The 128,777-nt window shown below is 35.3% G+C and overlaps 4 protein-coding genes across 9 annotated transcripts; 1 reads left to right on the top strand and 3 right to left on the bottom strand.

The window, feature by feature from the left end:
* Nucleotides 1-15,875: 15,875 nt before the first annotated feature.
* On the bottom strand, nucleotides 15,876-20,189 carry LOC105057218 (uncharacterized). The gene is made up of 8 exons (XM_010939734.3): nucleotides 20,057-20,189; nucleotides 18,064-18,211; nucleotides 17,824-17,946; nucleotides 17,693-17,736; nucleotides 17,480-17,605; nucleotides 16,475-16,559; nucleotides 16,300-16,356; nucleotides 15,876-16,215 (listed from the first exon to the last, which is right to left on the bottom strand). The coding sequence occupies exons 2-8, from the start codon at nucleotides 18,196-18,198 to the stop codon at nucleotides 16,132-16,134; spliced, it is 654 nt and encodes a 217-aa protein (XP_010938036.1). The 5' UTR covers nucleotides 18,199-18,211; nucleotides 20,057-20,189; the 3' UTR covers nucleotides 15,876-16,131.
* Nucleotides 20,190-20,762: 573 nt separating this feature from the next.
* Nucleotides 20,763-29,315, top strand: LOC105057208 (ultraviolet-B receptor UVR8). 2 transcript variants are annotated; one of them, XM_010939723.4, is made up of 9 exons: nucleotides 20,763-20,897; nucleotides 21,623-21,902; nucleotides 22,462-22,655; nucleotides 22,774-22,821; nucleotides 23,513-23,585; nucleotides 23,929-24,100; nucleotides 27,937-28,368; nucleotides 28,456-28,647; nucleotides 29,031-29,315. In XM_010939723.4, the coding sequence occupies exons 2-9, from the start codon at nucleotides 21,650-21,652 to the stop codon at nucleotides 29,086-29,088; spliced, it is 1,422 nt and encodes a 473-aa protein (XP_010938025.1). In that variant the 5' UTR covers nucleotides 20,763-20,897; nucleotides 21,623-21,649; the 3' UTR covers nucleotides 29,089-29,315. The 2 variants fall into 2 exon arrangements, with proteins under 2 accessions (XP_010938025.1, XP_073108054.1); XM_073251953.1 differs by lacking the exon at nucleotides 20,763-20,897 and adding an exon at nucleotides 20,941-20,957.
* Nucleotides 29,316-29,729: 414 nt separating this feature from the next.
* On the bottom strand, nucleotides 29,730-63,260 carry SQUA1 (MADS-box transcription factor 14). The gene is given in 8 exon segments (NM_001303592.1): nucleotides 29,730-30,205; nucleotides 31,122-31,252; nucleotides 31,352-31,393; nucleotides 32,181-32,222; nucleotides 32,634-32,733; nucleotides 32,812-32,876; nucleotides 43,621-43,699; nucleotides 62,937-63,260. Coding segments are annotated over 8 exon segments (753 nt in total). The 5' UTR covers nucleotides 63,122-63,260; the 3' UTR covers nucleotides 29,730-30,096.
* Nucleotides 63,261-87,431: 24,171 nt separating this feature from the next.
* LOC105057174 (truncated transcription factor CAULIFLOWER A-like) lies at nucleotides 87,432-100,511 on the bottom strand. Of its 5 annotated transcripts, none has more exons than XM_019848293.3 (8): nucleotides 99,932-100,511; nucleotides 97,405-97,483; nucleotides 95,862-95,926; nucleotides 95,630-95,729; nucleotides 88,764-88,805; nucleotides 88,620-88,661; nucleotides 87,993-88,142; nucleotides 87,432-87,891 (listed from the first exon to the last, which is right to left on the bottom strand). In XM_019848293.3, exons 1-8 carry the CDS (start codon nucleotides 100,114-100,116, stop codon nucleotides 87,835-87,837), a joined length of 720 nt encoding a protein of 239 aa, XP_019703852.1. In that variant the 5' UTR covers nucleotides 100,117-100,511; the 3' UTR covers nucleotides 87,432-87,834.
* Nucleotides 100,512-128,777: the final 28,266 nt, after the last annotated feature.

Below are 128,777 nucleotides of genomic sequence, written 5' to 3'. Positions count from 1 at the left end.
TAATCTTACGTATTAGAAATGGAGCAAAAGTTGCTGCTGTAGCCATAGGAACCTACCCTTTGCAATTACCATCAGAGAATATTTTGATTTTGAAAAACTGTTACTTTGTACCTGCCGCGAGCAGAAATCTGATTTCTGTATCTTGTTTAATACAAAAAAACTATGTAATTAGTTTCTTTAAAGATCATTGTACTATTTATTTAAAAAATAATAAACTTAAAAATAATTATCTTATTAATGATCTTTTTCAGTTACATGTTGATGTTTCTGTTCATTATGTCGAGCAAAATGTGAATGCTATAGGTTCCAAACATCCTAGAGATAATATAAATGAAAAGTACTTGTGGCACCTAAGGCTATATCACATTGCAGAAGACAGAATTAATAGATTAGAGAAAATCAGACTATTGAGTCCGTTGATTTTCGAGTCATATCCGATTTGTGAATTATGCCTTCAAGACAAAATGACCAAACTATTTTTTGTGGGACATAGGGAAAGGACCACAGACTTACTTGCTTTGATGCATTCTGATGTTTACGGCCCATTCGATGTGCTGGTCAGAGAAGATTGTGTCTACTTCATTATCTTTACCTATAAATTTTTATAATATAGGTATGTGTACCTTATGCATCACAAGTCTGAGGTTTTTGAAAAGTTCAAAGAATTCAGACATGAAGTGAAAAAACAAACTAGAAAGTCTTTTAAGATTCTTCGATCAGATCGAAGAGATGAGTATCTTAGTGAAAAATTTTTGGATTATCTCAAGGAACATAGAATTTTCTCATAGTGAACTCCGTCTAGAATGTCTCAACTCAACAAAATTTCAGAATGAAGAAATTAGACCTTATTAGATATGGTCCATTCCATGATGAGTTTCATAGACCTTTCTGATTTTCTTTAGGGACATTGTATTTTAACTGTCATATATGTACTAAATATGGTTTCATCTAAAATTATTCCTAGCACACCATATGAGATATAGCATGATAAGAAATTGAGTCCGAGTTATCTCAAGATTTGAGATTGTCCGGCTCATGTCAAATGACAACAGACGGACAAGTTAGAATCTAGATCCTTTAGGGCTCATTTTATCAGATATCCTAAAGAGTCGTTAGGATATTATTTCTATCTTTCGGAAGATCACAATGTGATTGTGAGTCGACATACAAATTTTTTTAAAAAATAATTTATTCAAGATAGAGGCATGGGAAGACATATTAGACTCGAGGAGAAAGTCTACAAAGAGCAACGAGCCTTAGAACGTGAAGAACTAATTCAAATCTGAGCCGATCCACACACTTCCTCCACCTCATAAATCTAGTAGGATTTTTCATCTTTCTGAGAGCTACTTAAGTATTATCTCACAGGATATAGAAAAAATATTTCTCACAGAAAATGGGATACATGAAGATGATCTCAAGATCTATAACGAGATGATATCAGATATCGACTCTAAGAAATGATTAGAGATAATGAAATCAGAAATTGACTCAACACACTCAAACTAAGTCTGGATCTTAGTAGATCCACCTAAAAGTATGATCCTATTAGATGTAAATGGATCTTCAAGAGAAAGATAGGTGCAAATGGAAAGGTAGAGACTTTTAAGGCTAAGCTCGAAGCGAAAGGGTATAATTAGCGCAAAAGCCTTGACTATCAGAAAATCTTCTTGTCTGTAGCCATGCTTAATGTAATATCCTAGCCCAATTGGGCCCAGAATCAAACCCAAAGCCCATACAAAAAAAAAAGAAACAGAATGGGAAGAAGACTCCCGATGGGAGTCTTCTTCTCCGATGAATCCCGGATGGAAAGGGAGTCCTAGGACCACCGGAGCCCTAGGGACCTCTATAAATAAGCCTCTCCCTCTCTCAAGACCCTCCACCGGTGATTTTCGAGTCTGATTCCTCTTCTTTTCTCCATAGAAGCTGCGGCAATCTCTTCCCATGCTCGTCGAAAAATGAAGCCGACGACGCTGCTGAAGCTTGAGGTAAATCTTTCTTCTCCTTCCTTTCTTCCTTCCTCCCTTTTTCATGGTTTCGTGCACCCTCTCTGGCCTTTGGGATCATCAAAAAATCCATGAACAAGATGACCCCTATTTTGCTCTGTTCAGTGGGGCCATCTTCCTCTCTTTTTCGACCACCGGCACCGTCGGTTGCGGCGTCCCATCCCCGAGACCGGACCCTCATCTCTCTATCCCTCTTCCCTGAAGGTCTTGGCCGTCGGTGACTGGTCAATGACCAGAAAATAAAAAGAAAGGGACGGATTCCCTGTTTTTCAAAAAAAAAAGGAAAGCTTGCCGACCGAACTCCGTCGCCGGCCGGCTTCGCATGGTCGGCCATCGTTGCCTGACCTCCAACGAAGCCACCCACCTCGTCAGAGCCCGGATCACTGGAGGGGGGGACCTCACGGTCTTCCCCTGTTTCGGCCCAAGGGAGGCTGCGGGAAGAAAAGGAAAAAAAAAAAAAGAAAGAAGAAGAAAGAAAAAGAAAGAAAAGAAAAGAAAAAGAAAGAAGAAAAGAAAAAGAAAAAGAAAAGAAAAGAAAAAGAGAAAAAGAAAAAAAAAAAGAAAGAGAAAATCTCCTCTCTCTCCTTTTTTTTCTCTCTCCTCTCTCTACCTTCTCTCTCCAGTTTCTCTATCTAAATTCTTTCTCTATTTTCTCTTTGGATCTTTCTCTCTTTTTATGAATTTTATCTCTCTAGAATCTTTCTACTCTCTCTCTAACTGCATCACAGACTCTAGGATAAACTTAAAATGAAAATAAGATGATCTGAGATTGCTTCGAAATTCGTGCAGTAGATCTGATCCCAGTCCGATCCTATTCGAAAATTGTAACACTTGATTCATATTGAGTCATCCTAATAGGACCTCTGATGATCTCGATCATGATTGCCTCATCTGAAGGATACGAAAATTTTTCTCTCCACTTTCTCTCTCTAAAATTTTCTCTCTCTTCATGAATTTTCTCTCTCTAGAAGTCTTATGGATCAGTGGAGGATCCAGATACTTAGACAAATCCTAATTTTGGTTAATCCTGAGAGAGATCCTAGATTTGTGTTATTAGGATTGATTATCGGATAATTTTCTCCATATATGATTTTTATATTTGATTAGGGTTATGAAGAGATGATTGTCTGCATATGATATCAAGTGAAATATTTTGTTAAAGACATTCATAAATCAAAGAAGAACATTAATTTTTGGTGCTTGGATCAGTCACCGGTAAAGGTAAGATCCCTGTACATGATCATCATTATATATGTTATTTTACCGTTGGTTTTATCTCATTGATTTTGCATCGTTGGATTTGAGATCGATGAATTTGTTATATCTGAGATACTGTTATTTATTTATGTAATTTTGAGCATGAGTATGTTATATCAATACATATGTATCAGCGATTGATGGCATGATTATATGGGTATGACATATTTATTATACTACAAAATTTGAATTGATTAATGAAGTCAAATATTATAGTTTCATGAAATAAAAAGAAAGAGAAATATGATTTGGACTGACCTTGTCATGTGGAATAGCCTGCCAGGAGCTTATGCCTGGGACAGCCCCCACAGGCTTATGTGTGGAAGAATATGATCCGAGAAAGATCATGAAAAATCTGATCCGAGAAAGATCATGAATAATTTGATCCGAGAAAGATCATGGCCACTTTGATCTGAGAGAGATCATGAATATTTCGATCTGAGGAAGATCACAGAAATCGATCCGAATAAAAGATCGTCGCATGATCCTGGTAGTCCAAAGCCAAAGTCAAAAAAAAAGGATTAAAGACAATGTAATAGAAAGATAAGACACGAAACAATCGATAAATAAAATTATTTCACTTATTAATATATGATAATGCATCTCTTTTGATAAAACAGATAATCTATAAATGTTTGCAGTATTCTGGACAGTGAACATCGACTTTTATGTGTTATTGCTTATTTTTATTTTCAGATTATATTAATATATTGGTGTGATATGAAAATTCTTACTGGGCTGTAAAGCTTACACTCCTTTATCTTTCTTTTCTTCTCAGAGTTACAGGATGCTTATGATTGGCTATGGCTTGGATTTACGGGTGAGCAGAAGGATAAATAAGAGTGTCATAGTATCTGATCAGAGAATTGAAAAAATTTAAATTATAATTATGCAAGATTTTATGAATTATTGTTGAAATAAATTATTATGGTTGATAAGATTGTAATGATTTAATTTGACCTTGCATATTCTTTAGGGCTTGCTCTAAGGAGTGTGCGGCCATCACGTATCCGACCCGAGTGTTGGGTTCGGGGCGTGACACTTAAGTCCATCCGCACATTGCTTGCTGTTGCAGCATATTTCGATTATGAAATATGGCAAATGGATGTGAAAACAGCTTTTCTGAATCGGTATCTTGAGAAAGATATCTATATGAAACAGCCGCTTGATTTCACTTTCAGTGATGGTGATCATAAGATTTGCAAACTGCAAAGATCTATTTATGGACTAAAGCAAGCATCTCGAAGCTAGAATGCTCGGTTCAGTGATGTAATCAAATCGTTTGATTTCATCAAAAACGAGAAAGAGTCGAGTGTATTCAAGAAGATCAGTGGGAGCGCTATCATTTTTCTCATATTGTACATAGATGATATTCTCCTAATTGAGAATGATATTCCCATGTTAACCTCGATCAAAGTGTGGTTATCTAAAAAATTTTCTATGAAAGACTTAGGAGAGGCATCTTTTATTTTGGAGATAAAAGTGTATAGAAATAGATCTAGGAGGATGCTAGCACTATCACAGAAGATGTATATTGAGGAGGTGCTGAAATGGTTCAGCATGGAGAACTCCAAGAGAGGTCTTATACTCTTAAGATATGACATTTATCTCTCCAAAAAGATGTGCCTCAACACATCGAAGGAGATTGAATATATGAGCATGATCCCTTATGCTTCGACTATAGGGGGCCTCATGTATGTCATATTTTGTACATGACCTAATATCGCTCATGCTGTGAGTATCACAAGCAGGTATCAATCAAATTCAGGAGAAGAACACTGGACTTCTGTGAAGTGTATCTTTAAATACTTGAGAAGGACTAAGGATATGTTCCTGATCTTTAGGAATGGAGAACTAAAGGTACAAGGGTATACTGATCTTTTGGAGTCTGATATCGATGATCGAAAATCGACATCGAAAAATATTTTCTTATGCAATAATGGCGCCGTCAGCTGGAAGAGTTTCAAGCAAACTGTAATAGCAGACTCCACCATGGAAGTAGAATATATCACCACGTTGGAGGCTGCGAAGGATGCATTTTGATTCAAGAAATTTGTTACAGAACTTGAAGTGATGCCATCAGATGCCGTCTCTCTCTACTGCAACAACAACGGCACCATAGTCATAGTTAAGTAGCCGAGATCTCATCAGAAATCCAAGCACATCGAATGATGGTTCCACCTCATCCGTGATTACCTCGAAAAAAGATACGTCGAGGTGAAGAGAGTCAACACCGCAGACAACATGGCTGATCCACTGACGAAGCTATTGAGCCAGCAAAAGATTGAAACCTATCTTGAAAAGATGAAACTTAGATTTGTAGCCAATTAGCTTTAGGTCAAGTGAAAGTTTGTTAGATATATGCCCTAAAAGCCAGATTAGCTGACACTTATAAAAACTTTTAGGATATAATTTGTAATTTGACTTTGATACTAATAAAATTAGATTATTTTCATTCATATTGTATTTCTGTGAATCATCTATTAGGTTAATGGGTAAAATAACATATATTCTCAAGAGTTGAGAATTTGAGACGTGCTAATTTTGGTTAACTCATAAATTGCTTTCAATTGTAGGATCATCATAGGGACGGTGATCGATCCAGAAGATTCGTATACGATTACTTCTTTCAGATAGATGAATCTTGAATCTACGATGTGAAGATACTAAAGCGAAGGTACAGATACTTGTTAAGAATAAGGATACTGAGCATGATCATTTATGAATAGTTACAAGGATATTTATCTTCTTATCAGTGACATGTTCATAGCTGCAGTTGTATGTTTAGCTTTCTGATCTGAGGTGCACAGTAGCTCATCTTGAGGGTGCTGTAGTTTGACTACACCAAAACTTGATCTCCTAGCTATATGGAGCCTTGAGATGTATGTTGACTGCAGTATGTTCATTGTAGGAATTGGATTATATCAAGATAGAATCTATCGATCTCGGTATTAGAGGAGCAGTCCTATGTAGATAATAAGATTTAGTCCAAAAGTCCATGACCATGACGGTATGAAAGATAGAAAAGAGTTTCTATTGAATTTCACATCAGACTCGAATCGATTGATTCTATCATATAACAGATATAAGGTTTGACAAGTCTACCTTGACCTCGATTCTTTTAGAACTCATGATAGAAGAACCGAATCCCATGATAACTGACCTAGAGGTTCATCCTTCAGTTCTACTGGGTTACCACTACTACTGCTAGGTGTCACTAGTGGATTGTAGGACTAATTAGAATTATTTCGATAATCAATAATTCTAATTGGCTGAATCGAAAAGAGTTCCGATCCATCGAAAAGAGTTTCGATCCATCGAAAAGGATTTCGATGATGTTGATGATAGAGATCACAACATATCTCGCTACCAGACAGAATTAGACTTATGGGGTCACACAAATAAAGATTTTGGTCTTAGATTACACAATTAGACTAAGTGTAGTCTAATTGGATTAGAAGTTATTGAGTCCTAGCTATAGGTTTAAGAAAACCATATTAGCACCTGGTTAAATCCAGTTTTTCCTCCTTAATTTTGGATCCTATTAGACAGGATTTAATCAATTTGGTGTAAGCTCCAATTGGGTTCCAAATGTTGGTTCACCCAAGTTTGAATTTGACCTAAATAGGTTAGGTTTGTGGGGCGCCAAATGTTGGCGCCACCCAATGCTGTTCGGCCAAGTGATGGGGCGCACCCACATGGATTGGATCCATATATTTGTCGCCCAAATTAGATAAGAGAGCATGAGAGGGATAAGCCTCATCCACTAGTGGATGAAGATAAGAGATTTGATCTCTTCTGAATTCAAATTCAGATTTGAATTCAACTTCGAATTTAAACCGCTTGAATTCGAATCGAAAGTGGATTGGAATGAGGCGACAACAACTTTATCCTATCTCCACGTCAATCTGAATTTTTCGTTGGATTTGTGCGACAAAACTAGGAGGGTCCTTCTGTTTTAAGATGTCTGATCTGATCAGATTCCTATAAAAAAAGTGTTCTTTTTGATCGATCAAAGAGGATTACAGTACATAGATCATTTTCCACGCCTCCCTTCCTCCTTTCCAAGCCTCCTCCCTCTTCTATCTCTGATATCTATCCCTCTTCTATGTCCAAGGGTGTTAGACGGGCAATCTGATGAGTTCAAAATGTTGAACACCGTCAGTTCTATGTGAAGTATCGAAAAAGCTACGATCAAAGATTGATCGGAGTCCTGTCGGAGATCAGATTTGAATCTGATCAAGGAGCTTGCAATTCTATCTAGGAGTAGGCGGATTGGTCCAGGAGAAGCCATCCTAAATCAAGTCCGAGTGGATACCTATAGAGACCGGACACATGCGTAACTCTACAGCGAATCTCGAAAATCATCGGATCATCAATCGCGGAGACCGTCTACCCACGCACGATGATGAGATCACCTCTTATCTCTTATGCATACTGATTTTTATTATTTAATATACTGTTTATTATGATTTGATCTGATTTGGATCTAAGTCTCGTACGTCGGATCGGATAAAAATTTTTGAATTTTGCTGCGTCCGATCAGAACCGTGGCGGTGCGCTATCCGATCTTTCACTGATCTTTCTTAAATCCCACAATAGTGGCAGCATTGTGCACTAAGGCACCTTTTCTAGCTTCTTAATTGATGGTTCATAAAATTGAAGGGTTCAAGAGTTAGCTGGATCAGCAGAAAAGCATTGATTATTTGATAACTTGCAAGATCCCCTGCCCTAGTCTTCCTTCAAGCCATTCATGTGCCTTGGCTGCATACACATTCGTTTCATGTGACAATTTGGTCGTTAAAAGGAAAAGATAAATATATAAAGAAATTGAATTGGGGCTTTGTGATTCTTGAAGTTGGTTGAAGTCTCGGGAGTGCACCTCGCTTGTTTGATTCTTGAAGTACGCTAAAGCAAAGCAATTATAAAAGCAAAATGACTTCAAAGTAATACCAATGGGCTTCCCGCTGTCCACTGCTGTCCTTTTGGACGTCTGCAGCGTCGCCAAGGTCCCAGGAGTTACGGCCCGTTATTTACAGTTTCGAATGGGTAAAACTTGAACTCGCAGACAACATGAGCGAAATATACTTTAGATTTAAAAAAATATTAGAGCTTACAGAAGAATAAATTAAATCAGCACTGGGTGATGCAGCAACCGGTGGTGGCGAGGGAATGGAGAAGGCGCCGGTGGCGACGGTACATGGTTTAGTTGAAAAGGATCAGATGGGATTGTCCAGTGTTCTTGCATGGTTGACATTCTTGGCCAGGCTGGTCAGATTGTTGAAGCTGGAGGGTTGATTCGGAGAATGCCATTTTAAGGCTGTATCTTTCATGTGAAAGAACGGTTGATTTTCATTCATGGGGTGAATTATGGGATCCCGTTTTGCACATCTCTTAGAGCATGCCAACTTTTTCTTCCATCCAACAGCATATCTCAAATAGTAAATGTCTCTCTTTGAAAGATGTGCAAAGCACGATCCAACAGCTCACACTGCAAAGGAAGAACAATCATTCTTTTGTGCGAAAGATTTAACCCGCACTTCTGCCTCTACGTAGGGATCCATGCTCAATTCATGCAAGACCGGCGGCAACCTCAAATAGGCTCAAACCGCAGTAAGCATCTTTTCGAGCTTGAACCAATAACACAAGGAATCTTATTTTGCTTTCAAATATGTATGTTGCGGATATAAAATGGGGAGACGTTGCTGGCAAGGAAGCTTATGAAGGATGGTAGCACAAAAAAAAAAAAAAAAAGGAGATGGGGAAGAGTGGGATGGAAGTGAAGGGCATAATTGAAATTTTGATTGTTAACTAAAGAGCCCAGAATCTATATATATATATATATATATATATATATATATATATATATATATATATATATATATATATATAAAGTAAGATAGTTTGGCCTAAATGACTGTCATTTGTCACTCTTTGATAAAATTTTTCCCCTCCAAAAGTTGTACCTCTGTAAACTTTTTGCATAATAAGCTATAGTCTTGGTTAAGTCTACTAATTATTGACACTTGGCAATATTGATAACCGCATTTATTATCCAATCAAGTTAATAGCTGTAGACCACGTATAATACTATTCTCAAAATAAACTTTTAATGTACGCTAGCCTAATCAAAATTGATTGTTACTACTATTCACAAAAACATATTAAATGCACTAACCCTTATTTATATGCATTAAACTTTTAATATACTTTTAATATACAATATAAAAAAAAAAAAAAAACTGAACCATTATGACACATGCTTGATGAACTATAACTCTTCATCCTATCCTTTTATCTCCTTATGCTGCTCATGAATGTACATAAAATCCAGAGCAAACTCTTCATCTCCTTCACATCAACTCAAAATTTTTTGATTGATATGTTACCGCACCCTTAATTTCCATAATATCTGCTTATCTATATACTTAATGAAATTAATGGTACAATATAATCCCAACGCCATAAAAGTTTTAAAATTTCAATGGGATGGTTGCAAGGTCACCTGTTAACCTATATCTACTTTTATTGTTTTTATTTTAGCAGCCTAAAAACTATTTGTGGTGAATTTCAAGTAACATCGTGACGCTATTATTTGTGGTAAATTTTAGGATGTATTTGGTTACACTTTTTAATTTTTGATTTTTAAAAAATAATTTTTATTTTTTTTGATTTTTGCTATTAAGTAAAAGCAAAAAATAAAAAGTATGTTTGGTAACTACGTTGCTATAAAGCAAAAAATAATATTTGAAGATAGTAGGTGAAGAGCTCGATGAGGAAGAAAGGTTCGAAAAGAGAGAGAGAATGGGGTGGAGAGGTAAAGAGCTTGACGAAGGAGAAGGGTTCGGCCTCTTTATTTTTTGGTTTGGCGTTTTAGATTTGGAAAAGCAAAAAAAAAAAAACAAAAAAAAGTAAGTTTTGAAAAGTAAAAAAAATTTATTTTATATATAAAGTAATTATTTTAATTATTTTAATTATTTTAATTTTTACTTTTTACTTTTTGCTTTTTATGGTGTTACCAAATATTATTTTTTAATTTTTATTTTTTAAAAATTAAAAAATTAAAAAATATTTTTTTAATGGCTAACCAAATGTACCTTTAGTTTCCAATAGATTCAATTAAGTGGTTATAATCCTCATGACACAACTAGCTTTGCAATATGAATTTGATAAAGTGTTTAAAATCCAAATAGTTACTGTAAAGATTTTTAATTTTTCTCTAGCAAAAGTAGAAATTGATAATAATACCTTTTAGACACCATGATTTACTAAATTAAAAATTTCTTTCAGCAATACCAAACAGCACCCCAAAACTAGATGGAATAAGGTAAGGAATAGCTAAAACATACACCGGAGTAATCTCTAATTTTCAATCAAAATTTCTATAAGGGAACAATATAAAACAACTACATTTCATTGAACCAACAATTAGCTGACCCAAGTATGTAGTATCCTCCCTTTTTTAAGAATATGCTTTCCGGAATTCATTAGAGGACCACTTCGTTTGAATGAATTGTCTTTTGAGGAAAGCTAAGTCCCAAAATATTGCTAACTATTCATTTGATTTGAATTTTGAGCATTGGCATCCATCAATGATTGAGAAGACAATGTTGAAGTAGTCATCCTGTTCAAAACTGCACTCGATGCACCTGTTGTAGATGGCAGATGGTGATTATGTATTTTCATGATTGTATTCTCAACAGACTTCTAATATATTTTTAATATACGTTATATAAAAAAAAATCTGAACCATTATGACACATACTTGATGAACCATAACTCTTCATCCTATTCTTTTATCTCCTTATGCTGCTCATGAATGTACATAATATCCAAAACAAACTCTTCATCTCCTTCACATCAACTCAGACTCCTTGATTGATATGTAACCATACTCTTAATTACCATAATATCTGCTCATCTATATACTTAATTGAATTAATGGTACAATATAATCCCAACACCATAAAAGTTTTAAGATTTCAATGAGATGGTTGTAAGGTCACACGTTAACCTATATCTGCTTCTATTATTTCTATTTTAGCATCCTAAAGACTATCATATCTTTTATATATATATATATATATATATATATATATATATATATATATATATATATATATATATATATATATATATATATATATATATATATATATATATATATAAGCAGAAAGTGAGAGAAAATGAGTGATCAAGTAAGTTGTCCATGTCAGTAGCAAATTTTCATTCATGAATGTCATGTGGATCATAATCAATTTTTCATATACTACGTATGGAGACTCTCCTATCTAACCATTCTTCCAGCATTAAATACAAGCATTATATTATTAATGGATGGTATTAAAATCCACTTATGTCTATTTAATTAGATGATTAAAGTCTGCTGTTATTAATCTTTGAAATATGAATGGACATGCTTTTACTATTCATCCAAAATATTTTTTAATAAGTTATTTTTTATCACATAATCAATAATGTGATTTTATAACCCGTGCGCAATGCGCGGGATAAAAAACTAGTTTGTCTTGTAAAGCTGAGAATACGATCTTTATGATGTACGGGACAGATGGAGTTGTTGAAGCACTACATTTAGAAGTTGGTGCTTGCTTGCGATCTCATTAGTTAGCTTGCCTTCTTAGATACCAATCAGAGTAAACAAAAATCCTAAAGCATATTTGATTGTAGAGAGTTGAACTCTAAAATATAAATTGAAGTAAATAACTTTTATTTTATCCGTTTAATTTGAAGGAATCTCATTTCTATTCCAATTATAAAGAAAATAGGAATTCTCTGATCCTCCAAAATCAGAGCATATTTGATAGTAGATAGTTGGACTCTGAAATACAAATTGAAGTAAGTGACTTCCATTCTAGCCATTTAATTTGGAGGAGTCTCATTTCTATTCCAATTCTAAGAAAAATAAGAATTCTCTGATCCTCCAAAATCAAATCGCTATTTTGCCCTAGATTCAAATTCCATTTCGATTCTAACTTTCAATCACAAACCAAATACATTGAGAGATATAGCTATTCCACTTTTTATTTTAATCCATTCCAATTTTGTTTCTGATCACGAATCAAATGCACCCCTAGAGTCTCCAGGGACTGTTGTTCTTTTATAAAATTTGCCTCCTCAAGCATCAATCAATTATTTAAGAAACTACTAGCTAGATTTTGATATAATTTTTTTTTTACCTTTTTGTCATTTGATTCATATCTTTGTCCAGATACATGATAATATCCCATCTTGTTCTCCCAATACATGGATCAACACATCCATCAATGGTTTTATCTTATGCATCGGTGAGAGCTTGGCCAAATTTTTTATTTTATTGATACTTTTTTATAATATTTTATTATAAAATATATTTAAGATATTTCAACACCATCATTTTAAATATATTTTATTTTTTAAAAAAATATTTTATTATTTTTAATCCTTGTTCTTCCTCACCTCCACCTCCCCGTCGTTACGTGCCTTCTCGCTACCAGCCTCCCACTGCTCGCCTCCCCACCGCTCATCTCTCCGCTGCCCCTTTTCTCCTCCACCACCCACCTCTTCGTTGCTTGGGCTTGTCGCTGCAACCATCCCCTTCCTCCTCCTCCTCCACCCATCCCTCTGCTGATTAGACCCGTCGCTCGCCTCTCCACTGCCGCACGCCGTCCCCCTTCTTCCTCTTCTGCCACCTCTATCACTTGCTTTCTCATCGCCACACGGCGCCTCCATTCCTCCTCCTTCGTCCATCTCTCCACTGCTCACCTTCTCACTGCCCCCTTCCTCCTTCTCCATCCATCTCTCTATCGTTCGAACCTACCGCCCCTTCCTCTTCTGTCTAAGCCTGTCGCTCACCTCTCTATCGCCACATGTCGACCTCTGGTGGAAAAGGATGGTGCTTTATTAGGAAAGAGGAAAGGGGAAGGAGGAAGGAGGGAGGGACGCAACTTCCAAAATGCTTCACCAATTTTTTGGTTTTCAAATTACATCCGAAATTTAAGTTATTTACCGTATTAGGCATATTTATAGTTACTGGTTGTTGATAAACAAATTAGTGCTGTCCATCTTAAAAAAGATTGTTAGAAAAAAATCAATAGTAAAATGACTAAAAGAGATTTGGAGCATTACAGTAAAATCTAGAAAAAAATGATCATTAATTTGCTCCATCATTCTGTTGCTGCCTTTATTCACAATAACAGCTGCATCACCACCATCCTCCACCCTAAGAGCACCATTCCCACCTCCCTCAAAGTTGCAAGCTACCTCCTATATCTCTATCTAGTTCCTCAAAGCCTATCTCCACCACCACTCAATCATCTTTTTTTGCCTTGCCCATGGCAACTCATGAAGCCCAGCCACTCAGTTCTTGATAAAGAAAGAAATGAAAATGGAAGATAAGGGATTTGTGATTTTAAAGTTTTGCTATCTATCGTGTGGATCATTTTGAGAGAAATTTTTTGTGCATTATGAATGGTGAAGAACTATACGCATCATTTATGACGATCGATTTATGTACGTGATTAAAATATGATGTTAGAAAAAAAAAAATTTTCATCAATTTTGTGTGAAAACCAATCAACGTGGATGATATGCATGATTTTGTATCGGCTGCAGTGCACATAGAAATTTGCTTTGATTAGATGGCAGCCTGTTTACTTGATTTCTTATTGTGTTTTCCTTCTCCGTATGAATAAAGGTTCTACTTTACTACCAAAAAATATATCTATATAATATACCCTTTTTTATTATGCCAGTGCTGCCTCACCGTCCAAGGCTCAACCAATGTCAAACCATGGTATTGTCAGCTTTGACAGTTGGGAACGGAAAGCTAGCTGATGTTTTGGCGCCAGTTTGGGAGCTTGTCAAAATGCTTCTGTAGGGCAATGCGTGTTCATCAGTATAAAGAGGCCATGCTCCAAATCCCATTCTATATTTTTTGTTGGCGTAGGAAAGGTCTGGAATAATTTAAAATGTAATTGTACTTATAGATTTTGTGCAGAAATTTTACACCCGAAATTATAACGAATGGCAAGTGAAGAAAGTTGCCGGACTTTTCAGATAGTAACTAGAAGTTTATAGAAAATATTATATTTCAGACCATATAAAATTTGAGATACTAAACCATTATTATGCTATAGAAAGATTAAAAATTGACGGAAGCATGCTACCAACTTCATATCTAGCGAGACAAAAGAGAGAATCAAAGGGACGTTTGGTTTGCAATCAGAATCAGAATTAGAATAAATTGGAATGAAAATCAGAATAACCACATCCTCTAAAGTATTTAATTCATGATTGAAATCGGAATTAAAAATGAAATGAAGATTTAAATCCCTAGGAGAGAGTGGAGAGTGAAGTTTAGAAGAATTGGATCATTACCATTTTCGTTAGAAATCAGAATTAGAATGAAACTCCTCAAAATCAAATGATTAAAATACAAGTCATCCGTTTCCATTTTCATTCTAGATTCCAACTCTATCCAACCAAATACCCCCTAAGATATCTGTCAGCTCCTCTTCAACCCCCTTAATCTTTAAACTGGCATCGGACAATAATCAATAAAATATTCTTATGGGAACATTTGTTCTATCCTATCATTTCATTTCAAGCCCTATGGCCACTCTTGCATGGAGTGCATGATACCATCCAAGCTCAAAGTTTTGATAACTAAGATTCAAATTAAATCCTGAGTGATTTCTTTAAACATTGTTTCACAATTTGTGTGCTCCATTTAACTTGCTTCTGCATTAACATAATTCATAAACATAAAATAAAAATTGCCTATACATGGAGATGCACTACCACTCTGTTCATATTGAACGTTTATGTTGAAAATAAGATATTTTCAATCCTAGATGAACTTTATCATCCAAAATCATTTGAAATTTTGATTAGCTGCAAGGAAATCCATGAAAAAAAGGAAAAAAATGAAACAGGGAAAAAAAAACTAAAGACCTTTCCATCAAAATTAAAAATGTTTCAAAATAACTGGTTATTAAGGTTTTCAAATTTGTTAGCATTCTAATGAAACAGACAAACGAAAAAAGTAGACCTTTCAAGAAAAATAAGTTTCTAAGCAGTTTTCTTTTAATACAACCATATCCTTACAACATATCCACATCTAATCCCTCAATTAGATGCTGCCTTTATGAGTAATTTGATGATACATCTAAATTCAGCACAAGCCTTTATAGTCACGATTCTGACGGCAACAATCTACTTCCTTCAGAGGAAGTAGTGTACTCACAAGCAAGACCTTTCATCTTATGGCTCTAAACAAATTTAACAACCAAGGCAATTTAAAGGTTAAGCTAGCAATTTCCTCATTTTTACCTTTCTTTTCCTTCTTTAAAATAAACAATCGTAAATAGTTTCTTGGAAACATCAAGGTCACAACTTAACATAATCAAACACAAAATGATTGTGAAGGACAAGAAAAGCTCTCAAGTGAACATGACATTAGCACAAAGATGGAAGTGCATTTCCAAGATAGGATTAAAAAGGCAAAAAAATAGAAAAAGAAAAAAAAAAATCAAAGATTACCATCCAAGCAAGACATGGGCACAAATAAAAAAAAAAAGAAAAAGAAAAATGAAGAGAGATTACCATCCAAGATGAAAGATAGGCACAAAATTTTTTTCTCAGTAAAACATATACATGATTTAACTTATATTACTCCATGTCTTCATGCATTATAAATCTTGGAATAAACCTAGGTTGCATGTATATTATTCTTGGAAGTAACCTAAGGGGTACAGAGTTTATTAAATAAATATTGCAGCATGTACAAATTATAGAGCAGACATTGAGGGGTCCTCAAAATTATTCCCATGGCAACCATGTCCCGTACAATTAACAGCAGTTTATGATCTCACATTTCATTTGCAACTGCTTGGAACATTCTCAGGAATACTTCAGGAGGTTGGCCTCCACTAAGCTTGTATTTTCCATTAATCTGATGGAAGAAACAAATCAGGAAATATTGAACAGATAAAATGACACTGTATAGGCACAAAATAATGTAAAGATTAGTGCATACCACAAAATGTGGGACTCCTCTAATGCATGAAGAGTATTTCTCTAGTTCTTCATAAACCTTTGTAAAGTTAACCAAATAAGGATAATTAGGACAATTATACAGGATAAAGAAGACAAAACAAAGTGAAAAATTATAGATGCTGTGATAAACTGGTCATTAGAAAATTGAAAAAAACCTCCTCAAGCCCCTTCCTAGGGTCTTCAAGCAATTCTGCTGCCCCCTCTATGCCAACCTTTCTAGCAGCATCCAAAAGAACTTCCCTGCATATCATCATTTTAGATGCTAAACCTTAGTAAGTATGGTAACTTATTTTAAAACATCAGTTTCATATATTACACTCTTTTATAATAAATGATGTCGCAATCAATTTGTCCACACATATATGAATCTTTAAATGAGGAAATCATATTAGTGTTGTTTAATAAGAAGCTCTTTGGTAGAGAGAGGGAGAGATGCCTCAATAATCAAGTATAGTTATTCAGGATGACACCCTATTCTCTAGTCGTTTTTTGAGAACGTTAAAGCTCTTTCAAAAAGCAAACAGCTTCCACTATATGACACCTCAACTAGGAGGTCATTCCCCACTGCTATGAATATAATCATAACCATCATTGCATAAAACCATCATTTTATACATGATACATATACGTGCTTCTTCTGGTGCACATGTAATGGGTTACAGAGTGATCGGTGGTTACTTGCATCACGGAGAAATCTCATGCTTAACAAGTTGCTGAAGAAAAAGGAAAAGCAATTTGGCACAATTGTAAGAGTAAAGTCAACTTCAAGTGAAAATTATCAATGAGAAGAGAGGAAGAGAGACACAAAGATGCAATATTAACTCTTGTAACAGCATTCAAGAGACATGCTCAGTATAACTGTGAATAATAGCTCATAAATGTCCAACTGAATCTGAGTAGTTTCTTCTATAAGCATGCGTATGTTTGACACTGTTATATACTCTTAAGTAGCTACACAATAATGCAGTAATATCTGTCATAAGTCTGAATAGCATCGAGCTTACTCATGGCTCATCACAGCATTTTATTTTCATTGTCTTGCAATGATATATTTATAATAGCCCAAATATGTTATAAACACAAAAAGTTTGCAACCACACAACAGGTTCCCCTGTATGGCATACTGCATAAATATCTACATTAATCATGTATACAATTACCGGTCTCCAATATACTTTCCCCGACAAAAATAATTGTTGAATAATTCTCCAACTAGAGCATTTTGCTTATCATAGCCCTGATGTGCAGCAAATGTTATGAGCCTGTGACTATCCAGTGTATTTCCCCTGCAGCAAATATAAGCATAGCAAAATGGACAGATCAATCTGTAGTCAATACTTGTGAAACACTGAACCAATATGCAGTAGACTTACATTAGCCCGGAAGTGTCATATTCAAGGCCAAGTCCCCGAAATACCTGAAAAATTCAATCAACAAAATACATGTAATGGCCTGCTTTTTAAGTATTTCTGATGAATATCAATCCAAGGCATGTGAAAAGGACCTCTGTAATCCTTGATACAATATGTTCATATTGGTCAACTCCAAACTTCTGCTTTAGATGATCAGACTTTTTTATACCTTCTTTAGGTGCAGAAGGGTCAAGGAAAAATGGATGCCATCGTACCTGCCAATTGGAACAAAAGGAAAAAAATTGTGAATAGCCAAGCGTTGGAAGATTGCAAGAAGTATCTATGTTAATATGAGAGTTCAACTATGCATATTTGAAAGGATAAAAGACAACCTCAAAATCAAATTGGTCCTTTGCTAGATCCATAGCTTTTTCAAGGTTGCTCTTACCGACAAAACACCATGGGCACACGGTGTCTGAGCTAACATCAATTTGCATGAGCTTCTTTGCAGCCGATGTGTTTGCCATTGCTGTTAGGCACCTGAAAGTACCTCAAGATTCATAAAATTATATCTCAGTTGTTATCTTTTGCTTTCTTACTTAAAAAAGTTATCAATGTCAGTTGACAGTCAATGAAATTAGCATCACCAAAAAACAAAATCTCTAGAGCACTAGGGTGCCTGTCTGTTCTTCCAATTGAAGCACACACCACATTTCAACCGCACAAAGAAGGTCCGCTAGTAAACTAGTTAATAAGATATATTTCCAAAACCAGTGCTGACATAACTCAAACAATACAATTTGAATAATTTTCCTATATCGTCATAGTAATTGCAGCCATTGAATTGCCAACTACAGCTATTATATCTCGCAAGAACAAAATTGCATGTTACAGGAATTTTTTATATAAAGTAATCGATAACTATAGCATCACATAATTTTAAGCTAAGACAGGAAAAGAGTTGTAGAGTCTGTGAGATCAGCCCTTTGCCCTCCTTAGACAGTGTACCTACAAAATGTATAGAACTATTGACATGTGCAAAATGAAAGATACCCTCTCCTAGTTACGCAAATTCCTGATTAAGAATGTTGAGCTTGAATTTTCACGATGGGTTTCAAGCCCTGGCACATTCAATGATTTTAACGGAGTCATTGTTCACCAATACTCTCCTTATGGAGGAATGGCTGCCTTAAACAAAAGAACTGCTCAGTATTCCATTTTGATGGCTCTTCAACTTTTAGGATCCGGAGAAATAATCTAGAGTAGCAACCAATCCCACAATTTTACCCACACGAACCCATTTTTGATGAAAGAGTCCCAATTTGGATAGAACAACCCACATATGCTAATCATTAGATATATTCAAATGCTTGTAGTTTTACTTCAGAAATAAGTGATCCTATTAGAAGGTGCCATCTTTGTCAACTGATCCCATGGCAATTGCAAATCTCCCTAGAAAAATTCAAAAAGGCAACCAGGTTCTGCAGATATCAGGAAGGAAAAATTAAAAGAAATAATAAAGGCAAGTTTTTGCTTAAAGAGTTTGGCTATATATCCTCTAGGATCAACACAATTGTTTGTTTATTTAATATGAAACCTGAATGATAATCACTGTGATTCCTGGCTTGACAAAGGAAAAAGACAATCGATACGATTCCCTGGAAATGACATAATGCAACAAAGTTCTATCCATGGAAAAGTCTGTCATAATAGCAGCAGTAGCTAATCAAACCCCGGGTTTTCTACACAACAAGTTCCTCTCTCTCGCTTATTTTTTAAGAGAAGAAAGAACAAACAAAGGACATTGTGATTAAACAATCAAAAATACAACATACTTGTCTCTCCAAAATCCACCAAACATTTTCCCAGGGAAAAAAGAGAGAGAAACACAGCAAGTAGAGGTAGACGATAATCCTGTCAACCAGATTAACGAATTTGCTATCCTAATTTTCAGTGTTCCGTATGCAAGAAAAGTAAGTTCCACGGTTCCCCGGGTGTGCCCGCCACTCATACCACAAACGCACGCACGCACGCACGCACACGCGCAAAAAGGAATTCATGATCTTTCTTCTCCTTCAGATCATCGAATTTCATCAAAAATGCCTCCTTTGCATCAAAAAAACCAAGATTTGCTCTCTTCACGGTTGCTAATTAATCAGATTGATCCATTTCTCTTATAAATTCGAATTAAAATATTCCAAAACTAACCAAAAAATCTCAAAAAATATCTGTAAAAACCTCTCAAATTCATAAAGAGCATAACCGTACGGATACAAAGGTTTCTCGCATTAGAATCATCAAAAAAAAAAAAAAACCATCATGGATAGGAGGATAGAAACGGTCAGAATTAGAGATTAGAGAATAACAAGAAGACAAAAATCATACCTTTTTGTGGTAAAATCCGCAACCCAGAGAAAAGCTCTTCGCAGGATCCTTGCTCGAACGAAGGTCAGGATTGGATTTATAAAAAAAATGGCGTCGGTAGCTGAGGAGTCATTGACGCCACCCACCCCAACGTGCCTGAGGAGCACGGAATCCGCCGATCTCAACCGTCGACTGGATGGTTCCTCTTAGCTCCAATCGTCTTCACAGAATTTTTATGCGGGTCAGATCACGGTTCCTTTGAGCCAACGCAACGGCAGATCGTCCGGTCCGCATATATGCTTTCAACGCACGCAACTTTAACCATGCGTCGTCTCAAGAGCAATCCCCGGGCTCCCCGTTACAAATGACGAATTATTTAACGAGAAGGGTCACAAATGCCAGGTGGCAGCCTGATATTTATGCTCCGATTTCATGACGGAGAACTAGGAGAAATTATCGTCTGGACGACGCTAGGTAGACCAGCACAAATGTCGGAGCATGTGGACGATAGATAACGTGCAATCAAAAATTCGTGACATAAAAAGATTATTGTGGCGTGTTATCCACCGTGGGATTTTAGTGGTCCACCTGGGCGTGCTCCAGGCAATTATTTCTCGAGAACGAGCGTGTAATATCTGACGAGTTGTTGTCACGTGAGTTCTGTGTAATTTTATTAAACGCGCGTGCTGGGATTCTAGAATCTTCGTGGGCCTAGGGGAGGGAAAAGAGTAAAGACCCTGCGGGTTCGGAGCTTATAATCTATATCTTCAGACAATTACGTTGCGTGCGTGTTATTTTTCGACTTGGCTCCAAGGACTCGGAGATTTGTGGGCTTCGGAGGGAGAGCTCTCCATCTCTCCAAGTACGTTCGTATCCCTCTTTTGGTCTTTCCCTTATTCGTTCGTCGCTCGCCTAATTCTCGGCAAGAATTCAATGCATCTACTCGTTTTTCTCTCTCGATTTCCTCTTGCTCGGACGTATGTTTTAATTGGAGCCCTAATCTTGGGACTTTTTCTGTCTCGATTTCCTCGTGCTTCGAATCGTTTGCTTGTGGTGGAATTTGTTCGTTTTCTGATGGGGCTGTTAGTTTTCCGATGATTCCTTGAAAAAGAAACCCTAATTAGTACGCTTCCTACAAAAGATTTTGTTTTTTGATTTTGGCGATTTTAATTGACCTTCGTTGTCCTCTCAGTATAAATTCTATGACTTGTTTCTTCTTTTCATGAATTCTTAGCTAAATTGATAAATGTTCATCAATTAGCTTGTTGCATGTTAATCAGCGATTTTGTTCGGTTCTTGTTTTTCATTTATTGGTGTTTTTGGGTCGTAAGTTAATTTAAAAGAACGATGAATGTTGGTATTTTGGGGGTTTGGGTAAATGGTTTGTGGATAATTTCTTGGTTTTGAGATCTCTGATTTCTTATCGATGTACTGATATTTGATGATAACTATTTGAAGGTGATTTGGCATGTTAATCTTCTCTTATTCTTTGTTCATATTGTTAATAATTTCTAATTTTGATGATATTGTTTTCATCCAAGCTAGGTGCTTTCATTGGTGGAAATTTGATTGCATTTCTGTCTTCAGGAATTTAGGTGATTGTTATTTAAGAAAATGGATATTGATGAAGTCTTGTGTGATGTCCGAGTCATAAACCTCCCTTCAAGGAGTGCAATATATATGTGGGGCTATAACCAGAGTGGGCAGACAGCAAGGAAGGGTAAGGAGTGTCATTTGAGGATTCCTAAGAGTCTTCCATCGAAGCTATTCAGGGGTACGGGAGGAGAGAACCTGCGATGGTTGGATGTTGCATGTGGCCGGGAACATTCTGCAGCAGTAGCCTCTGATGGGTCGCTATTTACATGGGGTGAGTCTAGTCTCTTTTGCAAACTTATATTTGAAGTTTGACTCTAGCGCTACTTTTATGATTCATAATAGCATTCCATATGTAGGCTTATCCACGATTAAAATTTATGAAGTTTTATACGCTGCAAGAGTCATTGAGAACTCAAGGGAATTTGTTGTTGTGACCCACTTTTTGGAGATGTAAATGAATTTAAACATGGGAAGCATTTTCTATCTTTAAAATGTACATGGTAGCGTTTAAGCTTTTAAATGAGAGGTCTAAGACAAATACTGTGAAGAGATAAATGATGTGAGAATCAGAAAAAAATATCACTGGTGTATGTAAAAGAAATATGGGAATCTGAGCTATAGCCGAAAATATTCAAAACCTTGGCTTCAATAGTTACGTTTCACACCATACATATCTGTCTCCAGAGAGGAGCTCTGGTAATTAAGATGAAGTTGGTATATTTGGTGCCCCTCTCTCTCTCTGAGTTTGCAGGATTACATTATAAATGTATAACTGGAAGTTGTTTGGTGAAGATGACTGGCTAATTTTGTTAACTATTTCGAAAAAGTAGGCTCAAATGAATTTGGTCAGTTAGGGGATGGAACTGAGGAGAGTAGAAAGCATCCCAAAAAGGTTAAGTTATTGCAGACAGAGTTTGTGAAATCTGTATCCTGTGGAGCACATTGTACAGCTGCTATTGCAGAACCGCGGGAGAATGATGGTACAAGTTCTTCTCGTAGGCTTTGGGTTTGGGGACAAAATCAGGTGCTTGACTTTTTACCTTTCTTTTGAAGGATTTTGTATTTTTTTTTTTTAATTTAGATTTATGTAACCTTGCCAAAAGCTTTGTGGATCATTAACAAGTTTATTCCTTTCCTATCAGGGATCAAACCATCCACGTATTTTTTGGGGGGCCTTTACTCCAAACACTGTAAGCGATTTCTTTATGTACACCTCTTGGATTCAATGTAATAGACATTTAATATCTATTGACATATCAGACTGAATAAAATGCAATGTGTTCCACATACACATGGAGGAGTATTCAAATGTAATTTATGCTTGTTTTATGGCAATTTTGTTTCCGTCACTTTATACAGAAAGGTGGCTACTAAGTTCACATTTTTTTTTATTTTCCATATTTTTCTCTGTGTTTCTTTGTACATCCTCTAAGAAATTGTCACAATGTTGTTATTTTGAACTTCACATCTTTCCTCTATCATTCCATATTCCTTTCTCTTCTTTATTGATCTTTTGATCTACAAAGTTGTCGCAGAGTATAACCAGGAATGACTAGCACTTTCTGTGAAAATATGTCCCCTATTTCCGACTTGCTTTTTTATTTTTTTTGCCCCCCGAATACTTGCTTTTTGGAATGCCATGTGGCCAGTTTAAATTTGTAGGCTGGTCAATTGTGATTGCTAGATCTATAAGGAGAGATGCATGGATTGCTTAGTTATTACCATCCGTATTTTGGATCCTTTGCGGACAGCCCACAAAAGTAAGAGGTTCCTGGTTACCATGCATGAAATCTTGTGTCTTCTGAATAATAATTCATCATTCACTGCATGTAGCGAGACCTTGTCCTGTATGATTACTTATTATCTTGCTTTTTCATGCAGATCATACGCCAAGTTTCTTGTGGGTCAGTTCACGTAGTGGCTTTATCTGAGGATGGTCTGCTGCAAGCATGGGGTAATTGATGAAAATATTCATATGATTTTATGTTTAACTTATCATGGCATTTGGAGTTTAACAGCTGCTTTTATCACTTCAAGATGAATAATAGCTCTTCATTGATTAATATTCTATTTATGCTAGAGCATAATGCTGAAATGACTGCTTTGTAGCCAGAGACTTTTGAAACACCTCCTTAGATGCCTGGATTCCTAGGCTGTAATGTTGCAGAAAGATGCATGTGTATTTGCTTTTCTTTTTTCTATTTTTAAAGCCAATTTAGGGAAAAACACTGTGTATCCTTACCATTGATTTCGTTTGAGTTATTAACTAGATCTGTGTTCCTGTTCTGACAAACCAGGCTACAATGAGTATGGTCAGCTTGGCAGAGGTTTTACTTGTGAAGGACTACAAGGAGCTCGTGTATTGAATGCATATGCGAGATTCCTAGATGAAGCCCCTGAGCTTTTGAAGATCACACAAGTGTCATGCGGGGAGTACCATACAGCAGCAATATCAGAAAATGGCGAGGTGTAAGTTATCTGAAAGGATGTTGGTTTTTGGAGTTATCCCAGCTATCAGAGATGAGATCATGTGGTTTTCTCGCATGACACAAGTAGCATTATTGGACTCTTGAAAGCTCCCTAAGTGGAAACCCAATCCAGTTAGTGGATGCAACACTGCATAGGAAAGGAGTTCAGTTGATTAACTAGTCCCAAGTTAACTTAGTTGTGTACTCACTCACCAATGGTAGTATTTTTTTTTTGTTGTCAAGCCTAGAAAGGTTTTAAAAAGTGACTACATAATGCAGGTGGTAGAGGTGCTGCTTGGTGCAGATGCAGCATGTGGATGCATATGCAGGCATCTGTGAAAATATTTAAAAATAAAGAGAATTCATGATGTTAGATGAAAATTAGTTAGAAGTCATAAATATATAAGTAAAATTTCTGTGGACGGAAGGAGATGCATGCATACATTTCCCCACTTATTTAAGAGCCTTATTTAGCATAATATGACATGGTAATGTAAAATGATAATAGTATTCTCTATGAGCTATCTCAAATTTGAGGTACATTAATGCTATGATTGGATTTGCAAATTAACAATATGATGAACCAAAAAACAAGCAATGAGGATGCTGGAGTTATAGCTCAGCCTAGAGTACATGTCTAATAAACAAGAGGTATAGTATTTAAGCTACTAATTTTCTAAAGGACTTAAAAGTCCATCTTCTTTTCTTGAGGAAGTGACTTATCATTCATCGGTATTACAATCCATGTGTCTAGGCTGCATATGAGAGCTACTTGGGCCTATGTAGAAGGGATGGCTTACTATTTAGCCAAGCCCTAATGCAATACAGTCACCAGGCTTCATACACAAATGCAGCTGTACATACGGCCATGTGAACCACATTTCAAAACACTGAAGCCTAGGTCAAGAAAAACTTACATCCAATAGTGCATTAGCAGGCTTTGTGGGGTTATAAACATACTCAAACCTCTATTTAAAGATTGTACACAAATAAATGAATATATGTCTGCTTACTTGTTTATGCAAATTATCTATACCTATATGTGTATATGCATATCCAGATGAATTGTAACCAAGGATTAGAACATCCTTATGCAGTGATGTGCCAACTTGGCATTGGCATGGTACATGCCATGCCATACCAGTTCTTGGTATTCAGCTGGCATTGTGACAGCCATGTGCATTAGGAAGACATGTAGCATGCTGTGCCAACTGGCACTTTAATCTGTGGTTATAATCCTTCAGAACCATTCTTTGCCAATATTGGTTTGTGTTCCATGAAACTGGTTGCCAAATGGTTCAGGTTTGATGGTTACAGATCAGGATTGCTTTAATAGGTATAGGGCTTGACTTGAACTTGGCCTGCTAATATCTAATATAATCCCAAACCTGATTAAAATATTCAAATAGATTGACCTGTGCGCTTTCTGATTTAGACTTGATGCAAACTGACATGAACCCAACTGGACAATCTAGTGATAGCTCTGTTAAGTTTCATTCATTGTTGTGGTAGCTCAAGTTAGAATATAGGTTGGACAGGGAAACTAAGCACATAGGTATAGAAATACAAGCAAATAAGTCTTGTAATGCATGCTTTTCTAGAGCACGAGCAAATACAATGGGCCAGCATTGAAGGCCCTATCTGCAAATCTTGTTTTCCTTTTCTCAAACAAATTAGACCCACACTTTGGTATGCTAGCACATGCCATGTCTATTTTGGATGTAAACCATGCTTTTTCATCGGGAGTGGATAGGACATGCTGAAATGACATTAGCTAGCTTCACATATTGCTTACATTTCAGTGATAAGAAAAATAAAATATTTAGGATGAATTTTTAATTCATGATCCTGATTGCTTGGTGATTATCTAGCATCTGGTCTAGGCATTCTATGCAAATGGTGTTATTGTCCTTGAAAACAGTCTTTTCAACTGAAGTGCCAAGAGATAGCATCATATGCTAAAATTTGAAAATCTGACCAGTAGTTCTTGGAATTGCTAATAAATTGTTATAGGATATTAAATTTCCAGACCTTCTAGAATAGACCTTGTCGGTTCATATACAATTCCAGAACACAAGTTAATCAAGCTTTTGGGACTTTAACCCCATTAGAGCTTGCTTTGTACCAAGGTGATGGTTATCTTATAAAGTTTCTCTAGTAAGTTGATTTTTCAACTGGGCACATTTATTTCTAGAATGTCGCATCCAGAAAAAAGTTTTGATATCCAATTTTATGAAGTTGGTCTGAAAGTATGAAACAATTTGAGCTGTTGATTCTGGATGTTGATCTAGATGGATTCATTGCTACCTGTTATAGATGAGTATACATTAGAAATTGCTTGATTATTATTTGTCTTTTGATTACTATTTCCCCAAGTGATGGTCAAATAGCTATATTTCAAGTCTGTTCCTTTATCCTACACAGCATTTCCTGTTTCTTAATTAAAGATGTTAATCTGAGAACAACACAAGAAGTCACAGTTTTTTCCTTTTTTGTGCACATGTTAGTTACAGATCTCGTCGAAATAGAACTGCAGGTTAGAGCTTTTCTTTACTTGATCCAATAATATACTTTTTGGTGTTTCTTTGATTTTATATGCACAATACATGATAGGTAGCAATGCTTGTCTTGTTTCATTAATCACTATTTGATGAATTAGTGTTCCATTTTGATATGCCAACTCAGTATATTTCATGCCAAGGTTCCCGATATCATTAAGATTGCACATGTCAAGGTATTTTAATAACTCATGTAGTGCTTAGATGACTGGTTTCAAATGTTTTGATGTTGAGTTTTGATTTGTTGCTGAGACTTAGGCTACTTCATGATATTTTGAAAATCTTCATTTAAGGCTAGGAGCATCATCAAATTCCATTGTCTCGCCTTTCAAATTGTGGGTCAAAAACAGCTCAGATGGGAAGTATATTTTCTGTAAATCCAGATCTGGCTATTAAGCCTCAACTATATAGAAAATTTTCCTCTCCATATCCTTTTTGCCTAACATACGGAAACATAAATTTCTACAATTTCTCTCATATAAATATATGTTTTTCCTTTATCAATGATTTACCAAACACTTCATAGCAGTATAACAACAGTTGTTTCTAATATTTATTCATTTATCTCCTGTCCAATTCTACATATCCATGTCCATTCTGACCTAACTTTCATTTGTCAAGCTTAGTCATGAACATAGGATTCAAGTGTAATTGAGCAAGTGCATATGGAAAGAATAAAAAACTGTCAGACAATTTATTGAATAGTAAACAGATTTCAAATCAATTAAGTTTCTAAGGGTCTGCTTGGTTGCAAGTAAATCCATGGTAAAGGAAAAGAAAATCCATTCAGTGGAAAAGGAAATTTTAATTTTTCCTCATTCTTTGGTTTTGATGGGCTAAGTAAAAAGTTGCTGCTGCTGCACTCTTGGAAAGTTAAAGCTTTTGCTTTTAGGTGCCTTATTTGGTAAAGCAATGAAGTTAAATGTCCAACAAATACGGAGCATAAAATTTTCCTGCAAAACAAAAAAACCAGAAATCCCTTTGCAAGCAATATTATCCAAACAGACCTGAAAGATTTTGAAAGCAATATTATCAAGTCAGATTTGTTGTTTACACTATAACGGTGGATTCTCTGCATCAGTCCAAAATTGCTTTGGCTAAAATCTTCTGGATTTTGCAGTAGTTAGTACGGGAGTGCTCCAGAGTTTCGATTACATTTGTCTACATCTGCATATTTCCTATTTTATTGAAGTCCAAGCGGTCTAATGTGATTAGAATTTTTTGGTCAATTATTGAAGTTGACTGTTGAGCTCTGATGGGGTTCTTTTGCTGTTTTAAGGTATACTTGGGGGCTAGGAAGTATGGGGCAACTTGGGCATTGCTCTCTTCAGTCCGGGGATAAAGAGTTGCTTCCAAGGCGAGTGGTCGCCCTAGATGGAATATTTGCTAAAGACGTTGCCTGCGGTGGTGTACATACATGTGCTGTAACCGCAAAAGGTGCCCTTTATGCTTGGGGTGGTGGTCAAGCAGGGCAGTTAGGCCTCGGCCCCCATCATGGTTTCTTTTCCTGCGATGCTAATGCATCTGATACGTTACTAAGAAATATTCCAGTGTTGGTCATTCCTAATGGAGTGCAACTCGTTACTTGTGGCCATTCTCACACGCTTATTTCTATGAGAGATGGAAGGATATATGGATTTGGTTACAACAGTTATGGTCAGGCAGCTAACGACAAATCTACATATGCATGGTTCCCTTCACCTGTTGATTGGTAGGCTATCGTCCAATTATTACATTTAGTCTCATTCTCATTTTGTAGACCATCTAAAGCCTAAACTCATGAAATATTTTATTTTAGGTGCGTTGGACAGGTTAGCAGACTGGCAGCTGGTGGTGGCCATTCGGCTGTTCTAACTGATGCCTGCTCTTTGAAAGAATTATGCGAGTTCAGGCTTGCAGAGTGTGTGAATTTATCAAATTCTTATATAATTGAGGATGTTGCATCTCGAACTGGTGCAGATGCCTTGGCACGCCTGTGCGACAGATTGAGGTACGGTGTAACCTGAGAACTTGAAATGGCACTGAATTACTCATGTAGTTGTACAGCAAGGCACTTTGCTAAATTAGAAAACAAACTGAAAAGACCTACCGGTTAGGTGATCTGTAAGCAATGGCGGTTGCCAAACTCAAACCTAGTATCTTGAACAATTTGCACGACATGCATTATGGAACAATGGTACGGTCGGTTACAGCATTGGTAAACCAACCTAGGCCTCTTCTTTTACTGTACTTTCCACACTCAAGCCTTTTCCAAATTCTTAGTGAAATTGGTGCATCCAAAGTAAAATACTACTTTCAGAGTTGGCTCATTGACTCTTTTTACCCATTTGTTTCTGGAATAAAAGATGCTGATCGGTAGTTTGGTTTTTGTAGGGAACATTTGTTTGCACAGGGCAATTGTGATTACGAAGAAAAAGAGGGCAAGCAATGAAGGCTAAGATGAAGGCCAGTGAAGTCAACTCTCCTTTGTATGTTGTAATCTGTCTTATTCAAAGAGAGCAGTGTCTTGGGTAATTTTTTTTTTTTTTTTTTAAAAAGAAGGGCACGGCATAAGCCGAAAGAAAATGGATGGATAGTCTTAATTCATCAACTTGTCATGTAAAATTTATTTGAGAAACAACATTCATAGATTATGAGGGCACCAGCCTGGTTTATGAAGCAGCTATTATCACCCGTAGAAACTTGTTGCACTCATGAACTACAAATTCGAAGTTCCACAGTATGTCAAGTCGAGCAGCGCGAGCATGGCTGTGGCCTCGAGGGTGAAACTACTCTTTGCATTGCTTATTTTTTTGTGTTAAATGAGTTGCTTCGGATACTTGATAGTGATAGAAAGAAGGATGTGCAAGCTAACATTACCTCCGTTTCAGTTATTACCACGTAGAATCATAGCCAAGTGCCTATTATCAAGTATTTGCATTGCTGATGTCCTATCTCTGTCCAGCGTGTGCCTCAGATGGCGGTATCATAAATGACAGGATTAAGGCTGCTTGCTCAGGCCCGCAAAATCTTGTGCACAGTATCTTTCTTTATAATAAGAGAGGCTGATGGATGTTGCCGAGGCGGTAAAAATTATATAAAGAAAATAGGATCTGGATTTTTACTAGCAGGATTTTTGCTCAGTGCAACCATTATCTCCTGTACATAAAATTTCGCACAGCATTTTACAAGCTAGTTGTATCCACTCTAGCACCTGAGTCCAAATAAACAAGAGCAAATTATAGTAGACTAGTACATTATACACACTTAAGGTTCCCACAGCCCCATCTACTTCCAGATAGGAACGTACGAGAAACCCCTAATCTCAATACTCCCCTGAGATATCTGGGCATGTATTTTAAATTGTAGCTGGAGAGTGTTCCAAACATCCAAATACAGTATAATCTAAAGAGTTCGTGAAATGTTTAAACCATTCAAGTTGACTGCGGAACGGTAGCTTCTACCCGTTCAAGTGGCTAAGCATCCAAGGTGGTAACAGGCTGTTTCCTATACGAACCTGGGGTTGTGCTGCTTCCTCCCCATGTTCATTTCCGCTACATTGGTATGTCCTGCATCAAAGTGAAAAACTTGCTTAGAGTTGCACCTAGTTTCTTCTTTATGCACGTATGCTGCAGCCCTAGCAGATGCTTCAGGCACCTGATCAATGTGCAAAATTGAGCACAAACCTAGAGAACTGAAAATCAGTCATGAACACAACTTGCAGAATTTGCAGAAAATTTAATGGACAAGCTTAAATGCTAGAAGATTTGCTGAAAACTTTCACAGAGCTAGATGGTGTAAATGTTGATTACATGAGATCTAATTGAAACCAGATCTAGATTTGAAAATAGTGTGAATTATTGCTGGTGCACTGATGCTAGATAGTGGATGCTATTCATTATTCGCATTAAGATTTTACAACTTAGCAGGATGGGTGGTGTCCCGGCCTTCCTATTCTGTCCCGTTTACATGAGAAAAGCAGGGCTGGAGTGAGGTCAGGAGTATAGAGAGAAGAAAGTTTAGAAAGAAAAGAAAGATGAACAAAAAAAAGTAACGTGGAAAGAGAGACAAAAAATGAAAGGGAAAAAAAAAAAAAAAAGAAGGGAGAAGAAAAAAAAGAAGAAGAAGGAATGGAGTAAGAAAAAAGAAAAAAAAAAGAAAGAAAAGAAAAAAAAAGAAAGAAAAGAGAGGAAGGAAAGGAGAGTGAGACGGAGGATGTCTATCGGAATGCATGATCAAAACTACTGTTGAGATAGGATGGAACAGTGGGATATCTCGTTTAATACAGAAATCGAGACATCTCTATCCTATGAGCTTTAAAATCTTAGTTTGTATTAATAAAAATCTTAGTGGTTGTACATAATAGCACTCTGTGCATTCATGACTGATTACTTATTCACTGGTGTGCCTAGGTTGACATATGGAGCCTATATTATCAGGATAAAATACAAGGTTAAAAATAAGAGTTGTGGCATGAGAACGTACCCAATATTCAGGGTGGGGAGAGAGTCTCCGATCAGGAAGGAGGTTGGGGATGATGAGCTTGTCTGCGGCGGGCCTTGCTGCTCCCAAGGTGCCTGCTGGTTTAGTGCCTTCACCTTCTGCTTCTCCATGAGCTATTTCAAAAACAACAAATGGCGCTAACCAATCAGGCATGCATGAGAAGGATATATCACAAAGAACTGCATTAATCATTGCGGCAAATGGCAGCTCACCTCCTTCTCCAGCATCTTGTTCTGCTCCTGCAGTGACTTTTCCTGTACAAAAAATACCAAGGTCAGAGTAGCTAATGTGTGACCATGGAGTATTAGAATTCGAACTGTTAAAATGTGATATACATTATTGTGAAGATCATCTAATAAGACATAATTGTGAAGGGTATTAGATTTTGAACTGTTAAAATGTGATATATGTTTTTCACCACTTCTCTAGCAGCTAAGTTTTCAATTTCTAGTGGTTAAACATGAACTTCCGACCTCTCACTTGGGCAAGCAGTTAAAGAGAGGGCGCCAACCACTACACCCAAGTCCAATTGGTGCTTCACCTGCATTCCTGAATCTAATGCAATAACTTTGGAGCATAATGTAAACAGAATTGACATCAGCAAAAGGATATTTAATTTTCAGTATCCTTGTCGAGGGCACTCTGTACCAAATATGATCATCTGTAGCCATTTAACTGACCACTTCAACATCCATGGGCATTTTGTACCAGATATAGACCATCTGTAGCCATTTAACTGACCTCAACAACCACTGAATACTGATCAAAATGACATCTAGAACTACCATAGCAAACCAGGTGCTCTGAAGAGTGGTTAGCTGAACCCTTGAGCACGAGCATGAACATGACAAAATGTTATCGAATTAAATAGCTTATTTATACGAGTAGGGGATCGTCTCATGATTTATTAAAAACATTAAAAAAAAAAGAAAAGAAAAAAAATATATCTTTGGTAAACTCGTCATGTTGCTTAACCAAGCTTCATATTCTCCTCCTTTATCTAGTTTCATGATTATTACTAATAAAGATTGTGGGGATTACCTTTTTCTGAAGCTCAGAGATGGATTCAAACATGAGTTGGCACTGCACAGCAAAGAAACTCTTTAAGAAGTTATACAATTATACAAATACTCACGTTCAAATTATGAACAGACTTGTTTACCTCCCATTTTAGGAATAGATTTTCAAAAGTTTATAAGAGGTAGATCATACCATGAAAATTACAAACTTAAGCATCACAAAAACAATTTGGATGGGATGCCGCATTCTCGGTACAGCTTTAGTCAAGGAGGAGATCACAGCTTTCATTTAGCTTAACAACTTAAATTAGAGGATCTCTAGTCCTATTGTGAAACCCTTAAAAATGGGAGAGCAGGATTTCATAGGATTGTATTTTATGTTAAAAATTGAAAACATAGAATATGGTATTGGACAGTTGCTTGTAAATATTACTGGTTCAGCATCAATGCTTGGGAAACATAGGATAGATTTTACCTTTCTGGTTCTTATATGCTTTAAAGAACTTTCAAGCTGTTGCTCTAGTTGCTGGAGTTCTTTGAGATTCAAGGGCTCAAGTTGCTCACCCATGAGATGCCTGAGATCATTGCAATAAACTACTAATAGTATGCCTTCACATTATTGCAGCTTATAATTTTGAGCTAATGTACATTACCTTTGGCTTTTTTGTAAAGCCTCAACCTTAGCTTTGAGTTTGCCAAATTCATGGCACCAGTTACCCTACAAATTATGGAACAACATGTTAATGAATATTTGCAATTACATGGTTCTTCCGCCATTATGTTAATAGATGATGGAAATCAATTATATTGCATATTTTTAGGCTATTTTGTGCAATTTATCAAATATAAAAGGATTTGCATGAATGTGCTCGTAGAAAGAAAAATGGTAAGAAAATGGGTAGTGTAGTGGTTGACAATAATTAAAAAAAATAGGGGTTAACCGGAAGTGGTAACATGAAGTAAAACAAAAACGTTCATTTTGACACATAACCACTATCACAAATGCAGATTATGCATGTCAAATACTTACAGATCAAGTAATAAGACATGCAAAAGCATGCTAAAATGCTAGTAACCAAATACAGGTGGAACATATCCAACAAAGGCATGTAGAAAACTGTGGCTGCAACAAGTAATCTCATTGCTGGTTCTACAGAATGGATGCTCAAGTGCGACACAAGCATTTGGGTCCTCCAGACCATAAATTTTTTCAAATTATTTTAAATCATAATGATTTATCTACTAGACATCATAGAAATAGTTTGATTTGACCAAATAGAATGGCTGGTAAGAGTGATGGACACCCATTTAATCTTTCTTTTGATTTGACCAAATAGAAAGGCTGGTAAGAGTGATGGACACCCACTTAATCTTTCTGAGTCACGAGCTTCACTTCTTCAAGAATCGGTGATGTTGATTATGGGACCCTCACCTGTTTCCTTCAATGATGGTTCAACCATTATCTTCCATTTGTTTTCTCAATATTGACGAATTTATGCTCTTCATAGAAAATTACTCTTTCAAATTTTCAGATATTTGAAGCATCGGTGGGCCAGGTAAGCCATATTGCACCAAACTTGATGGTACGAAGTATACCATACCGTATTGGTTTTATTCTAATATGCGGTATAGCAGACGTACTAACGTATGAAACTGACTCTCATGCCAGATGTATTAATACAGTAACATGATGGCACTGATATTAGGGGTGAGCAAAAATCGAATCTGAAGCAATAAATTCGGTGAAATCGAACCAAATCATAAGTATAGTTTGGTTTAAAATTTTATTCGATTTGGTTTGATTAGTTTTTGACATAAAAAATAGGTTTGGATTGATTCAGATTTGCCAGTAAATAAAATCATTCTCAAATCGAATCAGACCAACTTTAATAAAATGACGTCATTTTGATTAGGATGTTGTTTGCATTAGAGTATTAATGTATTAGAAAATAATTCTGTATTTATGGCATTGTTTATCAAATTGGTTTTGTGTTGATTAGCCTTAAATCCTAAATAACTTACTGAATTTTTTTTTTTTTTTTGTAATGTTTTAGAGATCTTTATCTTAATCCTTAATGATAGTGTTTATTTAAGAATTTTATTTTATTGAGTGATAATATCTTATATCAATTTAAATTATTTTACTTGATAAATCTTCCCAGTGGTACTCTTATGTAAAAAGGAAACAAATCTTCATGAATCACAAATAATAATAATAATAATAATAATAATAATAATAATAATAATAATAATAATATAAACCAGTAAACCAAACCAAACCAGACTATTTAAATTATGTTGGTTTGGTTTGGTTTCAATTTTCTATTGGTCCAGTTTGATTTTCAGAAATACCAAATTATTTAAGACTGTTTTGACTTAGGTTTGATCCAAATCGAATCATGCTCACCCCTAATTGGCATGGAGCTTGATACTAAGTATATCTTGGTTGATGAAAACTTTGACAGAATATAAACTAAATTATGTTCAAGCTAATGGTGGGGGCAATTTTTCTAGACCCTTCAAGCATATCTTAGAAAACTGGCATGACTCGGTGAGCCACCATAAACATCTCAAAAGAATGTATTGTTAGACGGTGCAAGCACTCCACATTACGGAGACAGGGTTATCTTTTCTTGACTAGACCTTCCTACCTAAAGGTTATCAGGTTGTGCTACCAAAAAAAACAAAGAAGTTATTAGGTTGAAGCTCAAGGTCTCCATCACCATAGTAGCACAGGTTGCCTATGTTTTTCAGTGGAACAAGGTGAGCCGCATACAGACAATCAAAAAGATGACCGTCCCATCTCACTCTGGTCCCGTATTCAACTTGTCCCATGCCGATACTCAAGTCGGAACACTTAATAGATGTAGATGAAATGGCCTAGCCCTTGGGCTCTTCAGCCGGCCTGAACTGAATTGGGCCTACTCCAATCAGACCACAAGCTTGGCAGATGAGGGGAGAGGTGGGAAGACGACTCTGATCGAAAGTCTACTTCTCTCTTGATTTCCATCAAAGTCTTAGATTTGGCCTACCAAATTTGAATAAAAACAACCGAATTCTTATCTATAAATATTGATCTCTTAAATTTCCACTACCAAATCTCTCGGGAAATTGCCATAGATTTTGAGTTGTTTTCGAGTCCTTTTCTTAGAATTTCATCGGAGGGATCGCCAGTCTTCCTCATGTGACCCCATTTTTTTCAGACTTAGATATGGAACATAAGGCTTGATCTTCCTTCTTTTCCAAGTTATCGTCAATTAGAGCTGGCGAATTGTTAGTTTTAAAAAAGAATAGAATTTTTCTTGTTCTGAGCTATCTTCGTCTATTTACCTAACTACTGGCAGCTGTGGCTGTTACCGGGGTCATGTCTTAGACGACATGGGGTGTGGTTGTAGGCCGCCAACCCGAGTTCCACGACCATGGCCGAATGAAGAGGGGAGGAGAAAAAAGGTTTGGTTGTTTAAATAAGAAAAAGAAAAAGGAGAGAAAGAGGGCTGCCTCTCTTCTCTCTTTCCTCTTTTATTTTAATTTCTCTCTCATCTCTCTCATTAACTAGGTTGAGAAAAATTTATGAAAAATAAATAAATTTCAAGGGGCCTTGGTGTGGGGCCCTAGCGAATGGATAAAGGGTCTAAATCAAATAATTTACACCATAATTTTTTTTATTAACATCTAAATTGATTCTGTAGGAGAACAATTTTCTACATAGGAGATCATTGAGCAGATCCCTTAGCATCCGATTTGTAAATCAGGGTGCAAATTGATATTTAGAGAGTTAATTCATCATTAGTAGATGTAAGGATCCTTAAACATGATCACAAGTATATTATGTTTATTTATATATCACATATTTTTGGTCCTTGTGACTGGTATATATTTTGTGATCATCGACATGATTGACTGAATTTTTTATATTATATGTTATATCGAATATTGATAGTTTTTTAGATGATTTGGATTATAACGGAAACTATCAAAAATCTTTAAAAAAAAATAATATGATACAATATTTTTATCGAATTATTGAGATTTAATTAATTGATGATCAAGAAAGGCATGTTTGGACTAGCCATGTTAAACTGAGAATAGTCTGCCATAGATAGAAATATGGCACTAAGAATAGTCTAGTATGAGTAGGAACATGGCACTGAGAATAGTCCTATTATGGACAGAAATATGGCATTGAAAATAGCCACACCACAAGTAATAATATAGTACTGAGAGTAGCTCCACCACAGGCAGAAATATGGTACTTGAGTTTGCCAGTCACGGGCTAAAACTTGACCGTGATTAATCCAAAATCTTAAAGCTAATTGTTGATTGATTCAGATCATATTTATAAGATATGATTTTATGAATATGCATGATGTATATCATATACTTATATAACTTTTGAGTTGCAAATGATGCATCACATAAGATTTTATAGTTTACAATTTTCTTTGTTACCATTTAATTATTATTTTTGAATCATATTATTATATGATGTAAGTGTATGAAATTTTTTACTGGACTATAAAACTCACCTTCTCGATTATCTTTCTTTTCAAAGTCACTGGATGCATAGCATTGGTTGGATTGGACGTGAAGTTCAAGTACTAGATTTATTAATATTATTAGTTTAGTTTCTGATACCATAGAATACTTGAATCATTGTAATTGAATAAGTTGACTATTTGTATTGATAAATCTATTTAGTTGATAAGTTTGATTTTTATTTATTAATTTTAGAAATATTTGAATTTTTGTTCATCTTAAAGCCTTGCATGATCTCTAGGACGATGCTTTAGGGTTATGTGGCTATGTTACATGATTGAATTAGGTTTTGGGTTCGCGGCAAGACAATAGGATGCCCTGGCATCCCAATAATGTCGAAGACTTTGTTAAAGCATTATCCTTAGTATCTTTGATATTAATTATTTTCACACTAAAATCTTAGACAATATTTCTCTTTATAAGATGTCCCACAACAAACCTGATTATATAGCGTTGAGGGCCTCTACATGTCAATGCTACTTTTTCTTCAACCCTGCAACCATAATAAACTAGAACTTTGATCTTGACATTGCATTTTTTTTCTTGGTTTTACCAACTAAAATGAGGGTAACAACTTACAAGATTCTTGATCCCTCCAAATGAATTTTTTCAAGTCATCATGTGGTTTTTCATGAAATTTCTTTTTTTTTTTGCCTCAAATAGAGTCAAATTACCAACCATCACCAGCACTAAACAAGAATGGGCATATCATGTTTAAGATATTGTCCCAAATTTGCCGCCAACCCTATTGTTTTCCTAGAGACAACACCGCTGCCTCCACCTCCACTGTCATTAATACTTGTCTGCATTTGGGAAACTCAAAACTTGCCTCCATCCTTCCCCAACTCTACCATTACCACAAACCCTTTCTAAAAGCTGCAAACTCAATCACCAACTATTTCTCTACCATCCAATAATATTATAGACAAAGTTTTAAATCCCATTAGATAAAGATGTCTCGATTTCTCTATAGAACGGGATGCCCTACTATATCGTTTCATTTCGACATTAGTTTCAATCATATATCCTGATAAATATCCTCTATTTTTCTTCTCTTCTTTCCTTTCTTTCTTGCATTTTTTATTTTTTCCTACTTTTCTTTATTTTCCTCTATCCTCTCTTTCCTTTCTTTTTTCTTTAATTTTCTTCTCTCTTCCTTTATTTTTTTTATTTTTCTTCTTTTTTTTTTCTTCATCTTTCCTTCTTTCATCCTCTCCCCACATGGATGAGTTCCAAACCAGGATGGCTGGGACATCCTTTCTCCCACCAGGATGTAAAGTCTTGATTATAGATCAAATTTTTGTTCTATCATACAATTATTCAAGTCAAGATTTGCCATCTCAGTACTAGATCTTGCACCAACACCATCTTATTACAGTAGTGGTACCCATTGTAAGAGAGTTGGTTAAGCATACCAACACTCATTACACCACATGTATCACATACCAGCATGGTACATTATGCTTGATATGGATCGACGCTGGCAGGTATGATGTACCATGCTTTAAGCCATACATATGGTCCCCCACACCCATACTAGTGTATAGATTTGATTTGCCTCTAATTTTCCCTTGCCCACTTGCCTTCTTTCCTTGATTGATAACATACAAATATCCTTGACACACGCCAACAATCATGCCCATTGGTGAGCTCCAATAACAGAAGAGATGGCAGCTTAACAAAAAAATTAGACATGGACCTAATTTAGAAATAGCAACAAGATATTTAGACACAAGAGCATGCATGAAATGGCAAGCTTGATTAATGGAATGGGACATGTTTAGCTTGAGCAAAGTAAAATATTATAGATTGCTAACTAGAAGATAATAATAGGGTGGTGAGTCAAAATAAAAAAGGGTAAATTAGAAAAAACAAAAAGATGCATCATCCATAAACAAAAAGTTACTAAGCCCAAATCAAGAAAGAGCCATTTAAGAACATATGCAACTTCTATAGCAGAAAATTATAACAAAGAAAATAAGATGGAAATGAATCATTAGATAAAGTAATTAGAGGATCTATAGATGTTATAACTCTTAAACTTTCTCATTTCTCCATATTCAATGAAATAATATGGGACTAGGATTTGACCACCAAAAATGGGGAGTTCATCTGAAAATATTTTAACTTGTTCAAAGATAACTAATCAATGAAATATGGAATGACAAGTGAGAAGGCATAAGGATATTGAAGGCTCAATAAGAATGTGAATTTGAAAATTAAAAAATATAAAGGCAAAATTATATAAACTAGGACTGCTACCACCAAGAGCATTATTAGATTTTAACAAAGACAACTTCAAGTTTTTGCATGTAAAGTTGACCTATTTAGACCCATAAAGAGCATGTAAAGATCCATGCAAGCATTTGTTTAGCTCCATATCATCTATACATTGAATAGACCTTGAATACATATGGCAATATAACCAAATAATATATTCTGGCTAGTCTTTTTGTATGAGGCCATGAGTTATTATAGATGGTATTAAAGTGGATCCGATCCATGACTCATATAGATAGGGATACAAACATGAGCCTATTAGGGTTAACTATGAATTGATCGTGATACCTGTGACTAACCTTGAGGTATTTGTGAACGGATTTGGAGCTCTAATCTAGCAGGGATGCTAGGGTCTAAATAAGAGAAGAATATCACAATCCATGCAGGCATTTGTTTACTCCTACATCGGCTATACAATAGATAAATTTTATATGTATATACATGAGAACGAACTCAAATAACACTTTCTAGCTAGCTATGCTAAGTGAGGCCCTAAGATATTAATTATATGCTGAAAATCATCCGCTTTAGAAGTAGTGGTGAAGTACATTTTTTTAGTAAGAGAAATAATTAGTGCTCCCATGTAATTTTATGATGAAGTTACCAAATAATGAATCCATCATGATAGATTTTTTTGGAAGAAACAACCATGAAGGCAAAATTAGAATGAGAAAAAGAAATGAATGATAACAGACAATAAGGGTCCATTTAGTTGGGGTATGTCAAATTATGGGATAATTTCATGATTTCTAAAAATCATTTATCTAGATAAATCATTGAGAAGAAAAATAATTTTTACAATATTTGGTTGGTAGAAAAATTACTCCAAAAATTAGCACTAAAAAAAGATTGCTATATTTGATTAGAGGCAATCCTATAAAGAATTTGGCCAAATATATAAATATGCCCATCAATATAAAATATTTTTTTAATATCAAGATAATATTATCATCTTCAATCAATTTCTATATAATAATGATAATCACATAACCCTTTGCATAATGCCATCTATACCATAATTTTTTTGCAAATACTCTTTATTGAATGATTTGGAAAAGACATCAAAATAAATTCAATAACTACATATGTACTCTATTTTTTGAGATTTATTCATCTCGATATTTTCATTGTCATCAATATCTCATCTTGCACTTTTCTTTATTAAATATATTAGTGGTATCTTAGTCAAGTATGGATTATCACCATCTAAGAATTTATCAGATACCAATCTTTTCATGGTATTTGTTTTACCTTCTCTCTTCCAAAGATAAACATGAGACCCCCTAATGTTTTTACTATCTCTCTTCTATTTTTCATACTAAACATGATAATCTAATGTGGAATTTTTTTTTTCATATATGATTAACGCCAATCAAATGGACACTAAGGTAAAAATAAAATGGGTAGCTAAGATGATAATTGATCATCTCAATGAGATGCCTTACAAGGTCAACTTGAAGTAAATTAAGAATTTAACGAAGAAAATAGATTTGAAGCAACCTAAAATGAGATATGTCCCTTCACACAGGGAATAATGAATGCATTAACTAAGCATTTAGGGCTCCTGCAAAGAGTTAAACACTAGGGTGTAAATCAACAACTCTTAACAATATTTGCAATCATAGTAGAGTTGCCTCAAATGAAACCTAATTCACTACAAGCATGTTAAACGATAAGATCATATGTCAAGGATGGTATGACAATTTATATATAATAATGTAGTGGAGATTTAACTGGTTCATAAAAAGAGACCTTGGACAATCAGTCAAACAACTTATACAGAAAGTGGCGCAAAATGACATTCTTAGATAGTTTCAAATCTAAACAACAAAAAGGCCTTGAATATGATGTCCCCAATATACATGATGATACACAACATAATAAAATATCTTACATCATTATGACGAATGTATATAGTATAAATTTAATATGAGAAAAAATGAGGCCCTCTCACAGTCAATTAACCAAGTCCAAATACTTCAAATCAAAACTCGAACCCAAAATATCTAGGTACGAGGAGGAGAGGTATGACACCTTTAACAAGCCCTAGTTCACCCAATTGTCAAGAATAGGAAACAATTAATAGTGAGACACTAGAAAGCAACGTGAAGGCAACAAAAATAGAATTTGACTTGCTAGATTGTTTCACAATAATGAAAAAAGATGCAACATTATTCAAAAAAAGGGGCAAGAAATCCCAAAAGGTGCAGATTTGATGAAATACATCAGCATGAGGATAATCCCTTAAAAATAAAAAATAAAAAATTAGAAACTGACAATATTAAGGTAGAATCTATAAATTAAAATAAAATAAGACAATAATGACTAGAGACAACTAAAACAAGATATTGGGTATCGCTCCCTTGTTTGATTCAATAGTATTTTGCACACAACACATAAGTATTAGTAAATAGTTTTTCAATATTTTTTATTTTTATATTTTTTTACTTTTATTTATTTATATTAATAATATTTCTATTGATAATATTCAAAACTATTATTAAAATTTTAACAATCTAACAATAAGTTTTATTATCATTTCTTGAATGTCTCGCAAAAATTAAAGTGATAGCTAAGGCCATTAATTATCATTGCCTTTAGCAGATCAGCAACTAAATATTTTTTCATGCTAGAAAAATACTTCTTCAAATAGTTGTTGGGAAAACGAGAGAACAATTCCAGGTTCTTTTCCAAAATAATTTATTTATGGTAAGCTTTGTCCCTTTATGACTGGAGCATGATGTCTTTTTTCAGCAATAGAACGATTAAAATCTTAATTCTACAATTTCATGTCTAGAGCTTACTCTTCCACTATATTGATAAATTTGATGAGTTAGTTTGAGAAAGGAACATGGTTGAATTAGTCAATCATGACTTCTCCCTAGTCACAAGAATTGGCAACGATGGATGGTAAAAAATAATTATATATATTATATAAACTCTTGAAACTATCAATTAATATGGTACCCATTCCATTAGTTTGCACCGTCATAAAACATCTGTTACCATTATTTTTAACCTCAAATTTGTGAGGCTAGAAATATTAATAGCTTAGACCATGTAAAATTGTGGCAAGGTCCATTTCTCTTCTCCCGGAAGAGATAGAGATTCCTATTTTACTCCAATGTTTGATTTCTTTGCTAATATACCTACTTACTTGCCACAATAATTAGGTTTATATCTTATTTCTGGCTATAATCGTTACAGTCTGAACTAAGTATATAATAGATGCCACGTGCTTGTGAGATAAACCCCACAGTTATGCAAGACTACCTTACATAAATCTAATCATTTCATAATAATTTCATATCAACCACTAGACAACCTTAAGTACTCTCTCCAAAATTTAGAATCTAAAAAATAGATAGAAAAAAAAATAATAAGCTACACCAGCACACTAGCCAACATAACACTTCAAAGTGAATCAGAGCATATTAACTAGTAATAAATCAAACATAATAATATAACATTCATAGGGTAGAAATTTATTCTTATAAAATATCAAAAGATAACACTCATTTTACATTGCAAAAGCATACTTTTCATAAAGTAACACTAAACTTGCATTTGGCTATGACTATATAATCTAGTGGCATAGGTTATAATAACTAATAGTGTTCAAATACTACTACTCTTATCATTGGTGGTATGTCATTGAAACTAGTTTCTCAGATTACAAGTCTATAAGACCAATGTATAATTTCTATTAACAGACTAATTAAATCATAGCTATGCTGAATATATATAAATATAAAAATATTATCACAAGTTATCCCATCATTTTTCAAAATCATTATTCAAAACAAATCATATATCCAATTAACTTATTTATGAAAATATTAAAATAGATAATTTATTTTCACAAAATTTCAATGATTATCTAAAATTTATGTATTAAGAAGAGAAGGGCATATCCTCTTCATAATCAAAATCCATGACATAAGGCAATCTAATGTAAAGGAGCAACAAAAATATCCTTTAAGAGTATTGTGTGATACTATTCAATAAGCCAAATTACTTTCCAGTGATCTAAATAGCTTCTTGCCATAATGCAAGACCAACGAAGTCATGAAACTGTATGCCACATAGCACCTCTATACATAGAGTACCATTTTTACTTACGTCAAGTGACACATGCCCCTCAAGCACCTTCAAAGCTGAGAAGCTCATTCTCATATGCCAAGTCCAAAAACATAGTTCAAAGGTATGTCCTCAAAAGTATGTATTTTTACTCAATGTGAAATAAATATTATTGATATTTCAATATAAAAATTACATAAAAGATCATTTCTAACAAATTTTATTTTCAATAGAATACAAATTGTGAAAAGCAACACTAATAACATTAATCCAGTAAAAAATAATAATATGACAAAGTAAAATTATTTTAAAAAGATTGCATGTAATGATGGCTAATAAAAAAAGAAGATGCATATGAACTACAGTATACCTCATATGATATTATCTGTGATATAGATAAATGAGTAATTGTGTACACCGCAAGCATATGCTCATGCATATATATATATTCCATATTTTGAGAATATTTTGTGTTAAGACTTGATCAACAAAAAATTTATTCAATAATGCACCAAGTGATGTAGAAGCATGAATGTATGAATATGAATAAATAATTTAGTCTATACCTGCAATTCGGGTCCAGATGAAATTAGTGCTTTTTCTGCATAGGTGTAACGTTCATAGCGTTCAAGAATCCTTTCCATGCTGTGAAGGAAATAAAATATTGTCAAGATATTTTTGTTTTCTAATATAAAATAAACATTTTATTCTTGATGTCTTAGGTATACCTTCCAAAAGCATATTCAAGGGCACATCCTTTTTGTCTACATTTAATTGGAGTAATTTAATGTTGACAACACAAATAAGGAATTGGAAGAGGATGCACATTGTATAATGGTTTGGAAAATATTACTCCTTTTCAATTTTTTATTTTCATGTATTCGTAAATAATACTGCATGATGATTTAATCTTGAATTAGGAACAATTTGGCAATGTTGGTAGCTTGGCCTGTTAGCAATAGAAAAGTAGCTTGATTTTCTTAAAGATTGGATATATGGCTATGATTTCTTCATGGCAGATGAAAGAGAAAATATTGCATGGTTGCAAGTTGAATGTGCAGCTAGTTTCATCAAGGCTAAAAGATCATAAGATCATAATCATCAGATGCACTATTAACAGATCAATTAGGTTTCTTATATTAAAATAGAAGAGAATTATCTCAAGGTAAAAGAACCAACCAAGCTTGTACCGGAAGTCTGGAACAGCTTATTCCTTGAAATCAAAAAGTCTTCCAAAACTAATGGTTCTTGTAAAACAATTCACAATAAACAATATTTCTCATGAATGATTGTCTTTATCACTTTGCACCATCACTACAATGGCATCATTTCACTTACATTGAATATACACATTTTGCTTCTCTCGACTACTCCAACATACAAGGAATGCATTCTAATACAAGAACATAGAAGTGTTTTACACAGTGAGATGACAACAATCACATGGAGACAATCAAACTCACAGCTAAACTCTAAACACAAGGATTAGATGTTAAGCTGCTGCTTATATTTTATTTTCAGATGTGCATAAAACTTTGAGAGAAAAAATAAGATATGAATGGACAACATGTCACACATGCAAGTATCAGCGATTGCAATCACATAGCTCTAGTTTACATATCCAAAATGGAGGAAAAATCTTTAGAAAAATAATCAGTTGAACCCTATTTTTCTCTATAAAATGGAAAAAAATATATCTTTTGGATAAAGTTAATCATCCTGTATGTTATAATTGTATTAGTATAATGTATCAATCATATCAATGTGATTATCTTCAAATCTTATTTTTAATTATTTTTTATGAAGATTAGTACTGCATGAACCACAACTGTCAGTGCAAAGATGAGTTTTGAAATTACATGGAAAAAATTAGATAATATTGTGCAATTATATGAGATTTTATACTCGAACAACACATTAATTATTTCAGTAGTTTTTGTATTTGGATAGAAATTATTTAAGTTCTTGAAATGGCTTTCTTTCTTACGACACTAGAAGTTCCTAAATGACCTTTCTTAAAAGAGTACTAGGGTAATTTTTGCAATAACTTGTTTATTGAAAATGCTTGTCATGAGTAAATTCCTCACATGCCCTCATGTTAATACAAGTTATAGGCCTAGAACATAATATAGGAATCAAAAGTCACCACCTCTGGAAATAGAAATAAGACAAATGGCATATTTTGAAGATTTTAAGACTAGTATGCTTCATATATATGCTGTCGATATCTTCCTCCAAAGTACCTTGTATGTAAGGTTGAAAATAGATTGGATACTAATACATCCATACTTGTATCCTTAATTTTAATGAATGTACGTATGAAGATCAATATTAAACAGATACTAAAATTAATATCCATATTTATTTCAAATGGATGCAAAAGTAAATTGGATATTAAGCATACCCATAATAGTTGGATATAAGTTATATCCACATTTTCACTATCTAACTAGGGATATAACATATAAGTCAAATGTTATTTGAATGCAAACTGAATGTTTAGCAAAACTCAATGACAAAAATTAATATTACTTATACAATCATAAAGGATATTAATGTAATTCACTACATAGAATGCATGTGGCACTAGATAATTAAAAATTAAAGACATAGTTATTAACCTCACATAGAGATCGACCAAGCCAAGAGTCCAAGTTACCATTTTGACAAGATTTATATTAAAATATTAAAAATTAAAATTATTTAAAGTACAAATAGAGTACCAAATATTATCATTACTGTTTAATTATAGCATAATTAAAAACTAATCAAGAATTATCTAGCTTTTTAGAAAGCGTGTAAGAAAAATTCTATATAAATATATAAGTATATTTAAGTTACAAAAATTTTTATATATTTTTACTCAATAAAATTTTAAAAATTAAAAAATAATGATAAACATATGAAATATAGCAATATACATCAAGTAGTTACATAATGATTTGAATGATTTTCAATAAGTAAAAAGAACGACCCAAAAAGTTAGACAAGTAGTGGTTTGGTGGTTGCATGCTTGTGTTATAATTGAAAATTTTCAGTCTTGAATCTTAGGTTTATAATTTAAAAAATCATTTATTTTAAAAGAGGCACCTTATAATAGAGATATCTAGATCCAAATTCAAAAAAATTAAATATATCCAAATTTGGATCCATATCCCAACTATCATAGGCTAGCATTACACCAATTTATCCATCTTCAATAGTAATAAAATAGTGGTATAATTTTTTGAAGGTTAAGGCACCTGGGCCCATGCTACTCTTTATACTCGTAAAAAATTATCATCATCTTTTCAATAAATTAAATGTCCCCGGCACATCCGCACATACCAACTCATTATTGTTAAAGACTTGACATCTTTTTCCACTAATCAATCGATTTTTCTTGGATCCGAAGTCTCCTAACACTCATCCGTATAGGATAAAACAAACACCAATGGATTTTGTTTAGTACTTATCAACCTACTTACACATGTAAATTTTAAAAAAATTATAAATAGTTGAAAGACTCTAAGATAGCTATGACAACCCTTAATTGACATCCTAGAGATAGTTCAAAAGGAAACAACCCTCTGCTAACAAGTTAATGTTGGTAATGATTACAAGATAAAGTGATGGTAGTATTAAATAATCGTGAGCACTATTTTGTACCATGGCATAATTAAATAGCAAAAATATTTTATAACTTCAGTTATTTATTACATTTGGAACTATGTTTAAGAAATTTGTGGGATCATGTGTATTTGAAAGCATGATTTATTTTACAACTTGTCTTATTATACTACTATTATGAAATATTCTATTTTTCAATAAACTGGTTGTCTCTAAATAATTTATTAGGTAATGTAAAACTTACACTTGATCCAATAAGATAGATCAGGGTTTACTTAATGAGTTGTGTAGCTCACTCTTCTTTTATCTTTTCAAATGAGTAGGGTTACTAGAAGCTAAAATTAATCCAAAAATGTGAGTTCATGCTAGCAAGCTTAAAAGCTTTTACAGCAAATTTTATGTTTATTTGTAAATTATAATTTATTTATCTAATAGAAGACTTCAGATCCTTTTTGCCATTATGGGCTGGTCGAGTGAGCCCATTTTTTATGACCCTATTCCTTGGCCTAGTCGGTCTCTTTTTCTATGCACCATATTCATGCCTAAGGCCCCTGTTCAACAACCATGGATTCATTATTTTTTCTCCGAGATCTACGATGTACATGATGCAGTCTCTACCTCTTTTTCTCACTGTTGCTTGATTGTCGGTCTATTTGTCGGACCTTGTTGTAGATTAGTGATTGATTGAGCTCTTCACCATCAGTCCCTCTAGATACCCTCTTCCATCTTTCTTGATTCATGAAAATCTAGACCCCTTTCCTGGGGCCCCTGGGTTCTATTGGCTGCCACCATTGCCCATATCATAGCTCCCTATGTTCCCTTTTCACTCACTGCATTTAGATCCTTCACCACTTCACTATCTAAGTCATTTTTTTTTGTTTCAATCTCCCTCATCCAAGTGCTCATCGCATCTTGCTACTAGTTGATCTTCACCAAATCTCAAAGATTCCAACATTTGAAACTCTTGTCATGTTATCCTCTTGCATTTTTTTTTTGTTAGCTAAAATTATAAATATGTTTTATAGATTATTTTTAGGCCAATTTTGAGTTGCATATCCTTATATTTTAATGGCATTATTTGATTAATGGATTAATCAGGTTAATTGAAAAGGGATACTGGACTAGCCATGATGGCTATGGACAACCAGCCATGGCTAAGAATAAGGTACGTTGGGCCAGCCATGATAGAAACATCGCATGAGAATAGCTAGCAATGCATAAGAACATGATATGTAGATAACCAATCATGAGCGAGAATATTGTATGTGTAGCCAGTCACATGCAGGAACATGACACGATTCACAGCTTATGAGCAAGAGTATGGGATGACCAGTCCAATTCAAAAATGATGATCGAATATCTTGCGATTGCCATTAAGTCTCACTTGAAATAATTATTCAAAAGACAATTTAAAATGCAACTAAGATAATAACTGTTGTTGGTATATTTTGATGCATATTTCGTTTATCAAATGGCACCCATGTTTTGATTATTGCTCACATGATGATATGCACATATCTTGACATCATGCACTATATTTTCAAGAGCTTTGTTAATTATTGCATGCCTATCATTGCATTTTATATATTGGTGTGCTTACATTGGGGATTTCCTACTGAGCTATTGATATCACATGAATCTGTTGATCCGTTCTCTTTTCAAAACCGCAAGACTCTTAGCTCATGGCTAAAGTTAGTTCTTAGCTCAAGGCTCTTGCTTTATACAAAAATAGATAGATAATTTGCAAATAGACAACATATTGTATAATAGAGCTTGAAATTTTATTTGATTAGAGATATCCTTTACAAGGGTAGATACCCCTATTTGTACTTATAGGATTTCAAAACCTACTCAGAAATGTGTCTACACTTATTACTTGCTGAAAAAAATCAGACGTATACACATAAGGAGGAAAAGTGTAGTAACCATAATAAGGTAAGATTTTATATGGTATGAATATGAGTAGTTATAGGAACAAAGAAATGTGACTTTTGATTGGGTAGAATCTTTCAAAGATGTAGATATCATATTCTTCTTCCAAATCTATAAAGATTTGACTCTTTGAGGCACATGAGTTCAAGCCTATGACAATGGCATCAATATGGTTCTCCATGATAACCTCATTTTATCAAAGAAATGGAGATGGTTTCACTATTTAAGGAAATCCATAAACTTAGTACTTCATGCTGATTCCTAAACCTTGGAGATTGGCACGCATCTAAACAATGTGCACCTTGTGTATTCTTGTAGTCCGAATATCCACTTTACTCTATAATTGAATTCTGCTAAGAAGCATCAATATGAATAGAGAATATCGATACATATACTAATATAACAAACCTCCAATACGTTAGATTCAATATGGCTAGAAAAAAATAAATAAATTTATTTATTTTGTACATACAAAATTGCATAACAATGTACATACACATATAAACATATATCTGCACGTAAATAAGCATCTATAAAGGAAAGTAGACAAACATTATAATCTAGACCAAGCTTTATCCAAATAACATCAACTTTTACAATCTTATTATTCAATCACCTTTCAAATGCATAAAACATCTTAATATTAATATTTATAACATAAATTCAAAAATTGGTCTTCATATTTAAAGGGTCAATATTAAAACAGAAAACAACCCTCTTGCTAGGGGAGGCACACAAACATTTTTGGAAGCATTAGGGTAAATATCTCATCTATAACTATCAGCACTTCATGACTAGCATTTGTATTTATATCGCTTGCATTACATGTGATGTTGGAGACCAAATGAAGTTAGCATGAATGAATCCTTCACTACCAGAAAAATAGCTTTAAGCAACAATTGATAAGCAACAGCTAGAAGTTCAAATAAGAATTTTAGACAATAATTTTTTTAATCATGAGCTTAAATCTAATTTTAAACAGTGATTTTAAAGTAGCAGTTTTAAACCATTATCATAGGATACATTATGTGAAGACTATACAATAATTTTCAATAGTTCTTACATAAAATTTTAGAAAATATTTTTTGCCACTGTTATCTGTACGATTGTCTATATGCAACAGTTATAGTTGTTATCTAAAATTATCATTTTTTCTAGCAGCTAGATAATCATTTTCTAAATGCATAATATTATATAGCAGATTTTATAATTATAGCTTAAAATTATACTTTTGAATAATAATATATACAATCATTGTTTTTAGTAATGATCTATACTAGCAGCTATCAGAGCGGTTATTTAAGTGATTCTTTATAGCAGCAAGTAATATAACCATTACAGAAAACAAGGTTCTTTCAAAAAGAAAATTTGGAATCATTGTATAAAATCGATTCTTTTGGCCAATCACGTGTTGAATTAAGGATTGTCGACTCTGAACTAGACCTCATGCTGACCGACTGGCGGTACAATCAATACGTCCCTATACCGGATCATATTAGGTCCAAACTGATATGAAAATGAAGGACAAATTAGGATAAAAAGAGAAAAAAAGAGAGATAGGGAGGGAGAGAGATGAAAGAAATGGATGACCAGCGGAGATGCCTGTAATGGCCACCAAAGAGCCATGGAGGTCGGGTCTCCCAAGCTCAATAGTCCTTGATGATAGAAGCTGAGAAGAGAAAAAGATAGAGAGAGATGAGAGGAGAGAAGAGAGGAGAAGACAGTGGAGAGGCCGTCAAAGGGCCACTAGGTGGTTGCCATGGCCATCAGGCGGTCGCATAGGGGTTTCGGACCACTGGATGGCCTCCATGGAGGACTATTGAGCTCGGAAGGCCATGGAGGCCATCCAATGGCCCTCTGTCAGCCTCCCTACCGTCTTTTCTTTCCAATTATCCTCTTCCATCCACTCTCTCTTCTTAGTCTCTCGTAGAGGATCACAGAGACATGGAGTCTCGATGGCCCTCCAGCAGCCTCGATAGGCCACCATCGACTTTCCCCTCTCCTTCCTCCCTTCTCTCTCTTCTTCTTTTTTCTTCTTCCTCGCTTTATTTTTGACAGTGTTTCGAATTCAATAACTGAACCACGCCGACTAACCACCCATACGGTTCAACATGCCCCAAACCACTCGATTCGAACCCGTTCGATGAACCATGTGTGGAACTATTGGCTAAAATGACAGTTTTTAGCAATGATCTCTTTAATGGTTGTCTAAATTGAAGGTGTTTAGCAATGGTTTCTTTTAGTAATGATCCCATATCAAGAAGTTGAACCACAGACCAAACTTTCTTTGACCATAGATTGGTTATCCAATATCCGATTGATGACTTATCTTTTAGGTGGTGGCAACCCTAGCGACAAGACAAAATTTCATCATTTGGAGTTTAAAATGAGATAACAAAGCAAAAGTTTCCTTTTCAAGTAAGATTATAATCAGGCATAGCTTCCAATCCATGATGTAGAAGACAAGATCTACCTCTTAAGAAATTTTAACTTTTTTGAATCTATTTCTATTAGTCATATCAATTTTAGGAAAAGAATCTAATTAGAACTAGAAAGAGGAATCTACTCTGAGTTGTGCAAGGGCATGGAACTCACCATTATAAATAAAGGCTATGTCGACCTTCATTTTAGTATGGCCAATGAATGAAAAAGGAATGTAAAGCCTACCTTTATATTTTTCTCCATCTTGTTTTAATCTCTTTTATAGAGATTTGAGTTAAGCGGAATGAAAAAATTCTCCCTTCAACCTAGTTATATCAATTAGAGACTGTAATAGATGATACTATTTAGTTACTTAATATTCTTTTCATTGTGTAATCAATACACTTCCAATTGAGCAATCACTAATTTTAACCAATACATTTCGACTAACATAAGTTATTCATCAAACAATAGATGTTAGTAGTAGAAATTTAAGTAAAATAAGGAAACAAAAATTTTTAAATTGACAACTAGAATCGTGTCATAACTTCAAGATCACTTTAGCATCTTCTTCATACTTGCCAAGCCTCCTCTTTTTATTCTTTATCATTAAAAATTTAATAAGTGTAATGGTACATAAATGTTCCATACCCAACTCGATTAAGCACTCAACCCATTTCACACTACAAGAAATTCCCCATCTTTATGTTTGGGAACTAAATTTTTATCCACATTTATGATAAGATACTGGACTGTTCACAAATATTGTTGCTTGATGGTTAATAAATGAAAAATACCATATTTAGCTAATATAAAATCAAAATGCTCACCAATCTCAAAAATAAGTGCCCTAAAGTAAAAGCGTACTCAATCAGCCATGCTCCCACACGCCCTCAAGTTCCCCCCAATGTTTGGACTTTTGATGCCCCCAACTCAAGAAAAGGGTGTCATGCACAAGTTCCCTCCACATTGAAAAAATAGAGGTGGATTGTCAGAAAAAAATCCCCATCATGTACAAATTCACTCCAACACCTACCCCTCCAACACATTAGTCCTATTTCACAAGTTCCCTCCAACATTGGGACTCTAATTAATAAAACAAAAATAAATAGTGTCTCACGTCCTCACATACTAGTTAAAAAAAGTGCCACACTCCCTAGTTCCCTCACATAGAGTTCCTCCACATCATGATTTCTATTACAAGAATAGAAAGAAAGCTGGTAAATGGGTGTCTCTTATTTCCATCAGAAATATTTATGAGTTTGAATCCCAATAGGACTCCTCCATGGATATATGAACTATCCATCCTTTGCCAAAAAATTGCATGCCATCATACTTCTATCAAACACAAAAAAAATTGGATACGATTGCCAATCCAAAACTTTTTTTAAAAAAAAAGCATCATAAAAAAGACTCGTAATTGGACAAACTCCCATCGGATTTCTTTTGCCAAACACCAAGGAACGAAGGAACAAAGGTGGACACCTAAAAAATTGCAAGCAAACTTCTCTCTGCTCCTCCACTCTTTCTAGGGCAAGGGGATGAAGCCATTCATTCTAGAGAAAAAAAGAGTCTCTCCTCATGTTCTTTCTAGCAAGAGAGATGTGCATAGTCCATGAAGGAACAAGGAATGCTTTCAAGCCATTCATTGTTCCATCTTTCCTTCATCTTCTTCCATTATTTTCTACGTTGTCACCATCTACACAAAAGAGCCACACACTAGGCAAAATAAAAGTACTAATCGTTGCTTTGATTGTTCAATGGGATAGTGCAAATGGGCTAAATAGAAATTTTTTTCATGACCTGTCACTCTATCCTTCGCTCTCGTGCTATCTTCTTTTTCATTGGGGTGAAATATCTTTTACCCTAGATAGGTTTTTGGGTTTTTACCTTGAATATGAATGGTAATTGGTGTTGATCTCATAGGGTTTTGGGGGTTTTGCTTATTAGCCAGATTGGTTTTAATCTATCAAGTCATTCAACTTAACATCATCATTTTGTTGAACCACCTTATTCAGAACAACCATAATGACCACTTTTTACATATATGAAGATAATAGGATAAGATAGTGTTGTTTGATTAAATTTTAAAATTAAAATAATTTTATTTACTTTCTTATGTTGACATCAACTAGAGATAACTCAATTGAGTTGTATGATTTCCTCCATGTTAACAATGAATCTAACACAATGCTAAAGATACCTGACAAGAAAGGAAGAACAAGAGGAAGGCATAAAGTAGGAGAGTGAGGCCAATGTTAAGTTTATCAATCTTTTTTGTTGTTGAACATTTGTAACAATAGGTAATATGAAAAAGAAGTTGCAACTTTGGTACCAATAGATGACCCAAATACATACTATCACAAAGTCTAGCATATTACAGATTAATGTAAATGGCATAAAAAAGGTCAGAACATATTTTATAAACTATTTTATGCTATACACACATACTCTCTCTCTAGATATTTAACAAGTCGCTAACTGGTATGTGATCTTGTTGTTGCACCACTCCTATAAACACGAAAAGATTGGGTTAGAAACTTTTTTCTTTTTACGCAATTGCAAGTTAACTAGCATGTTTTTTGAAGAAATCCTTATTGGACTTTGTTCTTAATATTCTAGTTATATGATTATTCATCAATTTTTATTGATTCTTTTATTTCAATTTTGTATTCTCTTTGTGATAACCCGACCCAATTGGGCCCAAAACCAGCCCACAAAGCCCACCCAAAAAAAAAAAGGAAAACAGGGAAGAAGACTCCTGAAGGGAGTCTTCTTCCTCCTCTCACCGGCTCCCAATCGGAGTCGGAAAGAGCCCCCCTCCGGCTCTATTTAAGGAGAATCCTCCTCTCTCCCTCTCACCGAAGATTCGAGACTCAGTCGGCGGCAATCGTTGGAAAACCACCGCGGAGACCGTCCCTGTGCCATCTTTTTTTTGCTCGCCGGAAAAGCCTCGCCGACGTCGAAGGTGAGCCTCCTCCCCTTCCTCTCTTCTCCTCCTTTCTCCCCGTGCCCGTGTGCACGATCGCCGGCGACCGGAGTCGTCGGATTTCTTTGAGAAAGGGATTCGGGCCTTTTTGAATGTGTGGGCGTCGGTGGCCGCCACCGGCCACCGGCTTGGCCTTCCTCTTGCCGCTGGGTCACCCCTCCTCCTGCCGACAGTCGCCTCATGCCAGTTGCACTGTCGGTCGGCCAGCCAACAGGAGATTGTGAGATCCCCTGTTTCGGCCCAAAGGAAGCCCGGGAAGAAGAAAAGAAAGAGAAGAAGAAGGAAAAGAAAAGCAAAAGAAAAAAAAAGAAAAAGAAAAGAAAAAGAAAAAAGAAAAAGAAAAGGAAAAAAATACATATATATAATAATGATGATAATAATAATAATAATAATAATAATAAGGAGAGAAAAAGAAAAAGAAAAAGAAAAAAGAAAAAAAATATAATAATAATAATAATAAAATATATGTGAGAGAAAGTTTCTCTCATCTTTCTCTTTTAAGTCTTTCTCTCTCTAGAATTAGACTTTCTCTCTCTACCTTCTCTCTACATTTTCTCTCTCTAGATTTTCTTTCTATTTTCTCTCTTTAGACCTTTTATCTTTTTTTATAAATTGTCTCTCTAGGGTCATTTTCTCTCTCTGATTGTATCACAGACCCTAGGAGAAATTTGAGATGAAAATATGATAATCTGAGACTGCTCCGAAATTCATGCAGTAGATCGGATCCCGATCCGATCCTTCTTCGAAATTGATAACATCGATCATGGTTAATCTATATTAAGTCACCCTGATATAACCTCTGATGATCTCAATCATGATTGTCACTTTTGAAGGATACGAAGATTCTCTCTCCACTTTCTCTCTCTACTTTCTCTCTCATGACCGACTTTCTCTCTCTAAGAAAGTTTATGAATCCTATATCGAGTCATGCCTTCATCTTTTAAGGGTTCATATTGACTCTAACAAGATGATTCGAAGTTGCTTTGATATCCGTGCTGTATGTCAACCTCATTTGATAATATCAAGGATTTTTTAAATTCATTATTAAAAAATCTTATTGATTGATCTTAACCTTAATTTGATCTTAACCTTAATTTGATCTGTGCTTCACGATTTCTTGATCAAGTCACTTAAATCTGACCCTCAGATCAGACTCTGAATTGCTCTGGTATCTGGATGGTCCAACACATCCGGACAATAGTCCTCTTTCTTTATGATTTAATTTTATTATATTTATGAAATAAAAATTGATGATGATTTGATATTTTAAATAAGATTAACTGATTCTTTTAACGAAGTCAGAAGATCTAAGATGAACGAGGTAAGTGGATCTTATGCTCCTTATTTATTTTTAAATGATCATATTTTTATGTAAAGAATTACTATTGATGAAATCATAATTTTTCATAAAATAATGATCGACATATGTGATATGAAAAAGCATGTTTTATTATGAGCATTGATTTCATGAATATGTCTTATGAAAATAGCATAATTATGAAGCATGAATTTTATTGTTTTTTCATTTATGTATATGTATGTTTTAAGAAAAAGATAAAATGATTTCAAAGGCTCTCAGATGGCTATGAATGAATCTTTTCAGAAAGGTCGACATCCGGAGCTAGCATCCACACGAAACATGGCCCTGGCAGTGGGTATAAAGTTGGCACATGAATTAAGAACTCTGTCGATTAAGAAACATGACCCTGTCACGGGTATAATAGTGACCTTAGCATGAATATCTGTGAGCAATATTTTGAAACATGACATGAATACATGATGAAAATGATTTACGATTCATGATTGTGAAATATACATGATTTATGCATGCATGATGAGTTTATAACTTATTTTGTTATATGCTCTATGAAATGCTTTATTTTGTATTACCTGTTATTTTCTAAATATTGCATTATCATGAAAAACTTATGTTTGATCCGATAAGGAAGTACAAGTTCTACTTACTGGGCTAGTATAGCTCATATTCTTTTTGTTTTCTTTTTGTTTGAACAGAAAAATAAGATTAAGATTGGCAAAAGAAATCCAAGCTCGAAGATCGGCATAGCAAGCTGAAAAATTTAACAACAGAAGTTTAATTTATTTTATAATCATGGATTTATAGTTATTTATAAATGTTGAGATTTGGATTAGTACTTGCTTTTGGATTTAGATGCTTTGAACCAATATTGGTTCGATTATTTGATGAATAATAAAATTGAATCTTTTTATTTGACGGATTTTAGATGATTATGATGGATTGGCTTCGTGTTATCGTGGGTTCCATCCATCGGTAGCATGACCGTGTTATGTCTCGGATTTGGAGCGTGACACTCTTTGCTTGTTTGGGCAAAAGATAATAAAATATATTGGCTTTACCATGATTTTGGGTTATTGAAATTTATAATATTTTGTATAACATCATCTACTATTTTGTTTACCTAGGGTAAACAAGTCCATATATTATCAATGTTAATATGGAAAAAAGTAATTGAACAAGACCTATATGATTGTTGAATAGAGTTTATAAACATTGCAATATTGGCATGATAGCTGATTGTGGCAAAAAAGACAACCACCAAACTATAATTTATTTTTAAACAACATGCAGCTTACACTCATTCTTGTCACATCATTGCATATTTGTGCTTTTCGATGCTTTTTTGATATTCCTTATCATTTACTTTTTAAGAGCTATTCTGATCGAAATTTTGAAGCTTTAGATATGGAAAAGAGTTGGATGTCCAAACCAAGAACAAGTGATGGGGAGAGAGATATGGATGATAATAGCGAGGATGTTGAAAAAGAATAGAAATAAAATGACGACATCAATGCTTTGCACCATGATACTTTTATAGGTGTGGAAGGAAAAGAGATTAGTGAAAGTCCTATTGCAAATGCTATGAAGTTCTATAATTTGCTTAAAGAAGTCAATCAATAGCTATATTCAAGTAATAAAAGTTTTTCAAAACATTTTTTACATTCCGGTTGTTCCTTATCAATTGTGAGAATGCTTTGAGTAATGCTACATTCAACAATAATGCATTCAACTCGATTCCATAGTTATTAATAGAAGTATTTCTCGATGCAAAGTTTTCTGAGCATTTCAAATCAAGAATATGGTGAAAGATTTATGTCTTTCTTATAAGAAGATAGATGCATGCCTTGATGACTATATACTTTATTGAAAGGAGTATGAGAAAGTAAAATTTTGTCAAAAATGCAAGGTTTCGACATGGAAATTGAATAGCTAATGCTAAGGGCAGTGGGGATTACGAAGAACTACCATCAAAGGCTCTTAAAATCCCTATACAGATTTTGAGGCTTTTTCCTTTGATAATTTGGATACAGAGATTGTTCATATCTTCAAAAATTGCTGGATACATGAGATGGCATGTGATAGAAAGCCTTATAGATCGGAACATCCGACTAATGGTCAAGTATGGAAAGTATTTGATTCCTTGCATATAGATTTTGTCTTGAACCATCATAAAAGTAAGGCTTAGTTTAGCTAGTGATAGTTTAGGATAATGAACACTAGTTATACCACACGGCTAGTTGTACAAACCACATATAATTTACCACCATGGATGTACATGAAGCTTGAGCGTCTTATGTTATGTTTAATTATTTCTGGCCCTCAATCGCCTTCAAATAATATTGACATATACTCACAACCCTTAATTGAGGAGTTGGAAGAATTTGAGTTCTGTGGTGGCCACTTATGATGCATCCAGTAATGAGATATTTTAAATGCATGCTCCCTTACTTTGAACTATCAGTGACTTTCTAGGATATGCTATGTTGTCTAAGTGGAGCACAAAAGAGAGCTTTGCAAATATGATACATGCTCTCAATACTTCTGACATAGAAAGAAGATATGTTACATGAGCCATCATAGTTTTTTTGACCCACACCATAGTGACATCATGATAAAGAGTCTTTCAATGGTAATATGAAGTTTAGGCCTCCACCAATGCCATTACCTGGGATGGTTGCACTAGAGCATTTATATGAATTCAATAATGAGCTTAGAAAGGTTCAATGCAGTAGCAGACAGTCCCTAATAGATGAAACAGATGCCATCAAGCAACAACCAGACTTATGTATGCTCTATAGAGGTGCCATTAAGAGTTAGTAGAAGAGCTATGAATTAGCAGTAGCCAATCATTAGAACACGGTAATAAGATTTCATCTGGCATAAGAGCAAGTCCAAAAATATCAAGGAAGGAACAATCATTGGAGCAAGAAAAACAAAGTGTCAAGGATAACAAAGACGAAGAAGCCAAGAATGAAAGTGAGGATAAAGAAGTGCATAAAAAAATGAGAATGAAGAATCTGAGAAGTTGAAAATGAACAAAATTTAAAAAATTGATAAGTATTTGTTACTAATTCTCTTTGTTTATTTATTCAACATTTTTATAAGTACTTGTGATTCTATTGATAAATTTTATTCACCAATCCATGAACCAAAGAATCAGAGGACCTATCTTACACAAAGTAATGCATGCACGAGAATCTAAAGAGCACGAGACTGTCACACTCAATGAAAAGGACTAACCTATCGATGATGACAAAATTTATAATGGTTTCAGTAGATTCTTGGAAACTATGGCTCAAAATTTAACAATTTGTTCCTTTGATTTATTGTACATGTGCAGTTCCAAAAAGGAACAAATATAATATGTAGAAATATGTAAATGTACTTACATATTTGGATATCAATTATAAATTTATAAATTTACTAAGGTAGATAGCCAATAAGATTGTAAATTGTTATAGAAAAAATATATTGCTCCTAATGAAAGCTAACAATGGGTTTTCCAAGCAGTTGTAGCTGCTTGGAGCCTTGAAGGGATTAAAAGTGCATATTGAAGTTCTTGTCAGAGTTTAATACAAGAGAGAAGAAATTGACTAATAAGCCAGAATAAACACCGAACTCATATTTTGAAGCACTTCTTAACTATTGGGAACTAGAAGTGAAGGAAAAACAAATTCTTCCAATACTGGAGAATTATTATGATATTAAAAGTAGTGACTATTAAAATAACTTATTTATGATTGATATGGCTGATTGTTAGATATTGTAGTCTCGGCTGAAGGATATACAACCTCAAACTTAAGGAGAAAGTCGGATAGATGTAAAAAAATTTACAAAAATTTTAAGAAAGGAAAAACCTCGATGTTTGCATCCCAAAGGATTTGCAGAAAGCATCTAATGATGACGATTGTTCTAAGAGGGCTCAACAACAAGAGATTGATATCATCAAAAAAAAAATTGCTGGAAGATATACAAGAAGTTTGATTTGAAGAGAAAGCAAGCATGACTCAGAAGTTTGATCAAAAGACATCACACATGGCATACAAATTCCAAATGACGCTAACACAATTGCTATAGAGCAATCCTGGATTGATCATTCTAAGAGGATTAACAGACTTCTTATTAGTAAATTAATAATCGATCTATTCATGATGCTACTAGTAAAAACTAGGATATCACACATGCATAGAATCAACCGATCTTAACCATTGATTAGATGGCTCCTTTTAGTTCCTAATGTCTTCACAGAATTTTTATTCAGGGTCAAATCTATCGCTATCGTTAAGCCAACGCAATGGCAAACCTTCCAGTTCACATTGCTTTCCATGCATGCAACTTAAATCATGCATCATCTCAAAGGCAATCCCCCGGCTCACCTCAACAAATCCACCTAAATGTTGAGATCAATAGTTTCAAAAGAGAAACACCAAAAAGCAGGACTGGATAGCCAAAAAAAAAAAAAATGACCAACTAAAAATGCATCGAGTTCATAGTGTAGAGGAGGAAAAAGTCAAGAGCCCAATGCATGTACCAGAATAAGTGTCCGTTTATAACCTCATTTTCCATAAAGCAAGCAAGTTCTAGAAGTAACTTTGATCTACTCAACTATCACTTCCCTTTCTAACCCTAGATAAGTATGACTAGAATTGATAATAAACAACAATCCAGAATTGGAAAATAAGAAAGGTAAAGGCTCCAAGATAAACAAAAATTGAGCTATGGAAGTACTCAGCTGAGTTTGTTTACTTAAACTTGGACCTCCTACGTGAAATAAGATCTTAGCTAATGTTAAATTTTATACCAATAAGAAACCCATGAAATCCCTTATCTTCACTTTCTGAAACAAATATAAGAAACCCATGAAATCCCTTATCTTCACTTTCTGAAACAAAAATTTAATGACTAAAATCACATAGGTCCTTTTCGGTTCTTACCATCGGCATCAAAAGCTTATCAGAGTTTGTCATACTCCAATAATCCTATCAGGTACTTTACACATTCTGCAGACACCTTAATAAATAATAGCAAGATTACAATGAAAGCTTTTAAAGCTTTTCCTAAGGCCCATGAAGGTTAACCTGAAATATAGGTTACACCAACATAAAGCCAAATAAAGATAATCGGCGAGGTTCCATACCTAATGAATATTAGTCCATACATAGACCCACAAATTAAAAAAATGGAAAACATATTGGTATAGCTTTATATGAAATTATGACATGAAGTATTGTACAATACAGTAAGCTAGAGTAGTGTTCTCTTCATTCTCTTCCTCCATATAAAAACATGAAGAAAATATCAGAATAATGTAAAAAATGAACAAATGTCATTATATATTATTGCTCATTATTTTCTAATGGAAGGAGGAGGAAGCGAATAGTTCCCCCACTTTATGAAGGAGAAATGTCCATGAATATATACTATTGCTTAATAAAATGTCATTCTATGTAGTTTAGATCACATCCAAGTTGCGGCAAGATATTTCTTCTATTATAACACATATATGATCGACAGATACTGTTCGGTCATAAAAAACATTAGAGAAAAAAGATAGGTAAAAGGATGCAATAGCCTGACTTCCTACCAAATAGGATATTATAATGCTCATATGATATTATCCAAGGGCGGAACTTACAAGATAGTCTTGCTTCTTGCAAATTATGATGAAAATTACATAAATCCAAAACTCGACCATTATAATATCAACATCAAAAGATCATGAATACCAACCACATATGAGTTACAGTGCTTCGTAAAAAAATTTAAATGAAAAGGGACTACAAGACAACTAATAAATTGTAAGACAAGGCAGTTAGACAGACTATGATGAGATTGTGGGAATTCTACAACTCCACTCCACATAAAGGTTGCAATAATCATGCTCTGAGAGTTATATACACATATCAGGAAAAAGGAACAAAAGGAAAGTGCCGTACAAAGTTAATTCTAACCAAGCAACTATAAGCAATCAAGATGCTGCTGAAACTGTTTGACCTCCTTTCCCAAAAAAAAAAAAAAAATTCAGTGTCTAGCTCAAACTTTCTGCAAATATGTCCAATGGAAATAATTTTCCGGTTGTCAGATCCCAACTAAATTAATTTCGCATTTCTAAACTAAGGCTAAAAGCCAAGTTCAGCACTGTCATCCCACAGGTCCAAATGTGCACATACGGAAAGATTAACAATCTACACCAACGTAACAGGTCCAAATGTGCACAATGTATCAGTCATCCTGGGGCACTGTACTGTCGGCACGTGTGTGCGCGCGTGCGTGCTAATTAACGCAAATCTAGTGCGAACCAAACTATCCACCTAATCTGCTACCAAAACAAAACCATCCACCTAGTCGTTAATGGACGTAACAGCTATTAAAAGATCATAATGATGACGCTCGTGGATAACTTTTAGCGCCTCAATGGACATCATTTCATAGTTTTTTTCTTTTATGATTTCTTTGAACGTATGATCCGAAGGGCAGTAGAGGGCACAAACTTTATGTTTTCCTCCATTTCTCCAAGTTTCTGGCTTGAAAATATTGCAACCCGCGAAAGAAACAACAACATACGGGGAGAAACAAGAAATAATGAGCTGAAAAACAGAAAGGAGATTCCTATTTGTAACGGAGTTCGGGAAATTGGCTGGTGAAAACGTGAAAAGCTTTTTGCTTCCCCACTAGCACATGCTGAACTATGGAGTTCTAAAGTTGCTGTGATCCTTGCTGTTCTTGTGATTCTACGAAAATGTAGAAATTATGACTTGGTTATTCAGACCAATTCAAGCATCTGGGTTCGTTGTTCAGGTTTCCACGAAGATAAAGAACAGATAAGTGATGGCTTGTGAAAAGGTAAGACAAGCATGACGGATCACAAACCAAAGGGAAGAACATTAATCACCACATTTTTTGGGAACTTGCTGATCCTGGCTTCTTTTATCAATCAATGGAGTGCAAAACACTACCAGTGAAAAAAAAGAAAATAAAAAGAAAAAGGAGGAGAAGAAGGAGAGAAGTAGATCAATTTCCGACGTCACCGACCGACTCGGTGGAAGTTGTTCGATACTTCTAATAATAGAAATAATAAGCTCACAGACCTGCACAAGAGTGGTAACGTGATCCTCATGTGATAGCTTGGGATTCATCTCGTACACACCGAAAGGAGCGTCTGCTTTCAGAAAACTCTCGACGGCCGAGTGCAGTCCAACCCAGATCAGAATAAATACGAACAGACGCCATCCTAGATTTCTGATTTTTTTTTTTTTGTGGAATTTCTTCAACTCTACTTAGAAACAAGAAAATTATACAAATTAATATACTAAATAAGTATGTCGGTTACTCCCAGTTTGTTACCTGGAAACCAAAAAAACAAGCAAAAATCAGCATTCAGTTAAAGAAATCTGAGGAGATGATTGCCAAATTCGTAGATCTGATGGGATAATGTACCGAGATTAACTTATATCGTCTTGCAGCGCAACAAAAAATAAAAATCAAAAGAAAGATAGCGTAAATCCTATAGAACTAAGTCTGTTGGTACTCTCGCAGCTTCCATCCCTAAAATGGAATCGAAATTCAAGTTTCACCCAAGCAACAAAAGAGAGATAAAAAGGAGAGATCGTTACCAGGAGTCGGTGGCGTACTCGTAGAGCTTGCCCTTGGTCGAGAAGATGATGAGGGCGACCTCGGCGTCGCAGAGGACGGAGATCTCGTGGGCTTTCTTCAGGAGCCCCGACCGGCGCTTCGAGAACGTCACCTGCCGGTTTATCTTGTTCTCGATCCGCCTCAGCTGCACCCTCCCTCTCCCCATCCTTCCCTTCTCTTCTTCTCTCCTCAAACACCGCCGACGCGAGCGCGGGAAAGGAGAAGAATTATCAGAGTATGGAATATGGAGGAAGAAGAGAGAGAGAGAGAGAGAGAGAGAGGAGAACAAAAAAATGGGTTTTCCGATTAGGGTTTGTGTTAGGGAGGGAGGGGGCAGGAGCCCACTAAGAAGGGAAGGGGAGAGAGAGGAGAGAGAGTGTGTGTGGGGAAGCGATAGGCGGTATTGGAAAACCGGGCGGTTTCGGGAATAAGTTGTCGATCTGTGATTGGTGGAAGGAGGACTGACGTCGTTAAAAGGTTTGGTGTCGTGGCAAGGAGAGGAGAGACAGGGAAGACAGGCCCCCAGCGCCCGAGTTAGGTTGCGGTCTCATCGTACGAATCGACCTCTTTCCCATTTTTAATTTGTTATTATATTCGATTTCTTTTTATCCTCTTAGTATTAATTTTGATGACGGCGCGGTGGTAATACAGGCTGTAGCCAGGGCCTGCGGTTGATAGCTGCGGAAAGAGTCGCCCCTTTGTTTCAACAATATTACGAAATATGACATTTACCAGAATTGCGCAGCTCCGTTTAAGAGATTTCTTATAAAACGTCTGCATGGTGGGGTCTCATGTTCAGCTTTAACTGGACTATCCAATCCGGGTGGGATTCCTATCTATCAATCACAGCCACTCGCGTGTTACGCAATGGTCATGATTCACAAGGGACGTACACGATATCACGTGGTTGGAAAGTTTCACGTGATAACATTGAAACCCGTCTATTTTAGCACGGACATCGTACAACACTTGTGATTAATTAATACACCGGACCTCGCCAAGGCAAGCCTAAATTTGAGAAGAAGTGAACAAGTGTTCTGGTTTGGAATAAAAAAAAAAAAAAAAAATCCAATCTTTCAAAGTGAACCTTGGATATAAAGTATGTATTCTTCATGGTGCCTCTGAAAAATTAAATCTTCTTTGAAATGAGCCTGGTATCAGGTTTCGTTGAACGAAATTTTCACCTTCTCGATCTTTCACAAGACTTCTAGCTGAGGAATCTTTGTGATGGCAAAGCAAAAAAGAGTGCATAAGGGCTCTTTCTTCCTTGTACTCTCATGCATCTCGATTCTTCGTGTTTGATATTTTACTCTGGTACGGGTTTTATATCTTACAGAATAAAGTTGAGGAGAAGTAGTTAGCTTCCTCTCTTTTTCCATCAGAAAAAAAAATAATAATAAAGAAAGAATAGGAATCTGCAGAGCATTTATTTATCAACTGCAACGCGATCTCAAGGATTTAGATCTTCTGGTTTCTACTTAAGATAAGACACAGAACCAGGGCCATTCGCAAAGTCTATGGAAGCTAGAGAAGCAGATGGATCAGAGAGAGTCGATGGAAAGGGTGGGATATGCTTACTGTATCTTTGTGTTGGGAACTATATTTGGATGGAAACAAACAGTAGTCTTCAGCAACTATAAATTAACAGGCTCTTTTCGATGGATCCATTAGGAAATATTAAGACATTAATTGTTAAGGATGTCGCTGGTGCTTCAGGCCCAAGCAACGTTTCCACAAGATGACATGAGTAGCGACGTCCGGGATTTGATGTTGAAGGATGGTTTCTGCGGAGAGTGCAGCAAAATTAGAATTGAGTTCTCTAGTTTATGTTTTTATCTTCTACTTCTCTTGTTTTCTTCGTTCTTTGTAATCCCCTTACCTTCTTCTAAGCTTGATAAAATCCGTAACTCCGTAAGGCAGAAAAAGGGGGAGAAAAAGGAGAAACAATCACCCTGTGTTGCGAAAAGACTGGTGATTTAATGGAGCCTGCAAGGTATTTCTACCCGGCCCGGTCAATCACCCAACATCTCGTAGTCTCCTCCAGGTAAAGCGGGAAATGTGTACGAGGCGTTGCTGGAAAGTAAAGAGACGCAATGGTTTGAGTAACCAGTTGATGCAGAAAAAAAAAATAATAAAAGTAAAAAATTTTATAAGTTGTTGTACTATTAATTAGATTGGCAGCTCCATATTTAACCTTTTTTTTCTTTTTCTTTTTTAGGAATCTCAATATTTAACCATCTCGTATTGCACCAATTTTCGCAAGTTACGATAGTCCTTGAAGTAGTCAGAAGAAAATTTTTCATGCGCACAAAACATGCACTACTTGTAATTAATCAAAAGAAAACTATTTCCGGGCACCATTTTTCCACACACCAAATGTTCGTCAATTCTACAATTATTAACTTTTACCAAAAAAAAAAAAATAAATCTACAATTATTAACCTGGCAGATTCATAATGAATCAACGGGCAATTAACCTTCAACTTACATCAATCCCTTGCTATGTGGCAGGAGAATAGTTTACGTGGGCACAAAGAATGCCACATATCGCATCACAGCAACTCAAAAAATATTGCTTCCAACAAATATTAAACTAACCTAGTTGACGTGGGTAAAAAGAAAGCCGCACGGCACTGCACTCACTCAAAAATATTTTTTTCAACAAACAGTACTAAACGGGCCGACCTCAGGGAAGAATAACAAACTGACAATATGACCAAACGCTGTGTGGTGGGGACCCTTCGCTACGTACCCATTTGATATGTCAAGACATAAACTTGTCATTTGTTTTTATCAGACAAACGTTCCCTCTATTACACAACAGTTCCGATTGGTACCCAAGAATCCAATGGTTACTGGGTGCTACGTACGAGTGGGGGTAGACCCGTATGAATTCATTTCCCGAAATAGACCTCACGCGCAGGATTCCACGGACCTACGTGCCCTACTCACCTAGAAAGATGGGAAGGACGTGTAGGGAGTACGAGGGCAATAGTGCCATTTTAGTGAGCATTCCAGGAAAGAAGGAAAAGAATATGGTACGTACGAGGACATCGTTGTAATTTTGGCATCCGCAGTGGATAATACTAGATATCGCTGTCATACGAACAAAGATTGGCTAGAATTATAACCTACTTCCTTTCTTAGATCATTTCTTTCAAACCAAGTCGTTTTCGTTATGTTTGTTTTAGGATTCTCTAAGAGGGAAAGTTTAAAAAGATTAAAAAAATAATGCTGAAACGTCTGAAGCTTGATGTGGATTGTTGTTACACAAATAGAAGGTTGTATCCGATACTCGCGCAGCCCCGGACGTGATATCCTGCAGTCATTTAGATTCCTAATCATGGTTTCACTCCTTTTAGCTATTTTCCCAGCATCATGTTCTCTTTCACTCAGAGATCGAGAATCTATAGGAGGGAAGAAAACGAAACACAAGGAGTCGTCCTAGTCTCCTAGAGAATTATGAAGCTTGGAATAATACAAACTCTTATCTAACACTAATGGATCATGTGGCCATTTAGATGTGGAATAATGTTGCCGTTCCATCCTTTCAATTAAACTACCCCTCCTTATTTGAAGTAGACTCAAAAGTTGAGTGGGTCCAAGCATATATATGTTCAATCACCCACTAACACGATGTGATTGGATGGCATGCATTTGATTTCTTAATCATGAGTTGACATGAATTACAAATATACTAGCATTCAGCATGTGCGCTGTGCATGCGTGATTAAAAGGGAGCGCATTAGATGGATAGTTGTTATATCATCCCGGTTTGTTCCGGATGGCATAGTCTGATCCATTTTAAAGGGAACAAATGCTTTAGAGGAGCCCATGCTGCCATTGCTTGTCTCTAAAGAAATAAATAAAGCATGGCTCTACTTTTTCGCAGCTGGTACAAATTAATCCTGCCTCGAGACTTTCACATTATCTTTTAGTAGACATTGAACTGTTCTGCATTTTCACAAGCAAAAGTTGTACTTTTTGGGATAGAATAGAAAATTACTGTTCCCCATAAATAATAGTCATTGACCATTACTTAAAACAAGGGAACCAGCATAACGCCCTTACAATTTGTAGAACACAGACATAGCAAATTTGTATTATGTCCTGATGTAGATACTATATACATGCAAACTATCTAGGCAACAATTTAAGATATGACTTGCCAATCCTAACTAGATAGTATTAATAAACAAACAAGAGAGGCAGCAAAATTATTTGTATATAGCATGCTGTTCCCCCCTTGGAGATGTCGTGAAAAGCATGACAAAAGCATTAAATATTTGTCTTTCTTTTTTTCTCTATTTTAAAAGGCTAAGCAAGCTCTATCTAATGATCTGCGGCCTCACTCAAAAAGGTGTGCAGAATATATTACTTAGGTTCTTTGAACTTGAATAGGTTTTCAGATTTATCGGATACATAGTCGGTATGAGATGAAACACATATTTGTATGGATCCTTGCATGCTCACTCCATTTTGATCATGGCATTTTTGTCAGGTTAAAGATCCAAATTCATTCAACCAATTATAAAATTGATAATCAATTCATGATTAGCCCAAATGAGCCCGTACTACAATATTCTTAGTTCACATAGACCATAGGACGGAGCTGCTCTCATATCATTTATAGCAACCCATGATCTTACCCAAAAAGGCTAGCTGGAAGTTATTATTTAAATTCTTTAATCCTATATAGACACCCAAAATCTACCTAGTGCATAATTAATGTGAGACTAGTTAAACACATGCTCACACAGGTCTCCACATAGCAGCCTAGTTGATGGCTCTAAGGCATAGCACTATGTCTCCCTAAAGTTTGGGTCTTGACACAACTTAGAAGCAATGTAAAAAATAAAAATAAAAATTACCATCCCACAACTTAGAAGAGAAACGATAGATGCTCTCGTATTACAAATGTTCATGTGAGGTTTGGGAGAATTGACCTAGACATTCAGAATTACATCAAAAGGAAAGTTAGTAGCCCATTCACCACGGCTCTGGTAGAAGACATACTGCCAATAGGAAAGTCAAACAGCAACATAATTCACCTCCCAACATGCAAACAAAGCCTTAACACTTTTGGACCTTTCCTTTCTCATGCAAAGATGTCCTTCTTAGGAATGATCGAAGGCTTAATTAAGATAGCTTCCAACGAAATGACTTGAGGTTATAAAGTGAGCACATGACTACATTATCATACCACACTAATCAAATAGTTAATCTCTTTATGTTTATAGAAAAATTTTGACATGTATATTAGATCGAATAATACAGAGAAAAGGTCAACAACATATGACAAGCTCACCAAGAAAAATCTGCATAAATTTATCCTTATTCTGCTTGAATCCCATAACCAGATCACAACTATTACTGTCACGCCCCCGACCCGAGATTTTGAATCGAGGGTCATGGCAACCGCCGCATACTCATAGAAAACTCTTTCCATAAGCATGCAAGGCATCTTATCATACTATCCTAAAACAACAGCGAAATAATTAGTCAACAATTAAAATCTAAAATATAATGACCTAAATTTTTTTTTTCTTTAATATCTCAATAAATTCAACAACAATTCAAAGGCTTTGCATCAAATTCAATAAGTATTTCAACCTAAAATAAAAGTACGAAGATTCTGCTTTTGATCACTCTTCTATTCATATCTTGTATCATCTTAATTCCTCAACATCTGTAAAAACAGTAAAATAAGAGGTAATGAGCTAGACAGCCCAGTAAGCAATGATCACTTTTCAACAGATTTCATCAGGCATATAAGTAAATAATCATTTATAGAAAATAAGCATATAGAGTTCATCAATTCGAAATCAATTTCAATTATGCAATATAATTCATGCCAAATTCATTTCTTTTTCGAAATTTCAAGTTTCTTTCAAGATTTCAATTTCTTTTGTTCTTCAATTTTTTTCGTCAACCATGAGCTATGACCATATTTTTTCTGTGGCAGGGTCATAATACCGCGTATCTGCTTGCGGTAGGCTGCGAATCATCTGGCAGCCATGTCCTTTGGAACCGCTGGTCTCGCTGGTGGTTTGTCGCTGGTCTCTCTGACGACATGTCGCTGGTCTCGCTGGCGACATAAACCCTCAGGACAATCAATTGCCAACGTATATGCCCCCATTGGCGGGGTCCTTTACATAGTCAGGTTGTCAATTCATAATGTTTCTTATATCATAATTCTTCATAAATCATATTTCATATTCTAATTTCGATAATAAAATATATAATCATGTAATATCGAAATCAATCAATATAATGCATCATGAAATCAATATGTTCAATCATGCTTCATCATAACATTTCAAATAAGATATTTTCATAGCAAAATACTATTCATCCAATTCATGCATCGTTTCACAAATCATGTCAGAAAAATACATTATAATTTGTCGATAAATCTAAAAAAAGTGAAACATTACTTACCTCGAACGCACTCCAATAAATCCACATAATTCTATAAATTTTCTTCCAAAAAATTCTGTTCGTAGATCATATCGCAATATTTCATGATCAAACATCCACAATCCTATACAGAATCAATTTCAATAATTAGAAAGAATACGAATACCATATTTCAACGGTTTAGATTGGGTCCGATCATCTAATTTTATCTAATCAAAATCTAATTATGACCTAAATGATCCAAAGTTTGACTATCAGATCAAATCGGATTTGAAGTGATAGGACCGAGGTTTCTTCATCGATTTCATAAAATCAAGTAGAGAGAGACAATCAGAGGAGAGAGAATTCATGAGGTATAATTCGAATTGATCAGGTGACACAATCCAACATTACGATTGATTCAATATCTTGATTGGTGAAATCAACATGATCAAATCAAGTCATGACTAGATCGGGATCATGGATGATCAAATCTAAAGATTCATGGTCTGATCAAGGTGGATGCCAGTACGCTGTCTGACAATCATGGATCAGGATTCTTCATTAGAATCAGATCAGACTTATTAAAAGAAATTTCTTCATTCACTAATCTTTTTTTAGAGAGAGAATATTTTAGAGAGAAAATTCTAGAGAGAGAAAATTTTAGAGAGAGAAAACTCATCTTGAATTCTTCAGACAATATGATTCAACAAATTCTGATCGATCAGATCAAATCATGCTAAAATTATCATGTGGATAATTCAATAAGATCATGAGAAATAAAATCTAAAAATACCTGATCTGATCAAAGTGGATGTCGGTGTATCGTCCGACGATCACAGATCAAAAATCCATTACGAGAATCATTTAAATTCATCATCATTCTTCTCAAAATTAAAAATCTTAGGAGAGAAAAATAATCTAGAGAGAGGATTCTAGAGAGAGAAAATACTAGTTCAGGCTGAAGAGAGAGAGGAAAGAGAGAGAAACTCTTTTTCTCATATTTTATTATTTATATCATTATTTATTAATTAATTTAATGATTTTTCTTTTCTTTTCTTTTCTCTCTCTCTTTTTTTCTTTTTTTTCCTTCACGGAAGAGAGAGGAGAAAATCTTATTTATTATTATTATATTATTATCATTTTATTTTTCATCTTTCTTCTTTTTTTTTCCTTTTCCTTTTTCTTTTCTTTTTCTTTTTCTTTTCTTTTCCTTCTTTTTCTTTTCTTTTTCTTTTCTTTTCCTTCTTCTTTCTTCTTCTTCTTTTCTTCTTTCCCGTGGGCTTCTTTTGGGCTGAAACAGGGGACCTTGAGGTCCCCTCGTTGGGTGGCCGGCCGGCGGCGCAACCGGCGTGGGGCGGCCGTCGGCAGGAGGGGGTGACTCGCCGATAAGAAGAGGGCCAAACCGGTGGTCGGCGGTGACCACCGGCGACGGCAAAACAGCAAAAAAAGAAAATTCTTTCGCAATAAAATCCGACGACTCCTGTCGCCGGCGAGCGTGCACATCGGCACGGGAAGGAAGGGGGAGAAGAGAGGAAGAGGAGGAGGCTTACCTCCGTCGCCGGCGAAGCTTTTCCGGCGAGAAATTGGACGGCACAGCGATGGATCTCCGTGAGGCATTTTCGGCGATTGCCGCCGTTTTGCCCCAGGATTTCTCGATGAGAGGAGAAAGGAGGGTTCTCCTCCTTAAATAGAGCCGAAGGGAACCCGTCTCCGACTCCGATTGAGAGCCGACGAGAGGAGGAAGAAGCCCTGTTTTTCTTTTTTTTTTTTTTTTTGTTCGTTTGGATTCTTACATGGGTTGGGCCGTCACAATTACAGTACCCGTAAATGTGCGAGCAAAGAAAAGTCTAACGAGAACACTTAAAGATCATTGGATTTTCCATATTATTCCCAAAAAAAAGAAAGAAAGCAGGGGAAAAAAATGAAAATTTTATGGTTCAAAATATCATAGTTTTTTTTTTTTGTTTTCATTTTCTGGGTGGTGTATCAAAAGCATGTAGAAAACTTATCTTTCTTGGATATCCTGAAACGATACCATACGCATGATGCAGTGCGCATGGTTTGGTTTACGAGGAATGAGCTTTTAACGTGGAGATCGTCGGCAAGGGTAAATAAATGTACCCTTTTAATCATTGATTGTGACCAAAGAACGCCTGCGCCATGCGGTGGCGAAACGTGGCGTTTCTGGCCCCACCCTTTTGCAAAGCAAGGTTTTGTCCACTGACATGTAGGCCAGCTCTGATGTGGCCGTCTTTTCCTTCCTTTTTACCCCCAGCCCCCCCACCCCTTCCGTCCCCCGTGCTCAGATAAGGTCAATCACAAAAAATCTATCATCTCAGAAGTGAGTAATTTTTTCAGATAATTTGTGCGGTAAAAATTGGTCAATGCGGCACAAAGTGAAGTACAAGGGCAGTTCTTTACAAGTTATTGCCTTCATCTATTCCTTCATAACCAGACAGCAATGATGGACCACAACTCCTAGCCCTATTAGTGCCTATGCTCTCTTCTACTAAAGAGGCAAGAATGTAATAATATAATGGCTTGAATCTAATATGAAGAACATAAATTTGCAGAATCATTTCTTGTTATTCATAGTTTAACATTTTTATCTTTTCAATGGAGAATTTGTCTCATTATTAAAGGGATAGGTTTTGACTTTCGAAGCTCCTTGTCCAAACTTTAAGACAAGCCTTTGATTGGGAAGTCTACAATGACATCAACCTTTGTTCGGATGTAGATGTAGTAAACCAAACGCTTGTTCTTCACTGCTAGAAACTTTGACATTTGAAAATAAAAAGAAAATAAGACCACGTAGGCTCTATTAATCGAAATGCATTCGCTCGAGATGCTAGAGCTTGTGTTCTAATATTAAATCTAGGAGCGCTCCGGCCTATTATTCTCACCCAAAGAACAAACATAGATGATAATAATAATATGTGACAAGAATATCTTGTACTACATAAAATGCAAAACGGTCTAGAAGCCCATAAATTGCATTACTTCAAAGTATCTAGAAAAAAATATGTTTCATATTTATGTGCGGTAGCTTTTCTTGATTATTTTTGCTTTCATCTTCATGGTCCAAGTCACTCTCCTAGCAAGTACGTGTGCAGCCGCATAAGTTAAGCAACAGTAGTCTATAAATCCAGCCAGTGGTGTAGGGTTGTCGGCTTTGAGATGACTTATAATTGTTTTATTCTAGCCTTGCACAGTAACGTTCGGATTTTTTGATTGGTAAACGGAGTCCTTTGGATAACTAGAGTTCTTTAATTTTTTTTTACATTGGCAATAGCAATGTTGCTAGCTACGTAAGAAAACATGTTTTTTGTGGCAGTCGCGATCAGTTGGCTCTTTGCACAACTTGCGGAAAAGGAGGGAGGGATTCATATTGCTGGAACCTAATTGGCTGACCATCAAAACAAAGCATGATTGTGCGAAGGACATCCAAGATAAGATACTTATTTCCCCATCTCCATAGTTTTGTTATCACATTCTGTGGTTGTAGGTTGTTGTTGTACTATTTCTCCCTATCTTTCTCCCTCCCTCCTTGAAAGTAAAAAGAATCAGAAGATATACAAACTCTTCGAATTCCATGCCTTTGTAAAATGTTAAAGAAAAAGACATTCGATTGCTTAAAAAAACATCTTAGCGAGCCTGTGTTTTGGATGCTAAATGGTTAATTAATCGCCTCTAGATAACTTCAGTCATTGACGTTCGCACCTTGACCAGCAAACCAGAGAGAGATAAAATTATTCGCTCTTTGGTTGGTACTAATTGCCTGCCATTAATGTCATCTTGCTAAAGTGAAGAAATGAATAACGTCATCTTGCAAAAAGAAAAGGAATGATAATAACCCCACCCCCCCCCAAAAAAAAATAAAAGAAACAGTAAAAGACACCAACCAGGTGTAAAAGTGGCTGAGAAAATAGTGGTTGGAGAGGTGGTTAAAGTTATTTTCACCCTCTCTCTCAACCATCTTTAACCTTATTCTTTACCCTTTCGGCCCGTTGAGCGGATATGACTACTCACATCTTTTTATTTTTGTGGTCTTTCGCTGGCCAGGTAGCTGGACGGTCCTATGTTCCACTCCCAAACCGGCATCCAAAAATGGGTTTACGTTCGGGTCTCTGATAGCTGACCACTCTTTGAATAACTTTGACCATATATATTCATCTTCTAACCAGCTAAGCAGTGAATATATAACTTTATTTATTGTTTGGTAGGATAAAGTTGTGAAAAAGTGAAATAACTTTGGATACGTTCCTCTTGGAATGACCTGGTTAGATACCTTTTTCACCTGTTGACCGAATAAATCTTAGGTTGATGTTTGGCTGGTGACCTTTTCATGTTATCCACTCTTTAACCAGCATCCAAATTAATTCAGAGACTTCAGGTGGAACCAAGGCCGCACAAGTTGGTAGAACTTGATGCTCCCATGCTCCAAATGTAGATAGATTTCTTGCTAAAACAAGCAAATACCTCCCCCAAAACCATACTCCCAAGAGAATCAAATCTTATCTTATCCTTCACTTTTAATCTCTTGATCTATGAGCACTTTCTTCTTCCTCTTTTTTCCCTTTTTCCTTTCTTCTATTGGAGGGAAAGAAGAAGAAAGATTCTTTACCGGGTTCATATATATAGAGGTTAAATGGCCCTTACACGAGGACTGAAGCGGCGATAACAGTGATGCGGTGAAGTATTTTTCTATCTCGAAGAACTGCAAGTATGGATCGGAAGTAACGTAAGCATTCCTTTTGTTTCCTCCGTAGCGAACATCTGTCAATCAAATCAAAAGTAGGCTATATATATATATATATATATATATACTGGCCTAAAATAAATCAATAGGTTTAGACCAGAACGCATGCCAGTTCGAAGCCATGTGAGCTGGGAAAAGCCTTGCGTTTGCGTTCCCTTACCATTTAATACTAGTCTCGATCCAAACCTACAGAAGTTGGAGTTGACCATATCAGTTGTGCAGATAATATCAGATCGTAATCTTCCTCTACGGTTTACAGCAGGAGGATAGATTTTGGCTCACTCTGATTGCGTGCAGAAAAAGATGAGGGCAGACAAAGTAGCGGTCCAACGAGTGATCCCCAGAAGGTCAACACCTATATATATATATATATATATATATATATATATATATATATATATATATAGCTAAATTAGGATCAGAAAATAAACATGAGTCATGTGATGCAACTTAACTCCTTGGTTGGTGGGTCTTCCATAGAAAATTTATATATATATAGCCAAGTTAGGATCAGATCGATAGTATTTAGACTCAGATATGATCATATCAAAATTTTGTAATAGAAGTTGTGAATCAATGAATCTAATATCTCAAAGCTGCTTGCACATAAAAAATCACATGATTTCTAATCCTTAACTTATGTATCTATGAGTCAAAAATTGAATAGTCCAAATAAAATTAAATTAGATATATTTTTTTGATCATTTGATGCATAGGTTGGGGATCTTCAAATCATATAATATTTTTGTATACAAGCAGTTTTGAAATAAAAGATTACATCCAATGATTTGGATTATTGATATAGGATTTTCGTTGTCCAATTTTGATTTAATCGGATCTAAACATATATATATTACTTTGAAAGGATAAATACGTTGTAATCTTTACTGGCCTCTAAAGATTTCACGATAGGTACTTTAAGTATTCATGAGTGGTCCTTGCCTCTAAAGATCCCACCATAGGTACCTCAACGATTCATACGTCATTTTATTATATCAGAATCCACTAATATTTTAGACCATGATTGTGAAGTTATAATATAAGATGGGCAATCAACATAAACATAAAAAAAAAGTTTAGAGATATAAGTTTGATTTTATTTAGAATTGAATGAACAGTACTGTTTAATATTTATATGAGAATAAGTTTGGAATTGAGATCCAAGTCTTCCAATGAAAAATTATTTAAACTGGATCGCATTGTCTAGGATGCATATCAGGTGACTTTGTTTCAATTAGCTTATCTAATCTGTTATTTTTATCGTAAATACATATTATTTATGACATAATATTTTCGTCGTAACTAATCTGTTATTTTTAAATTTTTAAATTTTTTTTAATATTAGTGATGAAATATTTTTATCATAAAAAAGATATTAGCGATGAAAATATATTTTTTCATCGCTAATAGTCAAGTTTTTAAAATTTTAAAATTTTTTATTTTTCACATATTAGCGATAAAAAATATTCATCGTAAATCATCAAAGATTTTATAATAAATAATTAAAATTCTATCATAAATATGAGATTATTTACGATGTAACCTTTTCATCATAACTAATCTTTTATTTTTAAATTTTTAAAATTTTTTAAATATTAGCGAAGCAAAAGTTTCATCGTAAAAATAAGTTTATTCGCGATGGAAAACGTGTGTTCCATCACAAATAAGCTACTTATTTGCGATAAAAATATTTTCATTGTTAATAGTCTAGTTTTTAAAAATTAAAATTTTTTTATTTTTTTACATATTAGTGATGAAAAATATTCATCGTAAATAATCAAAAATTTTATGATAAAAAATAAAAATTCTATCTTAAATATGGAATTATTAACGATGTAATAATTTTATTACAAATAATCTATATTTTTTAAATTTTTAATTTTTTTAATTTTTTTTAAATTATTAATGATGAAATATTTTCATCGTAAAAATTTTGGTATTAGCGACGTGATAACTTTATTCATCTTAAATATGTTAATTATTTATGATGAAAATTATTTCATCCCTAATAGTGGAGTTTTTGAATTTTTAAATTTTTTTTTATTTTTGCACATATTAGTGATGAAAAATATTCATCGTAATGATGAGTATTTTATGACAAAAAATATATTTTCTATCATAAATATTTTATTATTTATGATGTAATTTTTACATCATAAATAATCTTTAATTTTTAAATTTTTAATTTTTTTAATTTTTTTAAATATTATTGATAAAATTTTATCGTTAATAATTTTTATTTGCGACATAAATATCATTTTCATCGTAAATAAGATAATTATTTATGATAAAAAAATTATGTCATAAATAATCTTTAATATTTAAAATTTTAAAATTTTTTATTTTTCTTCAAATATTAGTTATAAAATTTTTTAGTCATAAATAACAAATATTTACAATGAAAAATCACTTTTTATCGCAAACACTTGTATTATTTACGATGAAATATTTTTCATCGGTAATATTTAAAAATTTAAAATTAAAATAATATTTTATTATTTACGATAAAAATAATCGTCGCAAATAAATTGTATTTACGATGAAATTTTTTTTCATCGCTAATATTATTTATTTACGATGAAAATATAATATCATTGTAAATATTTTTTTTATTAGTGATGAAAATTTTGAAACATCGTAAATAATGTTATTTGCGACAGAAATTTTTTTCGTCGCAAAAAAATTTGTCACAAAAACTCTCTTTTCTTGTAGTGAATGTTAGAAGTAGACATGGCGAGACTAGTTTTATATTCTGTGGGCCTGACTTCAGACCTGTGGCAGCTAAAGAGAGCCACTTATTGCATCCTACGATTCTTGGGGTGGAGCTTCACATGCCCTGGGTGGGGATTGTATTTGCGAGGCAGACCTTGGGGGCAGGTCTACTTGTTGTGAAGGGTGACTCAACCACGGTGGAGCCATTCACCCCTTCTCATGATGCCTCGATTTTACTGGAGAGATTTACTGCATTGGTTATCAGGTATATCTTTTGTGAGGCGAATACTACAGCTGACTAAGTGACAGCATTTGTAGCTAAGCATACTAGAGAAGCTCTTTAGATTGGGACAAGGCTCTTTGGATTGGGACAAGGGTCATTCTGGATAACTTCGAGATATTTTATTTTCTAATTCCCTTGATTGTATTCGTACAAGTTTTGTTTGAATAAATTGTCTCACAAAAAAAAAGTAACACAATTCCAAAATGCCCCTGACTATCGGCTTATGTCCTGCCAAATTGGAGAGAGAATTATAAGGTTCTTCTTAGCTCTCATCCCAAATTTCTTTCTTGAATAGTACACACATCTGATTTTCCACCCCCATAATTGGTTTGAGTTTTTCATGAATTTCCAAGCCCATTTGCAAAGCAAATCCCGATTCATCTTGTTGATATTTTTTTATACCCAAACCGTCCTAATTCTTGGTCTGGCATGCTGAGATAAGTGAAGGTAGTGAGTCTTTCCTACAATTCATCAATGATGCAAATATGCTCACTTTACTATCGTGTATATTTACGTAGTAAATATTACTCTTATGAAAGTTGATTCTTAGATCTAAGGCCCCTTCAAAAGAAAAAAAGATAGCTTTTACTGCCAACATACTTTCTTCCTGCCAACATACTTTCGTCCTCTCTAGCTTAGAATAACATAGTGTCATCACCAAATTGAAGGCTCCTAATACCTTGAAATTCAGCTAGGTGGCCAATACCCTCAATCAATCCCAAGTCTCCAACCTATTGAAGAAGTCGGAATAATATATCCACTACAAGGATAAATAAAGCCAGGGAAAGTGGGCCACTTTGCCTCAAATGTTGCTTGCACGCGATCCACTTTTCAAGGCACCTATGTACCAGAAGGGTCACTGATGCTAATGATGGGAGACTATGGATGCACCCAATTCACTTACTCAGAAAGTCTGTAGCCTTCCATAAAACAAAATGAACTCCCAATTTAATTTATCAAAAAAAAAAATTCAAAATCATGTTTACGCAATACTCCTTTGTATCCTGTCCTCCTACAATAAACAAGCATCTCACAAGCGCAAATTGATGAAAAAGAGAAGGAGATATTTATTTTTATTTTTCTTCACTCTGAATCTAAAGTGTGTACAAAGACTTATAAATACAAATATGTAGACCCAAATATAGATAGGGAATAACAAGAATATGCCAAAGAATAATCAAGAATATGCTACGGAATAAATCCCTGGACCTTTGATTAGATTTTTTCCAATTAAGCTCAATCCTTCCAATACTCCCCCTCAAGATGAGGCGAAGATATCTCGAAGCCCCATCTTGTCAGTCAATCCAGAAAAAGACAATGAGCTAAGCCCTTTGGTTAGAATGTCTGCCACCTGATCAGAAGATCGAATATAGGTAATGCAGATCTGACCCTGATTAATCTTTTCTTTGATAAAATGACGGTCAATCTCGATATGTTTGGTACGATCATGCTGTATCGGATTGCTTACAATCTCAATCGCTGCTTTGTTGTCACAATATAATCGAAGAGGAAATTTGTTTAGAAGTTGTAATTCCTGAAGCAGCTTCTGAAGCCAAAGAAGTTCACATATGCCTAGAGCCATTGCTCTATATTCAGCTTCTGCTGATGATCTAGCCACCACTGACTGTTTCTTGCTTCTCCAGGTAACTAAATTACCCCCTACATATGTACAATATCCAGAAGTAGATCGCCTATCATCCAATGATCCAGCCCAATCTGCATCAGTAAATCCCTCAACCTGGAATGTGTTGTGTTGGGAGAACAACAAACCACGACCAGGACATCCTTTCAGATAGCGTAATACTCTGAAAGCTCTCTCCATGTGTGATTCTCGTGGATCATGCATGTATTGACTGATGACACTGACAGTATAGGCTATGTCGGGTCTTGTATGTGAAAGATATATCAACCTTCCAACTAACCATTGGTACCTTTCTCGATCAACAGGAGTTCCACCATCTGTTCATGATTCTGATTTATTGGAGTAGTAGCAGGTTTACACCCCAACATCCCAGTCTCAGAAAGCAAATCTAGTACATACTTTCGTTGTGACAGAAAAATACCTTTGGATGATCGTCCAACTTCTATGCCCAAAAAATATCTTAGTGGACCCAGATCTTTTACCTCAAATGCTTGCTTTAGTTTTCCTTTGAGTTGTTTAATCTCATGATGATCATCTCCTGTTATTACAATATCATCAACATAAACCAAGAGTATAGTTTTCTTTTCCTTGAGATGTCTATAGAATAGAGTATCATCTGCATTACTCTGTTTATATCCCATTCTTTTTACAGTCCGACTGAATTGATCAAATCAGGTTCGAAGAGACTGTTTAAGACCATAAAGTGAACGCTTTAGCTTACAGACTTTTTCAATTGTTGCTCTAGTCTCAAATCCTGGTGGTATCTGCATGTATACTTCCTCCTGAAGATCTCCATGAAGAAATGCATTCTTCACATCTAACTGATGTAATTCCCAGCCAAAATTAGCAGCACATGATATAAGTATTCGAACAGAGTTCATCTTGGCCACTGGAGCAAAGGTTTCATCATAGTCTACTCCATATATTTGAGTGTATCTCTTTGCTACTAACCGAGCTTTGTATCTTTCCACCTTACCTTCTGGAGTCTGCTTTATAGTGTACACCCATTTACACCCTACAGGATGCTTTCCAGCTGGCAGAGTGACCAGATCTCACGTCTGATTTTTGGATAAAGCAGTCATCTCTTCTAGCATTGCTTCCTTCCACTTAGGTTCTGCCATAGCCTTTTGCCAGGTACTAGGAATACAGACAGAGTCTAATGCAGCTATAAAGCTTTGATAAGATGGAGACACATTCTTATATGAAACATAATTAGTAATATCATAACGGTAACGAGCAGGAGGAACAATTGAGCGAGTACCCTTCCATTTTGCAATAGGAATATTAAGATTAGAAATAGAAGAAGTCGTAGAAATATTGTTACCATTAGGAGACTCTGGAGAAGAAGCTTCAAGCGGTGGAGATACATGGGCAATTGGTGGTGAATGCACACTGGACTCTTCTTCTTTCTCAACACTAGGCTCCCTCTGAACATCATTCTCAATACTAGGCTCCCTCTGAACATCATTACTATGATACTCCCCCTGGGCACCAGAATTTGGTGTGTATAGAAAGTCACCCGAAAGAAGTAATTCTGGTGTCTTATTATCAGATAGACGACTTCCATAATAAGCTTCAGTTTCTCGAAAAGTAACATCCATAGTAATAAGCATTCGTCGCTCAGGGGGATAATAGCACTTGTATCCCTTTTGAGTAGCAGGGTAACCAACAAAGACACACTTTAATGCTCGTGGATCTAGTTTTCCTACTGAAGGTCTATGATCACGAGCAAAACAAACACATCCAAAGACCCTAGGAGTGACTACATAATCAGTAGACCCTTTCAAACATTGTATGGGGGACTTAAACCTGAGTGTTCTTAGAGGCATACGATTGATCAAGTAAGCCGCGGTCAAGACAGCCTCACCCCACAAAAATTTAAGAACTTGCATGGTAAAAAGTAAGGATCGGGCTACTTCCAATAAGTGCCGATTTTTTCTTTCGACAACTCCATTTTGAGCAGGAGTATCAACACAAGTGGTTTGATGAAGAATTCCGTGAGTTTGAAGATACGCATGGAACTCCTGATTAATGTATTCTGTGCCATTATCAGAACGTAGAATTTTAATTTCAACACCAAACTGAGTACCTACAAGTTTATGAAACTCTTTAAAACAGTTTAAAACTTCCATTTTTTCCTTCAATAAATAGATCCAAGTTACTCGACTAAAATAATCAATGAAGGTAACAAACCACCTATAGCCCTTGAGAGTATTGGTACTACATGGTCTCCATTCATCAGAGTGAATTAAAGCAAAAGATTGAGAACTTCTAATTCCAGATATAGGAAATACTACTCTGGTGTGTTTAGCCAATTCACAATGATCACAAACTAACAAATTTTTATTGCATTTAGTTGATAAAGATGGAAATAAGTGACTAAGAATAAAAAAAAGAATGTGACCCAGCCTACGATGATGTAACATAAGTTCTGAAGTGGCACCTTCAGCAGACAATGCATACCCCATCAAAGAAGAGCTCATACTTTTCTCATCAGTTGATAGATAATAGAGTCCATTGTGCATTCTACCACCCTCAAGTATCTTCTCCATTCTCTGCTCCTGAAATAGACAATGTGAAGGCCAAAAAATGACAGAGCAGTTCAAATCTCTAGTAACAGAGCTGATAGAGAGTAAATTTGTAGGAAAGGATGGAACATGCAATACTGATGATAATCTTAAGTTAGGAGTACAGTCAATAGATCCTTTTCCTGAAACAGGGGTAAAAGATCCATCAGCTATTCTGACCTTGTCATGTCCTGAACATGGTGAATATGAAATAAAACTATTAGGTGCCCCTGTCATGTGACTGGATGCTCCTGAGTCTATTACCCAGGAGTTAGATGTCCCGCAAGTAAATGCATGTGATAACTTATATGAAGTACCTGAGTGTGCAAAAAGAGAGGAATCAAGATATTCGTCCTGGTGGCTAGACTGCTCCAGAGTAGAAGGTGTGGTGTTAGAAGATGATTCATACTTTTCCATCATTCGTCGGAAGGTCTAATACTCCTCTGTAGATAAGCTGTGTATAGCACCCTCGGTCTCTTCAGAGAGATTGGCTTGGGCAGGTCCACGAACATGATTCTGTCCTCCAGTTCTTCCACCACTACGACGACCACCACGGCCCTGACTACCACGCCCAGGCTGATTTGGGCGGCCATGGAGATCCCAGCAAAATGCCTTAGTGTGCCCAGGCTTTTTACAATGAAAACATACCTTCTCACCTACTTGCTGTGGCTGTACGGTAAGGGCTGATCTTATAGAACTATTGGAGTCAGAAGTCACTCGTCGTCATGTCTCCTCACTTAAAACAGTAGAGAAAACTTGACCTAAACTAGGTAAAATATCTCTGGCAAGGAGCTGAACTCTGACAGATTCATATTCCGGATTCAGACCATATAGAAAGTTCTGGACCCGTTCTTCTTCTAAATATTTCTGAAATCCATCAACATCGATGGAACATTGTGGAGCAAAATTTCTATAATGATCAGCTTCGGACCAAAGACGTTTCAACTCGGTGGCATATTCAGTGATAGATAAATCTCCCTGACGAAGCTGACGTAATTGAGAACGGATCTCAAATGCTTGAGCAGAATTCTGCTTCTGTGAGAACATTTGGGCCACCGTCTCCCAGACTTCCTGTGCAGTCTCCAGCAGTTGCACACTTCTTGCCACATTTGGTGTCATGGTATTTAGAAGAAATGCTAGAACAACAGAGTTCTCCATTCTCCATTGAGCCATACCCTGCTCATTATTAGCAGGTTTCTTCTTTGTGCCGGTGAGATATCCCTCCAAGCCTCGCCCTTGTACAAGTAGACGAGTGCTCCTCTCCCATTGTAAATATGTCGTTGGGCCATCAAGTTTTACAGCCACTTGAAGAGCATTCAGCGATCCACTATCTCTTGACGAACCTCCTGATCGAGTGGCAACTGTAATAAGCCGATCCAGCAGACCTTCAAGATCTTGCATAGTAATTGGATTGACCATACAAACAAAATGATAATCTCACTGACACACTATCAATGAATCACCAGACACACGAATTATCGGACACACCGTAAATACAGGCTTCTTAAGTATCTAGGCATAAAAGTTCTCCATTTTTTTTTCTTTCTCTTCTTCTTCTTCTTCTTCTTCTTCTTCTTCTTCTTTTTTTGGTAAATGAAATAAAAGAAAGTGTTAAAAAAGGAAGCTGTGGCTTTTATCGATTATGTATCCCGTGAAGCACGGGATTGCTGCAGCCACCTCGCCGGCGACGCCGTCGGGGGTTGGAGGAGGAGGAAGAGGAGATATTGCAGTGGCCGCCACGATGCCGGCCGGGAGGTGGAGAAAGGGGTTTTGGCCGGGAAGGAAGAGGTTTCGGCCGGGAAGAAAGATGGGGCTCGGATGGACTCGACAGATGCCGGCGAAGGGGTTTCGGCCGGGAAGAAAAAGGGGGTTACGGTGGCGATGGCTGCGGATGGACTTGGCGGATGCGGAGGCTTTGGAGGGGCTTCTGCCGGGGCTGCGGATGGACTCGACGGATGCGGAAGCTTTGAAAGAGCTTCGGTCGGGAAGAAGGTGCTCGGATGGACTCGGCGGATGCCGGCGAAGGGGTTTCGGCCGGGAAGAAAGGGTGCGGTGGCGATGGCTACGGATGGATTTGGTGGATGCGGAGGCTTTGGAGGGGCTTCGACCGGGAAGAAGGGGCTCGACGGAGGCGGCCGGTGAGAAAGAGCGCTGCGATGGCTGTGGTGGCGACCGGGAAGAACGTTGACGCCGGGGTTTCGAAGGGATTTCGCAGGCGCCCGAGAAGAAAGATGGTAGCAGTTTGCTGTGAAGAGAGAAAAAATAATAATAATAATGAAAAATGAGGGCAGAGGTGGGCGGAGGAAAAGAGGTTTTTTTTTTTTTCTTTAAGAAGGGGAAGGAAGAAAGAATGGATCAGAACCCGGAAGCTCTGATACCATGATGAAAAAGAGAAGAAGATATTTATTTTTATTTTTCTTCACTCTGAATCAAAAGTGTGTACAAAGACCTATAAATACAAATATGTAGACCCAAATATAGATAGGGAATAACAAGAATATGCCAAAGAATAATCAAGAATATGCTACGGAATAAATCCCTGGACCTTTAATTAGATTTTTTCCAATTAAGCTCAATCCTTCCAATACAAATAAAGTTTTCAATGATGTGTTGAAGGTAGTTTGATAAAGACTGATTAAGACTCATGAATTAGCAATAGAAGGTAGTTTGAGAGTCTTCGTGCTAGCACCTTTGCAATAAATTTGTAGAGACTGCTCAAGAGGCTAATTAGCTGAAGATCTCTTGGCTTAAGGATGCCATCCTTTTTGGACATGAGGGAGATGAAGGTGAAGTTTGGTCTGCTCAAGTCAAGGCTCTCATCATGAAAATCATTCAACAAAACCAGATGTTCATCACAAATTAGGTTCTAGAACCTTTGAAAGGAAGAAAAGGAGAATCCATGCAACCCCGACCATTTGATTCCATTAAAGAAGAATATTGTAGCTTTGATCTCCTCCATGGTAAGGGCCTTTCAAGATCACTAAGGTTCACCCTCTGGCTTCCAAACAGCAGGTCCCAATTGAAAGAGAATTTGAATGAAGTACCAAACAAATGCTTTAAAAATTCTTGAAGTTTGCAAGCAATATTCCATTGATTGGTGATTTTCATTCTATCATGCATAAGAGTGGTAATAAGATTTCTTCTTTGATACCCTAAAGCCAATTTATGAAATTAGACAGTATCCTTATCGCCCTCCTTGATCCAGATCGCTTTTTCTCCCTTCCTTCAATAGATTTCTTCCTTATTACAAATCTTCTTTAAAGACCATTGAAGATCCTTCTAGTCTCAAACACAGAAGCTAAGAGATCCATTTTTTTTTTCCTTCTTATCAAGGGTATCAATTTCATGCAACAATTTCTTTTCATCTCTCAATTAGCATTTCTCTTAAGTATGGACCATTTTTTCAAAGAGAAATGGAGTCTCCTTAAGGTATCCACCCAAACCATTGCTGGGTTAAAGGCCCCATTGACACTTTTCCAACAATTTCTCACGATATTTTCAAGATCGACCTCTTTAATCTACCAAGATTTAAATCTAAAAATATTTAGTATCGCAAACTTAACTTTGCAATCCAATACAATCAGCACATGATTGGAGGCAGCACTAATAAGGGTAGAATGTACCGAAGTAGGGATTATGCTTTTCCATTTTAAGGAGAAGAGGAATCTGTCCAATCTAGCAAGTGAAGGATGTTCTTTTTTTTTTTTTGCTCCAAGTGAAGCTTCTTCCCTTGAGATCAAGGTTCACTAGGTCAAGATCAAAAATGAAGTCCAAGAATTGGATATTATCTCTCAAGCATTATGGACTGCCTTCATGATCTTCTCCTGATTTAGTGATGTTAAAATCGATGCCCAATAACCAAGGACCTCTAGCCACTAATCTAACAAGTAAAAACTCTTCGAAGATGTTCTCCCTAAATTCATGTTCATTTGGCCCGTAAACCACGATGATGAAGCGAGTAGACTAGAGTTCATAACAAAATTGCCCCACCATGAGTGAGAAAATCTTCTTACAAGAGAATTTCAATGAGAAGAGATAAGAGTTCCATTCCATAAGTATACCATGAACACTTCTACGAACATTCAAATGGGCCCATCCAAGTGACACCCACCCAAAGATTAGAGAAGTATAGGATTTGGATCGACCGACTTGGACTCTTGGATTAGAATGATATCACAAATTGACGAGATGATGAGGTCTCTAATCACTTGCCGCTTATCTATTTCACCAAACTGTATGATGTTCCAAGATACCACAATCATGGATCTAATTCAATTCCCTATATTAGCCAAATAATCAAACTAGGGTCAAACAAAACACCAATAGCAGCAAACCACGGACAAAGGCAAGAGCAAACCATGCAAACTACACCATCGAAACTATTCAATGAACCAAAGGAAGATCCATGATGGAAACATCACCAAGGAGATGTTGAATCTAAGGTCAAAGGGATCCCACTCAAACTTAGGATGGATGAATTTAAGAGCTTGAGCTACTTAGGAGGATCTCGGAAGTGGGACAGCCCCCAATAGATGAAATATAGATAATATCGTTATTGGATAAAATAGATTACTTCTCTATGGATATCCTCCATGGGCAAGAAAACCTTCAATTTCTCCGGCAACTCTTGAATAAGCATCTCTCCTCCATCCTCCTCTGACCAACTCTGCAATCCTTAGCCGAATGCCCCACATATCGATAGAGGAAGCACCAAAGGCCATTCTTGCACTTCTTCCTATGGCCTTTGTCACCTACTAGAAGCAAGCCAAAAGGTTAAAGGCAGGAAAGTGGAAAAGTTTGGTACTTGCTAGATGCTGGTTGAAAAGGAGAGCGGCTATTGCTCGGTATAACTCCATCATTAACATCCTAGGGCTGGTTGTTAGGGCAATATTGAATGAAAGAGTAATCATTATGCGTTCAGTAGTTGGGAGCAGTGGATACCAAATGAGGCTTAGCTCCAATGGTTTTAGGTTGGCCCTCGAGAGAAGGGGATGATCTCTAAGAGTCTAGCATCTTCGCCTATGTCTGTACACCATCTACCATTGCTCTCCATCCTCTCTTGTCCATGCATAATCCACCGTCACTTCCAAATAATCCCAATACTAAATAGATATTGTCAATATGTGCATCAAAGCCTACATACCACACATACACACAAAGCAATTTGATCACCAACCATCAAGAAAACAAATATGAGATGCATATGTCTAGCAGTGTTCGACATATACTATGGCCCTTGAGCTTAGGCCTCCGGTTTATTTAACTTCTTAGAGACTTACTGGTGTATCTATTCGAGTACTGAATCCAAATACTGAGTGTCAAATCCTTCCATGAGGATTGCAATAACTAATCACATAAATAATTAAATCCCACTTGGTTCATGCCCTATAGGAATGGTGAATTTATTCAAATAAATAATGAAAATATCAAAAGAATCTATAATCAGAATGACATTATAACTGTCAACAGATTTCCATGCTATCATGCACCAAACATGCTATATTCTAGCACACAATTCAGAGGCCAATTATTATAATTACATTTTCAATATTAGAAAATTATAATGGCACTTATTTACCATCAACTATCATGAATTTAGTATGATATATATACAATATTGGTAGTGGTGTCGGTGGCCATGACACCAAAACGACACCAAATCCTCTATTCTTTTGCCAATGAAATTGCATTCGTCCTTTTCTAGATGGTATTCGGAGAAAAGGATGGGGTTAAAAAATATTTATCCATCATATATAATATTCCAAGTACTTCAATCAACATAAAAACAAACATCAAGTTAGCTATCGAGCCAACCATATCTTAGAAGTGTAAGGCAAAGGTGTACATAAGATCATGGTGCTGAGACCTTTGTCCAATGATAGTTATCAAATGCACCAACTGTGAAAAGAGATTTAGTAATAAGAATAGCCTCCGCACTATTTATTAGTTTATAATTATAGATTGTTAGTTGAGAAATATAGGTCTTGTGAGGTGATAGCACAGCAGATGCTCTCAATAATTTCTTTTAGTGGGTCAGCTCGACATGGCAAAGTTCAGAGCAGGGATTGGACCCATTCTTCGACCATTTTAGGCCAAACAAGCCAATCAACATATGCATCACAAGCAAAAACATTTATCAGCATCTCAAAATATTATTTTTATGTACAACCTGGTATCATGTTGTAATGAAGGTATGAATCATGTTGGCTTCATAAATTCTAATCATCGCCTTCTCATGACAAGACTTTGCATGACATATAACAGACAAACATGACGCTATACATTCAGCTCATTATATTTTGATGATGTCACCATAAGTTGCAAGGACTAATAAATAAGCATAAGCATTCTCTTTGTTGCATCCTTATTTACTTATGGATAAAGTAGGATCAACTTACAATAGACAACGTTGTAAGTGGGGAAAAAGAATCCCACACCAGATTGGGTTCTTATAGTTGCAGATATATACCTAATGAAGCTTGGAACTTATCACATCCATTCAGGAAAGTAGCTATTATAATTGTGTGTCATATCTCCTTTGTTTGACTGGTCTATGTGCATGGCATGGTACCTGCAACAAAAATAGAGTTCATGCAGTAAAACTATAAAATTTTGTTAATATATTTTCATGTTGATCTGAATGCCTTTCATGAGAGTAAAGTATTACCCAACTTGTAGAGGGTGGCATGCCAATGGCTGGAAGAATTCCTCTGATAGAGCAGACTCGTGATTACAAGGGCCATCGGATGCACCACCAGCACCATTGCCACCACCATTTATCCATGACCACTGGAGGGGATTATATGGAATGGCTTCTTGTAACTACCAAAATAAGAGTGGCAAAGCAACTACTAAATTAAAAAAATATATATCTCAATGAGCATGATGATAAAATGTTGCTAAGGCACACTTGATAGGGTATTATGGAAGATTAAAAGGCAGACAATATCACAAACACATACAAGGAGCAAACAGAAATGTCATAAAATTTAATGGGGATGAAGACCTAGAAGACAACATCTAATACGAGCATAGCATTCTTAAGTTAAAAAATGTCTGCCAATTAGTAAACTGCAGTTCTTAAATCATAATCCTACTAAATTACATACACGATTATCAGGTAGTTTGGTCTATATTCAATAATTAGAAATTTCAGCTTTTTTTCAAATCTGAAAGGAGAAAATAAATCATTATCTAATTGCAAAGATTGCATGGGCAATCCAAGTTATGACCTCATGATAAGAATGTAATGATTATGTAAAAAACAAACAGCAAAAAATGAAATAATTATCAGAATACCTTTCTTTTTAGTTCTCTATTTACTTCTTGCAACACTTGTTCCTGCATTAAGATAAAACCTGTTTACTAAATGGAGCATGTATCAAACCTAACACATTAGTACATTCATGATGAACATAAAATACTTAGAGCACAAATTCATACCTTTCTCTTAAGATCATAAAGTTGATCAAGCATTAAATGCGTCTGTAAATATATAAACAGAAATGAATGGATCATTGTAAATCTTCCATCATTTAATGCGTAAAATGATGTCGCTCTTTAAGTGGTATCTTGGCTTGAATTATCAATGCCGTATAAATAGAAAATCCACAAAAATTGACACTTCACTACAGGTAAATTTATGTCTAGCAGGCACTTTATATAAGGATTCCAAAAATAAGTTTGCCACAGTTGAAGCCAGCTACACCAATTCAGTACATCATAAAGAAAGATATAGCTCACAGAGTAAAACAATTAGGATACAGCCTAAAATGTTGTCTCTGAATTTAAATTATAAGAGTAACTTTTGCAGTTGTATTATAGAGAAAAGTGTGATATAATTAATTTTTGGCCTACTACTCACTGTTTAAGGAAGCAAGAAAGAATTATTCTTGACTAATAGAGGTAGACTTGAAGATATCAGCATTAAATCATTGGGATTAAGTGAAATATAGTTGGCTAGTCAAATAGCTAGAGACATGCATCAAAGAATGAATATATAAGGATCAGTCCATACTGGATAGGTCCAGGTTAATCATCTGGAGAAGTTTGAAAAGATGTATAGAGATTACTAACATGATGCACTCCATTAAGTAGTATCGTGTGATATTGATACACAAGGATCATCAAACTTCATATAGATCACTTTGATCATTATGGATAGAGCTAGATTTGATCTCAAAGTAAGATCCATCGTACCAAAAAGGCAAATCATCCACTAAATCTCTAGAGAAATAACTTGTTATACGATGTTCAGTTGAGGTGATCTTCAAAAAATAAATAAATAACTTTTCGAGATCTATGATATGACACAACTCCTAAGAAAGATCGCTTCTCTAGTGATCAGATCCAAACTCTATCATTCAAGCCCTCGAATAGACCAGTCAAAATAATTTTTTTTTTTTTTGAAAAAAATTTGGTCGAAACATATCTCTCAAGACAGGAAGAATTTGATAGAGTTATAGAAGATAAAATTGATGTAAGAGTCAAAATTTATCTAATATAAAATATTCTTTTTATGTTTGTTTATATTAGTAATATTTATTTTTGAAAAATGAGTCCTATTCAAACTAGGAGAGGAATTCATTCCAAATTATACAAAGACATGCCTCACTATCATAAATGGAGGATATGTATCTCAATTTTGTAATCATTAAGAAAAAAAGGGACCTAATTTAAGGCTCAGCTCTTTACTTAGTCCAATACGTGAACTAGGCCTAGTCTATTAACCGGCCTAGCATTTAAGATAGCCTAAATTTTAAAAAAAAAGCTAGAAAAAAGCAAGATTTTTCTAGTTGGAGGAGACTGATGCTAACTCCTCCTCAACTCCATCGGAGGATAGAAAATTCTAGCCTTTACCTCTACATAAACCTCCATTGCCCTAGTAAGTCTATGGCTGCTGATCCCCACTATTGGAAAGATAGAAGGGGAAAAGAGAATCCTCGCCCATATCCTAGCCATGCCAAAGCTGAGGCTCCCCCCTAATCGACACTCTCTCTATCATCATCTCTACTTTGTGCAATCACTTTTAGCCAGATAGGTATTCATTGAAAGAGTCTGGATTTACCATGATCAATACTTTTTCTATTTCGGTCCCTCAATCATTATTTTATGAACAAAGGTTCTTCTTCCTTTTAATCGAACTTCCAATGATCCACTAATACCTCAATTGTTCTTCAAGATCAATGTCGAAGCCATCGGCCACTGTTGAATGGGTTGAAACTCAATAGATTCATCCCTTATTCTTTTTTAGAATATACGCTATTTTTTCCTTCTATTTCATTGACCATTGTCGATGCCTACCATTATGTCATTGACCCTCCGGCCATTGCTTGCAACCACCACCACCTAGCCATCGTTGTTTCCCTCCTGTTCTTTTCTTTGAGAGAAACAGGAAGACCTTTCTCCATTCTCATCTCTCTTCTCCCTTTATCTCTCTTCTTTGTCTTTCTCTCCCTTTATGATTTAGTGAAGGGTTCCATCCTCCTATTCTTTAGAGTTTAGGTTGACCTAGTAGAGGGTCCTACATTAGCATCTACGATCCCCCATCATATTAGCCTTCAACCTGATCTTTATTGGTCATCCTTAGATGCATCATCGATAACCCCTAACATGTTACCTTTGCTTTGATTGGACACTCTTTTTTCGATCTTGCAAATTCGATTACATCATTTTGATCGATTAAAGCCACCAAGCACTACTACCCAATAAGTCTTATCCTTCTTCTTATTCAAATCTCCTTTCATGGACGACTTGATTTTGTTTGGAGGTGCAGTCATATGAACAAAAAGAAGCACAATAAGGATTTTATGTTTCAGTCTCTAAACCGAGGTAAAACCCTATCTCTTTACATATTTTAATTTTGGATTAGGATAGAGAAGTTATGGATAATTCAACTATTAGAACCTTGAATTAAGGAATTAATGAGCAATTGATTTATTAATATTGCTGGTGGTTGATTAAGGATAAATTGATATTATATTATTATTAAATTGATTAAATATATTAGGTATGCATTTGGATTGATAAACATTGTGTCTAAATTGGCTATGATAGAGGTAAGAATCTCTACATATAATTACCTATATATATATATATATATATATATATATATATATATTTTAATTTGTTGGTTTCTTTGATTTTGCTTGGGATGATGTTGTTCGTTGCACAATTATAGGTATGCACATAAGTATATGTTTGTTTATTGTGTATATATGTATCAAATATTGATACTTTTGGTTATATAGAATATGATATTAGTTGCATGATTGTCTGTATGAATATATATATTTTGATCACTTGTATATCATATTTCTTTTATCATATATATGTATTGGATATTGATTATTTTGGTTACATGAAATATGATATTGATTAATTTGAAATTTGGCCAAAAATATAATCTTGCTAGAATCTGAAGTTGATTGAGATTGGTAGATGTACAAGATGACAGCATGATTGGTCACCCTCTAAGGTGAAGTTGGGAAGAATGGTGATCTGAGACACCTTGAGATATGGCCATTTGGAATCCTTCAAAGTATGACTAATCTAAAAATCAAGTCTTCTTGTCAGAGTCCAGCAGGAGATTCTTAGACGCTTAAGTCAATCAAATTCTAGAAAATAGTAGAAGAAACAGAGGAAAAAGAGTAGAGAATGCTATGAAAAAAGACTTACTAGAGAATCTCCTTGTTCTCACTATTTATAAGGAAAGGTCGGTGATCATTGCTAAGATAGACAAGACATGAGATAACCATATAGCAGCAGTTTCTATCATGTGATAACTACACAATAATAGATATCTATATTCCTCAATATTTATAACTGCTTTAATCATGCAATCATGTCTAAATAGTTAAAACTACCTTTGAGATTGTGGCTTTGATATAATCATGGCTTTCAGTTCATCATGATCCAAGGTGAAGAACCTCGGGCACTTTCGAGGTTACATCATTTCAGCTTACTCCAAGGTTAATTCACCACATCAAAATATATTATTGAATTATATTTTATTAGATAAAAAAAAAATGATCAATTAGATGGATGAGTAAGAGATATTTATACTAGCCTTATCACGTGAATAGCCTCCACAGGCTTATATATAGGATAACCTCCATGAATTTATACATAGAATAGTCTTCATGGATATACACGGAAGATAGCCTGTACAAGTTTATACATAGGATAGTCTCCATAGTCTCATGGATGAAAATTATGTTTTGTCATTCATGGACTGGAGTATGATTTTGGATAGTCCAAAAATAGAAAATTAATTGTTGCTGGATTCGGAATGGTGATAATGAGAAACAGAAGATAAGACATATGAAACCACTGTCTGAATGAAAAAATTTTATCTCATGATATTTGTGATATTTCCCCCTTGAATGACATGTAAGGGTGTGGAAGAAAATTGACCAAACCAAAAAATCTATCCAAATTGGTTATTTCAATTTACTTTTGATTGAGTTTTTCCGCATTAGATTTGATTTCAACTTGGAATGTTTTGAAATGAAAAAATTAATTCAATTTCAATTTAAGTTTAAAAAAATTATTTTAAAAAAAAACTACTTAAGCCAAACTAACCCACAGATATGTCATGCAACTTAGGATAGATAACCAGTACAATGTACCTATCAGACCCAATCCAAATTCACAATTTCTAGCTTGGAAAAAGAGCCTGTGATGGTATTTTATTTTAAAGCAAGAATGCATCTTGCAAATAGTCAATGTAAGACTAAAAGAAACCAGCACCATTCAACCCTTTTAATCCCTATCAAGCCAAGTCATTTGATCAAATATCAACGGCTAGCCCAATATATTATATCTTAAGGTTTTAATTATAGCGACCCTTGTACTCAAAAAAACCTAGCTGCCCCTTTCTCTCGTCTCTCTTCCACTCCACAATGCTTGGCCCCTTTCCCTCCAAACTCTTCTCTTATCACACCCTTGCCTCCCTCCTCCAATGCTCACTCAACCTTCACTCTCTATTCTTCTTGTTTGGAGCCCTTCCCCCTAGCCTTCTGCTCCATCGTGACTGCACTTTCTTCTCAAATTGAGGCCATCAAATGCTAAGAAAGATAAGTCAAGTAAGAACCGATGACCTTCTCACAATTACTTGGTGGGTCATAAAACATAGATAAATCCATCCTATTGCTTCCATCTCGCCCTTGCCCTCTATCATCTTCTAAACTTTGAAGGTATCCTTCCTCTCCCCTGTGACTCTCCTAACTTTCTCTTTTGGCATTGCGAATCCATTAGGGATTCTATGGATTGACTGATCATTGTGGATCTTCTCTTAGCATGATTAGATCCTTAGGGTTTTGGATCTCCAAGCGCTTTTAGTTATTGTTCTATTGAATCATATAGAACCAATTTTCTTTTGCACTAGTTATAAATACATTTATTTTATCTTCTGGTAATATATGCATCAATGCTGATAAACTGTTTGTCTTTTAGTTCTCAATAATGACTTTCAGCATTAATGCTGATGAACTGTTTATCTTTTAGTTCTCAATAATGACTCTCGACATTAAAGGAAGCAAGTTGTGCTTCTTTGTCTTTTTTTTTTTTTTTTTTTCTCACTGATTTTTATTCTTCTTCATGATAATAGAAGCCCATTTAGCCTAGCAACTCGATAAATTGAACCAAATCAAACCAAATTTTTCCATTTTTTTTGAACCTATTTCAATTGATGGTTCATTTAGTTTTGGTTTCACTTTTGAAAAACTGATTCAAGTTGGTTCGGATTCAAAAATAGCAGTAAGCTGACCTAACCCAAATCTAATACGATGGATGTTTCATGATAAATGTTGCATATTATGTATATATATCGATTTGTTTGAGTTCAACTAGATTAATTTATGTATATGATTTCAAAATATTTGTATTTATTTCAATATTGATTATTTGCTATTTTCTAATTTTATATTATTTATGTGGACATGGATATGGATATGTTGAAATTCTTACTAAGCTGTTAGCTCACACCTTCTTTTCATTTTTCCTGCTAGACTTATAACATGCTTAATACTTGGGTACATTTAGGATCTTAGTGAGAGGATGAATAGTTAAAATAGTGGTGGTGCACATCAAATCGTCGAAATATGTAAACAGGCAACTCATATTACTTGTAAATAAGGTAATATTTTATTTTATTATGAAATCATATTTATATTGTCCAATAATATCGAGGTTGTGATGAACTTATAAGTTTTGTATACTTTTTAGGGTCTTATCCTAGAAAGTGTACAATCACTGGTTGATAAGGTTTAGGGCATGACAACTAAACCATACTTTTGCCCCTTTTTTTTTTTCATTTTTCAAGATTTTTTTAAGAAATTCAAGTTGAATAGTTGAAGGATTTCTTCCTTTTTCTTAATCAATCAAATTAGACACTCATTCTAACATAGATAAGAGGCTTCAGTGAATTTAGAAGTCATAAAGAAAATCAAATCATTTGGAAGTAGAGTTGAAGGCATTGATCGAAGAGGTGGAAATGCCGAGCTCCTTAAAACGTGGGCTAGCTTTCCTGCCTCAAAAGAAATTGAAAATATAAGTTGACAATATGGGCCGGTGGAGCTTAAGTTACTAGAAGGAGAATTAGTGCGGCAACACGAGTGGCGTGATAGTATCATGGCCAATCATGAACCTGTCCAAACTATAAGCCCGTCAAACATCTTTTATGTTAAAACTTAATTTTTTTCCTAATTTTTAAAAGATGATCCTTTTCATAAAGAATCAATAAGTGTCATGTCAAGGATCCTGTCACCAGAAGTTTTGTAAGAGAGTGTTTTGGAAGAGATACTTCAAAATTTTATAGATGCTGTAAACATGCATGTCGCATAAGATTACAAAGAATAATCAAATATATTCTGTTCTTCTAGCATGGCAAGCAGAAAATGATCAAGCATCACATTTTGAAGAGCTACAAGGCCCACTTTAGCTGGAATGAGAGTTCATTGGACAAAAAGATGGAAGAAAAGAGTCCAATAATATTATAAACACTGGCATCTTAATCATCAATCTAGTTACTCTTGAACTTGGATAATATTTGGTTTTTCATATTCTTTGTGGTATTCGATATGTTTCACTATCATCAGAATGAATATATTCTTCTTGGAATATAAGATTTTAGAATGCGCTATTTTTAATGAATAAAAAAGTGATATCAATATGATCTTAAAAGGTACATATATATGCAGGAAATCTTAGCTTGAACAGCTCCCACAACCATGTCAAGAAAGCTGAATCAATGTCCAGAATAAATACATCCAAATTGTCCTTCTAAATGATTCTAATTTTTTAATTACCTTTGCTGAACTGATCTGCTTTAAAGACTTCTCTACTTGATTCTCAAGTTGCTCAAGTTCATTTGTACTTAATGGGTCCAAGTCCTCACCTAGGAGATTTCTGTACCATCAAGTTTAGGACTCTTATAAGTAAAAAAAATTAAAAAATAAAAATTAAGGTATGAACTAGACAAAAATGAATGATAAAGGCATGTAAGCAAACGGTCATAAAGCAGACAGCTGGATAGACTACCTATGCGAACGTTGCAGAAACTCAACTCTTGCCTTCAGCTTCGCATATTCCTGATAAGTGTTCTGCTTCAAAAAAAAAAAAAAACAACTAAAACCTTCTCAGAAATCCTTTATCAGGCATAGTTCAAATTACCAAGAAGAGACACAAACCAACCAGACAAATGAACGTAGAGCATGATAATCAAACAACAAGACAAAATTTCACGGAATTGAACATTCTATAATTTATTAATATTTTTTTGTATATATAGAAATTCCCTCTCTCCCAATAAACTTACCTACAAGCTTACCAGCTGAAACCACAGAAACTAGGGCAGGAAGCCACTGGTATCAGTTGCACATCTCATGGTAGATGACCAGATGAAAGACAAAACAAAAGATTGGTAAAAATACCAAACCCAAAGCTGCCATCATATTCACCACCCCCTTGTGACCAAGAAAACTAACAATAAGACCACAAGAATGAGAATTCTTTCCCCTTTATTTCATGAATTAGAATAAATTTTTTATTCAAAATTTTAAATTTCATGGGATGGAGATGTGTCAGTATCTCTATGGAATGAAACATTCCACTGTCCCATCCCGATAGCTGTTCCGATCATACATTCTGATAAATATCCTCCTATTCTCTTCCCTTCTTTCATTTCATTTCATTTTTTTTCTTCCTTCTTTTCTTTTTTTTTTTTAATCTTCCTTTTTCTTCTTCTCTTTTTGTTTTACTTTCTTATCCCTTTCTTTCTTTTTTTTCCTTTTCTTATTCGTTCTCTTTCCTCTCTTCTTTCTTTTCTTTCTTCTTCTCTTTATTTTCTTCTTCGTCTTTTCTTTCATTTTTTTTCCTTTCTTCATCTTCCTTTCTTTCTTCTCTCTTTCTTCTTCTCTCCCTGTATAAATAGGTTTCAGAGTCCCGATCTCATTTCGATCTCATTTTCTCACAAAAATAGAACAGAACGGAACGACCGAAACGTCCCCTGTCCCATCGAAACATAAAATCTTGCTTCCAATATTGTTATTGAGGTCTACAATATCCATCGCTTGCATATTGCATTGGCACACAGAAGGCAAATATACCACGGTAAAGTAAGAAGAGCAAGTCTTAAGCCCTGCTGCATTTGTGAGTGATCGACATACAATTTATCATCTCTCCATGCATATATATTATGCAAAATATTGTATTTATAAATAAAATGATAACCATTACCAACAATCGTCGTGTTCAATGTTTTTATCCTTGCTGTATAAAGCATCAAGCAATTTTTTTAAAAAAATAAAAATCTTAAATGCTAATCATGAGATGTACAGTGCATTTCAGCCAATTCTCTTGGACATGTTCTTCAATGCAAACTTAAATATTTGAAGAATCTTCTGTCCAACAAGCTTGAAAGGAAACATCAAATGACATTATAGAGATGTAGTTAAATTGGAGAAAATAATGGCAGAGTCTCTAATGACGTACATGCATAAAGAAAACCGCAAAACCTATTATTCACAAAATGCACTCCAGTAAATGCACTGAACATGTGGAACGAAGCTATTTGTTGACCTACCTGTGTCTCGCTTGGTGGGGCAACAACTTCTGATGCAGCATAGTTGTATGTTTGGTACCTCTCGATTGTCTTAAGCACGCTTCGATGAAATAGGAAACAAGGAAAAGATATGAATCCACATCAAGAAAAGGATAAATATTGAATGCAAAGATGAGATGTAGCACACAAATGACCAGGCCAGCTTCCCCGCAATAAGCGCAGGTAATTTTTTCTCTTAGAGCTTTCCCTAAGGGATGATAAACAAATAAATATGGAAGTAAAGAAAGACAAACTGTAAATTGAAATATCAATCTCCTTGTTCATTAATTTTTCAATCAGTCAAAATCATTCATGTTTGCCCCAGGACAGCCCTCCATTTTATGTTCAATCCTTAATTTATGACCAAATGTTTTATTCCTGGTCCTTGAATTTGATCACCATTTTATGTTGAATCCCTGGCTTGTTTTCAAGTACGTACCAAACAGGTATAACTGTGTACAAAGATGTATAAGCCTGGCTACAAAACACTGGCCTAACCGTGTACAGGGGCTAAAAATAAAATACTGTGCGAGTCTAAACATAAAACAACAGTCAGATAACGAAGCTGGTGCTAGGTTTCCAAATGTCACACTCTTATCTAGTGTACATATATTTTTATATCAAATAGTCGAAAATGGGTATTCTCGGACCATTCCTTTCAGGAACTAATTACCATCAAGGCTCCATTAAAGCTAAATGAAAAGTCATAAAATTAAACCTCCGACAGGCAAAGGCTGCTGTAATAACAGTTGAGAGATAAATGGTCTATCTGGAACAAGCAAGCCAAGTTATCAAGTGGTTGATCCTAAGATATTCTAAATGGTTTCCATCTTCTCTAATATCATCTATCTGCTTATGCGATTCTAATTATTCAATACCCATCACATGAAAGATTTAAAAACAAGGATAAGTAATGGTTGTGGCACCGATATATGTAAACATACTTACAGGTAGTTATATCAAAATTTCGAAAAAAAGATCATTAGATTCTCAAAGTCAACAAAATTATACCGATCGTGCCTTGTCCCAAGTGTTTGGTGTCATTAATGCTAACAACAAAAAGAAAATATAACAGAAGAGTTTGAGATACAACAGCATTCATAATGTTGATAATGCTCAGAATCACAACACCAACCAGTTATTGAACTGATAGCTAACATTAAAGATTTTTTTCACTGGTAATAGAACACTGTCAATTAACAACAGAAGAATTTGAATTAAGATACAATTAGAAACAAAAATAAAAATGATAATCACTGGATCACTGAGTTCTTATGAAAAAGGAGATCTATGAATAAGGACTGCAAATGTTAATATGAGAATGACTCAAGAACTCAATTCTATACCCGAATTAAGATTAGATGTTTGAAAAGGACGGGCAGAATTAAAAGGGCAATTGTTTGTGGTAGAAAGATAAGGAATAACTGGATTAATTCTGCTCATTTGCAATTACGTTGTGCAATTGTGCTACGGCTTGATTCGAATTATCTTACGCAGCTTATAATGGATATCAAGATTTTAATTAATAGCTTGGGCTAGAGCTCTTTACCGCCTAGCTTTCTTAGAAGAAGCAACCAGCTTCAAATATAGAAAGCCAAAAACAAGGGAAAAAACAAAGCTCAAGTAAATAATCATTTTAAGCTAGGTATCATAAAATAATAACTAATATGGTCCATGACACGAAAACCAAAAAAAAAAAACTTTATTTCTGTCACATAGAAATGGTAAACCAGCCAAACCGTAACGTAGCTAGGGAAGTACATGACATTATTACTCCACAACACCCATCTAGATCCTTCCCATTTTTGTACGAAAAAGGAATGCAAGAAAAGAATTCAACAACTGGATCATTAGGAATCGTCCAACAAGCGCAAGATCTATTGATTACCAGACGACTGATCCCGGGAGGACGGGATCCAAGACATCTTTTCACTCTGAATATGGCAAAATTGAGGTTTTAGAGTAGCTGAGAAATCAATATTAATTAACCTATCTAGATCCTTCGGACAACTTGAGCATCAAAAAAAATAAAATAAAAATAATATTAAAAAGCAACTCGATATAATGATAAAATATTACAAAAAAATCTCTGGATCTGGATGGTTTAATTTTTCAACTAAAAATAACGGAAAAAACTAAACTAAGCTTACAGATAAGCTTGCAGAAATTTAAGGAAATGAAAGATGAGAGAGAGAGAGAGAGGATGAAATGAAGGCTAATAGATCTATATTAAATAAAATAAAGTGAGATCTAGACTTTGGAGATCAAAATTATTCAAATCCATTCCGCAACCCGAGAACCAAAAGCAAAGGAAAGGAAAGACTTCAAAAGCGAAAGTCCCATCATCAGCAATAGAATGAAGAATTGCTCAAGGGTAAAAAAAGGAGATGACTCCTGATGACCAGGTGTCGAAGACCTCATCTCTCCTGTCTTAAAGAGTTAAGGAGTAACCATGAGCTCATCTACCTGGAAGGATACAAAGAGAAGATAAGGGAGATGGCCGCGATACCTGGAGCAGCTGCAGAACTCGAAGCGGCGGCCGCTGCTGGAGAAGATGATGAGGGCGACCTCGGCGTCGCAGAGGACAGAGAGCTCGTTAGCCTTCTTCAGCAATCCGTTCCGTCGCTTTGCAAAGGTAACCTGCCTGTTTATCTTGTTCTCAATCCTTTTCAGCTCCACCTTCCCCCTCCCCATCTTTTCTCCACCTCCCTCTTCTGCTGATCAGAATTCTCGCTTAATTTAAAGGAAGGATGTGTTAGGAAGATATATATAAATAAAGACAGTTCTCCCAGAAGGTTTCTTGTAAGGAAGGAACAATGATCTCATTCCTTTAAGAAGGCTAAAAAACCGTGGGAAGACTTTGGCTGGGTGGTGGATTGTTTGAGAGTGGGGTTACAAGGATGCCATCTTTCTTGGAGAGCAATCGGGGCCGAATAAAGGCGTCAACAAACACCGAGCTGAAGTTATCGCAGCATGAGATTTACCACGTGTCGAGTCATGGTGCAGATGTTGCCCACCAGGCTTGTTTTCTCGACATATTTACCCTTGTAGTACGGAGAACCACAGTGCAGGACTGGCGAGGCCTGCAAACAACGTTGTCGCTAGCTCTTTGTTTCCAGAAGACACCAGCAAAAGAGTACTAGGGTTTTGCGCAGCTTTTTTTATGTGCGTCTAATGAGAAGGCATCCAAGGATCACCTTACCTAAAAAGCTAGCAAGAAAATATCACCTAAAATTTTTGGCTATGTATAAATATTCAAGATCTATTACCGATGTATAGCTAACATGAGATTAAACACAAGCTCATATGGATTCCTGCATACTTCTCCCATTTAAATTCCGTTATCAATCCATTCAAATCCTATTATAAATATCTCAAATCCAATTGCAAACACAATGATCAATCCTTAGTCAAACCAAATAGACCTGTATGATAGTGTCTCATAGTCCACAAAGATCATGGGCTAAGTTCACTCTAATATCATTTATGATGACCTAATACCTCGTCTGAAAAGGCCAGCCAAAACGTGTTAGTTGAGTTTGAGTGAGGTCCTAAATTGTTGTAAATGATATTAGAATGAACTTAGCCCATAATCCATGACCCGTACAAACTAAGAGAACTACAGTGCAAATTCATTTACATTAACCATAAATTGGTCGTGGTATTTGTGATTGTAGTTCTGACACTTTTGATTAGAGTTGGATCCTTGTTGGCGAGAATGCTAAGATTTAATCAAAGATAGTGGTGGCAGTTATGTTAGGTTTGACCAAATACAGCCAAGTCAAATATAAGATATATCAATACCTTTCAGTTCAAACTCAACCTATTTATTAAATATCTCAAAAATAATCTAGACTTAAACCTGACCGTTTTAATAAACAAGTAACCTGATCTAATCTACAATGGGTCGAATCAACTTAAATGGGTTGAATTGATAAGTATTGCCGATCCTAATTGGAGGAGTATGTGAGGACCCTGGCATGTGTTTTGTCCTACATCAACTATGCACCCAGTAGATTTTAGATACTTATGCAAAGTCAAGAATTCAACTAACATCTTTTAACTAGTTTTTTAGGCCAGATCTTGGGTTATCGCAAATAGTATTATAATAGAACTAGCCCACAGATATTATGGCATTGGCTTATTTGGACTGATCACTGGCTGAATATAGTGCTTGTCATTGAATTGCTAGGCCTAGTAAATGAATTTAAATCGATTTAGACACTTGTTCTAGCAATAATGTCCATGCTTAAATGGAAGAAACACTTGAGGACTCATGAAAGCATACTTGATTCCACATGGAATATGTAATAGGTGCCAATTTTTAGTACTTATATAGGATCAAGGAATCCAAATATTATAATATCTTTTGGCTTATCATTTTGGGTAAATCCTATAAATAATATCTGAATAGGCATGGTCCATAGGCCTTGTAGACTAGGAGATGCTATAGCACATGCCCGTTTGCACTGACCATGGGTTGCTCACTAATTTTATGAATTTTAGTACTATTAGGTTTGAACATATTTGAACCCTTAGCCAGGTATGGACATCACAACTTAGATGGGGGAGTATGTGAGGACAGATGTGAGCATGTATTTAGTCTTGTATCAAGTATACACTATGTAAAGCTTATATATTTATATAGAGTCAAGAAATCCAAAAAACATCTTCTAACTAGTCTTGTTGAGTGAGGTCCTAAGTTGTTGCTAGACATATCCAAATGTCAAGCGATTTGCCCAGCCCACCAAAGCTTGGAGTGTTTTGGACAAACCTAGATTTGGTTTTTAACTTTGTCAAGCTGAGTGGAGCTTGAAATTTGAGACCACCCATTAAATTGCTTGAGCTTGGATCTACTTCAACTAGACCCATGCACCATGACTTGAGCCCGATTTGGTTGATTAAGGAAATGAGGAGGCAGCAACTAAGGTTATTGCCTCCTAACCTCAATTCCCACCAAGCCACCACCAGTTTGAGGAGAAGAATTGAATCTTCCCACCAATCCACCTCCTCACCTCCTTCGGATCCAATCCATATTTGTAAGACTCCCTATAGTCCAATCTCTTCTTCTCCAATGCCAACACCATCATAGGGCCCCTAAGGCTTGGTGTCAACTAGTGGGAACCCAAGTTGGGCTTTAGGGTTTCAAGGTGGAAATCCCCTTTGACACAAATAATAGGGGAGAAGAGCTTCCTTACAGCATGGATCGAACTTGATCCTCCTAGGCGGTGAGGCCATCGCAGCCTTTAGCTTATTCGCCTTCATCAATCCTTCTATCCTCCTCTTCAGAATCTTTCTCTTTAGAATCGGGCTTGTAAAGTAAGCCCTAAGGCTAGGCTGGGCTGAGTTCAAGTAGAACTAATTTTAGTCATATGTGGGGCTAGCTGAGCCTAACCTTGCTTGCCTGATAAGCAGGTCCAATTGTTACAGATAATATCAAAGCAAACCAAGCCCATGACACATATGAACTAAAATATATTGCAGCATGGGCCTATTTGGATTAATCATGGACTAATTATTGTATTTGTAATTAAATTTGTGATACTTATGATTGTATTTGAATAAATTTAGACCCTTGGCTTAGCGAGTATAGGACTTAAATGGGGAGAATATCTGAGAACTCATGTGGATGTATATTTAGTACCTCATCAGCTATACATTGGATAGATCTTCGATACTTGTACGGAGTCGAGAAACTGGAACAATACCTTCCAGCTAGCCTTTTTATATAAGATACTAAATTATTACAAATAGTATCAAAAAAGATCCTACCCATGGCTCATGTGGACTGAAGGATTTTGATTCACCACAGACTTATTGTGGTGTTTATGATTAGATGATAGTATTTATTATTGAATTTGAATGGATTTGATCCTTAACTTAGTAAGAATGTTATAGCTTAAATATGGAAAGTGAAGACTTATACAGGTATATGTCTAGTCCCATAAAGATTATATATTAGGCAGATCTTGAGTACACATATAGAGCTTAAAAATCCAAAACAACACCTTCTAACTAGTATTTTTTAGTGAGGTCTAGGTCATTACAACATAAACATTATGTTGATTGTAGTTGTCAAATAAAAGCATGCTTGTAATGTTCTTTTCCAAAAGGAGAGTAACACGAATTAGTTGTACCAAGATTGATTGGTAATATGCCCATATTGTTGTCTAATACAATGTTTTCTTTTGACCAAACATCTATCACAACTAATCTAAAGAAAGTAAATAGCCTTGCACACTCTTTCATTTGCTATCAGGTACAGCATGAATTGAAGCATAGTGTGGACTGCTCATCATGCATGTTCTGACACGCCTTTGTATGATGGCATATGCATAGAAGTATCTAGGGATTGCAATTGTAGCCAATGCACCAAGTACTTGATCTTACATGAATAAGTCAAATTTTACCTGATCTGATTAAAATCTGGAATAGTTATGAGTTCTAGATAAAACACCTAAAGTGGGTTTGAATTGGGTATAGATAATGGTATACCACATTCAAAATCCGACCATATATAATATTAACCTAAATCCTTCCTTTCAAAGTTATAATTATTTTAGTCTATTTGCACTCAATCTGACCCACACCATCTACTTTATCCTATTTGAGGTGGATACAAGGAATTAGATATAAAATTTTTAATTAAAAAATGAATATGGATATTAGCCAACCTAATCCACTGCCATCCCTCAAAGTATCCATTGTCTTATTATCTCCTTAGACCTAGCTATCTGCCAATCGAGATTGATGCAACATGGAGGTTGTTGCGTGTCATGTGAGTTTCATGTGGGATTCAGCCATTCCAAAAGGGCCATGCCTACTAATTTAGAAGCTGAAAATTAGAGACAACCATTTCGTATGCACAAAGAGGAATACATCAATCTTACAGCACTCTACATAATATCCTGCATACTATGATCTCCCACAATATCCCTTCATTAATCACAAGTATAATCATGTGTTGTGATGTTTTCCTTGTTTGTTACCATATGAGTGTAAAAATGTATTTTAATGGATCATAAATGGTGGATAAAATGAAGTTGACTTATTGTAGTTAATAAATTAACACAATTAACTACATCTTTGTTCGTCCAGTTTGCTGCTTTAAAATCTAGTGGACTCACATGTCAGACCCATTACTTGCTGGCACTACAGCCTAGGTTTCTCTAACCCTAAAATTCTAGAAAAAAAATTTAATTTATTGAAATTATTTTTAAGTACTTGAATTAGAAATCTATTTGACCATAAGGGTGTATAACCAAATCGATCAAACCATAAAACTGATCCAAACTGCTAAGTTAAATTTGGTTTGGGTTAGATTTTTCAGATCAATTTCGATTTAAAAATTTTAGAAACTGAAAAGATCATTTAGATTTTTTTTTTTTTACTACCAAAAAAAGAAGGTTGTAGTCCTATTCCATTTGGCCCATCCATAGGCTGCCCATTTATCATATCTCACAAGTTATCAATTTAGCATGGTTAAAACTCAAACTAGATAGCAGCTCATTTAGCCTATCCAGCCTATTCTATAAGGTGCCCATTTGACAAAACATAATAGTTCACAATCTGATAAATTGAACCAATTTTTTTTTTAAAAAAAAAATGGTTAGAACCAATTTTTTCATGCGGGCAATTCGATTTCGATTTTAGAAAACTAATTCAAGTCAGTTTAATTTGACGATTGATCTTAAACTGATCTAAACTGAACCATGCACACCCTTATTTGACCAAACTAGATTGATCTAAACTCTCAATCACCTACTAAAAGATCAAGAAGGCCCTTATCTACAAAAGAAGCTATAGTTTTGGCACCAAGGAAGCTATATCGCTCCTTGCCAAAGAGTGTAACGAGGAAATGGAGAAGAGGACTTGGGCTTTTCAGATGCAAAAGTTATTTGTATGGTTGTACCATATGCCATGATAGGACGAAGTGTATGCGAGGTTGAGATTAGACATGTTCATAAGCTGGATGGCATGTCCGGGCCATAAAAGCTTAAAACAAGCTTGGATCTAGATTTTAAGCCTGATGGACTAGGCTCGGCTTGAAATATGAGCCTGTCTTAATCATAACATAGAATATATACTTATGCATTAGGAATCCGATTTGAGTTAATAGCTATCTTTCAGACACCAATACTTCTTACAAATAACTATAAATACAAATTCATTGGCCTTACCAATCCCTTTCAAATATTTAATCCTTGCAAATACCTTCTTTATATTTTTGAAACTTAAGAAGAGATCCATAAAGCCCACGTCCTAGTCCGAGGCTCGGTCCGAAATCCGAAGCCTAAGTATCAGGCTCGGGTCTAGGAAGTAGGCCCAAAAGTCAAGTCAAGCTCGAGCATAACCAATATTAATTAGTTATATCTGAACACAATCCAACCCAGCACATCCATTGAGCTGGTCTAGTTGAGATTGACTGCATGTTAAGGATGATTAGCTCCCCAAGCTCCTTAAACCATGGTGACATATTATACATAGATAAACAAATAGATTTCCACGTTTTTAGATGGAGGAAAGGTGCAATTACTAAAATTAAAAGCATTTATCAGCTTGTTGGTTCATTAATATTATGTGATTCTTGAACCACCCAGGTGGCCACTTGGTTGGAGCTTGTTTTGATTTTACACCAATCACTGATATATATAATAACAAATAATCTGACTCTTACGTTTTAAATGGACCGGCATCAATATCTTTTAGATATTAATAATCAAGGCTTTGCAAACAACAAAAAAAAATAAGATGATGGTACTTGAATTTAAGTTTTAATGTTAGCCAGCAATATATATAACTTTAAGATGTTACCATCAAGCAGACGTTTAATTTCAATTAGAGTAAGCAGTAGAGGGACGGGATGGATCTATAGTAGAAGGTGAAGATTAGCTTCTTAATATATATATATATATATATATATGGTAAAACTCTTAATATTTTTTTTTTAAAGAAGGAAAAAAAAAAGCATCAAGCATTTTGCAACCTTTTTGGATGAAGAAGTTCGCAGACTCACAGCCCAAAAATTTGAGCACTTGGAATGATCAATCTAGGCTAATAAATTCATACATCACCTCTTTTATATATTAGTGGGTTGGGGGTCCTCATCTATACTCTAGGGCCTACTCAACCCTAATATCCCTAATGAAGGGACCCCATGAAAGGTTGTGGCATACAATGGATTGGGTGGAGGAGTGGCTTAGGCTAACATACCGATATAGCATTTCTTTTATTAGTAAATATTACGTATATTTATCATTTTGTTATTATATTAATTAATTCAAATATGATTTATATTAACTTTACTATACTTTCTTTGTTAGCCGCACTGTTAGAATTTGTATTGATGTATATATTGTCTGAGATTTTACTATTCTAAAAATTTTTATTTACTGTTCATCATTCTTCACTGACTTAAACATTGAAGGATCTTCGTTAGATATAATTTTGATCAATGTAAATTTTTTTTTGTAGATATTTTTCTTTGACAACGAGTGCAATAAGAGATTTACTGCAATGACAAAAATAAAAGATACGTTCTCAAACTCTTTTGCACGGTACAAAAGCCATTGGTTCCCTAATTCTCTATTTTGCCTCGGTCACCACCCACATCCAGGCCACTTGCAGCTCATTGGAGACTATATAGAGCCCCTTTCCTTTTTTTATTTTTTATTTTTTTTGGTAGAAGACTATGGAGCCCTTTCATATTGATCTTCTCTCTCTCTCTCTCTCTCTCTCTCTCTCTCTCTCTCTCTGTAACTCTGTTGCTAAACAGAGAGTCTGACGACCAGAATCCAGCAAGCTAGTACGCCTGTGATGGGAAAGGCATGCTGCTAAACAGTGAGTCTGACGACCAGAATCCAGCAAGCTAGTACGCCTGTGATGGGAAAGGCATGCCCCTTTCTATACTCTATAGTGAGAGCAACCCGCAGGCCTCGGCGTCCTACAGTTGGGTCCTTGATCTTTGAGGCAGTATCATCCATCATCGTTGCCACAGTTAATCCGGCCATCACTCCTAGGCCCAGCTTTACCAACTTGGAAGGTTGAAGTTTAATGGCATGGAACCGGCGTGTCAACACTCACTAGCGGCCGGACGTCTACATTACATAGATAAATATTTGTGGTGTCTTTGTGGCACCCATAAGCATGTGGTGAGCATCATCATCAGAGACGGAGATAGGAGGGGGCGGGCTGAGGCCCTGGCCCTCCAAACCTTACAAAAAAAAATCTATATTATATGTGGAGATATAGGATTTGATTCGTTTTAGTGGCCCACCAAACTTAAATGTGTTGTGAAAATATAACTGAGAATGTGGGGTTTGATTAATGTGATTATAAAAATATAATATAAATATTATTAAGCTAATAAAAAGAAAGGTAAGAAAGGTGTTGTTGTAAAAATGGGAGGATGATGTTTTTGCAGACTCATTAGTTGTTCATATAGAAAAAGAAATTGCTGAAACAATCACCGTAGACAGTATCATAGATTACTTCTATGATATGAAAAATCGATGTGTTCAATTGAAATAATAGAAGATATTGATAAATTCTTATTATCATTCTTTGATTGTTTTTATTAATCTTTGTTGAAAAATTTTAATATGTTTTGATTATTTAATTTGAAAAATATTATACATAGTTTTTTTTTTTTAATGTAGTCTGGCCCCCCAACGTTAAAATCCTAGTTCCGTCCCTGATCATCATAGTCGTTTTGTAGACTAGAGGCACGAATAAGTCGGGCTGCTCGAGCTCAATTTGGATTCAAGCTCGACTCGACTCGATTCAACTATTATCAAACCCGAATCAAACTTAAGTAATAAGATATCCAACTTAAAATTGCTTTAGCCTATTGCAGTTTATATATATTTTTAATAATAATATTATATATATATATATATATATATATATATGTGTGTGTTATGAGTACGTCAAAGCTCGAATTCAAAGTCGAACTCGAGTTTGAATATGGCTCGATTGACATTCAAATCGATCGAGTCGAGTTGATCTCGAGTATTATATTTTTTTTTATCTAGTCGAATTCGAGTTTGGAATATAAAACTTGATTAATCTTGAGTTAAGTTTTTAATCCGAATAATTTGAATCGAATAAAACTCAAGTTTTTAATTAACTACTCAACTAAGCTCAGCTCAATTGCATCTTCAATTTAAACCAATGGCTAATACCAAAAAGGTTCTGACCATGATCTTGCACGAGACAAGGCATGGATCCTTTGGGTCCCCCAATAATTGAAAGTGACGAATTCAATGTGAAGCTTGTCGGCGGACCGCTGTGTCTTCTTTAGTTCCGTTTCTCACACCGGCTCTTATTTCGAATGGGTGGTCCAGGTGTGGCATAATGGCATATTATGATGCTGGCCTTAGGTTACCCAATTGGTGTGCCATGTCCTATAATCCTGTTACAATGAAGAAGCTGATATTTATTACCCAAGTGCCAAGAGCCAGCTCTAAGAAATATCAGCAATCCTTTTTGGGGAAGCAAGGTATAGTAAAGGTGACCTGATTACATGGCAAATGTGACCAAGAACAAGGCATTGGCTCCTCTACAACTCCAGTTGTAGAAAACTTTTATGAAGTGCCTAGATAATATTAAATTTGTACTCTTTAAAAATATATTTGGATGCAAAGTTAAAAATCCATTTTTTTTCTTGAAAATCTAGCTTTCATTTATTTGTTTCATTAGAAAAAAAAAAATGGAAAACTTATAACTAGTTGTTAAGAAAAAAAAAATCCATTTTATAAAAAATATATATTTTTTTCTTTTTTCTATAAATTTTCTTGCAACCATCATACCTTTATATTATGCATGTTCGGTAAAACTTGCATGGCCAATAAAAAATCTGCCATATACCCTCATTGTAATTGTGAAATTTTCTACCACTAGAGATGTGGAAGACTTGTGCACTCTGTAAATTTTAAATGAGCAAGACTTTCCTTAGATGGTTCTTTTCGTCAACAACATTAGGTCCCCATTGTCTTATGGTTAATATAAATTGATGGACGTTTATTGGCTTATTATATATCCAACTAGATGTTTGATTGGAGAAAGAAGTGGAAAAAGAAAAGAAAAAGAAAAACACATTTTTTAACTATAACAAACAAACTACTAATCATCTATAAGATTCATATTAGTCACAAATTAATTTATGTACATTTTCAATTGTATCCGCGAAGATTTAATTTCCAAGCATACATGGAAGTAAGGTGTCAAATGGTGTACCATACCCAACTTTATGACATGTGATGGGAAAAAGCATCGGGCCAAACCATTATACGCATGCATCCTCCGCTTGCTCCACAGTATTGATAGAAGCAAATATTTTACCAAGGGACGTAAGATCTGCAGTAATGATTTTTTAAATCATATCTTTTCTTGGCATCAACTCTAGTCATCTTCTTTGTTTCTCTCTCTTTCATGCACATAATTGGTTAAATTTTTACAAATTTTATTTGGTGAAAAAAAAAAAAAAAAAAACTTTTATCAAAAGCACTATCCTAGCAAGCAAGAATACAAGTTTCTGTTGACCACGTCCAATTTGGCTTGAGCTGCATGCTGCATGCGTGTCTCACATCCCAAGGCAAAACCCATAAATTCTGCAACAAATAAAAAATCATTTCTGTCTTTGTTACATATGTGATCCAAATCAATTGACTCATTCTTTGATAATTTAAGTTTTTTGATGTTTCTGCCTTAAAATTTGGAACCAACTGACATGAAGACTGGTTCATTCGACCGTTGTTAACCCAGACTTAATTTGTTTGAGCTTCTTTGGCTGGACATCAATTAAAATGACCCGGGGGAAGCCTTGTCGACTGCCAAACGGATGCGAGTACGGTCTCTCCGTGGAGCGTGGCGCATGCGGACGTCCTCTTCAGCGAGGCCCCGCCACCCCGACGGGTTTAGAACCGACGCGTGTCGGTCTCCGAAGTGGTCGTATCGCGCGGACCTCCACCGAGACAGGAGGAGATACGTTGGAGGTTATCTTACCAAAATGCCCTTGCTTCTGGATGACAATGACTTTCTAACCTTTTAGTCACCATGGTTTTATTTGAAGACTTTTGCTGAAAAAAAAGTTCAGGATTTTTTACCGGCGGCTGCCTGTAGCCGGCTGTGATCATGGACGATGTGTATCGTTATTTCAAAATCTAAAACTATTTTATAGGGAAAGATAATAGCCGGTGTATAAAAATTTTGAATTTTAGATATTTTTAAAATAAAAAAAAAAATCTATCATAATCGATACTCTCCGTGCTCCATGTCATTAAAAAACTCCATGCCAGGAAAAGCAACCAGCCTTTCCCTCACCCTCAAAACCTCCGAGCACAAAAAAAAGATCCACAGTCAAGACCGGCCTGACATTTTTTTGGACCTAGATCCAAATAAAAAAATAATTTTTTTTATTAAAAATTAATATATTTTAAATATTAATTGTCATTAAAAATTTAATCTACGTACAATAATTTTTTATAGATATATTCATTAAACAACATGTAAAATCTATCATTAATTTATTTAATTATTTTTTTTATTATAATATTATAGAAAACCATCCTTGCATCTCATTGGAACATCAATGCAAGGCCTGGTCCAGTTCGACCTGCCCCAGGACCGGTCCTGTCAATAGTCTCTTTGTCATCTACTCTTCTCTGCTCTTGTCATGCCCAACTATATCCTATAATGCCACATTCTTCACTCCATATGGTCTTGTGTTTGAGATTGTCCCATCCCCCTGTAACCCCCTCGACCTTCAAGTTCAAAGAGCTCGCCACCGATGCAAGCACCATTGCTACTGGTGTAATGATTCTCGGGCATGATATCTCCGAAGGCAAGGGCGAAGCAAGCGGTGGCAATCGTGTGGTCGGCCTCATCTAGCCACGGGAGTGTTGTGACCGATGAGGCGGCGGTGGTTGTGTTTGGGCTCGTATTAATTGCGTAGAGAGGCGGTCGCCACATGGAGGTAGACAGAAGGGGAGCCTTCTTCTTGTGGCAATGAGAGATGAGGAGAAGACTCTCGTCGAGCTCTATTGTTCCGTCTCCATTTCCACTCATCACTCTCCTTCCTCCCTTTTCCTTCTCCAAAGGCGGCCGGGGCAGGGGCAGAGGCAGAGAGGCGATCGAGGCAGGGAGATGTAGGGAAAACAATCGGGGGAAGAAAAGAGTTGAGCCAGCTTGGTTAGACCTAGTCAAGAGAGAAAATAATCAAATATTAATTTTTAAAAAATAATAAGATATAAGAAGGTTGGTGTCACATGCTTCTAACTTGTTAAAATAAAATATTTTAAATATCCTTATTGATGGGGTAGTTGAGATTTTCCTATAACCTCTAATAAAATATTATAAAAAAATACTATAGCAAAATCCTTATTTGACATATATGTGAATTTAGCTTCTTGTACTAATACTGCAACTATACAATACATTAAAGAGGAAGGCAGTGACCTCCCCATGCACCATGTGTCGAGCTCGAGATTTTCTCGAAGGTTTTTTTTTCTTTCGTTTCTTTCTTCAAACACCCCCGAGCCCTCTCGAACCTTTTCGATTTCTCATGGACATCCTCCTTCTGCTCGCTCTCCTCACTACCACCTCCCGTCAGTCTCCATCGTCGCCTTCCTCTTCATCATCATTGGCGTCGGGCTTCCGACTCTAATCTCGCTTAGATGCTTTCCTTCCCATACATCTTTCAGAAAGATGCTGACCTCTTCCATGATCTTCTCACCATTGCCTCCCACCAATCTTCGACGTCGCCTTCCTCTCTATCATCACCGACGTCGGCCTTCTCCTTTGATCTCCCTCAGGTACTTTTCTTCTCAAAAAAAGAGAGAAAAATGAAAAGGAAAAAAGGAAAAAAAAAAAAAACCAACACAAAACCCCAGCCATCATCTTGGCTTCCCTAATCGGCCGCTCCAAGCCTCCCACCCACTTGAGACTCTTGAGGATGGATAAAAGAGGAAAAAAAAAAACAAACACAAAACTCCAGCCATCGCCTTGGCTTCCCTATTTGACTGCTCTGTGCCTTCCACCCGCTTGGGACTGTTGAGGATGGAAAGAAAAAAACAAACATAAAACCCCAGCCATCATCTTGGCTTCCCTATTTGGCCGCTCCAAGCCTCCCACCTAGTAGATGGCGAAAAAACCCAACACAAAACCCTAGCCATCATCTTGGCTTCCCTATTCGGCTGCTTCAAGCCTCCAACCCAGTTGGGACTCTTAAGGATTAAGTTTAGTTCTCGTTAATTTACAAGTAAAATAGATGATTTTATTTTGAATAAATCTATTATATTCAGGAGTATCTAAAAAAATTAAGGACAAAGGTACCATATTTACAAGTAAAATAGATGATTTTATTTTGAATAAATCTGTTATATCCAGGAGTATCTAAAAAAATTAAGGACAAAGGTACCATATCTTTGGACTGGAAACAAAAACTATTGATATATTCCTTGACACCACAGATAGGAGCGGACTGCACAAGGGCTCTTCTTGGAATTCTAAGCAATACTACAGCTCATTGTTCGGTGGTCCTCCACTTTGCTAGTAGAGCTGCTGCTGTCTCTTTTTTTTTATTTTGGTGGGGTAGATGAAAGTAAGGAGCAAGCAGCTGTATTCAAACAAAGAAACAGTAGTATGACATTACAACCCTTACTTTAAACAAAACCACATGCCTATTTTTTGGATTTTTTCCTTTTTTTTCTCATTTTTTGCAATACCCAATATTTGAACAAAATTTGTAGTCATATTTTGTGAAAAAAACTGAAAAAATCATCTAAGAAAATATAGAGTTTCCACTTAATGCAAGGAAAATATGGTAAATCTGAACAGAAAAAAGAATCGAAGAAAAAAAATAATGGCCTTTCTCACCGTCAAGCAAGCAAAAAATGGATTAAAAAATTGATCGAATTGCGATGATTTCTCTGATGATTGGTTGAAATCGATAATGGCGGAGTCTTGATTTAGGGCCGAGGGTTGTGGAGGTCGATGCCCGAGGGGTGAGATTTTATTAACATATATTTATCTAATAGTAAAATAAAAATTACTATGGCTTGGTTGCCTGAGGCGAGATTTTCTTGGCATAAGGTAAGATCTTTTCCCACATAGTTTGATCATTTCTTTTTCTTTTTGCTTTATTTTTGTTTCATTTTTTTCTCTTTTTTGGAGATTTGTGGGAAGGAAAGCACGTGAGGGAGATCGAAGGGGTTTCTTAGGTGTCAATTGGGGTTTCCTCATAGGAGATTTTGTGCGAGCTATGGTGGTGTGAATTCATCCCTTAAGATTTGAAGAGCTTAATCTTGATAGAAGCATAATATTTTATGAACTTGAGGTTTATTACAACATAATGAAGCTATCGATCGCACTCAAGAGGTAAGATTGTGAATCTTATTATCATTTTTTTTGTTATTAACTTTTTATTATATTTCAAGAATACGTTATTATTTTTATGATTTTTGGTTCGTAGAAAAAATAAATTTTAAATCTATGCAGAAAAAAATTTTGCCTTTTAATTTTTTCACCTTTCTTTTGTTTTCATTGATTTTTTTATTTTTTTTTTGATTTTTTCTTTACTTTTTTCATTTGCAGGAGTCTCAATTGGGTGAGAGGCTCAAAACAGACGATGCAACTCTCTCTCCCCCTCTCAATAAAATTTATTAAAATTTATTATTTTTTACTATTATTTGATAATTTAAAAAATTTATTATTATATTCATGTTAATTTGATTTCAAGATTGGACAATTTGAAGATAATTAAATAATGATTAAAAAAATTATTAATATAAATTTAATTTAAAAATTATAGATTTTTTTACTATCTTAATGGGCTTTTCAATAATAAAAATAACATTTATAGTGTAGATATTTTTTTGGTTAGAAAAGAAGTGGATTATAGCTATCTTTTTTGTTTTTTTGGTGATTATGTAGTTTCGAATCCATCTATTGAATAGACATCTTTAAGAAGGTATTCATTATATTTTGCTCCATATTAGCTTATTGATAAATAAAAAAATTACAAGATCTTTAACTTCTATTTGATTAAAAATTATTTTATTAAGTTTTATTTTATTAAAATTTATTTTATTATATTATTTATTATTGGACTAAGTTAATTGAGTGATTTTTTTTATATTTTATATGATTTTGTTGATTTAGTTAAGTTTGCTCATATTACTTAACTGTGGAGTATTTGATCATTTAGATGGTTCTTTTTTTTCTATTATATTTAGCTTTTTAAGTCAATTTAAATAAATTTTTAGGTCTATTTTAAATAGACATAATGTGTATGGTGTTAGGAAGGTTTAAGAAAAAAAATATATCAAATTTTAAAATTTTTGATAAGATATTTTTAGTGACTCTAGCTTCATAACGCTAACTATGGACGTCCATCCTATAAATATTTTAAAATTTATTTTGAATTTATTTTGAATTAGTTGTTTAAAATTTTTTCTATAAATATTTAATTTTTCTCTTCATTATAATTGTATAAATGGATATTATTGAAATTTTATTAGAAATAATTTGGAAGAAATAATCAAGCAACTAAGATTATTTAAATTAGTATACGAACTTGAAGTTCAATACAATATAATGAAATTATCGACCGCACTCAGTAGATAAAATTATAAATTTCTTTTATTATTTTTTTATTAATTTTTTATTATATTTTAAACATATATTACTATTTTTATAGCTTTTAATTTATTAAAAAATAAATTTTAAATCGATGTGGGAAGAGGTCTTTGTCTTTTAATTTTCCATCTTTCTTTTGTTTTCATTGATTTTTCATTTTTTTTTTTGATTTTTTTTACTTTTTTCGTTCACAGGAGTCTCAATCGGATGGGAGGCTTGGAGTAGCTAAATTGAAAAGTTTAGATCCATCTCACTCGGATGGAAGACTTAGAGTGGCCGAGGTAAGTTTCTCTCCCTCTCTTAATGAAATTTATTAAAATATATTATTTTTTATAGATTATTTTTTACTGTTATTTAGTAGTTGAACAAATTTATTATTGGATTTATTATTGCCTTGATGCTAATTTAAAATAGAATTTTGAAATAAAAGATGAAGTTTCACATAGGGATGATATTTAATATCTTATACATGATATATGTAGCTGTTTGTTGTGCCATTTGTTAAGTACCAATTACTTTGTATTGAATGATTGTATATCTCTAGAGAGTAGAAATATAACCAAAATAATTTTTTAAAAAATAAATATATATTTCAAAAAATATTAATTTTTATTATTATTATTATATTTTATTATTTTTTTAATAGCATTTAAGTAGAGTCCGCTGCATAGCGCGAGTTACTTGCTAGTTCACATGGATGGTGGTTAATGTTTGTTTTTAGAGAAAAGGATGCATTTCTACATCTAAAATCAGATGTAGTCATAGTGCTATCTTAGCTTATAAAGAATCAAATCAATCATTATATTTTCAAATTATATGTGGATTATATTCACCGCCATTTCTGCTAGATTGTGGCCAATTTTTGATGTGTTGCTATTGTCTATTGTTACTTGAATGTCCAATATTACTTTTTGTGATGAATGTGAAAATTTTCTTATCCAAATGGTAGGATAAACGGGAAGTCAATAGAGAAGAGAGGTATGAAGGGATAGAGCAGAAGAAGAGACAAAGCATGCCATAAAATTTTCTTACTTTTCAATTGGCATTGCTAGTGTACATTATACCCTCTCATATTTAAATTCGCATCATTTCAAAGGGAAATGATTCATGTCCCTCAAAAGGTCCCAAAATGGTTGTACATCCTCAATTTTTGAATCACCAAGGGTAAACTACTATTAAATTAACCATTGAATCCTATGTGTATTACTGCTCACTAAACTTTATTCAAAAAATAAAATTATAAATTACAATTGCAAACTATCTATGCCGTGAGATAAGCATTGCAAGCACGTCACAATAATTATAAGTGCAAAACATGCATGGCTTATCTTAAAAAGAAACATCTAGGAGATTTTTATAATTTATTTTATTTTCAAATTTTCACATCTTTCGCAATTCACTTTTCTAACAACATGATATAAGATGTCGTACCATTATAATTTTTTGACATAAGATTTTTGTGCCAACATAATATTTTTTTATTAAAAAAAAGAGATGTTGCAGGAGAGACTTGTCAATCTGGACCAATCTTTTATTGAGATACATCCAAGATGATGTGACGAAGTCACACTAGCGATGAACCCAAGGACTACCAATTCAGCCAGCTGTATGGTGAAACCTCTACCTGATATCCATGATCAAAAAATCTCGATGTAGAGGTGAAGAATATTCCTCTTATGATAAAGAGCCAGAATATGGCCTAACAATCTACAGAGCTAGATCTAACAAACTTACAGATTTTGGCTAATAGGCAACGGGCTCAACCTCTAAATAAAAGAGGTACGAAAGAGACCCCTAAGATAACCAAGCAAGCAAAGAAAAATACTCAAGTTCTCTCTCTGCTCTCCCAACTCATGTGATCTTTACTCTTTACTATTCTAAAGCTCCGGCTAACTTAAGTACTAGAGGATCTTCTGTCGGAACACATCCTGTGAGTGCAGACTTTCCTTACAGGTATCCTTCGATGTCACAGATCTCCATCAGGATGTTCCAACTACATTAGCACCTCCCTCAAGTTTTGCGGCAACTGGAGACATCTTTAAAATGAAATTGATCATCACACTAATTGAACACATGGGCAGGCTTGATATGGTTATTTTACCAAACCAGGAGGTTATTAAATGCTGATTAATATTTCTACCAAAAAAAAATGCTGATTGATATGAAAGAACTAGAGCACATATGTACTAGGTGTAACTCTAAAGTCGTCTATAACAAGTTGGGTGTTGCATCACTATTACAGTCCTAGAAGGAAAATATAATAAGTTCTTCAATGGAAATGATGATGATTTAATTATAGAGCATCCTCTTGATAATATCTTGACCTCATTTGTACAATATATTGAGCAAACGTAAAGCAACCAAGGCAAGTTAATTAGTGCATCGTAGTATCTATTAGAAGTGGAGGCAACATTTTATTTATAGATGTAAACAAACTCAGATGATGACTATGCTTGAAAATTCTCACTGTACTCACAATTAAGAAATTGAATAAGAAAAATTATTTTACATTTTATGCTTTCTTTGCAATAACAAATACAAATCATCACAACTACATATTGAGGCTGATCATCAAAATCTATGAAAAAAATCATAATGATTGGAAAATTATTTGAGATGGAAAACTATTTGAGTGCACATGAAAAATTCTCCTGTTCATGTAACATCAATTTAGCAACTTAACATTCTACCAACCCTCATATATCGAAATAAGATATGCAAATTACACAGATTCATTTGTGTCGCATGAATGGGATAAAAGAAAATTTTCTTATGCACAAATAGAAAATATCTTGCATTTTGATTTTACTTTATAATAATTAAATTACAAACAATTATATTCATAAATTAGGGTTCATTATCAAACCCAGAGAAGCAGTTAATAAAATTCAGAAAATGCTTTGGCATGGCGAGTTTGTACTTTCTTAATCTCATATTTTGCCTTTGCCTGGCCAAGCAAATCATCAAAGCTACATGACCTTAATTTTTTCAAGTCAGTGGAGATTACTCATCTATTATTTATTATATATTATCTATTATATATATATAAAATAAAATAGTCTGGTCTAAATGACTGTCACTTGTCATTCTTTGATAAATTTTCTTTCTTCTAAAAGTTGCACCTCTGTAAACTCTTTACATAATAGAAGCTATAGTCTTGGTTAAGCCCACTAGCATTTGACATTTGGCAATGTAGATAATGACATTTATTATTTGGTCAAGTTAATAGCTTTAGATCATGTTTTCCTGTAGATAATGACATTTATTATTTGGATTTTGGGTCTAAATGCATAAAGCTTTCCCACGGGCCCAAAACACTCATAGAAACTTGGATTCAACTTAAATCATATACCAGCAACCATAGCACGTCTAAGGCTATTTTAGAAGTCATCATAGAAAATAATTAATAAATAGCCCGTCTAAGGCTATTTTAGAAGTTCTCACAGGAAAGAATTAATAAAGTAATTGGAAGCCATTCCTAGGAAAGCTATAACCTTTTCTTTTTACTCCTACTTTAAACTCCGCTGTGAAAGCACACCAACCCATGCAACTAATAACAATAGCACTTGGTTTAATAGCTGTAGACCACGAATCTCTATAACAAAAGAATAAGCTTCTTTGTGCAATAATAACTATATTTATTATTCAGTCAAGTTAATAATTATAGATCACGTATCCCTGTAACAAGAATGCTATTCTCAAATTTGAATATTTTGACTATACCTAAAATGCTGCAATGTCATTGGAAATAACATGATCACATTGAAAAATGCATAAAGATATCATTAAAACAGCAGATAGAAATCAACCCATAAAAATAAAAATAAAAAAACTTCAAGTTTCAATCTCTATTTAAATAAGAGCTTCTCTTTCACTTACCCTCATCATTCTATAACTGTTCCTCCTCATTCTAATGACTTCACCCAAGTCTTTCTTCTTCTTCTCTTTCTTACTTTCACTTTCCTTTCTTCTTCTTTTTTTCTTTACATTTTTTTTATTTTGAGATAACCCTTTCTTCCTATTGTTTGGTATTTAAGGTATGAGCCATTGCTCTGAGAATCTATTTCTGTGGGATTGTTTATAATCTTTTGTTCTGACACACAGAGTAATAACCTTATAAAGTTTTATAAATCAACCTCAAACCTGATCATTTAAAACTTTTAATAGTATTCTAGATTAAACTATATGGCTTTGTAATGATAAACCTATGCTTAACACTGGACTAAGAGACATCCTGTGGCTACATCCAAGACATAAAATCCACACACAAAATTTTACTTACACATAAAATTCACATGCATAAATCTAAGATTATTTTTTATAGTGATTAGCTGATAATGTTTTTTATCTTAAGTCATCTATTATCTAACCTCTAAACTTTTTTTTCTTCAGTTCCCACTCATGTTCCTGTCATTTATTTGCTAAACTCTTTTTTTTTTTAATTGTATTTTTGCTAGGTGAAGAACAATGGCATTCAAAATTGATTTTACTAATCAAATCAATGTTGATCACAAAACTGATTGGAGGATAAAGGTTCAGATCATTCGATTGTGGGAAGTGCTGAGATATGTTAATCCTATTGAAATCAATAAAGTTGAGATGGTTGTTATGGATGAAAGGGTATTTTGTTGATTGGCCCTTCTTTCATTATCAGTCTTTTTTTTCTTGAGATTGTCACATAATTTGGTATTCTATATTATGTCATTAGAAAGGGAAGATACATGTCACAAACAAATGACAGCTGTTGAGCATGTTCAAATCAATCCTGAAAGAAGGTGTGGACTATGTGATGTCTAACTTTATTGTTGGATATAACAACGGCAAGTATAGAACAACAAAGCATAAGTACATATGGAACTTTATGACAAAAATCTCTGTACTTGTATGTGCTCATGCCAATATTCCAAGAGATGGGTTTGTATTTGTGCCTTTTGCTGAAATTATTTTAGCAAAAGATGAGACATATTTTGTTGGTAAGTTTTCATGATTATTGCAGTAAAGTCTTAGAACATATGTTTATGATCTTAACAATTACTATCTCATACTCTTGCAGATGTTATTGGTGAGGTTGTTAGGAAAGGCGTTATAATTGAGAGTGGAACTGAAAGAAAAAAAATCTGAAGAATGGATATTTTGCTTGAGGACTTAGAGTATCTTGCAATAATGTGGCTGACATTAATATTTCTTGAAGGACCCAGATCTAGGGTTTTAGGATTAGATCTTGAAATTTTTCAAGATCAGACAGCGAAAGACTAAAATAAATCAAAATTTATCTTATTAAAATCAGAGAATCCCTAGATCTAAGATCCTATTACATGATTATTACATGGTATTAAATCAGAAATTAAAAAATAAAGAGCAAAAACTACATGTTCATCATATCAACATGTTTCTATACTACATCTAATGTATGTAAAATATAATAGATCAGATCTATTATCCTGCAAGTTAGACGTTCTAACTTTGCTGATCCGGACTTGAGGATGATATTGCGAGCCGCACATGTATCCGATCTCTAAGAGTCATCCACACGAGTCCACGAATCATGATCAGAAGTTCTGGTCCAGAAAATCAGCACAATATGCTAGTACTGTACTGATCCCTCTTCGATGGTCGATCAGATGCCCCCTTCTTCTTGATTTGGACTCTTTCAAAGATGAGAAGTAGGAGAAGGAGTTTTAGATGTGAGACACTCTCAGAAAACTCACAGATGGAGAAAGGAAAGATGTGAACTCAGCAACCCTAGAAGAAGATTTTCTTCTTCTTCTCTCTGCTCTAACCCAGATACTTAGTTTTGTGTCTATTACATCTCCATGCCCCAACACTCTTTCTCTCTGATTTTCACACGCCCCAAAGGTTTCTCAATGCTCTGTAATCTTCAAAAATTTCAAGAAGAATTTTATCTTAAATCAAGATATATAAAGAATCTTTATCTAGGTCAAATATCTAGTCAAGAAAAATCCAAATAGGGCAAGACAAGGGGTGCCCAACTCTTGGGCGCCCCCTCCTTCTTTTTCTATCATGGACCACCAGCAAAGGGCACATAATATGTGCCATAAAATTCATAAAAATTTCAAAAAAAATTTGGATAAAATCAGTGCCATAAGGAAAGAGTTTTGGTTTCCTAAAATTCTATCTCATAGAATTTGAAATCCAAACTAATTACTACTTTGACTTGGTCCACAACCACATTCTATGTAAGAGAGAAAGAGTGGAAAATTTTGGATGTGTGTGAAGGCCTGGGAGTGAAGGTTTTGTTGCACAAAATAAGAGAGAGTGGGCGTGGGGGGCTAAGGTGGCGCAAGGTGGAATCGCAGTCTTACTAGGGTTCAATCTATGACTTGTTCAAATTTGATTTTTCGAACCAAATCAACCCAATTAAAATAGATCTTAACCCAATTAAAAACTTAATTTAATCAGATTAAATGAGATTTAAATCTGATTTAATTTTTTAATCAAATTAAAAATTAGGTTGATCCAAGTCCTAATTGAACTATGACTAGTTTTTCTTTGCACTTGGCTTATCCAATAAACTGATTGGACTTGATCCAATCAAGTTCAAACTAAATCTAATTAAATTATATTCAATTAGACTTAATCTCAGCCCATTGGCTTAATCAAATTAAGTCAATTAACAATCAAATTTGCTAATCGATCCTCCTGCAATACTTGCACTAAGTTAAATGTCAATCGTATTGATCGTTTAACCCTAGAATGATTCTTAATCGTTGATCAACCATCCGATCAGATCGTGAACTCTAATGTGTGTGACCTCATAGGTCCAAACCTAAGTCGGTAACACAGAAATAAATTTCTGTACCAATCGAAGTGACCATCTAGCAATGGTACCCGACGGCCAGATAGGTCGAATGTGTAGAACAACATCTTTAGAACCCATGTGGATATAGTTTTCATATAATTCATCTCCTTGACCAAAATACTCATAGGACACCTCAGAGTTCAACTGTCAACTCTGATCAGGTTGTCCACATTATATTTCAAAATATCAAATCCATCTGATGGATTATCTTGGTCAAGGTTTTGCTAAATTAAAATACAGCGACTCATTCTTCTTCAACTCTTGGAGTGGTCAATCCCATCTTGATCACACTCCGACTTCACAAGTACTTGACTGTGCCCAAAATTCTTCCATCACTAAATTAAAAATTTAGTTAGTCCAGTACCAAAGCACAGTGAGTTGTTTGTAAGTCACTGAGGCGATCTCAGGTCTAAGAGACACTTATACCTATATCCCATTAGAGACATTTTCGACAGCAGAATACTTTGAAGTTGGTCATGTTCAATGAAGATGTACCCTTACATCTCACCTATATACCATACCAGTATCTTCACACTCTTTGGTTAAGAAGACAACCAATCCATATGGCCTACAGCGATCTATGCTCGATAGAAGCTGTCGTCCTTATTAACAGCCTATCATATGATCGTGAACAGTTTTAAGGACTAATCGATAAATCTTCTCTTTATCGAACTTAAATAGTCCTAAGAATTTCATCACAACAACGAAGTTTATTAGAAGATGAAAATTTATGATGAAAATAATAAAAATATATTTTATTTACTAATAAATCAATTACAATACAAGGTTGCTCAACCGTCAACAGATTGATGATTGACTTTTGGGACATATTTTTCAACAACTCCCACTTGTCCTAAAGCCACTTGGCACAGTATCTAATATCCATCTTCGACTTATGGTTGTCGAACTCCTTTATCGCCAGGGCTTTAGTGAAGGGGTCGGTCAGGTTCTCCTTTTCATCGATCTTCTGAAGGTCGACGTCACTTTGATCCACGATCTCTCGAACCAAATGAAAGTGGTGCAAAATATGCTTCGTCCACTGGTGTGCTTTGGGTTTCTTTTTTGAGCTTTGGCACCAGTGTTGTCGCAGTAGAGCAAGACTGGATAATCAATTTATGAACAAATCAACCCAATTAAGAACTTAATTTAATCAGATTAAATTAGATTTAAATCTGATTTAATTTTTTAATCAAATTAAAAATTAGATTGACCCAAGTCTGAATTGAACTAGGACTAGTTTTTTCTTGCACTTGGCTTATCCAATAAACCAATTGGACTTGATCCAATCAAGCTCAAACTAAATCTAATTAAATCATATTCAATTAGACTTAATTTAAATCCATTGGCTTAATCAAACTAAATCAATTAGCAATCGAATTGCTAATCGATCCTCCTGCAACACTTGTACTAGGTTAAATGTCAATTGTATTGATCGTTTAACCCTAGAACGATTATTAATCATTGATTAACCATCCGATCGGATCATGAACTCTAATGTGTGTGACCTCATAGGTCTGAATCTAAAACGGTAACACAAGAATAAATTTTTGTACCAATCGAAGTGACTATCTAGTAATGGTACTCGACGGTCGAATAGATCGAATGTGTAGAACAATATCCTTAGAACCCATACGGATATTGTTTCCATATAATTCATTTTCTTGACCAAAATGCTCATAGGATACCTCAGAGTTCAACTGTCAACTCTGATCAGGTTGTCCACATTGTATTTCAAAATATCAAATCCATCTGATAAATTATCCTAGCCAAGATTTTGCTAAATTGAAATACAGCGACTCATTATTCTCCAACTCTTGAAGTGGTCAATTTCATCTTGATCACACTCTGACTTCACAAGTACTTGACTGTGCCCAGAAGTCTTCCGTCACTGAATTAGAAATTCAGTTAGTCCAGTACCAAAACACAGTGAGTTGCTTGTAAGTCACTGAGGCGATCTCAGGTCTAAGGGACACTTATACCTATATCCCATCAGAGACATTCTCGACAGCAGAATGCTCTGGAGTTGGTCACGTTCAATGATGATGTACTCTTACATCTCACCTGTATGCCATACCAGTGTCTCCACACTTGATTAAGAGGACAACCAACCCATATGACCTATAGCGATCTATGCTCGATAGAAACTGTCATCCTTATTAATAGCCTATAATTTGATCGTGAACAGTTTTAAGGACTAATCGATCAATCCTCTCTTTATCGAATCAAAATAGTCCTAAAGATTTCATCACAACAACGGAGTACATTAGAAGATGAAAACTTATGATGAAAATATCAAAAATATATTTTATTTATTAATAAATCAATTACAATATAAGGTTGCTCAACCGTCAACAGACTGACGATTGACTTTTGGGACATATTTTTCAATAACTCCCACTTGTCCAAAAGTCACTCAGCACAGTATTTAATACCCATTTTTGACTTGTGATTGGCGAACTCCTTTATCGCCAGGACTTTAGTGAAGGAGTCGGTCAGGTTCTCCTTTCTGTCGATCTTCTGAAGGTCGACGTCACCTCGATCTACGATCTTTCAGATCAGGTGGAAGTGATGCAAAATGTGCTTCGTCCGCTGGTGTGCTTTGGGTTCCTTTGCCCGAGCTATGGCACTAGTACTGTCGCAGTAGAGTAGGATCGGACCATCGAGGGAGGATACTATTTCAAGCTCGGTGATGAATTTTCTCAGCCACATAGCTTTCTTCAAGGCATCCGATGCTGCGATGTACTCTGTCTCACAAACAGAGTCTGTCACAGTATGCTGCTTGAAACTCTTCTAGTAGATGGCTCCACCATTCAGAGTAAAGATATAATCGGATATGCTTCTACTGTCATCATGATCAGATTGAAAGCTGAAGTATGTGAACCCCACAAGTTTCAAATCTGACTGGCCATAAACTAACCATTAGTCCTTAGTATTTCTCAAATACTTAAGGATGGCTTTAACCACTTTCCAGTGGTTTTCTTCACGATCAGATTGGTATGTACTCACTACTCCTAGTGAGTATGCCCTATCTGGCCTTGTACATATCATGACATACATGATAGATCCCATGGTCGAAGCATATGGGACTCTACTCATACGCTCTCTCTCTTCAGGAGTTGTCGGACAATCTTTCTTAGAGAGAAAAATTTCATGGCCTATCGGTAGATAGTCCTTCTTGGAATTCTCTATGCTGAACCTCTTCAGCACTGTTTCTATGTACATGGACTGGGATAATCCAAGCATCCTTTTAGATCTATCCCTATAGATCTTCATCCCTAGGATGTAGGATGCTTTACCCAAGTCCTTTATGGAGAACTGCGATGACAACCAAATTTTTATTTTCTGTAGTGCGGGGATGTCATTCTCGATTAAGAGAATGTCATCCATGTACAAGATAAGAAATACCACAACTGGACCATTTGCCCATTTATAGATGCAGGGCTCTTCTCCGTTCTTAACGAAGCCATATATTTTGATCACCTTATCAAAACGTATGTCCCAACTCTGAGAATCTTACTTCAATCCATAAATGAATCTTTGAAGCTTGCACACCTTGGACTCATCTGTGGATGTAAACCCCTCAGGTATTATCATATACACCTCTTCGGTCAGCTCTCCATTCAGGAAAGCTGTCTATACATCCATCTGCCAGATCTCATAATCCAGATGGACAGCTATTGCAAGCATTATCCAAATAGATTTGAACATTGTTACAGGGGAGAATGTCTCGTTATAGTCAATACCATAATATTGACGATACCTCTTCGCAACCAGATGGGCTTTATAGGTCTCTACCTTTCCATCTGTGTCCCTCTTCCTTTTGAAGACCCATTTACACCCAATGGGTTTAACCCCTTCAGGTGGGTCAATCAATATCCATACATCGTTGACTTTCATAGACTCCATTTTGGATTTCATGGCTTCAAGTCATTTCTCGAAATCAGATCTTTGCATTGCATCCATATAGATGATCGGATCCTTATCGTTCTCATCGAGTTCGATGGGATCACCGTCCTGGACCAAAAAATCATAGTATCTGTCCGACTGACGTGGTACTCTACCAGATCATCTTAATGGTGCAGGTTCATTGGGCTTCAGATCTGATTTAATCAAATCCAACTCAGGTTCAGCTATTGATGTCGGTCCTTTTACCTGTTGAACTTCTTCAAATTCAACCTTAGAGGCAACGGTTCCTTCACCAAGGAACTCCTTTTCTAAAAAAATTATCTTAAGGTTGATGAACACCTTTTGTTCATCAGCATGATAGAAAAAATATCTTTTGGTCTTTTTGGGGTACCCTATGAGTGTGCATTTGTCATACCTAGGTCCAAATTTATCTGTAACTAACCGTTTGACATAGGCCGAGCACCCCCAGACCCTAAGGTGTGAAAGTGCTGGCTTACGTCCTGTCCATATCTCATATAGAGTCTTAATTACAGACTTACTTGGAATCCTATTTAACAGATAACAGGCCGATTCGAGTTTATATCCTCAGAAAGATATCGACAAGCTGGTAAAACCCATTATGGATCAGACCATGTCTAACAGAGTCCGATTTTTCTTTTCAGACACACCATTATGCTGTGGTGTTTCTGGAGGAGTCCATTGGGAGAGAATCTCATTCTCTCCTAGATATGTGAGAAACTCACCAGAATGGTATTTTCTTTCTCGGTCAGACTGAAGAGTTTTAATACTCTTCTCAGTTTATTTTTCTACTTCACTTCGGAATCGTTTGAATATTTCAAATGAATCCGACTTATGTTTCATCAGATAGACATATCCATATCTGGATAGATCATCCGTAAAAGTGATGAAGTAGAAATATCCATCTTTAGTACTTGTTCTCATGGGCCCGCATACATCAGTATGTACTAGGCCTAAGAGCTCAGTAGCTCTCTCACCTTTTTCAGTAAAAAGTGACTTGATCATTTTACCAAGAAGACAGGACTCACAGGTTGGAAGTGATTCACAATCACTAACTTCGAGGATTTTCTCTTGAGTCAACCTATTTATCCTGTTCTTATTTATATGACCTAGCCTATAGTACCATAAGTAGATATCTGATACACTATCTAATCTAGGGTGCTTGCCAGTAGAATAGACTACGTTAACAGGTTGTGATAATATATACACATCATTGTTCAAATATCCACAAAAAATAGTAACATCAATCATAATGATATTACAAACTTATTTCTTTATTGAAATTTCATAATCATTTTTGGCCAGAAGGCCTACAGAAATAACATTTAAAAAAAAATTGGGACAGAAATGATAATCATTAAGAACAACGGTATGGGACTCAAATACAAGTTTCAAGATTCCTAATGCTAGAACTGGAACTGGTCTTCCATCTCCAACGTTCAGAAATCTCTCGTCTTGCTCGAATCTCCTATTGACTTGCAACCCCTGCAACGAATTGTAAATATGGTAAGGGCTACCGGTATCCAATACCTAGTCAGTTATATCACAAATAGAGAAATTGCAAGAAATTATCATATAAATAACTTGTCCAGTAACAACTTGCTTCTTTCTCTGCCTGTTTGGATTCAGGGAGGCAATGTACTGAGGACAGTTCCTCTTCCAGTGCCTCCATTTCTTGCAAAAGAAGTATTCAGTTTGACTCTTATCGGGCTTGATCTTTCTGGTCTGGCCCTGCACTGATGTCCCAGCCTGAACTTCCACCTTTTTCACTTTCTTCTTCTTGTTCTTCTTTCCTTTCTTAAAGGGTCGAGAACCAGAAGACAAACCTCCCACTAAGTTCACCAACTCCTTGTGGAGTTGGTGATCCTTCTCAAAGTTCTGAAGCAATCCCAGTAATCTATGATAATTTACTTCAGGCTTTGTCATTCTATAATGAGTGAGGAATGAGAGATAAGACTTGGGTAGCAAGTTCAGTATTGCATCTTTTCCAAGCTGCTCATGTCAGAGAAAGCCGAGCTTGCTCAAATGCTCCATCAGCTCGATCATGTACAATATATGATCAGTGACAAAGGCACCATCCCGCATTTTGGCATTGAAGATGGCACAACTAGTCTTGTGCCTCTCCACGTCATCGAGTTTACCAAAGGCATCCTCCAATACTTGAAGCATGTCCTTTGACTGAGCCATCTCAAATCTGTGATTGAACTCGTTGCTCATGGCAACCAGCATGATGCAGCGTATCGTGATCCGATCACTGAGCCACTTCTGGTAAGTGTCTTTGACTGTTCCACGTGCATTGACAGCTGGCTCCTCAGGTGCAGGATCCGTTATCACATATAGAATCCATTCATGTTCCAGGACTATCTTCAACTTTCGGTACTAGCACCAACTTATCATTGTCCAACAATGATCGAAGCGATAGGGAAGTGGCCAATCTGCACAAAGAAAATCATAACCTAATTAGTAATTGATTCATTAAACCTAAAGATTTGGACTTTAATCAAAAAATTTCTTTCACTATTTTATTCGAATTGGTAGCCTCTACCTCCAATTTGAAGAATTATCCTAGTTTCTTAGTGGGTACTAGAATCCACTTAGATCGCACACAAGCCCAACTTTGGTTGGCCAACCCATGTACATCTAAGGGTAGGTTCATAACCAATTATTTCTCTAAATAATTTTTAGTAATTTTAATTTTGCCCCAGTCCCTAATCAGTAGGCTTTGGCCTCCACTGAAAAGGTCTGGTTAGGTCCAACCAGTAACATGACCATACTTAGCCCATCTAGCTAATGAATAATTAGGTCCAACTTTGGTTGGCTAACCTAACCACCATTTAGAAAGATGCAATCAAGAAATCATATTATGAGTGACAATTCCATCAGCCGATAAGCACCAGGCCTTTGGGCCTCCAATGATTATCCAACTGATGGATCCATTATCATCCACTTAATGGGAGGCTATGATCTAGTTATC

This window comes from Elaeis guineensis, chromosome 2 (genome assembly GCF_000442705.2).
Source record: "Elaeis guineensis isolate ETL-2024a chromosome 2, EG11, whole genome shotgun sequence".
Classification (NCBI taxonomy): domain Eukaryota; kingdom Viridiplantae; phylum Streptophyta; class Magnoliopsida; order Arecales; family Arecaceae; genus Elaeis; species Elaeis guineensis.
Note: the sequence above shows the minus strand (reverse complement) of the source record. Positions and strands in the feature narration are given on the sequence as shown.

Bases quoted from the DNA above. Each gene is read 5' to 3' on its own strand.
- LOC105057218 (XM_010939734.3), bottom strand. From the start codon at position 18,198: ATGGCAAACACATCGGCTGCAAAGAAGCTCATGCAAATTGATGTTAGC. The intron at 17,947-18,063 runs GTTGTCTTTTAT...TCCAATTGGCAG, and splicing joins AGGACCAATTTGATTTTGAG to GTACGATGGCATCCATTTTT. The intron at 16,560-17,479 runs GTAATTGTATAC...GATGATATGCAG, and splicing joins GGAAAGTATATTGGAGACCG to GGAAGTTCTTTTGGATGCTG.
- LOC105057208 (XM_010939723.4), top strand. From the start codon at position 21,650: ATGGATATTGATGAAGTCTTGTGTGATGTCCGAGTCATAAACCTCCCT. The intron at 22,822-23,512 runs GTAAGCGATTTC...TTTTTCATGCAG, and splicing joins GGGCCTTTACTCCAAACACT to ATCATACGCCAAGTTTCTTG. The intron at 28,369-28,455 runs GTAGGCTATCGT...ATTTTATTTTAG, and splicing joins TTCCCTTCACCTGTTGATTG to GTGCGTTGGACAGGTTAGCA.
- LOC105057174 (XM_010939668.4), bottom strand. From the start codon at position 100,116: ATGGGGAGGGGGAAGGTGGAGCTGAAAAGGATTGAGAACAAGATAAAC. The intron at 95,927-97,404 runs GTAGGTCAACAA...TTTTTTTTGAAG, and splicing joins CCCCACCAAGCGAGACACAG to CAGAACACTTATCAGGAATA. The intron at 87,892-87,987 runs GTAATACTTTAC...TTTTTGTTGCAG, and splicing joins TGCCACCCTCTACAAGTTGG to GTACCATGCCATGCACATAG.